The sequence below is a fragment of the Manihot esculenta genome, chromosome 5 (assembly GCF_001659605.2).
Source record: "Manihot esculenta cultivar AM560-2 chromosome 5, M.esculenta_v8, whole genome shotgun sequence".
NCBI classification, from domain to species: Eukaryota; Viridiplantae; Streptophyta; class Magnoliopsida; order Malpighiales; family Euphorbiaceae; genus Manihot; species Manihot esculenta.
Window position 1 is genome coordinate 3,440,002 of NC_035165.2, and position 140,959 is coordinate 3,580,960.

The 140,959-nt window shown below is 36.0% G+C and overlaps 14 protein-coding genes across 21 annotated transcripts; 7 read left to right on the forward strand and 7 right to left on the reverse strand.

Annotated features, from left to right (window-relative positions):
• Nucleotides 1–1,914: 1,914 nt before the first annotated feature.
• On the reverse strand, nucleotides 1,915–4,099 carry LOC110614547 (glyoxylate/hydroxypyruvate reductase HPR3). The gene is made up of 3 exons (XM_021756107.2): nucleotides 3,519–4,099; nucleotides 2,454–3,001; nucleotides 1,915–2,225 (listed from the first exon to the last, which is right to left on the reverse strand). Exons 1-2 carry the CDS (start codon nucleotides 3,999–4,001, stop codon nucleotides 2,477–2,479), a joined length of 1,008 nt encoding a protein of 335 aa, XP_021611799.1. The 5' UTR covers nucleotides 4,002–4,099; the 3' UTR covers nucleotides 1,915–2,225; nucleotides 2,454–2,476.
• Nucleotides 4,100–30,536: 26,437 nt separating this feature from the next.
• On the reverse strand, nucleotides 30,537–36,056 carry LOC110614752 (UTP:RNA uridylyltransferase 1). Its single transcript, XM_021756404.2, has 6 exons — nucleotides 34,575–36,056; nucleotides 33,956–34,324; nucleotides 32,420–32,643; nucleotides 32,228–32,291; nucleotides 31,365–31,561; nucleotides 30,537–30,881 (listed from the first exon to the last, which is right to left on the reverse strand). The coding sequence occupies exons 1-6, from the start codon at nucleotides 35,799–35,801 to the stop codon at nucleotides 30,674–30,676; spliced, it is 2,289 nt and encodes a 762-aa protein (XP_021612096.1). The 5' UTR covers nucleotides 35,802–36,056; the 3' UTR covers nucleotides 30,537–30,673.
• Nucleotides 36,057–36,500: 444 nt separating this feature from the next.
• On the reverse strand, nucleotides 36,501–38,379 carry LOC110616163 (probable carboxylesterase 9). Its single transcript, XM_021758506.2, has one exon. The coding sequence runs from the start codon at nucleotides 38,069–38,071 to the stop codon at nucleotides 37,064–37,066; it is 1,008 nt and encodes a 335-aa protein (XP_021614198.1). The 5' UTR covers nucleotides 38,072–38,379; the 3' UTR covers nucleotides 36,501–37,063.
• A 1,011-nt stretch (nucleotides 38,380–39,390) lies between these two features.
• Nucleotides 39,391–40,840, reverse strand: LOC110615079 (probable carboxylesterase 8). Its single transcript, XM_021756785.2, has one exon. It carries the CDS (start codon nucleotides 40,494–40,496, stop codon nucleotides 39,498–39,500), a length of 999 nt encoding a protein of 332 aa, XP_021612477.2. The 5' UTR covers nucleotides 40,497–40,840; the 3' UTR covers nucleotides 39,391–39,497.
• A 2,836-nt stretch (nucleotides 40,841–43,676) lies between these two features.
• On the reverse strand, nucleotides 43,677–46,176 carry LOC110615561 (receptor-like serine/threonine-protein kinase At2g45590). The gene has a single exon (XM_021757490.2). It carries the CDS (start codon nucleotides 45,996–45,998, stop codon nucleotides 43,980–43,982), a length of 2,019 nt encoding a protein of 672 aa, XP_021613182.1. The 5' UTR covers nucleotides 45,999–46,176; the 3' UTR covers nucleotides 43,677–43,979.
• A 1,890-nt stretch (nucleotides 46,177–48,066) lies between these two features.
• On the reverse strand, nucleotides 48,067–54,729 carry LOC110615671 (calcium-dependent lipid-binding protein). Its single transcript, XM_021757670.2, has 12 exons — nucleotides 54,404–54,729; nucleotides 54,173–54,308; nucleotides 53,042–53,143; nucleotides 52,484–52,534; nucleotides 51,980–52,100; nucleotides 51,278–51,399; nucleotides 51,073–51,171; nucleotides 50,065–50,145; nucleotides 49,888–49,973; nucleotides 49,324–49,549; nucleotides 48,932–49,096; nucleotides 48,067–48,716 (listed from the first exon to the last, which is right to left on the reverse strand). Exons 2-12 carry the CDS (start codon nucleotides 54,275–54,277, stop codon nucleotides 48,339–48,341), a joined length of 1,536 nt encoding a protein of 511 aa, XP_021613362.1. The 5' UTR covers nucleotides 54,278–54,308; nucleotides 54,404–54,729; the 3' UTR covers nucleotides 48,067–48,338.
• Nucleotides 54,730–62,193: 7,464 nt separating this feature from the next.
• On the forward strand, nucleotides 62,194–88,734 carry LOC110615829 (BEACH domain-containing protein C2). Of its 3 annotated transcripts, XM_021757981.2 has the most exons (32): nucleotides 62,195–62,450; nucleotides 63,065–65,127; nucleotides 66,216–67,003; nucleotides 67,194–67,892; nucleotides 68,752–68,886; nucleotides 69,870–69,974; nucleotides 70,129–70,242; nucleotides 71,398–71,474; nucleotides 72,564–72,645; nucleotides 74,100–74,423; nucleotides 74,572–75,173; nucleotides 76,198–76,282; nucleotides 76,526–76,720; nucleotides 78,185–78,730; nucleotides 78,815–78,958; nucleotides 79,066–79,524; nucleotides 80,542–80,681; nucleotides 81,448–81,517; nucleotides 81,609–81,692; nucleotides 81,804–81,860; nucleotides 81,959–82,027; nucleotides 82,103–82,189; nucleotides 82,271–82,387; nucleotides 83,008–83,157; nucleotides 83,296–83,380; nucleotides 83,477–83,597; nucleotides 83,716–83,812; nucleotides 84,442–84,555; nucleotides 84,962–85,331; nucleotides 86,560–87,341; nucleotides 87,789–87,911; nucleotides 88,225–88,734. In XM_021757981.2, exons 2-32 carry the CDS (start codon nucleotides 63,111–63,113, stop codon nucleotides 88,300–88,302), a joined length of 8,916 nt encoding a protein of 2,971 aa, XP_021613673.1. In that variant the 5' UTR covers nucleotides 62,195–62,450; nucleotides 63,065–63,110; the 3' UTR covers nucleotides 88,303–88,734. The 3 variants fall into 3 exon arrangements, with proteins under 3 accessions (XP_043812938.1, XP_043812939.1, XP_021613673.1); XM_043957003.1 differs by having other exon boundaries at nucleotides 62,194–62,450; nucleotides 81,959–82,189; XM_043957004.1 differs by having other exon boundaries at nucleotides 62,194–62,450; nucleotides 63,065–65,118; nucleotides 81,959–82,189.
• Nucleotides 88,735–89,690: 956 nt separating this feature from the next.
• Nucleotides 89,691–92,135, forward strand: LOC110615831. Its single transcript, XM_021757986.2, has 5 exons — nucleotides 89,691–89,970; nucleotides 90,059–90,123; nucleotides 90,311–90,543; nucleotides 91,557–91,686; nucleotides 91,763–92,135. The coding sequence occupies exons 1-5, from the start codon at nucleotides 89,817–89,819 to the stop codon at nucleotides 91,895–91,897; spliced, it is 717 nt and encodes a 238-aa protein (XP_021613678.1). The 5' UTR covers nucleotides 89,691–89,816; the 3' UTR covers nucleotides 91,898–92,135.
• Nucleotides 92,136–93,796: 1,661 nt separating this feature from the next.
• LOC110615830 (spastin) lies at nucleotides 93,797–106,963 on the forward strand. 2 transcript variants are annotated; one of them, XM_021757984.2, is made up of 13 exons: nucleotides 93,797–94,292; nucleotides 94,661–94,752; nucleotides 94,880–94,899; nucleotides 95,886–96,095; nucleotides 96,197–96,292; nucleotides 96,393–96,508; nucleotides 96,602–96,682; nucleotides 97,498–97,621; nucleotides 102,688–102,737; nucleotides 103,575–103,665; nucleotides 105,204–105,239; nucleotides 105,511–105,608; nucleotides 106,655–106,963. In XM_021757984.2, the coding sequence occupies exons 2-13, from the start codon at nucleotides 94,703–94,705 to the stop codon at nucleotides 106,769–106,771; spliced, it is 1,089 nt and encodes a 362-aa protein (XP_021613676.1). In that variant the 5' UTR covers nucleotides 93,797–94,292; nucleotides 94,661–94,702; the 3' UTR covers nucleotides 106,772–106,963. The 2 variants fall into 2 exon arrangements, with proteins under 2 accessions (XP_021613676.1, XP_021613675.1); XM_021757983.2 differs by having other exon boundaries at nucleotides 93,799–94,292; nucleotides 95,855–96,095.
• Nucleotides 106,964–108,420: 1,457 nt separating this feature from the next.
• On the forward strand, nucleotides 108,421–112,662 carry LOC110614614 (serine/threonine-protein kinase Aurora-3). Its single transcript, XM_021756186.2, has 7 exons — nucleotides 108,421–108,776; nucleotides 108,914–109,156; nucleotides 109,283–109,378; nucleotides 109,992–110,206; nucleotides 110,296–110,368; nucleotides 110,460–110,554; nucleotides 112,385–112,662. Exons 1-7 carry the CDS (start codon nucleotides 108,648–108,650, stop codon nucleotides 112,401–112,403), a joined length of 870 nt encoding a protein of 289 aa, XP_021611878.1. The 5' UTR covers nucleotides 108,421–108,647; the 3' UTR covers nucleotides 112,404–112,662.
• LOC110614612 (growth-regulating factor 9) lies at nucleotides 111,415–114,215 on the reverse strand. Of its 2 annotated transcripts, none has more exons than XM_043957101.1 (4): nucleotides 113,886–114,215; nucleotides 113,469–113,789; nucleotides 112,660–113,277; nucleotides 111,415–112,028 (listed from the first exon to the last, which is right to left on the reverse strand). In XM_043957101.1, the coding sequence occupies exons 1-4, from the start codon at nucleotides 113,944–113,946 to the stop codon at nucleotides 111,607–111,609; spliced, it is 1,422 nt and encodes a 473-aa protein (XP_043813036.1). In that variant the 5' UTR covers nucleotides 113,947–114,215; the 3' UTR covers nucleotides 111,415–111,606. The 2 variants fall into 2 exon arrangements, with proteins under 2 accessions (XP_043813036.1, XP_021611877.1); XM_021756185.2 differs by having other exon boundaries at nucleotides 112,660–113,283; nucleotides 113,886–114,213.
• A 2,178-nt stretch (nucleotides 114,216–116,393) lies between these two features.
• Nucleotides 116,394–118,017, forward strand: LOC110615891 (fasciclin-like arabinogalactan protein 10). Its single transcript, XM_021758086.2, has one exon. It carries the CDS (start codon nucleotides 116,487–116,489, stop codon nucleotides 117,759–117,761), a length of 1,275 nt encoding a protein of 424 aa, XP_021613778.1. The 5' UTR covers nucleotides 116,394–116,486; the 3' UTR covers nucleotides 117,762–118,017.
• A 6,321-nt stretch (nucleotides 118,018–124,338) lies between these two features.
• Nucleotides 124,339–126,877, forward strand: LOC110614995 (peptidyl-prolyl cis-trans isomerase CYP18-1). Its single transcript, XM_021756698.2, has 5 exons — nucleotides 124,339–124,492; nucleotides 124,591–124,665; nucleotides 125,288–125,449; nucleotides 126,117–126,275; nucleotides 126,552–126,877. Exons 1-5 carry the CDS (start codon nucleotides 124,490–124,492, stop codon nucleotides 126,633–126,635), a joined length of 483 nt encoding a protein of 160 aa, XP_021612390.1. The 5' UTR covers nucleotides 124,339–124,489; the 3' UTR covers nucleotides 126,636–126,877.
• Nucleotides 126,878–127,033: 156 nt separating this feature from the next.
• On the forward strand, nucleotides 127,034–137,689 carry LOC110614994 (myosin-9). 4 transcript variants are annotated; one of them, XR_002487880.2, is made up of 15 exons: nucleotides 127,034–127,811; nucleotides 129,015–129,199; nucleotides 129,288–129,391; nucleotides 130,240–130,320; nucleotides 131,326–131,429; nucleotides 131,545–131,631; nucleotides 132,240–132,442; nucleotides 132,909–133,110; nucleotides 133,205–133,255; nucleotides 133,342–133,440; nucleotides 133,576–133,635; nucleotides 134,471–134,595; nucleotides 135,663–137,080; nucleotides 137,204–137,333; nucleotides 137,416–137,689. XR_002487880.2 is itself a non-coding variant. In XM_021756696.2 (13 exons), exons 1-13 carry the CDS (start codon nucleotides 127,572–127,574, stop codon nucleotides 136,858–136,860), a joined length of 2,739 nt encoding a protein of 912 aa, XP_021612388.1. In that variant the 5' UTR covers nucleotides 127,034–127,571; the 3' UTR covers nucleotides 136,861–137,189. The 4 variants fall into 4 exon arrangements, 2 of the variants coding, with proteins under 2 accessions (XP_021612388.1, XP_021612389.1); XR_002487879.2 differs by having other exon boundaries at nucleotides 137,204–137,689; XM_021756696.2 differs by lacking the exons at nucleotides 137,204–137,333; nucleotides 137,416–137,689 and having other exon boundaries at nucleotides 135,663–137,189.
• The last annotated feature ends 3,270 nt before the right edge of the window (nucleotides 137,690–140,959 follow it).

Consider the following 140,959-nt stretch of genomic DNA (forward strand, 5'->3'; position numbering starts at 1 on the left):
TTTAATTTTTTTTTTAAATTGGGTGATTGCATATTAATTCTACGGTCTCATATGATGAAATTATTGAAAACATTGTTCGCGACTAACATTCTTAGCTCTGTTTAGGTTGAAGTTTTCAGATCTCACTGAGTCAAAACTGAAAAATACAGAAAAAAAAAGACGCGAGTGAGTCGCCAATGAGTCCTGCTCCCTCCTCCCTCAAAATGAGTCCTGCTTCCTACCCTGGCCGCTATTTTTTTCGATCTGCCTTTTTCTTTGGCCAAAGACTTCTGCCTTTGTAAAGACGTGTTTTGTGGATAAGGGTGCTTGAGTTGCTCCTCCAAACCTGGGAGTGTTGCAATATAAAGTTGCTTTTTTCCTATGTGTGTCAGTGGGCTAAATATCTTTCAATGGCAAAGTGGTGACCGATCACTTGCAGCGCACAATGTTATTGTTGCTGAATCTTTTATCTTCCGATCAAAGACCCAAGGTTTATTTGTTGTTGGACTTAGACCTATTTTCTTATAGTGGATTTATATTTATTTTTATTTAATGGACTTCTAATGATTTAAACCCTGAATTTTGTATTTCTAATCACCTAATAAAGTTTTTATCTATAAAAAAAGGATTTGAGACTTAGGTAAATTTTAGAATGTTCGGAAAATATGGCATTTACCCCACTTTTAATAATATTATATAAACAATTATAACGGACATTATATTATACCAACTTTATATATGAATATCATAATAAATTTTATTATATTATCAATAATAATTATAATATATATATATATATATATATTATAAAAATATTATTTATAAATTCTATAAATTATATTATATCATATTTGTAATAATTATAAAATATATTATATTATATTGCCGGTAACTAAAGGAGCTGGTGCAAGAATTACTATGGAAAACTTTGCCGTTGGTCCCACCAACAGAAAATTTCACAATTTTATCACGTTGGTAAAATTTACCCATGTTTGCTAATTATTTTTTCCCACCCCTAATTAACAAAATTTCTTTTCAGTCCTTTCATTTTTATAAAAAGCCTGAAAGGCTCCAAGATGCATATGATAAGTTATATACTTATATATCTTTAACTAGAGAATCGGGTTAGATTAAACGTGATTAAAGCTATTATGTAAATATAATTATATAACAAAAAGTTCAAAAAAATACAATCTTGGACAAAGGTCAGCACCATTTCTTCTTCTGCTACGATAATGATGATACTAATCTAAAAATAATAATACTCAATCCTTCGGTCTTCCTTCCCCATTTCGACATTCAAATGGCTTTGAAGCACTGCAGCATCTTTTTGTATTGAAACATTTAGAAAGAATTCAATTTGTTTATTAAACTCAAAATCTTGCAATTCCAGCGGAGATAGCACTTGTAATGTCCATTACCTTTTAAAAGCTATCAAAGATATCGGCTTGTCCTCCCAAAAACTTCCATCCTTTTCTGCATAAACTGTTGTTATTTTAATTATTGAAATACGAATTTATATGAAAAAAATAACCAAAAGTCTAAACGAATATAAATCTGAACTAATATCTACAAAATTAAATCTTAATCTAATCTAAAATCTAAATCTTTTCCTACATTGAATTTTTTTTTTTTGAAACGGTGAAATATACATAATTCAAGAGTCCTTATTGCATTTTTTACATGGATTATTACAATTTTATGACATGCTAATTAACATTTTCTTTTATTTACATTTTATTGACATCTCTTGCATTGGCATAGGCATTGACATTAGTATTAAAAATTAGTATTAACATTGATGTTCTATTTCTTTTTCCGTTTTTTTTTTATGGCATGAGTTTGTTGTAATGTAGTTTTTTTTTTCATATGGTAGCTTCAATTTTTTTCTTTTTTGCTCTAATATTAATAGTTGATTTTTTGAGAGGAGAGGAATAAGAGATATAATACCGTTGTTATTTTATTGAAACTTCTTACTTATATAGAAAAGAGCCTCAAATAGCTCACAACAGCTTGGTTCAGTCATGAAATATCTTTGTTATGATATGCATCTTCCAATCAACTACTAATATTGAATTGTTATTGGAATGTGAATTGATTATGATAAAAAGGGTACTTCTATAGAGCCTGCCCCTTTGGACCCATGTTTCTTTCACATGTAAACTAGCAATCAATGATGATAACGCCACAGTTCTTGATCTTTGTCTCCTCATTGACTTTGTGACCACATCTCTCCTTTTATCCGCCTGCATAAAAATTACATAGCAACTAAACAGAATGAATAATTAACATACACATCCAACTACCTAGCACAATGAAATCCAAAAATTCTAACATATGACCAGTAAACATAATGCCATCACCATAAATAATGATCCAGAACTCTATAATAATGAGATAGCCAGTCGAAACTTTCTCCAAAGTCTGTTACTTCACTAACAGGGTACCAAAGAGAAACTAATTAAGAAACTAACCTGTAAATAAAAACTTTCACCGATCATTCATCCACATACTCAGAAAGTAATGGTTTGTTTGAGAAGAAAGCTTCCAGATTTCCTACCACAAGTTCACTTAAAGCCTTCAGTGATTCGTGTGTAAAGACAGCACAATGTGGTGACAGTACAACATTATCTAATTCAAACAACTCTTTAGGAACATCAGGCTCATTCTCGAACACATCCAAGCCAGCACCTGCAATCTCTCCTTCCACCAAACACCGCACCATTTCCTTTTCATCAATTATAGGTCCCCGCCCGATATTAACAATGACTCCAGTCTTTCCCAGTGCTAATAAGACTTCCTTATTGATCATGTGATGGGTTTGGTCTGTCAACCCACAACAGATGATGAGGGCATCAGAATTGGCAGCAAGTTCACATACATTTTCATAGAAAGGGTATGAGACAAATGGCTTTTTCTTCCTGGAGTTATAAGAGATACAGCAAGCAAAGGCTTCAAGCCTTTTAGCAACTTCATATCCAATATTTCCCAGTCCAACAATGCCAACCCTCTTGCCTGCCAGCTGAAAGAACCAATCATCAAGAATGCAAAATCAGATACTTATGCTTTGTTTGGTTTGAGGGGAATGGAGAGAAGAGAATTTAAGAAATGACTTTCTCTTGTTTGGACATGAATTAAGGAGGAGAAACGAAGAGAAAGGAGAGGAAAAGAGATAAAAGTTTATTTCCCAATTTGCTACAAATGCCCAAACTATTTATCCAAAGCTTCCTTTTCTTTTCTCTTCATTTTCTTTCTTTAATTTCTCTCCATTGCATAGGGTTAATATCGCCAAATTTCAGGCTACTGAGATTATATAATTTACTACATTTGCCTTAAATTGCAAATTATTTTAGTAACTATTTTATGCGATGAAGAAATTTTCTTATTTTATGGAGGGGAAATAAATTCTTAGGCATGCATTTAGGAAGCAAAATCGACGACTGAGAACTAAAAAAATTCATTGAAGTTGGGACAAATTAATGGCATTTATTCGAAATTCCTTGGCCAGCGAGTAAGTTTAAGCAAGGAATTGATTTCACCTTAGAACCAAGAGGATAATCCCCTCTGATGGGCCAAAGCCCTTGCTTGACGTAACGATTTCCTGCCGAAATCTTCCTGAAAACATCGATCAACAAACCAACAGCAAGGTCTGCGACATCAGCAGAATAGATGCTGCCTGTGTTGGCGATGGTGATTCCACGGCGCCGACATTCAGGGAGATCAAGGTGGTTTAGGCCGGCGCTGGTGGTGACGACAACGCGCACGGCCGGCAGCAACTGCAGGATGTCGACGGTGAGGGGAGCTATTGCGGAAGAAAGGATGGCTTGTATGGAGAGCGCATGAGTGGCTAAGAACTGATCAAGAGGGAGCGGCGACTCGTATGCTTTTAAGTAGTGGAATTTGGTGGAGGTAAAGGGTTGCTCACCAATGATGAAGAAAGCCGGTGGTTTTTTGAGTAGCAGCACCTTAGGCAGTGGGGAGTCTTGAATTTGAACGGGCTCTTGAGGATCGGTTGATGCCATTTCTTTTTGAAGGCTATTGTGTTACTTCAATGTTGAAGGTGCAAGTCGATGCCAGGGATTTTCTGCTGCTGCGAGCTGCGTGCTATTGGTCCAGGCGTTTGGGCCTGGTCCAGGGAAAATTATAAAATATAATGGTTGCATAAGATCCTAGGACAAAATACAGTAGTTATATTTTTGTAAGGAAAAAAAAAATTTTTTCAATATGATAATGTTGAGTCTCAGTTATCCAGATCATAGTTGAGCCTATGTGAGAAGATTAGGCTGCAACTCTATGAAAGTTTAATATGTCGGTCCATCTATATAAGCGTGGTTTAGATTTCGTATAAGTAGGCGGAACAGAACAGGGTTTGAGTCCAACTGAGAGGAATACAACTCAGCTGACTTAATGGGTCAGTGGACAACAGAAATTAAGTCTACACAAGTGCCGAAAGAAATTAAATGGTTACTTGATGATGGAAAAGGATGCAGTACATTCATATGTATAACCCTGTATGGTAACGACGTATTATATTATAGCAGAACGACGGTTACCCGTCACTGGAGGACAAAAGAGAAAAGAATAAAGGAAGGAAGACATGAACCATTGAGACTAAATTCACACATACACACCTTAATCCTACCCTTTACTGAATCTCAGAACATTAATTGGCTCCATCTATGGGAACGAAGGAGATCTTTTCGTCAGCGAAATTCTCATCCTCATCATACCTACTGAGATCTACATAGCTAATCATGACGAAAACCACATGGAAAACACCCCAAATGATCTGAGCTCTACTCAGGAAGGACAACAGTTTTTATTTTTCAGTCCTACCATCCCGTTAAATTAACCACTTGTGTTGTTTAACCCCTCGCCAAGCTTGACAGGGACAATATCTCGAACCACCCTATCTGACCAAGAACTAGAAAACATGGCTCTCTAACTCCACAATATTTCTCATTGGTTAGGGCAGATGTTGCAACAGAGGGGACTCAGTATCCCATTGAGCATACCACCAGTAATCGAAAGGTTCAACGTTAATGAGCCCCAACCTACACTAAACCACCAAGCCCCTCAGCAAAGCAGTAGAAGGATGCATGATGGAGACAGAGAGGACAGCAGGAGGAACGAGCCTACGGCCAAGGCAAGAGGTCGGGTAGTAAGGGAGCTCATCGAGAATGATTGGGCTGAAAGCTATTCTTCTGAGCCGGCGGGAAGGTCAGAAAGTGAAGAATTAGAGAGAAACTACTGCTTGGAGAAAAGGCCAAGGAGAGAAGACGTAGATGTAGATCAGAAGCCAGAGAGGTTGAAGGAGCAACTCCTAGCAGAGTTGGGAGCCTGAGACAACAGCAGCCTCTTGCTACCAACCTCATCCCTGTTCGTGAGATGGGTGCAATAGAAAATTATTCCCAAAAAATTCATGATGCCAATAATGGCCACGTATGATAGCACGGGGAACCCCCAGGAGCATGTCTTGAACTACAAAACGTTCATGGAGCTTCAGACTCACTCAGATGTCCTCATGTGTAAAGTTTTTCCCACCACTGTTACTGGACCAGCCCGAGCATGGTTCAACAGTTTGGAAGCAGGAAACATCAAAAGCTTTATGGACATAGCCAGTGTGTCTATCAGCAGGTTCATCACTGGGGTCCTGACTGAAAGAAAAACAAGCTACTTGAAAATGGTCCAGCAAAAGAGAAATGAGTTCCTTAGGGAATACGTGGCCAGGTTCAACTCGAAGACTCTGTAAATTCTGAGCTCGATGAAGCTAGAGCAGTAGAAGCCATGCAAAAGGGGACCACCTCTCCAGAGTTCTTCAGATCATTATGCAGAAAGCCATCTACTACCCTGGAAAAGCTGATGAAGAGAGCAGAAAAATATATAAGGCAAGACGGTGCCTTAATCACTAGTAGATTTTCCAGGAAAGCAGGACACAGGGGAAAGGCTGTGGAGGATAAGCGGCTAGAAAAGCAAGAGAGGAGGCAAGACCGGGGGCCTGAAGTATTAAACACACACCGGTGGGAGAGGAAGGAGCAGAGACCCTACCAACCTCGGTATCTTGAGATGATTATTGTCCTGAACGTGTCCAGATCCGAGGTGCTCATAATTGTCCGAGACAAGGACTTCATATAGTAGCCTAAATCGATGAAGGCGAAAGCAAACAGGAGGGACCCGGATAAGTACTGCCAGTACTAGCGGACTCATGGCCACAACACCAATGATTGTTATCAGTTAATAAATGTGATAGAGAGGCTCATCAAGAGGGGGCACCACAAAACTTTCGTAAAAAAGCCAAAGGGTCAGAGACCATAGCAAAATGCAGTGGCAGAAAGGCCTTAGAGGCAGATAGGGGGACCAGTGAATTACAACTCCAGTGGGACAATCAACATGATTGTAGGGGGGATTGGAGGCTGTATGAACAAAAGAGGAAAGAAGAGAAGTAGGAATGGAGAGGGGAGCAGTGCCGAAGTTATACAGATTGTGGAACACTCCCCAATAACCATCTCTTTCTCTCCGGAGGATGCTCAGGGAGTACAGATGCCCCATGATGATGCCCTGGTCATAAAGACCGTCATCCACAACTTCAGAGTCCGAAATGTCTTAGTAGATTATAGCAGCAAGGTGAACCTACTACCCTACTGAATCTTCCAACAGATAAATATACCAGATGAACAGCTAGTCAGGGACTAAGCTCCAATCAAGGGGATAGTGGGAACTCCAGTGGCAGTGGAGGGGAAAGTAAAAATGACCCTCACCCTAGGGGAACCACCCCTATCCTAAACTCACAACGCAGTGTTCCTCGTGGTGAAGCTACCCCTAAGCTATAATGCCATCCTGGGAAGGTCAATGTTGTATGACTTTGAAGCAGTTACCAGCATTCGATATCTGACCATGAAGTTTTCAACGGAAGCAGTGGTGGGGGTAGTCTAGGGAAGGCAGGAATAGGCTAGAGTTGTATACCTAGCCACGATAGAGGAATCGAGCACCCAGTTGGAAGAAATAAACCCTGAAGTTTGGAGGACTGGGATGAGAAGAAAGAGGCTAGGACTGAACCGGTAGATAAGCCGAAGACCTTCCCACGGTCCGAGGAAGAAAGCGACAAGGTCTACAACATCAACTTAGGCCTGGAAAAGGACCAAAAGGAGGCGGCGATGGCTATGATCAGAAAACATGGCTCAAGCTTTGCCTGGAAGCCCTCAGACATACCGAGGATTGATCTTGAGGTAATGACCCACAAACTGAACATTCTCCTCGGGTCCAAGCCGATGAAGTGGAAAAAGAGTGTTTGGGAAAGAAAAGCAACAAGCCACGAGGGAAGAGGTGCAAAAGTTAGAGGAGGCCGGATTTATTAGGGAAGTCATTTACCCTTAGTGGTTAGCCAACCCTGTACTAGTAAAAAAGGCTAATTAAAAATACAGAATGTGTATAGACTTCACTGATTTAAATCAGGCTTGCCCAAAAGATTATTATCCCATCCCGAATATTAATAAAATGGTCGATTCTACGGCCGATTTTGATTACTTATCGTCCCTAGATGCTATATCAGGGTATCACCAGATCTCTATAGACAGGTCGGACGAAGAAAATACCTCCTTCATAATTGAAGATGGACATATTGTTACAGGGCTATGCTTTTCGAATTGAAAAACACTGGGGCAACATATCAGGGGTTAATGAATAAGATCTTTAAGGATCAGATAGGGAAGAATGTGGAAGTTTATGCCGACGACATATTGCTTAAAAGTCAGACCATCTAGCAATATCTGGCCAACCTGAAAGAGGTCTTCAGGTTATTGCAACGATACAAGATGAGGTTGAACCCGATAAAGTGTGCTTTCTTTTATCAGAGGGGGGAAAATTTTTTGGCTATATGGTTAGTGGAAGGGGCATAGAGCCGAACCCAGAGAAGGTACAAGCTATATTGACAATGCTTGAGCCAACCTTTGTAAGGGATGTGCAGAGGCTTATAGGAAGGGTGGTAGCACTCAACAGATTCATGTCCAAATCAGCAGAGAGATGCCTGCCTTTCTTTAAAAAGCTGAGGAAGATCTCGAACTTTGAATTGACAGAGGATTGTCAGGAGGATTTCAGAAACCTCAAAGAATACCTCAGCTCCCCACATGTGCTTAGTAGCCCCTTAGCAAGAGAGGAACTCTTAATTTACTTGGCTGCATTTGAACAGGCAGTAAGTGCCATGCTGGTGAGAGAGTAAGCATAGGTCTAGAAGCCTATCTTCTACTTCAATAAGGTGCTCAGAGATATTGAGATCAGGTACATGAATATTGAGAAGCTAGCATTCGCTTTATTATTGGCGGTGAGGAAGTTTAGAATGTATTTGGAGGGCCACCAGGGGTGGTAATGACTGACCAATCCGTGAAAAAAGATCTTATACAGGCCTGAGACTTCAGGACGCATGCTAGCCTAGTTCGTGGAAATCAGTCCGTATTGCCTTATTTACCGACCTCGGACAACCATCAAAGCCCAAACCTTAGCTGACTTTATAGCTGAATGCTCCTTCAACTCAAATAAAGAAGAATAGAGTAAAGCATCACCGAGCTCGGTAAAAGAGAAGGAGGGGGATCAATAATCACAGGAGTTCAAATAGAACCTATTTGTAGATGGAGCATCAAGTTCCACAGGCAGTGAGGCACGAGCTCTATTGAAAGGGACAGATGAATTGAAAGTGTGTTATGCTCTATGCTTCGGGTTCCCAGCATCTAACAATATGACAGAGTATGAAACTCTTATAAATGGGATGCAAATAGCCTTCAGAGTGGGAAAAACTGACCTTAGGATAAACAGTGACTCCCAGCTCGTTGTAAATCAAATAATAAGAGTTTACTAGGCAAAGGATCTCATTAATGCAGAAATATCTCACCAGGGTATGGACTCTAGAAGCTAAGCTCAGCGAGCAGGGGATCATTGTGCAATATCAGAGGATACCCCAGGAAGAGAATGAAGAAGCAAACCTAGTCAGTAAGTTATCCGCAGAGATGAAGTATACGTGCAGCAAATAAATACTCTTACCTTCGTAAAGCTAGTCTCCATCATGTAAATTGATGAAGAACGGAGCTGGATGACCCCATACTTGGAATACCTGGAAGCCGGAAAGTTACCCCAAGATAAATTAGAAGCTCAAAAAGTCGCAGCTAAAGCTGCTAACTACCAAGCGGTGAGGGGAACCTTATACGAGAGGAGGAAATCTAGCCCGTGGCTGAGGTGTATAGGCCTAGAAGAGGCAGCTAGGATAATCTGAAAGATACATCAAGGAGTTTGCAGAGTTCACGAAGAGGTAATTATGTTGGCAAATAAGATATTTTGGCAGGGATAATACTGGCCCACAGTCAAAAAAGAAGCAAAGGAGTTTGTTAGAAGATATGACATCTGCTAAATGTAATACCCGGCTAGACTCCGGTATCGGAATTCCTACCGTCCGGTGGAATTTCGGATGTCGGGAACTTCTAGAAGGGTAAAGACATGTTTTATAAAATGTTTTCATGAATTTTAATGTTTTAAAGTATGAAACTAAATGAGTTTTTGCATGAAAATAGCATTGGAGGAAAACCCAGGTTCGGCCGCCGAAAGTCAAGTTCGGCCGCCGAACATGCATGCGTTTTGGAGGCACGTTAGGCCCCCGAAAGCATGAGTTAGGGAAGTCCAGGTTCGGCCGCCGAAAGTCAAGTTCGGCCGCCGAACATTTCCATGGATGCGGAGGCACATTCGGCCCCCGAACGTGGCCTGGCCAGCCACTATAAAAGGGACCCTTAGCCGAAATGGGCGAGGTTTTCTTCCATTTCCGGCCACAGCAAGCTTCCGACCTTCCTTTTTCAAATCTTGTGTTCTTCCTCCAAATCTCTTCCATTTTTCTTGAGTTTTAAACTCACATTGCAAGTTTTGAGCATTTAAACCAAGTTTTGGAGCTTTGGGAACTCGGGAGCTCATTTTCGTGGATCTCCAAGTTTAGGTCGTCTCCCTCTCGATCTTCAAGAGGTAAGAGCCGATCTTAAGCTCCTTATATGTTTTAAGTAAGTTTTAAGTTGTTTTATGGGTAGAGATGCATGTTTAGGCTTGTTGATGAGTTTATGGTTTTGATGTTTTGATGAACAATGTATGTTGTAGTTGGGGTATTTGATAGTTTGAGACCCCTAGGTGTGATGTATGGCGTTTATGCATGTTTTAGAACGAGTTATGCATGATTGGTGAGTTTGAAGGCAAAAATGCTTAAGGGAGCCAAGTTTCTGCCCTTTGGCAGAAACCAGGTTCGGCAGCCGAAGGGAGTTTCGGCCGCCGAACATGGCTTGAGAGGCAGCTTTAGGCTGCCGAAGCTTGCCCCCGAAAGTTGGAGTTTCGGCTCTGTCCGAGACTTTCGGCCGCCGAAGGTGCCGCCGAACATGCATGAGTTTCGCCTCTGTCTGGGAGTTTCGGCCGCCGAAGGTGCCGCCGAACCTGCCTGACTTTCGGCTCTGGAGGGACTTCCGGCCGCCGAAGGTGCCGCCGAAAGTGCCCTGTCCAGCCTTTTCTTGCATGCTTCCTAGGAGTGTTTTGAGGTGTTTTTAGGAGGTTTTTGGGGGTATGTTTAGAGTTATGTTCTTATTGTTTGGTGCCTCATTTGAGTCCACCTGTGTAGGTTCGGACCCGAGGAACCGAGACCCCCGGTTGTGAGATAGTCGTTCAGAGTTCGTTGTTAAAGCTTCAGTTACCAGGTGAGTGGAACAACCCCTTAAGTTTTAAAGTAAAGTAAATGAATAAATGAATGAATCATAAAGCATTGCCCATGCATCATTATGCCATGCAATATTTCAGGATGTTTGCATTAGAATTCACGAATATGCTGCATTGCATAAATTGATGTTGATGTGGATGGTTGTTGGGTGATCCATAGTCCTCTGATGTTATGTTATGATGATATGTTATGGAAGACCAGCGAGGCCCATTCTACGCCCCTGGCATTTTAGAATGTTATGTTATGTAAGAGAAAGACCAGTGAGGCCCATTCTACGCCCCTGGCATTTGGAGATGTTGAGGACTAATGGTGACAATACCATCCTTTTATGTGATTAGCTGTGATGTGTTGCATTTCATGAAAGCATGAATAAGAAAAAGAAAGAAAAGTTAATTAATAATAATAATAATAATAATAAAATGAATAATAATATACCTAAAAATGGAGGAATTAAAGCAAATGTTTTTAGTTTCTGCTCATTGGGCTTTATAGCTCACCCCCTCTCCCCTAACCCCAGTCTTGCAGGTGCAGAGTAGATAGAGAAGTCAGCAGAGTAAGAGAAGTTTATGTAATAGCTTAGCTGTGGACATGGTTTGTTGGTAATGTAAAAGTATGAGATGTTATGTAATGTAAGTTGATAATGTGCTTGACTAGAGTCTGTTGAATTCCCTGTACACATGGTCTTGTATGAGATATAATGTTTTTATGATGCCTATGTAATCCAAGCCTATGTTATGTTATGTTACCCCATTGGAGTATTTGATGAGGACTCCAATGAGGGGTTTATGTTATGTTTGTGCATGCACAGGCTAGGCTTGGCAAAGAGATGTTTGAATGAAAGAAAAGTTTTTAATTCTTTTGTATGTTGTTGACCATGTATGGGATTAAACAGGTTCACAGGATGTATGTTTGGCTTGCTACGGGTTCTGGCGGCCTTAAGCCGACCTGAATCCTAGCGCCGGTAGCGGTCCGGTTTCCGGGTCGTTACAGAGGCTCTGATACCACTCTGTAACGACCCGAAAACCGGACCGCTACCGGCGCTAGGATTCAGGTCGGCTTAAGGCCGCCAGAACCCGTAGCAAGCCAAACATACATCCTGTGAACTCATTCGCAAACTCCTCCCATGACAGACTGTCCACCCTTGGTTTCACATAGTTCTTGAACCACTCTCGTGCCTTCTTACATTTCAGAGTGAAACCAGCCATCTGAATGGCTCTACTGTCATCAGCCCCTATCTCATCTGTAATTGTTTTGACCTTCTCCAGATACACAAACGGATCATCACCGGTATCAAACTGGGGAGCACCCAACTTCATATAGTCGGTCATCTTGGCCTTGCTCCCTCCAGATGAGGTAGGTTGAGGTCTTTGGGTTTCTGTAACTGCGGTTTCTGCTGGTGGTGGAGGTGCGGCATCCCCTGGGATAGGGTTTGTTGTGCCGGGATGGAAGGATGGAGGTGGGTACATAGGGTACTGTGGATATTGTGGGTAGAAAGGTGGGTATGGCATGTGAGAAGGGTAAGGATTAAAACTGGGGTAATCCGATGTACCTCCCATCGAATACCCGGGGTATGGTGAAAAAGGTGGGTACTGGGGTGGTGGAACAAACCCCGAGGCCTGAGTGCCTCCCTGAGACTCACCCATGCCCTCTTCTGGCATGCTCACACCAAGACTACCATCCCTCCTCTGGTCCACATCCATCTCTTCTCCCACATCCACTGACCTGCCTCCTTGAACCGTTCCTCTTACTGATCTGTTTCTACCCAGATCCAGAGATCTTCTAGGGTCTCCCACTGTTCTGTCCCTGTTGGACCTACTTGACATTGCCCTTGGCAATGCTGGAGGACGGGCGCTCGTGCCCTCATCCTCCGGTGGTACTCTAGTCAATCTAGCTGATCGACGAGTTCCTCGCATTCTGTTTACTGGAAAACAGCACAGATAACAAAACATTAGCATCCAATGGTTCATGTGGAAACACATGAACCCACATCATATACATAGCATATCTCATGGCATATCATACTTTCATTCTAGACAGGACTCTACATCCTATCCTAGTGGACATGATTCCCTATTGTGCTTGACTTTCTATCACATCTATGAGCCCGACACTCTAGGTCCGACCATATGAACCTAGGGCTCTGATACCACTCTGTAACGACCCGGAAACCGGACCGCTACCGGCGCTAGGATTCAGGTCGGCTTAAGGCCGCCAGAACCCGTAGCAAGCCAAACATACATCCTGTGAACCTGTTTAATCCCATACATGGTCAACAACATACAAAAGAATTAAAAACTTTTCTTTCATTCAAACATCTCTTTGCCAAGCCTAGCTTGTGCATGCACAAACATAACATAAACCCCTCATTGGAGTCCTCATCAAATACTCCAATGGGGTAACATAACATAACATAGGCTTGGATTACATAGGCATCATAAAAACATTATATCTCATATAAGACCATGTGTACAGGGAATTCAACAGACTCTAGTCAAGCACATTATCAACTTACATTACATAACATCTCATACTTTTACATTACCAACAAACCATGTCCACAGCTAAGCTATTACATAAACTTCTCTTACTCTGCTGACTTCTCTATCTACTCTGCACCTGCAAGACTGGGGTTAGGGGAGAGGGGGTGAGCTATAAAGCCCAATGAGCAGAAACTAAAAACATTTGCTTTAATTCCTCCATTTTTAGGTATATTATTATTCATTTTATTATTATTATTATTATTATTAATTAACTTTTCTTTCTTTTTCTTATTCATGCTTTCATGAAATGCAACACATCACAGCTAATCACATAAAAGGATGGTATTGTCACCATTAGTCCTCAACATCTCCAAATGCCAGGGGCGTAGAATGGGCCTCACTGGTCTTTCTCTTACATAACATAACATTCTAAAATGCCAGGGGCGTAGAATGGGCCTCGCTGGTCTTTCTCTTACATAGTGCCAGGGGCGTAGAATGGGCCTCGCTGGTCTTCCATAACATATCATCATAACATAACATCAGAGGACTATGGATCACCCAACAACCATCCACATCAACATCAATTTATGCAATGCAGCATATTCGTGAATTCTAATGCAAACATCCTGAAATATTGCATGGCATAATGATGCATGGGCAATGCTTTATGATTCATTCATTTATTCATTTACTTTACTTTAAAACTTAAGGGGTTGTTCCACTCACCTGGTAACTGAAGCTTTAACAACGAACTCTGAACGACTATCTCACAACCGGGGGTCTCGATTCCTCGGGTCCGAACCTACACAGGTGGACTCAAATGAGGCACCAAACAATAAGAACATAACTCTAAACATACCCCCAAAAACCTCCTAAAAACACCTCAAAACACTCCTAGGAAGCATGCAAGAAAAGGCTGGACAGGGCACTTTCGGCGGCACCTTCGGCGGCCGGAAGTCCCTCCAGAGCCGAAAGTCAGGCAGGTTCGGCGGCACCTTCGGCGGCCGAAACTCCCAGTCAGAGGCGAAACTCATGCATGTTCGGCGGCACCTTCGGCGGCCGAAAGTCTCGGACAGAGCCGAAACTCCAACTTTCGGGGGCAAGCTTCGGCAGCCTAAAGCTGCCTCTCAAGCCATGTTCGGCGGCCGAAACTCCCTTCGGCTGCCGAACCTGGTTTCTGCCAAAGGGCAGAAACTTGGCTCCCTTAAGCATTTTTGCCTTCAAACTCACCAATCATGCATAACTCGTTCTAAAACATGCATAAACGCCATACATCACACCTAGGGGTCTCAAACTATCAAATACCCCAACTACAACATACATTGTTCATCAAAACATCAAAACCATAAACTCATCAACAAGCCTAAACATGCATCTCTACCCATAAAACAACTTAAAACTTACTTAAAACATATAAGGAGCTTAAGATCGGCTCTTACCTCTTGAAGATCGAGAGGGAGACGACCTAAACTTGGAGATCCACGAAAATGAGCTCCCGAGTTCCCAAAGCTCCAAAACTTGGTTTAAATGCTCAAAACTTGCAATGTGAGTTTAAAACTCAAGAAAAATGGAAGAGATTTGGAGGAAGAACACAAGATTTGAAAAAGGAAGGTCGGAAGCTTGCTGTGGCCGGAAATGGAAGAAAACCTCGCCCATTTCGGCTAAGGGTCCCTTTTATAGTGGCTGGCCAGGCCACGTTCGGGGGCCGAATGTGCCTCCGCATCCATGGAAATGTTCGGCGGCCGAACTTGACTTTCGGCGGCCGAACCTGGACTTCCCTAACTCATGCTTTCGGGGGCCTAACGTGCCTCCAAAACGCATGCATGTTCGGCGGCCGAACTTGACTTTCGGCGGCCGAACCTGGGTTTTCCTCCAATGCTATTTTCATGCAAAAACTCATTTAGTTTCATACTTTAAAACATTAAAATTCATGAAAACATTTTATAAAACATGTCTTTACCCTTCTAGAAGTTCCCGACATCCGAAATTCCACCGGACGGTAGGAATTCCGATACCGGAGTCGAGCCGGGTATTACACTAAAGGTTTTCCAGCGCTATCAACAGCCCGGCCATGCCGCAATTGAGCATATCTAGCCCCTGACCATTCTCACAATGGGGGATAGACACCCTGGACCTGTTCCCTAAGACTGTAGGGTAGAAGAGATTCGTGATAGTGGCAGTGGAGCACTTCTCCAAGTGGCTTGAGGTAGAAGTTGTGCCCACTATCACAGCTCAGAATGTGATAGACTTCGTCTAAGGTAACATTATATGTCGATTCGGGATACTCAGAATGCTCATATTGGACAATGGAAAGCATTTCGACTACAACCCACAGACAATGGCCAAACTGATGTGACAAATTGGGCTATCCTCAAGGGCTAAAGAAGCAATTGGACGGTGCTAAGAAAAACTAGGCTGCCGAGCTACACAACATCTTATGGGCATTTTGAACTACACCTCGGACACCAATAGGGGAGACACCATTCGCATTACTGTTTGGAATAGAAGTTGTTGTCCCCATAGAGCTACAGATTTCTCCTCACCGAGTCCAATTCAGTGATGAAAACACCAATGGGGAGAAGCTGAGTGTAATACCCGGCTAGACCCCGGTATCGGAATTCCTACGTTCCGGCGGATTTTCCGTTGGAAGTCGGGATTCGAGGATGTCGGAGCTGCCCTAAGGGTATAAGAAAGGTTTTTAAGATGTTTTTTTTTTAGTGTTTTTATCATGTTTGCATGTTTTGAGTTAAGAAAATTGAGTTTTGAAATGAAAAGGCCAAGGGGACAAAAGCCAGGTTCGGCCGCCGAAGGTGAAGTTCGGCCGCCGAAAGTTGCATGGTTTCGCATGCACGTTAGGCCGCCGAAGGAAGAGTCGGTTGGCCACTACAAAAGCCCCTTTGCCCGAGACTTGAGTGTTAAACACTCTGTTTTTGGGTCAAAGGTAGGTTCAAGCTCTCCTTGGTGTGATTTCTCATGTTTTCCTCAAATCTTGCATGTTTTAACTTGTTTTGAGCTTTGTTTTAGAGATTTGAGCAAAAGGAAGCAAAGTTGAGCACTTGGAGAGTTTGATTGAGTTTTCTCCTATCTCCAAGCTTGGATCATCAATCCTCTAGTTCTTCAAGAGGTAAGCATGGATCCTCACCTCCCCTTATGTTTAAAGTATGTTTTAAGAGTTTTTAGAGAGTTTTATGGCATGTTTTGGGGTATAAGCATGAGTTTGAGCATATGTTGATCATATGCGTTTTGTTGTTGTTTTTGGGGCTTGAACTAGTTTTTAGGCCTCTATATGCATGAGATATGTTATATGTTAGTTCAGAAGTGTTGGTATGCATGTTATGGGTGTTTGATAGGATTTGGAGGCTGAGAGCATGAGTTGTGCTCGGATTCTGCCTTTCTGGAGAATCCAGGTTCGGCCGCCGAAGCAAGGTTCGGCCGCCGAACCCCTTGTGGAGGCAGTTTCGGCTGCCAAACCTTGCCCCCGAAAGCTAGGCTTTTGGGTGAGAAAGGGGCTTTCGGCCGCCGAAAGAGGGAGTTCGGCCGCCGAAAGTGCATGAGTTTCGTCTCTGGACGAGACTTTCGGCCGCCGAAGGTGCCGCCGAACATGCATGAGTTTCGTCTCTGGAGGGAGGTTTCGGCCGCCGAACCAGCCGCCGAAAGTGCCCAGTCCAGCCTTCTTTTGCCCATTTTTCCAGGCATGCCTATGATGTTTTAGAGGGGTTTTGGGGAGATAGTAGGAGTTATGTTTAAGTAAGTTTGGTCCTCATTTGAGTCCACCTGTGTAGGTACGGACCCGAGAGACCAAGGAGGCCCACAGAGTTAGAGTTACAGAGACTGCTCAGCAGTTGACAGAGGTGAGTGGAACAGAACTTTATTTTAAAAGTTAAGAACTGTTTTAGCATGATTCATGCATCATTCATGCCATGTTTATGTAGGATGCTTTGCATTAGTATTCACCAAGTTGATGCATTGCATTATTACTTGTATATGTGGATTGGACCGAGGCGATCTCAATAGCCCATAAGTCTGTCATTATTGTATGTCCTGTGTGAGCTCCTTTGGGGCCGGGCATTTACCTTGGATGAGTCCTGTGAGAGCCCTTATAGGGTCGGGCACCATGAGTAGTTAGTGAAAGACCTGTGTGAGCTCCTTTGGGGGCCGGGCACTGACAGAGGGAGTTTTGGGATCATGTCCACTCCGAGATGTGAAATGTTTGTGCAGTGATGCATCATATGATAGCATGTTTTAAATGTGATTTTTGTTTATAGATTCCGCTCACTGGGCTTTAGCAGCTCATCCCTCTCCCTAACCCCATTTTTCAGGGCCTCAGAGAAGAGAAAGAGAAAGAGAAAGCAAGGGTAAAGGCATATGTAATAGTATAGAATAGTGGACATGAGAATGATGTACAGTACAGTGTTTATGTAATGTATAGAAATGATGTAATAACCAGTTATGTATTGAGTTATAGAATTGTGCTTGGCCCTAGTGTATGTTTATCCCTTTGCACATGATCGTTTTATGATTGAGATAATGTTGTTATGATGCGCTAGGCTTGGTGCATGGTAGTCTTTCTATCTCTGTAGTTACTGTATGGTACCATAGCAGGTATCACTCTTCGAGTGCATACAGACAGAGCAGGCATAGTCCAGGCTTAGTTGATGAGAAAAGTTTCAAGAAAAGAAAAGATAGTCAAGCAAAGAAAAAAAAAAAAGAAGAGTAAGTAACAGTTTTAAGCTTAAGTACGATCATGTATGGGATTTATCAGGTACACAGAGTTGACAGTAGGCTTACTACGGGTCCCGGCGGCCTTAAGCCGATCTGGATCCTAGTGCCAGTGATGGTCCGGTAAGCGGGCTGTTACACTGAGAAGCAATTTGGATGCTCTAGAAGAGATTAGAGACAAGGCCCAAATAAGAATAGATGCTTATCAACAGAAGGCAGCCCGATATTATAACCAGAAAGTCCATGAGAGGAAATTGAAGGTGGAGGACCTAGCCTTTAGGAGATTGGAAGCAACAGAAAAGAAAGCAATCGTAGGGAAGCTAGCGCCAATCTGGGAATGCCCATTCAAAATCATCAAGGTAATCAAACATGGGTATACTGAATTGAAGATCTGCAAGAAAATCTAAAGCCTCACGCCTGGAATATCTAATACTTAAAGAGGTATTTCCCGTAAAGGCACGCAATGTAACTACTATTTTTTGAGAAACATGAATAAAATTGTTATCTTTCTCCCCCTGTTAGATTCCTGTTCACCGAGTCCAATTCAATGATTAAAACACTAATAGGGAGAAGCTGAGAAGCAATCTAGATGCTCTAGAAGATATTAGAGATGATGCCCAAATAAGAACAGCTGCTTATCAACAGAACGCGGCCTGATATTACAACTAGAAAGTCAATGAGAGGAACTTAAAGGTGGGGCCTTGAGGAGATTGGAGGCAATTGGAAAAAGAGCAGTTGTAGGGAAGCCAACGCCAACCTAGAAAGGCCCATTCAGAATCACCAAGATAATCAGACTTGGAGTATACCGAATTGAAGACCTGCAAGAAAATCTAGAGCCTCACACATGGAATATCCAACACCTGAAGAGGTGTTTCCTGTAAAGGCATGCAACGTAACTACTATTTTTGGAGAAACATGAATAAAATTGTTATCTTTCTCCCCCGGTTAGTATCTCTAAGCAAGTACTGAAGCCCTTAGTGAGGTAAGTGACTGGTCTCGGAATATGACTACTGGCACTACAAAACTGGCTGAGGAGAGAAAGACTTCAATGAAGTAGGTGATCAGTCTCGGAACATGACCACAAGCACCACAAAACTGGCTAGAGAGATAAAGCCCTCAGTGAGATATGTGACTAATCTCAGAACATGACTATTGGCACTACAAAACTAGCTAAAGAGAGGAAGATCCCAGTGAGATAGGTGATCGATCTCAGAACATGATTGTCGGCACCACACAAAACCGATTGGGGAGACGAAGCCCTTAACTAGGTAAGTCATCGGTCTCGAAACATGACCACGGGCATCACAAAACCAGTTGAGGAGAGGAAGACCCCAGTGAGGTAAGTGATCGTAAGGGTGAGCATTCGGTCGGTTCAATTCAAAATTGAACTGAACCGAATAAACCAAGAACTAAAATTTTAATATTTATGAAAATTGAACTGAATCAATTTTGGTCAGAAACCGAATCGAACTGAACTGGTCTAATTCAATTTGATTCGATTCGATTTGATCGGTTTTGATTTTTAATAAATTTTTTATTTTTAACACTTTATTTTTAGTATTTTAAAATTTAATTAAAATATTTTAATCTTAATATGATTTAATTTGTCTATATTATTGAAAAAAACATATTATTATCACTAATCGATTCAGTTCGGTTTTTTCAATTTTTTTCGGATCAAAACTGAATCGAACTAAAATAACCAAAATTTATGAAATTAAAAACTGAACCGAACCGAAAGGAATAAAAGATGAAATCGAATTTTCAAATTAATTCAGTTCGGTCGATTTTTTCGGTTTGAACTGAATACTGCTCACCCCTAGGTGACCGGTCTCGGAATATGACTACAAGTACCACAAAACCAGCTGAAAAAATAAAAATCCCAATGAGGTGGGTGACCGGTCTCGGAACATGTCCAGTAGTACTATGAAATCGGTTGAAGAATAAAGGCCAATAATGAAGGCCTAACGTCAACAAAGGCTATAACCCTAAGGAAGAAAATTTGAGAAATACGGAGCTGATTTAACAGAGGACCTCGGTGCATATAAGACTTAGCAAACAAACAAAAACATGGCTCTGACCTCACAAAAAGAGGTCAGATAGTATAGGAATAACAGATAAGAACTTGGCTCCGACCTCACACGAAGGTTTAGATCACAAGGATACAAGTGAAAAACTCGAATCCAACCTCACCAGAGGGTGCAGATTGCAGGAATATCAGCAGAAAGCCTAGTTTCGAGCTAGTTAAAGGGCTCGGACTATAGGAAAACAAGATTTCAATCTCACGAAAGGGCCCAGTGTGTAAAGAAATTAGCCTAAGGCATCCTAATTCCCACTTTATAAAACAATATTGCCTACTAAAAAGCTAATTCAAGGCTCACAAAGCCAAAGCGCTACGCTGACCTAAAAAAATGAGCTCGGTGCCCTTGAGGCCCATAGGCAAACGAAACCATAGCAAAATTAAGATAAAAATAAGTCTTATTATTAAGCTCCATAAAAAAGCATACGAATGATAGAAAAACATGCGAGAAAAACATACGAAAACCTGAAGGCAAGACTATATGAGAATTAAAAGATTTAGTTAGCTAAAGGACAGTATGAGCTAAAATAAAAAGATGTAAGAAAACCAACCTTAGCCCAGATAAAGGCTTCAAGAAAATAGAAAACGAATAACGCTAAGGCCTTTAGTAAAAGGGAAAAATAACACAACAGGAAAGATGCAGTACAGATAAAGTAAGACTAACGAGCTGACAGCCCAGCAAAGCTCATAGGATATATATATATATATAAACAGTTTAAGTATATAAATACAAACAAATTAAACTGACGAGCTGCTAGCCTAGTAAAGTCTACAAGCTATTCACATAAAAATAGCCTAAGTATAGAAATATGAATAAATTAAATTAACGAGATGCCAGCTCGATGACATTCACGGGTTGTACAAAAACAGTTTAAGTATACACATACAAGTAAATTCAATAAATATGAAAAACAAAAATAGACAGAGGAAAAATAATAAAAGATAAATATTTATTGATTATTAGAGTGAGTTATAGAGGCAGCAGGGGAGAGAGAACCAGAGCTAACTAAATCATTCAAAGGCTTATTTACAGTATCCTCTCCCTGAGGTGCAGAAGGCAAGCGAGGAGCACTCTTGGGCAAAAGGTTATCGTCCTCTCCATAGCACACCTCCTCGCCGTCAGAGTCTACTTCAGGAGCTCGTAAGTCTGCCAACGGAGTGAAAGGGGCATCCCTTGTAATACCCGGCTCGAGTCCGGCATCGGAATTCCTGTAGTCCGGTGGAATCTTGGGTGTCGGAACCCTCGAGAAGGGTAATGCATATGTTTTCCAAAGTCTTTTCACTTGTTTTCATGTTTTGAAGTGTTAAAAGACTTGAGTTTTGAAAGAAAAGTAACAAGGGAGAAATGCAAAGGTTCGGCCGCCGAAGGTAACTTTCGGCCGCCGAACATTGCAGGGTTGCGGCTTCACGTTCGGCTGCCGAAGGTGGTCTGGCCAGCCACCTATAAAAGGGCCAAGGGTCGGTGGAAGGAGGTTATTTCTCCTCCACTTGCAGCCAGAGGTGAGTTTCAGCCTCTCCTACGTTGACTTTTATGTTTTCCATGATTTTCATCAAATCTTTCAAGAGTTTTAAGAGTTTTGGTGATTTATGAAGGTTTTGAGCAAAAGAACCAAGTGTTGAAGCTTGGAGCTTTGGAAGAGCTTTTCTTCATATCTCCACGTTGGGATCCTTCATCCTCAAGTTTTTTAAGAGGTAAGTGAAGATCCTGAGCTTCTTTGATGATTTTGACAGGTTTTATGAAGTTTGTATGGGTAGTATGCATGTTTAGGTTTAGGTGAGGTTTTTGGTGATTTGTGGTGTTCCAGCATGATTAAGTGTTGTATGTTATGTTTGTTTGGGGTTTTAGGATAGTTTTAGACCCCTTTGTGCATATATATGTGTATATGCTAGTTGGGAGTAGTTGATGTGCATGTTGGTAGGTTTTTGGGCAAAGTTTGCATGAAACAGAGCAGGGTTCTGCCCTTCGGGCAAAACCAGGTTCGGCCGCCGAAGGAAGGTTCGGCCGCCGAACCCTTTGTGGAGGCAGTTCGGCTGCCAAAGGTTGCCCCCGAAAGCTAGGCTTTCGGTTTAGAAAGGGACTTTCGGCCGCCGAAAGAGGGAGTTCGGCCGCCGAAAGTGTGTGAGTTTCGTCTCTGGACGAGACCTTCGGCCGCCGAAGGTGCCGCCAAACATGCATGAGTTTCGTCTCTGGAGTGGGGTTTCGGCCGCCGAACCTGCCGCCGAAAGTGCCCTGTCCAGCTTCCTTTTGCATGTTTTATGTGATGGTTTGAGGATTGTTTAGAGGGGTTTTGGGGAGTTTCGTAGAGATGTTCTTGAGTGAGTTTAGTCCCTCATTTGAGTCCACCTGTGTAGGTACGGACCAGAGGAATCAGGGACATCAGCAGTGAGTCCAGAGTCAGAACCTGCAGAGTCAGTTCAGAGAGAACTACAGGTGAGTGGAATTTAACTTAATGTTTTAATATGAGAACTGATATTTTATCATGCTTCATGCATCATAAATATGCTATAGGGTGAGTGCATTAGTGTACATAAAGATGATGCATTGCATTTATCCTTGTACTTGGCATTGCTCCTTGTACATTGCTTATGTGAGACGGCACGGACTTCGTGAGGATTCATTAGCCCTCAGAGGAAAGACCTGGAACAGCCCTACGGGGACCAGGCACACACAGAAAGACCTGGAACAGCCCTACGGGGACCAGGCACATGGTACTTAGGTACCCCAGATGAGATAGAGGGAGTTTTGATCCGTCCGGCCGAGGTGATGTGATTCTGTGTTGCATTCCATGAGAGCATGTTTTATCACCTGTATTTGCCTATTCTACTCACTGGGCTAGTGTAGCTCATCCCTCTCCCCTAACTTCAGTTGTGCAGGTTCAGAGGTCAGAGAGAACTCAGCAGGGTACAGAAAGAGTACAGAGTTTTGTAATAGCTAGTGTGGACATGTATTTGTACAGAGATAATGTATATGTACAGTGTATAGAATGGTGCTTGATTTATAAGACTTGTAATCCCTTTGTGGAGTCACATGATCAGTTTATATATGTTTCTTTATTATTGTATGTTTATGAGCAAAACCAGGCTTAACATTATGAGATTGATCCGCCTAGAGCCATGAGGAGCTCTAGTAGGGATTGGTAGAGCACAGAGAGAGTGCATGCACAGGTTAAGCCTTGGAGAGAAGAGAAAATTTTATGTTTTGACAGCAAATGTATGATCATGTATGGGAGTTCACAGGTCTACAGACAGGATAGCAGGCTTACTACGGGTCCCGGCGACCTTAAGTCGATCTGGATCCTAGTGCCGGTGGCAGTTCGGTTTCCGGGCTGTTACAGATTGGTATCAGAGCCCTAGGTTCATATGGTCGGACCTATAGAGAGAGAGTTGGGCTCATAGAGAAGTTTAGTAGGTCAAGCACCATAGGAACAACATGTCCACTAGGATAGGATGTCAGTCCTGTCGCTATATGCTGATGTGCAATGCCCTGAGTTATGCATGTGCATGTGTTTGATGTGTTGCTTATGTGTTATGTGATGTTGTTTTCCAGAGAGTGAAGATGCGAGGAGCTCGTCGATCCGCGAGATTGACTGGAGTCCCACCTGTAAGTGAGGGTACAGCTGCTCGTCCACCTGCCTTGCCAAGGGCAAGATCGCACAGGTCAAGCAGGGAAGGAACGTCACGAGACCCTAGAAGGTCTTCTGACGAGAGCAGGAGAGGAGTAAGCAGAGGGGGAAGGTCAGTAGAAGAAAGAGGTGTGAGGGAAGAGGATCAGAGTAGAGATGCAAGCCTGGGTGTAGGAAGGTCAGAAGAAGGTATGGGGGAGTCCCAGGGAGGTATGCAGGCCTCGGGGTTTGGCTATCCACCCTTTCCACAGGGCCCAGAGTATCCGATGGGAGGCACGTCGGATTACTCCAGTGTTGCCCCATATCCACCCTACATGCCCTATATGCCCTATCCTTCCTTTTATCCACCATATCACATGTATCCACCCTTTGTGCATATATATGTGTATATGCTAGTTGGGAGTAGTTGATGTGCATGTTGGTAGGTTTTTGGGCAAAGTTTGCATGAAACAGAGCAGGGTTCTGCCCTTCGGGCAAAACCAGGTTCAGCCGCCGAACCCTTTGTGGAGGCAGTTCGGCTGCCAAAGGTTGCCCCCGAAAGCTAGGCTTTCGGTTTAGAAAGGGACTTTCGGCCGCCGAAAGAGGGAGTTCGGCCGCCGAAAGTGTGTGAGTTTCGTCTCTGGACGAGACCTTCGGCCGCCGAAGGTGCCGCCGAACATGCATGAGTTTCGTCTCTGGAGTGGGGTTTCGGCCGCCGAACCTGCCGCCGAAAGTGCCCTGTCCAGCTTCCTTTTGCATGTTTTATGTGATGGTTTGAGGATTGTTTAGAGGGGTTTTGGGGAGTTTCGTAGAGATGTTCTTGAGTGAGTTTAGTCCCTCATTTGAGTCCACCTGTGTAGGTACGGACCAGAGGAATCAGGGACATCAGCAGTGAGTCCAGAGTCAGAACCTGCAGAGTCAGTTCAGAGAGAACTACAGGTGAGTGGAATTTAACTTAATGTTTTAATATGAGAACTGATATTTTATCATGCTTCATGCATCATAAATATGCTATAGGGTGAGTGCATTAGTGTACATAAAGATGATGCATTGCATTTATCCTTGTACTTGGCATTGCTCCTTGTACATTGCTTATGTGAGACGGCACGGACTTCGTGAGGATTCATTAGCCCTCAGAGGAAAGACCTGGAACAGCCCTACGGGGACCAGGCACACACAGAAAGACCTGGAACAGCCCTACGGGGACCAGGCACATGGTACTTAGGTACCCCAGATGAGATAGAGGGAGTTTTGATCCGTCCGGCCGAGGTGATGTGATTCTGTGTTGCATTCCATGAGAGCATGTTTTATCACCTGTATTTGCCTATTCTACTCACTGGGCTAGTGTAGCTCATCCCTCTCCCCTAACTTCAGTTGTGCAGGTTCAGAGGTCAGAGAGAACTCAGCAGGGTACAGAAAGAGTACAGAGTTTTGTAATAGCTAGTGTGGACATGTATTTGTACAGAGATAATGTATATGTACAGTGTATAGAATGGTGCTTGATTTATAAGACTTGTAATCCCTTTGTGGAGTCACATGATCAGTTTATATATGTTTCTTTATTATTGTATGTTTATGAGCAAAACCAGGCTTAACATTATGAGATTGATCCGCCTAGAGCCATGAGGAGCTCTAGTAGGGATTGGTAGAGCACAGAGAGAGTGCATGCACAGGTTAAGCCTTGGAGAGAAGAGAAAATTTTATGTTTTGACAGCAAATGTATGATCATGTATGGGAGTTCACAGGTCTACAGACAGGATAGCAGGCTTACTACGGGTCCCGGCGACCTTAAGTCGATCTGGATCCTAGTGCCGGTGGCAGTTCGGTTTCCGGGCTGTTACATCCCTGGCCGCCTTAAGACCTTGATTGTAGCCCAAACGAACATGCAGAAGGCCTCCCTGTATACTCTTTCTTTCATCTCCTCAGGGGCCTTATACTCCTCAAGTTGCTCTTCGTAGGCCTGCTAGATCTTGGCTTTCAGCTCAGTAGAGTCCTTATACTCCCACAAGCCTGTTAGACCCTATCCTCTGCAGCATGGGCATCCCTCAATAATGCGAACACCTCTCCTCTAGAGCAGTGACCTCTTGACGGAGTTGTTGCTGGAGATGAGACTCCTCCGCCGCCGAAGCCATGCCTTTCAGATCCTCGATGTGCTTGCTAAGCTCCTGCTGAAGGGCAGTAGTGCAAGCTAAGACCTCATCATACTGGGTCCTGGCCTCATCACATTGATGGCAAGACTCCTCTAAAGAGGATAATTGTGCTAAGGCCTCGTCTCACTGAGACTCAGCTACAGAAACTCATTGGGAGGCCTGGACCTCCTCCCTCATCTCCCCTAGCTGCTTGGTGAGGTCCTCAATAACCCCTTTGAACTTAATGATTTGTCCATGGGCCTTAACAATGGCAATGATGTTTTCATCCTGGTGCTTCTCAGGGATGCGCTGCTCCATCGAGCTCTGAAAAGACTGGTCTCGGGCATCAATCTTAAGGAATACCCCAAAGGTCTGCCACAAGAAAAGAAAAACAAAGTTAAAAAAGCCAAAGGAGCTAGAAATACCCTTGAGAAAAATAGATGGCTTGCCATGAGGAACATCTCCCTCAAACTGTCCCTGAGGTTATCTAAAGAACGAGTGTTGAACGGTACCTGTTGCTTGGTGGAGTAGGCAAAGGGACTGATGAGAGCCAGGAAACGAGGATTCGAAGCATCCGGAGTCCCCCAAACATTTTATCATAGAGCATCTTGGCTGCTGAAGCCGGCGTAGACTCAAGAGTCACTTTGACAACATTCAAGAGCTTGTTGTCAGGAGCTGAAACTGCTCCACTGCCTTCTTCCCTTTGTTAACGGAGGGGGGAGGGGCTATCTTCGTAAGCTCCATAGTACGAGCTCACTTGGCAGTCCTACCTTCAGTAGTAGGCTATAAGGTCCGGGCTCGCTTGCTAGCTTCCCCTCTAATCGTAATGGCCCCCATAGCTTGGAGAGGTAGGACATTCAAAGGGGCAACCCCAGTGCCCTTCTTTGAACCGCTCTCGGCAAACTCACTAAGGGCAATAGGCTCCTTGGAGGCTGGGTTAGGAGCTGCCAGAGTTTTGGCTTGAGCCGGCGATTTAGCAGGGACGGAAGCCCTCGAAGCTGTAGATCCAAAACCCTTTGAGACAGGTACCAATGCCAAAGTTGGGGCAGGGGCATTAGTCCGATTTGCAGTCGCGGGGACCATGGGTTGAAAGACCTCTACGGTCACGTCCACCACTGTCTTGCAAGTCTTAAAGGCGTCCAGTGTGGCTTTCATGCTTTCCTGGAATAGGAAGAAGTTCTTCAAAAGCCTAATATTATCCATAAGAACAGCAGAAGCTAAAAAAGAGATATCAATCCGGTTAGACTTCAAAACAACAAAAGAAAATACAACAAGGAAGAAAGGCAGAAAAATAATAGTACTAGATTTCCGGTAGTCCAGAGGTTGGACATGAACATGCACTTCTCGATATCATACTTCTTCCGTACAGAGGTCAGTCGAAGAAGGCAGACTTGGTCTAACACGATCAACCTGGGGAAGTCATTGCAACCCTAAAAGACTTCGCCCCAAGAGAGATCAACATCCCAGTTGATCCTTGAACTCTCTTTCAGCTTGACTACCACAAAGGCCTTAGCTCAACCCTTTATCGAGTCTTTATACTCAGCAAAAATGGATAATCCATCCTAAGGACCAAAATAATAAAACTCATGGTTGGATCTAATAAGGCGAATGAAGATGAAGAACAACACAACAAAGGCGAAACCCAACACAAACAGACAGACTCAAAACAACACATAAAGAGGATAGAATTGAGGGACAACATATAAGGGGTTACTCCGAAGTGACAGAAAGACCTCGATGAAGAAATGGGTGAAAGGGAATGTCAGCCCAAAGTCCATTACTTAACAAAGAAGACTAAGCTACATCCTCGCTGGGCGTCTATTAAGCCCGCTGGAGGTGGATTGAGAAGGACAATCCTTTCATTAGGAAATGGAGCCCTAATCCTATAGATAGTGGTATCAGCATACTCACGAGAGAAGAAATTGAAAAGGAAAGAAGGGGTAATGGAGGACATCAAATCCACGACATTGGGGATTCTAATGGAAGCCATGAGAAAAGTGAGACATACCTCAAATCGGGAAAGGATAGATTACAGAGAAGAAGGAGAGCAAGCTAGCAGAAACAGCGCAAGAAGGAGAACTGAGAATAAAATCAAAAGTATGAATTTGAAATGAGTAAAGGCGGAGAAAAGACGTTTTGACAAAAGTACTCCTAGAGTCGCGTAGTAATAATTGAGGTTTCGAAATTTACCCCCTTATTAATCATGGAATAATTAATGAGCGAGTAAAGGGGCACTTGATAACTAGGACCTCAAATATCTAGACCACAGTTGAGCCCATGCAGGAAGACCAGGTTACAGCCTTGTGAAAGCCCAATACGCTAGTTCATCCATGTAAACACGGTCCAAACCCCGTGCAAGCAGGCAGGACAGAACAGACTTGGACCCAACTGAAAGATATCCAGCTCAACTGACTTGATGGGTTAGTGGAACAACAAACCCCTATATATCCGGGATCAGGTTCGCATAAACATCAGAGAAAATTAAATGACGTCTGATAATAAAAAATGACGCAATACGTACGTCTGTAGTAAGACGATAATTACACATTATTAAATGATAAAAAAAAAAAGGAAAGGCATCAACTATCCAAACTAAATTCACACCGTACACACCCTAATCGTACCATTTTCGGGATATCAGAACATCCCAATATATATACATATTTATCAAATTTACATTATTATACCGCATAGAATTATCTTTTAAGTGTTACAATTGATATAATTACTTTTGGTTCAGACGTCAGCAGATTCTGGTTATTGATAATAAATTACCTGATATGTACATCAAGATATCGAATCCATATGCTTGGAATTCAAAATAAAATCTCTAAAAAATAAGAGTTTTGTGACTCCTATTTAAATTCTATTACTCCTATTTCTTGGACTAAAATGTACTCTAATTAAGAAAAATTTTAATTTAAATGAAATCCCACGTCCAGTCTGTAACTCTATCTATTTATAATCTAAATAGATAATCGATAATACATATAAAAGTAAGAGCAAAAGAGAAATTTTAGAATTGCCAATAATACATTTAATAATTTAGTATTATTGTAATAAAAATATAATTTTAGAAAAGAATAACTTTGAAATTTATGAATTATTTTATAAAAATTATTATTTTATTTAAAAAAAACTAAATCGATTTTTTACATTAAAAAAAATAAAAAAGAGAAACCATATGTCAAATAAGTTTTGATAATTTTTATGAGAAGTTTAACTAAAAATAAAAATAAACATATTTTAAAATTTATGTATTATAGATATTAATAAATAAAAATATAGTTCCATTTCTTATTTATAAAATTAATAAACTAACTATATTAATTAATTTAATATTATTATTCCATTAATTGATTTGTAATATTATATTATAATTTATATAACCATCTAACACTTATATATATATATATATATATATATATATATGAGAAGAAATAATTGGATGCCTTAAATAATAAATATTATAAAGAGATTAAAAGCCAAGTTGTGTTTCGTTTAGTTTTTAAATATTAAATAATAAATTTTTTATCAATGTATAACACATTTATTTAGAACACCTTAAAATCATTTATAATATAAATTTAAGTTAAGATATTTAAAAAATATATATTTTATTTAATTAAAATATCTTAAAACCATAAGATGTTTTTACAATTAAATAGTTTTTAAGAAAAACTTTAAAAGTATATTAAAAAATGATTAATAAATGTTAAATAAAATATACTTTTATTCATATATTATAAAATTTTAATAATTTTAATTATATATAACATATTAAGAAAAAATTATTCATATAAAATAAATTAAATAAATATTTTTAAATAAAGAAAAAAAAAAAGATGCCGGGACAATCCAATCTCATATTCGAAGAAAGGTTCTCCTTCTCTATAAAAGGGAATCCTCTCTTTCTCCTTATCATTATTACATATTTTATAACAAATTCCGGAATTCACAGTATTTATAGATTTTAAAATATTTAATTATAGTAAAAATTATATTAGTTAAATCCAATTTTAAGTGATTTTTTATTTTGAATTCATAATTCGGATTTGAAATTGGATTTTTAAATTTTTTTTAATAAACAAATCTAAATTTTAGAAAATTCAATTCAGCTGAGTAAAATTTCTCAGATTTGCTCAAGATCTTTAATTAGCAAATCTTTAATGGTTCTTTACATTGAGGCCACTATTATGTTAAGCATTCATATTTCGTGGAAATGGGATAACAAAAAGAATAAAGGAATAACTATTAGCACTTCTGCAATATGAATAGCAATGGGTAGAATGGCAATGGCTCCCATCCACAGAGAATTGGAGACCACAAGAGATAAATTTTCACATATAAAATATAATGTTACTTATTCAAAATTTTATTAGTAATTTTAATAATAAATTGTATACACAAACATATAAAGAAAAGCAATTACATTTTTTAAAAATATATAGTTATAATAATAAATTATTATTGGACTGACGGGCATTTATAGTCTTCCATCTCCAATATATGGCACAGAGGCGGAATAGGCGATCGAGATAACTGTCATGCTACTGACCAACGACAAGCTCGATATGACAAACTCCGCTAAACCTCAATCAACCGTTCAAATGAAACTCATCTGATTAACCACATCAGAAAAAGACAATCAGATGCACCGAATGCATTGAATGGAGAAGGGAGCACTATCATCTAATTCTATAGCGTTAATACTCCAGAAATTTCTTATTCATGATTCCTGGTTTCTTCGGACACAGTTTTAGCCGAATTTTAATCAGCTTTCAATGCCTTGAATCTAAAATTGTAATAAGAGAATTCACAAGACCAGAAATTCCTTTTAATACTAAAGCCCAAAAGCATATAAACAAAAATGAAAGGAGATAACACAAGGACTTTTACAAGCTGAGTATGATTTAAAGCCATAATTACATCTAATACGCTTATTCAAGCAGAATCAACTAGGGAACATATGGTTCAAAAAGCGTTACACAAGGATTTGGATCATACTGCAAGATATCTGCAGCACGTTCAAACTCCTCCCTTAAAACTTTTATGGTATGCTTGTCCACCACTCTACCCAGATCATGAGATGTCTCAAAGGGATCCTCTATGCATATCAAATGACGATCATTCCCAACTCTTCTTGTCCAGTCCTTTTCCTGTTTACTGCCAAATTAAGAATTGAGGAACAGTAGGCCAATCAGCAAAGGCTTAGATGATTTCATCTTCAAATGTCTCAATTATGAGAAAAATAGCTATATCATTCCAAACTATGAAACAAATAATCAGGAGGTTCACATCTCCTCCCAACATTGCGAATTTTCGTGTGTTGAGGGATTTGCAATTTTCAACTTCATCAAGCCAGAAGGCATGTCCATATTATGCTATAAATAAACATAGACCTCATTCAAAATCGAGGAACTGAACTTCTTTACCAAGTTCACCTAAGTTCATAAAAGACAAATACTTGGGCAGGCCCTTAGGAAAGTGTTCTCCAATCCTAGCCCAATGCGCCAAACCAAAAATTTTTGCAGGATGGAGCCAGCAGGTCCCTGAGCCTATGGCTAGATATAGGATTAACCATGGCATAAAATATCTTGTGATCTAGCAAACAGAACTCCTAATAAAGACACCAGACTTTTTTATCACCTGATTATGCTTCCTGTGCGAACCGATACAACAGCATTCACATAATCATGACGATACGCCCAATAATTGAAAAAAGCCCAGACCAGTTGAGCAATTGGTTCCCTGTTACGAGATCCAAAACCTTGAAGTTTTTCCACTCGATCAAAATAAGCACATTTGATGTCATCTACAGTGACCGAGTATGTTGGCTCCATTTCCTGAAAGTCAGCAAGGCATGAATACTTCGTGTGGAAGCAAAACACATTACACTGAATGGCATTAAGAAAGAGTGAGAGAGGTGAAAGAAAAACAAAAAACATTTACACCACAAGAGACTTGAGCAGTAGAAGAATCAAGACTAAGATTGTAACTTGTAAGCACTGCAAAATTGCGACAAGAGCATCCCTGAAACCTTCTCGGCCATATAAGTTCACTTAATTGAAATAAATTACAAACATAAATTGAAATTCTTAATGATTAAGCAAAAGCTGAACAATTGGCTGAACTCCGCTGCTATGACCTAATAACTTGCAAAAAGAGCCAATGCTTGTGAACAAGATGTTTTCTTTTCAAAATCTTTGCTTAATGGGGGACTTTATTCATTAAATGGAAGGATAATGCCACAACATATCAATCCCATTAGTTAGTAAAATTAGTATTTTATTTTAATTGCTCCTCAATTTTAATGACATTAAAGCAATATTAGTGCGTTCTTCACACCCTCAACCCCTTGGAAACAAGTATCTGGCTAGACAGTAGAGACATGGTAATAAGAATTAGAGGGGTTAAGAATAGATGTCGACTTTTTTGAGGTGTTCAAGACTATGACGATAAAGCATGCCTATAAAACATCTAATTAAGAATAGAAAAATTGGAATGCAGACCTGTAAGCATGGAAGAATAGCAGGTCTCCGCTGCTGTAAAAAATGAATGCACATTAAAACATACCTGAAAAGAAAGAAATATTAGCTAACCAGTTTATTATGAAAAGAATCAGATACTTACAATCCATCATAACAGGTAACCTTATATTTCAACTTTGGGAACACAAGTATAGTTCTCAAAAAATGACTTACGCATAGCTAGATAGAGTTCCCTGATAAGTTTCATTAACTCCTCTTGATTTCGCCCAATGTTTCACTATAAAAGCCAACTGCCTTAACCTCACATCAATTTGTGCATAATCCCATAGAAGCTTGGTATTTACAACAGCCAAAACATTGTTAATGCATATGTCACAGGAGATTCCAGTCACTGGATCCATAAGTTTTACTATGGGAACCCTAGCCCGTGGTAATGCCTGTAGAAGAAATCTTGGATTAAGGACTCAAAAAGAAGGGCATGCAAAACTCAACCAAAAGAAAGAATTCCAAGGTAAGTAAACCTGGATTAATGTTTCTTCTAAAAAACAAAAGACTGGAATTTCTGATGAAATTGCAAATCGCATTTCTGCAATGAACTATATATGGAGCAAACATTTTCTTACATATTCAAACCTTTCTTTTTTTTTTTTTTTTGGTTGTTTCTCTCTTCCAAGTAATGCTATGAGTGACCAATTAGCCAAGGCTGATCTCCATTTCAGAGAAATGCCTTGTAATTAGTTCTAGAGTACAAGAGTTTTAATAAGGACGAATTTTGGAAGTCAGTCCTAAAAATGATTATTGCTGCTTCACCTCAAAGTGATCAAAGGTCTCACATTCCAAATCAACAGATCTGGAGATGCAACTATACAGATACAAAGCTCCAAAACCTCATAAGTAAATGTAATCTCATAAAGACAATTCATCTCATAACAAATAAAATTTATAAATGCATAGATTAAAAAAAATGGGGGAATAAAAAGGTTTTACCCTCTCAAGCCACCCTAGGGTTGACATAATACAGAGCTAGTAGTTTGTAGATCACCTAAAGTGATAGCCAGTTGTGGAATATTTCCTTTTCCAATATAGTGCTAGCTTTCAATCATTAGGTTGCAGAATGAAACTCTTCATCTAGTATCTCATATACACTATAAATGAAAAACAAGAATAACACACATATTTAACACCTGCACAATAAATTTGCACACTCCTCAATTTACACGTTTACTTGACACTGAACTATAGGAGATTTGGTTGTCATTACTTTCAGTCAAATAATAAACCATTCTCCCCATTTTTCTTCACACATTTTTGGGCAACTCCAAAAAAATACATAGTAACTAAAATTCTCATAAGTTAGTCCAGTCAACTTATATATGGTTGACAGAGCAATAATTATAGAAGTGAACCCCAATGATGGAATAGACTTAACTGAGGAACTAAAATAGTAAACAACAATATAACTGGAAACAAAAGCCAAATAATCGACATTTTCAACCATGCTTCCTTCTAAATTTTAAAGAGTTAGCTGCGTAATACAAATGTGTCAGCCTTCTGATAAATCTCAACATCTAAATTTTAAACCAAGGCAATGTTTGATCTGCGTTTTCTGACTGCTATATAAACTAAAATGTGATGATTTAATGAAGTGGTGTGAAGTGTGGATATTTGCAACTTGTTTCTGTAAATAAATATTTTATTGTATCAATTCCAAATTTACTATCATATAAAAGGTAAAATAATCCAACTCACCTGCACATTCTGTAGGTTATCAGACTGCAATATATCTGCCAACTTTAACAACACTTCTGACTTGTTAATATTTGCATCCTCAATGGCAAGGCAAACATCAATATCACTCTTCAAAACCCCAAATGAATTGGCACATGAACCATAAAGATACAATTTAGCTTGAGGCCATTCCCTGTTCACTAGTTTCTCCAATACTGCTAACAATTGCTTCTGTTTTGCCTTCTCTTCCTGTGGCAATACTAATGACTCATAAATTTCAATAAAAGAAGCATTTAGTCTATCAATGTCTCTGCGACATTCCATCTGCCTTTTAAGAATTCTCATCCTTTGGCTAAGCATCCGTTGTCCCCTGTTATCTAACCTAGACTCCTGGTCATAAAAAACAAAGAGAATCCAAAAATTTTCAAAATATATTCCTTTACAATAAAATAAAAGGGCAATAATTAATTTCCATTTCATTAAGAATCGCCTGATCACATAGATCATTTTTTAACTGGTTAAAAACTAAACAAATTTCACAAGGAAACTCCTAGGAGGTTCACTTGAATATAGTTCATAGACACAAAAGTTTGGAACTTCAAAAGTGTGAAACAAGCAAATAGAAGGGAACAGAATTGACCTTCTCACGAGAATGCCGATTTTGCTTCCTGTCATTCTTACCATCAGATTCACCCTCAAGTAATAAAGAATCGACGAGTTCTTCACCAACATCATCCAATTCGTGACCTTCATCCTTCCCATCTTCAATCATTCCAGCCTCCATGTTTAACAAAGGCTCTTCAACGTCGGATGCTGAAACAGAATGGAGATTGCTCCCTGCAGGTGGCCCTGGGTGATCAAGCTGTCCAGTGAGTCCCAAATCTCGTGAACTATTACCATCCTTTAGACTCTTACCTTCACTACTCATAAACGCATTCGTATTACTCAATTCACCGTGATTCCCCTTGTTCAAAGTGTGGTCTCTCTCTCTCCTATGCCCATAATTCCAATTCCCTCCCCCTCCTCCTCCACCCCTTGGTTTACTTGAAAACCCTGGAGGTGGCTTTCGAGTTTCCTGCGACCTGTAACCCCCTCCATGGAGCTGCTTTCCCCAAACGCCGCCTGCTCTCTGGTCCTGTTCACGCAAATCAATTTTTTTTGGATTCGAGCTAAATTGTGGATCGAATTTTGGATTCCTTTCCAATCCGTTCAAGTTTCTGATCTCCAATCCTACTTCCAGCTCCTTTGCTGCACTGAGCTTTGAATTTACATCTAATAAACCCTCAGCGGGTTGGATATCACTGCGAAACGAGCCAAACTGTAGCTTTTGCTCCAGTTGCTGCTTGTGATGTACAAGATTATGAATTGTATTATTAACTCTGACGTCGGCAGTTAAAAACCCTAATCTCTGAACATCATCACCCAGGACTCCTTGTTGATTTGCTTGCAATTGGATTCCCTGAGAAGGCCAAGGGTTTTGGGGGAACCCGAGGAAACCAGGCAGTACAGGAGGAGGAGCAGAAAGATTGTGCGGCCAAGGAGGAGTAAGAATATCACGGCCGTTTGATTGCCAGAGAGGCGGCGCGAAAGGGATACTAGGGCCCACTGCTGCAACAGCAGGATCGAGAGCGAGAGGTTGAGGTTGTTGTTGCTGCTGCTGCTGCTGCTGCTGCTGCTGCAGCTGTAAATATTGTTGTGCAGGTGGCGGCGGAGTAATTGAGATGGGAATGGGGCGTTGAGGCTGTGATGGTGGTGTTGGTGATGGCGTTTGGAGCTGTTGATTAGGCCTTTGAAGCAATGAGAGCAGAAATTCTCCGCCATTCGCCACCGGCTGCATCGATGGGGCGTCACCTCCACCACCGGTCATAATAGTGGGTTTGGGTGAGGTTTTAGATTGAATCGAAGGGAAACAGAGAAGACGCGGTGAGAGTTTAACAGCGAATTGAGTTTATTATTTGTCCACTCTCCAAAGACTATTGGTTTGGATTTGGAGTATCGAATTCAGACCAAAATTTCTCTCATTTCTAGTCATCATGTAGGATTTGAAAATCCGAATGGTACGATGTTATTTTGACGGCATCAGAGGGGTGCGTAGTGTGATGGAGTATTGTACATGACTACAGGGTAATGACTTGCAGGAGTCCTAGGTAATTTCCTGTAATGTAACTTAAAGCCTAAGTAGAGCGCTAAGAATTCCCAAGTTTTTGTTTGGGCTGCAATATAATATTCCATTTCATGGCAGCTAGTGGACAGCAAATTTATTGTAATAAGTCCACTTATTCGTATAACTTATAAAAATATCAATTAGAAGGTAGTAAATTTTAGAGTTTAAGTTTAGCGAATACATTTATAAAACCATTAATTTATCTGAAAACATAATAAAAACTATTACACTAAAAAAAATCATGATAATTTGTTTTTTTTTTTTTTTTGAAATGGAATGTTAAATTGTTATATTCATTTGTTAGAGTTATTTACATCTATTTGTTATAACATATATGTCAATTAAATTAATTTAACTCCAAATAATTAAAATTAAATTATAGTGCAAACAACCGTCATTGACCTTCCGCTACTACTCCGGGCAAGAGGGAGCGAGGCCATTCAACCCCTGAACCCAACCGTAGGTTCAGGCTTGTGCACAGAGCTCCTCCACTGCGATCCAAATCTGACATCGTGTGGGAACTTAATCTCAGCCTTCAAGTCCTTTCATTGGAACCATTAAAGAAACATAGTCGAATTATTGAACTCAAAAGGCAAAATTTCATTTTATGGTCTGAGTTTTCGATACTTGAACCCAAATTGAAACTTCACAAGGGTATAGGCTGAATCTATTATAAGAGAAAAAGGACTGCAAATGATCGGGTAAAAAGAAAAATTAACATGATAAGTTTGCTTCAATTTACTTTCAGAAATACGTTATTTCTAAACATCAATTACACATTGGATGTTTAGTCTGAAATGGCTTTTTTTTTTTTTTCTCAAAAACAATAACTGGGAGTGATCTATACTGTTTATGGTAAAATTATCCAAAGAGAACCATAGCTGCATGTTCTGCAATTATATACTTTCCGTAACAAAATGTAGCATGGATTGGCTAGTTGGCTAAAACTAGATAATTAAAATTGATTAGCTATTAATAAAGTCTTTAACCAAATTGTCAAGGGCAACAGCCCGTCGAGGATCCACAAGCTCTATCCTATGGAAACCAATCTCGTCGAACTGAGCTTCAACCTGTATGCCATGTCTCAGCAACATCTTTACAAATTCCTGTTGCCTGTCTATCAATGGATTCAAACCAAAACCGATCACTAAGCAACGCTGCAGCGCTCCAAGCTTCATCTGATGTGGCCCTTCCAACAACGGATTACAAAACCGATGGTCTCGATCCATCCCTTTGGGCAACGCTAGTTCCCACATTAAATCCATTGCCGGCAACGGCAATATATGATCTGTTGCGTGCTGTATCTCCGATCCCGTCCTCTGTTTTCCTCCAAATATCGGCTGGTTTAATATAAGCCCATCAATTTTTAAAGGGTTCAAATCTACATCCATCGCACGCAACGCTACGTTAAACACAATATTCCCTCCACAGCCACAACCGTAAAGGAAACACCGTGAAAAGTCCCCATAATCTTTAACCCAGCGCTCACCGTCAGGATCCAAAGCCTGTTTCTTCAACCAGAGAAGTGCATCCATCGCGTCGTCGTACTGTGCAGGGAGCCTGTTCTCCGGGGCGAGACGATAATCCACAAGGAGCATAATAGCTGGGATGGAGCATGCCATATAGCTATTGCTCAGGTGAAGAGAAAAGTAGTTGGCGCGACACTGGATCCAAGAAGAGCCATGGAAGTAGAAGACTATAGGAAGACGGGTGGTGGTGTCAGATTTTTTGGGGTTCTTTAAGGTTAGTTTGGAGGAAAGGAAAATACGGAGGGAAGTTTTCTTTTCAGGGTCGAGAATGGCATCTTTGGAGGCGACGGCTTTGCCAGAGTTGGGATCGGGATCGGGGTTGGCAAGTGGGAGTTTAAGGAGACGAGTAACAGTGCCATCGGGGTTCAGCCGGATGTTGAGATGCTCGTAGGGATCGAACTTGGAGTATTCATAGCATCGTTGGAATGGATTTTGGGTGTTCATAGAATTTCTTTTTTAAATTAGGAATTGCTCAAACTTGAAGGTTTAATTTGTTTCTGTTTTGTTTCCTCTATTTCTGGGTTATATCAATGTTGAAAATCCATGCAGAATTGTGGATTTTTATCATCCACGCATTATCAAATGTTTAAGTTTAGTAAGGAAGATGTTGTTGACAATTTCAAAACCTTTTTCAGCTAACAAGAAAAAATGTCAACATTATCTGTGTCCGTTAACAAAATTATTGTTGATTTTTTTTTTTATAAGGGGCAAGAGTGAAATTTCAACATAAAATCTTTTAAGATTCAATTTAATATACTGACAGATGAGCTTAATGCATTCATCTATTTAAAGCAATCAACTAAATTTGACAATTAAAGTATTATAAATATTAAAATTATACTAATTAAAATCTCCAACTCACTATAATAGATTTTAATAAAATAACCACTTTATTTAATATAAGAACATATATTAAAAACCAAAAGTCTTTCATATTAAAAAATAAACAAATTAATTTGCAATTTTTGTGATACATGAATATGTAATTTATTAACTAGTCTACATTTTTTTAATCACTTCGTATACTAATTATTAGAATATAGGAGAAATATAAATTTTAAAGATATGAAAAATCACTATCAGCAATTTATGAAATATATATATATAAAAATAATTTTTAAACAGATTTGATTTATCATGAATCTAAAATATATGAACGTAAATATTGTATGATTTTATTTATCTATATTTATATATTATAGTTCGATATGAATAGATATAAATAAATTTTAAAATTTCTCATCATCTAAATAAATTTTAATTTCTCTTGATTTTCTACCATTTTGTATAATTTTGAAATAAATATAAGTAGTTGAGGAATGTAATTAATTCTTCGTCTTTCCCCTCCTTCCACTCCTTTACTTCATATTTCAACTAAAAGAGATAGAGATATAAATTTCCTTTTCTTTTCTCTCAATTCCTCTAAATCCAAACAAGAAGGTAAATGTAAAAGAAATGATATGAAATTTCATAAACCTTTCATAGACTGATACTCCGAAAAATCCAATCCATTAAAATGATTTTAATTATTAATAAAATATTATATATATTGTTGTGAAATTAGAATCACAAATTCTCATTATATAAATTCTACATTAATAAAAAATTTTCTTCTAAATTTATATTCGTTTAAAATATATACGATTAAAGCGTATCACATTTTATAAATAATAAAAATATCAGCTAACACTTTGTTTAAGTTTATAATCAAAATTAAAATTTTAAATTATAATTATTATATTTTAACCTTTTGAAACGATAAATTGTATGTAAATATGATCAAATTAATGGTTAAAAATTTATTTGCTATATAATTTCTTAAACATGAATAATTTAAGAAAGACATGAAGAGAGTCTTATCTCTCTTGCTCTAGCAAGCACATACACTATCAATAAAAACCTTAACATCATCAGAAAAAGATTTGGCTTTTGCAGGATCAAATAGCTCCACCGCATGAAAACCATCGTCGAGAAACGCCGCCTTCACTTTCACCCCCTTCGATTCAAGCTTCTTTGCGAACTCTTTCTGCTTATCGCTCAGTGGGTCCCCTCCGTACCCTCTAATATAACAGATGGGAAGCCGTCCGATCTTCTCATCGTTTGACCCTTCAACCATCGGATTGCAGTACTCATGATCGCGATCTACATCTTTAGGCAATGCAAGTGACCACATCAGATCATTGGCTGCCAATGGCAAGATCTTATCATCCATCAATCTCATCTCAGATTCTGTCCTCAAGACCCCACTAAAATAAGGAACGTTCATTATTAGCCCTCTGATTTTCATGGGCGAAAGATCCATATCTAATGCACATAACCCTGCATGGTAAACTATGTTGCCGCCTGCACTACTGCCCATCAAGAAACACTTTGAGAAATCTCCATGTTCTTTCAACCAAGGATCACAGCCTTGAGTCCCCAGCGCTTGATCCCGAACCCACTTGATAGCATCCATAGCGTCATCGTAGGCGGCCGGAAGGCGGTGTTCAGGACAGAGGCGATAATGGACGGACAAGATCAAAACTCGGAAATTGGATGCCATGTGATTGCAAGATTCATGGAAGATGACAGAGGAAGGAGTGTAGAGAATGAAGCCACCTCCATGGAAGTATATGATGATAGGGAGCTTGGTCTCCGGTGGGGCGTTGAGAGGGCGAAACATACGAATGTAGGTGTGATTGGTGGGGTTGAGTGGGATATCCTTGGAGAGAGCGAGTTGGGGTGAGCTGGAATCGGTGAGTTGTTTGTCCACAGGAGGTACTTCAGGGAAATATTCAGGGCTTCTGAAGAGAGAACCATCTGGGTTTCTAGAAATTTTGAGAAATGAGTAAGGATCCATAATAGAAGTAGGCGTTTGTTGATGCAGCATAGAAATGGAAAGCTTCTTTAATATAGAGCAGGCAGTTTATGTGTATGAGAAAAAATGGGATCTCTGTGGCTGGAAATGAATAAACGAAATGGTTGGGCAATTAATTCTTGGGTAGGTTTGATTCTGATATTCCTTAATTACAAAATGATTTTTCCCCTTTGTCAGACAAAAATAATCACAACAAAAAAACAGCGACGTAGGCAATTCGCGTGTGTGGCCTAGAATATTTAAGAGTATCCAGACAGACATGTTATTACCTCAAACTTTCTTACATTTTGTATTATCAAAATTCATCTGAATAAAAAATATAAGATAGAGGAATAATACAATCTAAAATTAAAAAAAAAAATAAATCAAATCAATCAAACAAACGATAACTACCAAATCAAATCACAAATGTAACTATCAAATCAAATCACAAATGTAATTAGTCCTAAACTAAAAACTTTAGAAATAGAGATGCCGACCGCTATAACAATTTTTTTACCAGATCATCACTGAAAACAGTCGAAGAAGCAGCACCGAGTTCAGTCAAATAACATACAACACAGAAATAATATTTAAGATACTGTTAAAAGGAAACAATAAGAGCTCATCATGAGAAGAAATGAATTATCAGCGTAAAAAATTCAATTTCAAAAACACACTCTTCAATAAAATGCAAGAATATCTTAAAAATGAACTATCATTAATTCTTTCACATACACAAATACTATAATAGAATTGATAAAATTCAAATTTCATCTATCAAAAGCTCCTCATTTGACAGATTTGTATCAGAAAAATTAAAAAAAAACACATCAAAGCAAAATATAAAATTATAAACAGTGACATTGTCAAAGCAAAAAAAAATTATCAACTGTAGAAATAAAACAAAACAAACGAAAGCAAAAAAATAAGAACAAATCCAAAATTTTTACCTTACAAATCGCAACCGCAGGCTAACATCCTCTTCCGCCGAAAACATCTCTCGGAAGCATCCGCTAAAAAAAATAATTTTTAAATAACAAAAGTGTAATAATACTTTTCTATTAATTTATCATATGAGAAAGAGTACAACATAGAGAAAAAGACCGCAATGAAGCGCGAGTGGGGATTATAATTATTCTTTTATATATGTGGAAATTCTATTTCTTAAAAATTTGATTTCTCTTTTCCGTTAAGCTTTTTTGTTTTTTTCCTCTGGTTTAATTTTAACTAAGAAAAGACCTGAAGGATGCAGCTTTTACATAAATGTGATTTTAAATTGATAACAATACAAGTTTTTCTTTAAATTGGAATTCTGCTATATTCTCGAGTTGATTATTATTTGTTTTTTTTTTCAATTATATTATTCCACAATTTTATATATTTTCAGTAATAATTAATATAAAAAATTTATTAACAATTGATAATTTAAATTTTATATATATCACTATAAAAAATATGTTTTATTTTCTCTCATAAATATATAACTAGTATACCAATATTTTTTAAATTATTTATTATTTAAATTCAAGTTAAACGATTGCTAAACATAACCTATATCTGCTCTTGAAACTGGGAACTGAAGAATTATGGCGTGAACCTTGGGAGTTTTTCTGAAACTCATCAATCTTTACAGATATTCAAAAGACGCTTCTGAATTTTGATGATAAAATACAGGAGTAATTAACAGCCAAGGGAAAAACTGAACTGTGTCTCGTCAGCGTCCTTGCATGCGATGTAGGATATAGGATATACAACCTCGTCCATTAGCAAGAAAAAATTAAAAAAGGGCAAACCAAATTGATAGGATCAGGGATGTTACGGAATCAAACTTTTTGGTTAGCACGTAAGTAGTAGTTCTCAATTCTCATTCAAGGGAAAGAGTTATAAGCATCACAAGCCAAACTTTTTTAATGAAACAGTTGAAGCATATTGTCGACTGGTGATTGTGACAGATTTCAAGTAACGTCATAAAAATTCTGAGCTGCTATCATGTAATTAAGCTAGCGAATAGTACAATCTAAAATAGTGATAATAATTCTCAATCACTTCACTCGGAAAAAGATGCCTCAAAGCAACATGAGTAGAAAGTATATGTCTTGCTATTGCTATTAATTGAGTGCAGAATCATGTTTACATAAACGAAAGATGCATCAGATTCGTAATATTAAATTCCAGGGCATGATAGTACACAATTTATATATTGCAATATACTTCAAAAGTGGCAGTAAATCTAAATTAAATAGTGATTCAATTTCCGTCATATGGTGGAATTCTCTACACTTATTTTGTGTCTGAAATGGGAGAAGAAATGTTCCTTTTGGCATTTTCCTCCCTGCAACTGTGCAACGCAAAATGTGAATTCTTTTTCCCCACCGCCCCCCCCCCCAAAAAAAAAAAAAATTTCACAAATATTTGGAAACCATATAACATATAATTCAACTACATACGCGCTGAGCTTCTTTTCTTTTTTTTGTCTAAGCTGTGCTGAGCTTGAAAACAATGAAATATCACATCTCTCAGAAGATAATAAATTCCAAGAAATCTTCTGAATTTTTTTTGGAGATCCCATGGTTGACTCAATAAATAGCTTTTAAAATAACTAGCCATGAAGTTCAACAAAGCAATTGAAATGGCGATATTAAGGCCACAGTGGTGTAGAATACAATCTAAAGGCCAAAAGTAAAGATCCAAGACTTCCCAGGGTAATGTCCAAGGCATTGCTCTTAACAACTCCAGCAAACATTTAGTAATATCTTGTCAAGTTGATATCTAGTTTCATGACTGTATTGAATTTTGAATCCTATATGCAACTGAATACTTAAGTTGACAACCAACTGGAGTGCAAATCCAACACTTTTCCCTTCTGTTTGTCCACCCTGTTTTTCAAATTGTGCATAGGCTTTTCAATGTGCGAGTGCGCACATGCAAGTATATCTACAAGCAAAAAGATAGACTGGGCCATGATCTGTTTTCCTGACTGAATTTCATGTTACTAGGCTTAAAAATAATCTAACTTTTGAAAAGGCAGAAGACAACAAAAAAGGATATATCTACTATATTTTGGGTCCCCATAGGTCCAAAAGTCACAAAGCAAACCGCTCACTTTAGCACCAAGGCATTTCAGCACTAGGGCAACCTGTTTGATTCAGAGCTTTATGGTGGGATCATCGTTTGGAAAGTAAAAGCTATCTTAATATGTACATCTTTACATTTACCATTAATCCTGGGATTCCTAAAATTCAACAACTTTGAGGTTCAAAAGTCAAGTGTCACTCAGCCTCTAATCACAACACCCAACAAGTCAAACACTGGAAACGGCACTTGTAGGCCCAAAGGAAACAACTAATGCCCAAGCAACAAGAGGAAGGCCTCAAATGCACAAGAAATATGTATGCTAATTTCCACTTTGGCAACAATTTCTACGAACATGATAAACTAGAAATGGCCTAAAACAACTAAAGCAGTACCCACTCTCCAGTTAATCTACCAAATGATGTCATAATTCCAATATACTCACCGGGCCTTCTTCCGGGACTTAAATGGAAAATTGGACGGCGGCGATGGTGAAAATTCAAATGGCAAGTGAGGTGGTTCTGTCTCACCAGAAAGCATCCCCACAATTTCTTTCATGGTAGGCCGCTTGGTTGGTGATCTCTGCAAACAGAGCAGTGCAATTGTGATGCACAACAATGCCTGATCTTTATCCATTGAATGTATTAAAGGATCAACAAGATCCAAAAGTTTCCCATTGTATGCGAGTTGCCTAGCCCAAGAAATCAGATTTGCCCTCTCAAATTCTGAGATTGGTGAGGCAGTTACTTGCAGGGGTCTCCGACCAGAAACCACAACCAGAAGCAGAACCCCGAAGCTATACACATCACACTTCTCTGATAACAGGCCACCACCGCCATACTCTGGAGCAATATAACATACAGTTCCTCTCATGCTAGGCGTGCTACTAACACCACCACTCTTCGGTATCTCTCCACTTGCCCAATCTTGGCTGCTTCTTCGCCCATTTCTAAATTCACCGCTGTACCCATCCAACCACCAATCAATGCTGCCTCTGCTTCTCTTGCTCTTCCTTTTCTTTCTCCCTTCTACCTCATCGTCATCCTTCTGCCACCATGAATCTCCCCCATTACTCGAATTAAGTCCTCTTTTCTTCTTCTTCTTCTTTGTGAGCTCCTCGCAGAACTCTTCTTTCCACCACTCTCTGGGCTTTCTACTCTTCTCCTTCTTTTGCATTCTTTCCTCATCCAAAGATGCCCACCATTCCAATCTTTTCTTGTGCTTCTTCTTTGGCTCCATCGTCAAGCTTTTAGTTCTCAAAGGATTGTTTTCAACCGAGCTGGGAGATGCAATCCATTCACTGCTGGGTCTCGCCTTCTTAATCTCACTCCCAATCCACTCCATCACATAATCCTTTACTCTCCCTGACTCTGATCCGCCTCCATTATCCTGTTTCCACCACCAATCCCTTCTAGACCCACCCTTCTTCCCCCCATTAACCAAATCCTTCCCACTATCAACACTAAGCTTATCAAACCCAGCCTCCGAAACACTGCCTTTATCCACACCCATCTCCGGCGACACAGGAGCAACCATCTCCGGTGAAGCATCTGAATCTAAAACCCTAACGGCAAAACTCTCAGGCGATCGATCAACACCGACAGCAGTAGCACTATCCTCGAAGCCAGTCACCACACTCTCTATCTCCTCCAAAATCGACCCATTATCCTCGGCAACTACAAAAGCATCCTTCTTCTCCACAACGTTCTCCTCTGCCTTCAATCTTGCGAGTCCAAAATCACCAATCTTTGCATTAAAATCCAAGTCAAGCATTATATTACTGGGTTTAATATCACCGTGAATCACAGGAGGATTGCAGAAATGATGTAGATATTCAAGTCCTTTAGCAACATCTGTTACTAAATCAAATCTTTTTCTCCAATCCATAAGTTCTTCACACTTCCGATCTAGCAAAGCTTCCTGGAGGCTCCGGTTCTCCATAAGCTCGTACACCAAAATGAGCTTCCGTCTACGACGATCCGAGGAAAATCCCAGGAGAGAGACAATGTAAGGGGAGTGCAGAGAGGAGGCGAGAGAGAGCTCGTTGTGGAACTCACGCTCCCCTTGGAGTGAGCCATTGGGGTCCATGAGCTTGACTGCCAACGGCTGGTTTGTCGGAGGAAGAATGGCTTTATAAACTGAGCCAAATCCGCCATGGCCAAGCTGGTTGGAGGGAGAAAACGAAGCCGTGGCGCTCCGGAGGAGCGAATATGAAAAGCGGCGACATTGCTGCTGCTGCTGATGATGATTAGGAGATTTAAGGTCTGATGGAGCTGTACGGTTACGAGATAGTTTGCGGTAAAAAAAGAAAATGATGATAATGAAACAGAGCACAGTAAAAGTAAGAGCTCCAGCGAGAAGTGGAAAAAGGAGCTTCACATGGTGTTGGCTGTGGTGGCGGCGGTGGTTATTACTCAGCGGAGGTGAAGCGAGGAGGGATCTGCGCTGGCGAGATGGCATGGTAGTGAAATGGAAGGGAGCTATGAGGAAGTCATTAACTAAAATAGAAATAGCGTTAGAAGATAGAAGAGAGAAGAAAGTGAGGTTGGTTGGTTAATGATTACTAACGTCTATCTCCTCTATTCTCGACCGTGGTTATTGTGGGCGTTTCTTCAGCTGTGTACAAGAGGCCTGTTTGTTTCCTTTTCCTATTCTCGGAGGATAAGGAAAACGCTGGGTTGACAACGACGTCGTTAGATATCGATGCTTGTGGAACCAGTTACTTTGACTTTTTCCTCTACGTGTCGCCTCTTGGTTCGGTGGTCATTATCTTAATCTAATTGTCATGTGAGTAGGATTTAGTCGTGATCTATTGGCAACTGCACTACACTGAAGGAGAGAGGTTTCAACACGCGCGATCTAGTGCGCGTTAGATACATTAGAGATCACGTTGATCTACGATCTGGAGGCCTCACGTCGCTTACTATTCAGCCACGTTGGTAGGTCCATCCAAGGGTCTAAGAACCGTTTGGATGAGCAAATCGTTGGTACTCGGTAGAGGAATTCGATTTGGATTCTATGACTACGAGCGTAAATTCAAATAATTAAATAAAATTACTTTATTAATAATTTTTTAAGAAAGTAAGGAAAAGAGTAAAAATAAATGAATAAATAAATAAGTTGCTATAAAAATGAGTTGCATGGTAGACGGTAAATAAATATAATAAAAGTGAGTTTGGATTGTTGCGTTTGTTTGCTTCGGCGGTAGAGCGAGAAAAGGGCGAGTAAAACAAATTGTGGGCTTGTGACCTCCTGCTGCCTTGAACGGACCTTTGACCTGTTGCGAACTTTGCTGTTTCTTTTTTATAAGCCTCTTCAAACTGCAATTACCAAAATATCTCTCACAGCCGAAAAAAGAGTATTTTAAATTTCAACCACGTTATAAAAAAAATGTTTTAAATATGTTTGATGTTTGCACAAAATATTTACAAAATATATCAGTTTTGCACTTTAATATTTTAAATATATTACTCAATTCAATACAATTTCACATTGCATTATTGTTGTCAAAATAAGTCAACCTATAAATAAAAAATTTATTTTCAATAAAATTTGAATGCAAACAGTATTCGGAAATACAGGAGATAGAATGGGGGAGAGATGGGAAGGACAATTGAGTAATTTGGCGGGTAGTTTTTGACTTTAGTAAAACTTTGTAAAAGGAATCTGATCATCTGAGTACTGACTACACGTATAGACAGAGAAAGTATAAACAAATAGCTTTTTACCGCTTACAATAGAAGCAAGCAAACCAGCAGAGAATAAAACAGAAGAGAGACTGAGATCATGTGAGTCCCACCATCCTTCCCCTCTCTTATTACAAGTCTTCTAACCCACGCTTGTCGGGGGAGCTGACCCGGAGCCATTGATAGTTCCCAGACTGGTCCTATCATGACCTAAAAGAATATGGTATTTTATTTATGCATTTTTTTCAAAAAACAGACTTCTGGACTGACCTTAGGCACCAATATTTTTAAAAGAAAATAATAATAAATTGACAATACATAGTATCGAAATATTCTATGCAAGATTTGCCTATGATACGAAGCATCACCAGTATGTCTCTTTTTACTTAAAGACAAAATGCCTTGGAAGGCCAGGCTTATTTTTACCAATCTCATACATAACATTGATCCTTGAGAGGCTTGGTTGCTTATTCACATTTGTTAAAAGTTCAATTTCACGGGTCCAATTTCTATTTGATTTGGATGAGCTCATCAGAGTTCTAAACTATGGATCCTATACGTGAACTCCGAATGCGCTCAATAGCCATACGGCATGTCGTGATTTGAGCCATTTGCAAAGAGGATCCGTGATTCGAGCCTAAAGACCTTTGGATAACTACAGCCGATCAGTCTCAAATCAGCCTCATTTGGATCCCCCGGGCGAGTGAGCCCAAGAAATCAATATATAAGCTCCATTAGTGTCAATAATTCCATCCCAAGCCCAAGGTCATCCTGCTTTTTTTGTTCATAGTTCTTCAGGGAAATTGGGAAAAACCGCACAAAAGATTCAGCAATCATCTATGGGACGGATATGAATGTCAGTTTCACCAGAAAACACAGAATGTTATTTGTACACAATTGCTTAATAGTCTACTATGAATTCACGTATGGTAGAACATGAATTTGAAGAGGAAGATACAGTTGAAAATATGGAGAATAAACAATCAACTCAGATGAATTAACAGAAAGAACAATTGAAAAAACACTATTGAACAGAGTGCAAAATAAGTACTCATCCTAAAGAGTCGTGGGAATGCAAGCCAAGGCCTAATACACACATTATTCTGCAGTTGCACTACAGAGGCTTTGCCCCCCCATTTTCTTGCACGTTATTGACTGGAGTTGAGGAGCCACTTCTCTTGCTAGATTGCCCTGTGAATGTCCTACCCATGAACTTTCCCGCTTTACTCAGGCCAGTGCCAACAGCTCCGATGCTGCTGCCCACAATACCAACTCCGGCACCAACGCCAGTTCCCACAAGCCCAACTCCAGCACCAATGCCAGTACCCACCATCCCAACACCTGAACCCACCAGTGATGCAGCTCCATCAAGTGCATCCATTGTGCTCCCTATAACTCCTGCTTCTTTTAGCTTCTTTCTCTCTTCCAGAATCCTCTTCTCTTCTTCTAGAGCAGCCAATTGCTCCTCTTTGTTAAATTCATGGTACAAGACCTGCAAGTACAAACGAACTATATAACCAACACATGCGAGAAAGAGAGAGAGAGAGCGCCCCTGTACTAACACTCTAAGGATGATGATGTGACAGAAAATAATGGACAAATTCACATGAAAGTTCTAAGTATAAGATTTTCTCATTGATAATGACATCAGTTGAAGTACAGTATCTTAAGCACAAAGACACAAAATATGATTATTTATACATCTACCTTTATTGTAAGAGTTCCTCTATCCTTCTTATCCTTGATCTTCAACATGTCAAGGGATGGTAGCAGTCTTAACTCCATCTCTTTCCAAGTTTCTGCTTCCAGCTCAATTAAAGGCACTTTTGTTATTCCCAGTCTCTTGTCTTGCCCAATATCCTGATCAAACACCTGTTGGAAGAGTTTTATCACATCATTTGCATAAAAGGTAATAACTCTACCATGCTCTTTATTAAAAACCTTTTCCATGAATCAAATGGATCCTTAGCTGGAACATTGTCATCATATCTATAAAATAAAAATATAAAGCTCCACTAGGATGTAAACAAGCTGTCATAATTAGCCAAAATAGTGTAGCATGATCAGAAAGAGATGAAAGATAGAAGCAATTTAAAAACCTCAAGAATAAGTGTCTGAGTCTCCTTGTCTTCAGCAATCAACTCGAATGTTTGATCCCAAACTGGATTGAGGTTGTTCTCAACAACAGCTGATTTAACCTTGAATACAGGACGAATATATAAAACCACATAGGGATCAGATTTCCCAATCATTTCCATGTTCTTCAACTCATTTGCTTTCACTACTGTCACTGTAAGCTTTCCTTGTGGTTTAAGCTCTAGTTCACTGCATAACATCCCCCACCCCCCATCCACCCAAAAAAAGGGGAAAAAGTTAACATTTATGCCATGGCATGAGAAGATTCAAGAAGTAGCCTAAACCTGATAATATTTTAGATCATATATATGTAGCATATCCAGTATATCAGGTGGCAGCAATTTTCTGCTAACTAACGTCAAGTTAGAACTACAAGATCCTTTAAGTACGAACATGCGCTATTATGAGTGACCACAACATATGACATAAAAGTAGACAGCTCAGTGAACAATTTGGGCAGTAATATTATGTGACAGAATGCAAGAAGTTCTGAGCCCGAGCACAAAAATCATAAGGCTAATTATTACCTTGTATCAACAGGTATACCACCAATTGGAACAACAATCCTGTGAGGCCACTGAAGCATATCTGTGACAATTGAATGTACAGTGTCCTACAAAATTTGTGGCGAACAGCAAAATAATAAGACACCCAAGTTAATAAATAAATATAAAGGGAATCGGTCAGATTCCAAAAGAACTTACATCAATCATATCTGATAGTCCAGGAATGGCTGTTAAGCTTCCACCAACAGCTTTCAGAACATAATCAATTTTAGGCTTCGGCTGATCCATGTATCAAGAATCAATTATTTCAGAAACAATAGCCACTGTTAACAGTGTCCACAATCATTTAATATATGTCTCTCCAACTCATAATGTACTCAACTTTTTCTCCAACTCAAAGTCGTATAAGTATAATCAAATGCTATAAAAAGTAATACAAGAAATTATAAAAGCTGAAATAGAAAGAGCAGTAGTCTATTTTGTTTCCATTTATGCAACTCAACCATGACCCCTTAGGTTGAAGAAAAATTTTAAAGGTAAACAATAACCACATGTATGAGAAGTATCAACAACAGCAACTCCTTACGAATTTGGATGTGCATCTATTTTCTACGGCTTTGCAGATTTGTGCTGTATGCTGTGAGAACCCCAAAGGTCCACTAAGAAAAACACCTAGCCTAATGCTTCTATATAAAAAAAAAGGAAGTTGAAATATTTCATGCCATAGGAATAGAATAAGGAACCTAAGCATCACAAAAGGATCAACACAAACAGAATGAGACTTTAATTTCTCCCATCTGTCTCCCCTTCTCTGAAATCCTCATAATTCTATGTAACACCAATATGACATACTTCAGCAATCTCACTAGAAACTATTGCATAAACACATTTCTACTCGCTAGATATCATTGAAAGGGACACCCTAACCATTTAAACTTTGATACCTAAATAGGAAGTCCTAGATTCAAACCCCACTGGGATGGCAATAGAACAGGTGTATAAGATGGGAAGATTCCCTTATTGTACAGCTCAAGGCCCAGTAGGCTATAGATTGAGCATTGAGAGAGAGAGAGAGAGAGAGAGGTTACCGATGGTGTATTGAATAAAATTGAATGAAAGCATCAAGTCCAACCCCTAAAGCATTATCTTAAGCATATTAGATATAAAACAGAGTTTTAAAAAAGCCTGAAACTTTTTGAGATGTACCTCAGAAAGTAGAGCAACAACAACGGCGGAAATACACGGTATCTCCTCGGCAAGTTGGAAGATAACCCGAATAACAGTATAAACTTCAAGGTCTTTCAACTGCATCACATTGCATTATGAGATAAAATATTCACATGAAAGATTCATGCGAATCAACCAGAATAGACATAGCATTGGTTATTTTCAAAGTCATTCATGTACAAACCTGAATGGGTATAGAGGCAACAAGTGCAGCCTCAACGCCTAAAATGATACTTGGATCACCACCCCATCTGAAATCAATATCCATAATGATTTGTCCCTTCTTAAGACTCTGAACACGGATACCTGCATTAACAAAGTAATTAACCATGCGCGCACACACACACACACACAGAAATGAGAAATACAAATCAATGCCAATGTCACAAGTGGGCCTAATAAATAACAATATCCTTTTGAACATGCATTCACTTTCCTTGTGTTTGAACATGTGCATAAATGTGTACGAGGATGATTTTCATGGCAATAACAACTTATTTTCAATGGCATTAAGGGTCTGTTTTGCATTAATATTGAAGTTGTTGTGAAAAGCACTTTCTTAAATATATTAGTTAGAAATATTAAAATCAAAATTATATTTGACATAATTTAGTTATAAAAATATTAAAGTAACAAAACAACTTCCAAATTACTTTTTCCAACATCATCTAAAATTATACTTTTCTGAAAAGTGCTTGTCTGGCCATATCAACCATAACGTCAAATGGGCTCTAAAATACAATTGATGCTATCAAACTAAAGATAAGTATTGATGAACTAATTACCTGATATCTGTAGGCATACAACAACAACAACAACAACAACAACAATAAAAACAAGGAGCAATATACACAAATATTGGAAAGGACTATCTATTTATTCGCACCTTCAATCTTGGGTGGCACAGTTCCAAGAGAAAATTTGCTAAACTTTAATGATGTAATCCCTGGTGGTCGATAGTCTTCCAATAATGGTTCAACAGATTCTTTGACAACCATTGTAGCTGCCTATATACAAACATATCCAACAATTTTAACTTAATAGTTAATATTTAGGAAACAAAACTTGATTTATATTTTATATATCCATTAAAGTTTTTTTGAAATCTTCAACCCACAGCCATCTCCCACAAACAATAAATAAATAAATAACCTACCACCCCTACCCTCCCCTATCATCATATTCCTTTGCCAATGAGCTTTATTTCAAAGAAACGAGAGAAAAAAAATATGTAATTCAGTAATGGCCAAATTTGCACTTGAATGTGAATGGTATCTATCTTTATGTTGGACAAAACAATCATACCAGCAACAACATTTTCTCAAAATATTTTGACTAGTCACATCTAATTGTATACTAAACTAAGTGAAAAGAAAAGCATAAGGCTTACATCTGCAATGAACGGCCATAATTTGCTCAATTGCTTGTTCAGCCATTTCACCTGGCAAAAGTCAACAAAGTATGACATGATTAATTAGACCGTGAACATGAAAGAAAGCGTCAAACCAGATCCAATCATGTAAACAGTTGTGTTTCTTAAATATAGTATAACAACTTTAGAATTCACAAAGTAATTATCAGTTTTCAAAAATAATACATGATATGTAAACTTGTATCCAATCGCAGAAGACAATTTGGTAAAGCAAATTGATGTTGATGGACATTAGTTAAAAAAAAAAAAATTGGTACGTAATATTTGACTTTCTCAACATAGGGAAGATGTATATTAAGAAACTTAGAAGTTGCAACAAACCATGCCATAACATTTATGTGAAAATAAGAGAAGAAAAAAAATCATATTTCATATTTTAGGATATCACGCCTCATTGTTTATTATTAGAAAAAAAAAAGAGAGAGAGAAAAAACTCATGTTTAAGTAACCCAAACATTTAAAATAGTCTGGAAAATGAATGACCCGCATGAAAGCATATGAAGGAAAATGGCAGACCTGCTCAAAGGCAGGAAATGATATCCATTCTGGAAAATTATCACCACATATTTTCTTCAAATCATCCCTGTTTAAAGACCCAAGAAGTTTTATATCAACTGCCTGCAGAGGAAAATTTACACAGTTAATATAGGCATTCCAAAAATTGAAACAGATTTCAATAGTTCATATATATGTAAGAAATGACGATTTCAGAGAATAAGGCTGAAAAAACCACATATATTAGTGCCGGCAACTGATACCCTAATCAACATTTCTATGAACATGCATCTGAAACTAAGCATAACCCAGCTGTAAAATATGATGAACAAGAGTCAGCATTAATTATCTTCCTGAGTTAAAGATCACAGAGATCACTAACTTGCATGCTAATTTAATAATTAAATGTGCACCTGAGGCTTGCAAGTTATGAAAATAAATGTATTCTTCATTACCCTTGAGTTCACATAAAGATAACAATCCTACTAAGAGCCCTCCCCATCAACTCGTTCACAATCCCTTCTAAAGAAGAATCATTTCAGTTTGAAATTTTCATCATCAAAAAAGTAACTCAAGTGACCATAAAATGAAATAGTTGTGTGGAAGTAAGAAACCAGATAAGGCAAGTTCAAACTACAGCCTCAAGATATTGAATACTTGAGTTGGTGATGTTGCGACTTGAAAATATGAGAAAACGGTCACCAGTAATCGAGTAAAAAAACAAAGAGAATAGAGCAATGAAATTTTTAAATCCCCTAACACTGAATTAAGAAGAAGTTGAGTTAGCCAATTAGCTGACCCACACTTATAACAAATTATTAGAAGACATAACTGAGCAACTTGCGGACACTTTGAACCACTCTCCCGGATATACTGAACAATTGAACATAAAAAATACGATTCACCAAAAATTCTAGAATCGTTCCAAATACTCTATTCAAATTCGTATATCACAAATGTTAAAATTATAATGCTCAATAAAGACATTGCTAGTAAAATTCAAGGCAGTTCGCAAGCAACGCGATAAGAGCACTCTACAAACACTACCTATAAGTTCCAAAGCTCTGACTCAGTTCATAAATTCAGCCTAGATAGAGTCAAAATCAGCTTAAAAAGGGATTGGGAACAATAAGAATAACAAAAATAGCGGACCTTGGCAACTCGCTTGGTGCTTCGGTACCTCATCATGTGCTTCCATCCCGCCATCACCGCGATCCCAAATATCATCCCCAGAAAGATCCCAGAAACTAGTCCCATTTTCCCAAGAAATACACAGGACTAAATTCCCCTGAGAAAAGAGAAAATCAATCCGTCAGATAAAGAAAAAACAAAATTCCAAACGATTAGCAGAGAAACGCCAACACATAAGGAGTCAATTCTTACAGTGAAATAGAAGAATGTAGGAGAGTCAGATGAGGAAATCAAAAATTAGGGATCAGTCTTAAGACAAAAGATCAGTAAAAGCTTTACGCTGAGTGCAAAAGATTGGGAATAAAAAAATCTAGAGCTTATCTCTCTACAAGGATAGCTTCGATTTTCTCGCTCTAAAAGTCTCTATCGAAGTTTTGTGGTGGTGTGAGCATTTGCTTCGCAAGATTGGAGAGGAACATGAAAAAGCATAGAAACGAAGGGGTCGGGTAGGCCAGAGGAGATAAGGAGTTGGACTTCTCTCTGTATTCAATTCAATTTCTTGTTTTAATTGCACCTGTCTGTCAGTTTTCGTGGCTTTGTTTGGAAACGTTTTTATGTTTTCATAGTTTGTTCCGTTGTTTTCCACATTTTGTCCTGTTTGGGCTAGCTGGAGTTCCTGCTCCTGTTCAGATTCTAGCTGTTTCCATTCTCGATTTGGATATTGTAGTGTACTCGATTTCTGTTAAAAGAAACTTTCAATATCTTTAATTAGAAATAAATTCAATTAAATTTCCATATTTTTAGTCAAATAAATTCAATATAAATTTTAACTAATTAAATTCACGTATTTTTATTAAATAATAAATAAATTATAATATAATATAATACTATTACTTTTTAATAATAAAATATTTTAAATTTGAAATATTAAAAATTTATTATTTTACTTAACATAAAAATTAAAAAAATACACATAAACAGTAAATTATTTTTAAAATTATAAATTTATTATATAAAAAATAATTTTTATTATTAAACATTAATATCATGTTAAGTAAAAATTTATTTAATTTTTGAGAAAAAAATTATTTAATAAAAAAAATAAATTACACAAAGTATATGAATTTAATTGAAATTTTATTTATTATTAATTGCTTGAAATATATTAAAAAGTTTTTAAAAAAAACAATAGAAAATTAGATATTAAATTAACTAAAATCCAGGAGCAACAATCTACTGGTTTTTAAAAATCAAATTTAGTATATGTCAAATTTTGGTATAATTTAAAAAATTAAGCAATATTTTATTTAAGATATACATTTTAAGTATTTAAAATATTTTTAAATTTCTTTCATTTAATTGTTGATATTTTGTTGATTTAACATAATAAAGTAAATTAAATTAATGTTGAAATTAAAATAAAAGATTGTTATTAATTTTTAACAACTTGGGGAATATATGTATTAGTTTAATAAATTATAAATGGATCAATAATTTACCCTAAGTGATCATTAGATATTTTTTTAAAAAAGAAAACTGCTTTTATTTTTATTTTTATTTTTAATTAAACTTGAGGGGACCATGCACGTAGTGAAAATGATATAAAGCTGTTTCATTAAATTTCTCATCACACTTTCTTACTTGCACATCGGTTTATGTCTTCGACTGCAATACTTCTCAAACTGTTTACCGACAAACAAACCGTAACTTCTGTGGTCACCCATGCTCTCTCTCTCTCTTTGTATTTTTCTAGAGATAAATTATCTCATTTGCTATTTTCTTTGTTGAGGCTAAGTCTCTTCTAAAAAGAGAAGACTATTTGCCTCTGTCAATAGTGTAGATTTAACGGTTGTAAAATATTTTAGATAAATTATATTTTAATTTTTAAATTTTAATATAAATAATGAATCGATTTTTATACTTTTAAAATCGAATACTTCAATTTTTATATAATCAATCCGTTTAAATTATAAATATTTTCTTTGTTTTTTCTGTTAGAAATATACAAATATACTTATTACTCTTTTTAAATTGATAAAATATATTTGAGTTCTTTACATAATTAATACATCGGTCTTTATATTTTTAAAACAACACACTTAAATTTTTTTATGATCAGTTCGTTCTCATCTATTATAATTTAAATATTTTTATCCTTCATTTTTTAATTGAAATAACACTTAAGTTCTCATTAACTTTTATTTATAATATCTCATTATCGAACGTAATTTCAACACGTTTTTTATATTATTCTTAACATTGAATTAAATATTTTTCTAACTAGTTTTATATTTTTTGATGATATTTCGTATAAAAGTAAAAGAGAATTAGATTTCATAAAAAAAATGTTAAAAAGTGTTGAAATTGACTTGACCATCAATTTGAAAAAATCCACCAGATGATCATACTTCACATAAATTAGAAATTGTCCAGACCCGTAAACTGAGTTAATTATATTTAGATGATGGATTTAACTAACAATTTTCTCAAAATAAAAAGATCAAATCTTCTCATTAAAAGTTGTGGGACTCACTCGATTTTTCCTCATTCAGTGCGGCATCATATCCTCCTCAAATCAATAAATTCTCTCATAAGAATAAATATATTAAAGTAATGAATAATTAATATTTCTAAAAGGACTTTAATAGAGTTAAAGCACCTATATAAGCCCATATTTGTGAAAAGTCGCATCCATCATTTATCATTCATCTTCAATTATCTTTTCTCTTTTATATTTTATTTTAAAGTTATAAATGGTTAAACTTTTATTTCTAGTTAGAGTTAAGGTGAAACTTAAGTTTATACATGAATTATGAATTGTGAGATCTAAACTTAATTATTTATCTTTTATTTTTATAATATTTATGCAATTTCAGCTTTTAATGTTATTATTGCTTTGTTATATGATAAACAGGGCCTATTATTCATAATTTTTAAGTGATATATTGTTAATTTGAAGGTTTGAAATCCGTAATTATTTAAGTTATTCAATTACAAGTAATAATTAGTGTAACCTACTAAAAAATTGTATGATTTAGTTTAAACTCACCACGCGGTTTGATTTATTGATTAGAATTGAATCTCTCTAATTTTTAAAGTAGTTGATAAATAAAATTTCAAAAGTATTATTTAGGCGATTTGTTGATTAGGGTTAATTAGTGAATATTTATTAATTAATTTAAATATAATTAGAGATTGATTTGTAGAGCGTTTTCTATGATTATAATTAATTTATTAGAACAAATAAAAGTATTTTTATTTTTATAATTAATTTTCAAACTAAAATTGATTTACACTTCAATTAAAGCTTGTTTACATTTATTTTATTATCTTTTAATTATCATTTTCTTTAATTATTTTAATATTTATTTTAACTCATTATCCAAACTCTCATTTTATTTTTATTATTTATTTTTCTATCGTTATTTGAAAATTCTTAACGTTAATTCTCAATAAATTTGATTATATTCTCTTATATGTAATTCATATTTGTTGATTTTTAATAGATTATATTTGATAGCTTTCATACCCATCATCTCATTTAACTAAATTTTAATATTTTTATTCTTCGATTTTATTTATTAATATACTTCAATATTTATAATTTCAAAAATTTTAAAAAATACATATAACTTCACTTATTTTTTTTAAGTAACTTCAATTAATTTTAAATGGTACTTTTAGAAAAAAAATTGATCATCCATTAGTTTTAAATTAATGTATATAATAGATAAAAAAAACTGTAATTTTAGACGGATTAAATATAAAGAGATTTAAAAATTTAATTTTAAGAATATAAAAATTAATCCTTCAATTACATTAGAATTTATGACTAAAATGTAGTTTATATAATATAAAATTATAACTTATATTAAAAAAAATTTAAGTGATAATAAGAATATTTTAGGTATTTAAAATATTTATTATTCCTTTGACCACTTTGACCAATTAATTAATAGAATTATAAATAGAATGACCTCTAATTTAGATAAAATAATTATATAAAAATTTAAATATTTAATTTTAAAAATACAAAAAATTATTCACCCAACCATTCATTAATTATTTTAAAATTAAAAGATTAAAACGTAATTTATCTAAACATTTTTATTAATTGTGTACTTTGTTATTGTAGGTGTTCATTGAAAAGTGGGCTTCAGGTCCTACCTTTTTTTTAACTATAAAAGGAAGTAGAGTTTTTAAGGAAAGTCCACTTTAATGGTAGTTTACCGGATTTCAAAGCATTAACGGTGACCATCAAGAATTTTCTATTGTTTTCTTTCAAATTTGGTATCTCGCAATCTATACGGTTCATGTTTTCGATAAACGAGCTTTATATCACTGTCCATCACATTCTTTGTAAGTGGGTTGCAGTGTAGCTGTTCGAGATTTAAATGATGAATTTATGATTTTGAAACCACGGTAATATTTTATATATGATATTATACTGTTCGGTAAAAACATTCTTACAATGTTTTTCAAATAGATTCGGTAAACACAGAATATCGCAGTAAATATATTAGCTTTAAGAGTTCTCAAAGTGGATTTATTTGCTTATAGTTCAGCTTATTAAGTGTTTTTGTCAATAATTCAACAAATTGTACATTCAAAATTAATATGCAAGCACCTATTTAGGCGGCAAATTGCAGAAGAGACAGGGAAAAAATGAAATGCACATCCAAATGTCAACCGCACATTCAATACTAGCATGCAAGTAACGATTAAGATGACAAATTACAAAAGAATAAATCTAAATTCAGATGAAAAAATAATAGAATCAAACAATGAAAAGGTAAGACAAATTAAGATGTAAAACTTGACTCCCTACCACCAACCAACTATTCAAGAATAACAAGAAGGTTGAATCTCCAATAAGACGACCATTACTCGAAAGAAGTGATACGATGAAACTGGCTAGGAGTGTGATCCTAATTGTCGATATAAGCAAAATGAACTCTCTCTTCGAGCAGTCACTGAAAGCTTTATATGTCAAAACTCAAAATCAAATGAACAAATGACTAATAAACGAAACCATAAATAAAAATAAATATTTAATTTCACAGAAAAAACACCCGTTAAAAATATAATGGCATAAACAGTTTGAGAGAAAATCAAAAAACAAAAATTTCCCCTCTAGGTGTAAAACTACCACGGATCGCCCTTTCGCATTTTCACTCTTCCGTCTAAGTTTTCGCTTAAGCTCACAAATGCAATATTTCACATATTAAGGTTTATTAAATTTAATTATTAATTATTAATTTTACATTGACAATATTAAAAAAATATAATATTATATTTAAAAGGATAAAAGCTATAGCTTTTTATCTTATTGATGTAAAATCAACAATAAATGACTGTAATATTACAACTGTTAGAAAACTCCTTATTGTTATGCCTAGCCTATTGTAATTGTCATAAAATTCGTACAGACATAAATTTTATAATACTCTCTTTGATTTTTTATTTGTTAGAACTTTCTTTTAAATAACATTTTATAATTTAACGTAGTTTTTCTAAAACGTTAATTAGATTCATTATATTTGCATATACATTTTAATTAATCGAACGAAATATATTATCTTTATTTTTATTAAATCTAAATTTTAATATATTTATTAATATTCTTAACTTGCATAAAAAACCTTTAAACCATAAATAAAAAAAATTATAACAAAATATTAATTAGATAATACAAGAGACGTACACTTATCAGTATCCATTTAATGCATCCCACTAATTTAAGAAAAATGTAATTTTAATATCAAGTGCATATTTGTATAGTGTGTCCGTTACTAAATTTAATATTTTTCTTGTGTATGAAACATTACACTTTGTAAGATTTATTAAATATAGTTATATATTATTAATTTCGTAAATATAAAATCACATAAGAATTAATAGTATAATATCATACAAAAATATAATTTATTATATTATTTATGTAAATTTAATAATACATATTTCTCTTATTTAGAATGATCATTTTGTAAACAAATAATTCAAACTAATTTTTATAAAATTATGCATGATTTTATTTTATTTTTAAATAAAATATTACATAAATTAAAAAAACTGATTTTTTCCATTTTAAATAAAAAATAGAAAATAATTAAATTCTTGTGAAAAAATAGAAAATAATTAAATTCTTGTGATTTTTTTTTCTGTAAAGAAATGGGATTAAATTTAATGAACTATAAGAATTATAATACTGGATTAATTAAAATTATAGCTTTTTTGTACTTATAGAGTGCATTGGATAACATTTTAACAAATACATACTTGCGCTTATTAGAAAAAAAAAAGAGCTTGTTTAATTAAATTGATTTTTCTAGGTACTAATCATATAAGATTAGAATTTTAAACAAGAAGAGTCTGACAGCCAGCTAATGTCGTGATCTGATCCATTGTCAAGGACCAATCGGAGGACAATTAATGAAAGTAGTACCAATAGAAGACGTAGGAACATATGAAACCTTTTTTTTTCTTCACCTGCCAGTACAGCTAAGATATAAAATAGTTTAATATAATTTTTATTAATTCAATCTCTTAGCCTTTGGTTTAAGTACTCAACCACTAAATGAAAGGCGAAGAAAGAAGCAGAAGGGGAGCGTGACTGGTTTGGGGTTGAGTCTTTTTTTATTTTTATTTTTTTTAATCTCAATTTTTTTGTTTGGTATTCATTCTTAATAGTAACGTGTCCAAAGATAGAAAAAAAGAATTATATAATTTTAGTTGACATTTCGCGATAATTTTTCTTCTAATTTAAGATATCGGTGATTTTGAATTTGTGTTGAAATTTATTTTGACTCTGTTTTAAGTGATTGAATATGTAAAAGTAAAGGGTTGTTGATTCGGTATAGTAATATGAAGTTGTTTGTTAGTTGTAGAAACCGACTTCTGCTTGCTACAAGGATTTTGCATGATGTCGAAGGTGGAATTCCAAAAAGTTATAGGCCAGTATTTATTGCAGACTCTTCTATACTATTTGATGATGTTTGATTTATTTGTTATTTGGCGTGATGATATAGAATTTGCATTTGCATCACTTCATTCTAAGTATTTCTATTGGATTTTAGGGGTTTATTGAGATTAGTAATATCATAATGGATAGAGTGCAATCCTTTAATAATAGTTATTTTTATCATTAAATGTGACTTAATTTAATTTATCTTTACTGATTTAGTTTGTATTAATTTGAGCTGAACTTTATTTGATTGAGTTTTGTAATGGTTCTCATTTGGCTGTACTCTTTTACTCAATAAGCCATGCAAACGTAATCTCTTTTGTATAGTAAAAAAAAATAAATTATAAACATAACACAGAACAAACCAAAGAACAAAGATGGGCCTTTTTTTTCTCTCATGGCTGATTGAAAGTTGCTGGGCGCTTCGCTTTCAAAGCGTTTTCGGTGTGTAGGATTTAGCCCATGTTTGTAAACCGGGCTTCAATTTTCGTCGCGTTTCGTTTCATAGTCGTAGCCCCTCTCTCCAAAGCATTTAACCGGAATTTTATTTATTTATTTATTATTATTGTTATTATTATTATAATTATTACTATTGCAATTTAAATTAAAAGGAGGAGAATAATGCTAGGATACTACGTACATCACAAAGTGATAAAATAAACATTAATTGTTTATATATAAACTAAATTATTTTATCTAAAAAAACTCATAACTTTTATTGACGTTAATTTTTTTTTTTAATTTTTATGTCGGGAAGTTTATACTTAATTTATTCAAGATAAAATATAATGACTTATTTCTTAAAAAATTTAAATTTTATGGAGTTATTGTATTTCATAAATTATATACTAAATACGTATATTTAATTTTTCATGTCTATTTTTTTTATAAATAATTATTTTAAAAAAGTATTATGATTTATAGAATAAAAATTATTTCAATTAATAATAACAAACATCATTTATTATTATTATTATTATTATTACATTATATATAACGAAAATATATTAATTTTTCATCGCGTACAAGGTAAGACTGGACAAAGGTTTTTCATTATGTGGGAAAAAAAGCTTAAAAACAAAAACACATTGGAAGCAATTAACCACCCATTCTCTGTTGCATAGTTTTTTGACTGGGCAACCACAGGCAGGGCCTATTACTGGCCAAATCCATCTTCTCCCTCGCGCCCAAATCGCCTCCTCTCTCGTCTTCTCCGATTCTCTCTTTCTCTCTCAAAATTTCTCTCTTCGTCGAATTTTCTTTTCCTCTCAATTCAATTATCTATTCAATTAGCCAAAAATTCAAAGTCGAATCAGACAGATCCATTTTTCTAAGGTACGTTCATTACGTTTCTCATTTTTTTTCTCCACCCAAAAATGGTGATTCGGACTCTGATCTTTGTCCGATCATTTCTTTCCAAATTAGCTCGAATCAATTTTTTCTTTTAATGTTCATGTTATGTGTAATATAGATATTCACGTTATAGCCTGCATATTAGCGTTCCAGGAAGTTGATTGATCAGCTACATTGGTCTATTCAGAGATCTGGTTCGATGATATGGATGAAATGCATTTTTCTGTATACATTGTTAGGAATATAGGTGTGGAAATGAATGTATGTAACTCATGAGCTAGATCCGCTAAGCCTTAATTGAGTGTTTTACTTGTGTAATTCAGATCATCAATTGCCTAATCCCTTTGATTGGGAGTTTTCAGCATTCAACTATATGATCTTCTGCTTGACGCTGAGAGTTCTAAACATGAAAACAAATATTTTAATTGACAGACAATTATCGTCATATGGAAAAAAATCATATCACCTAGTTTTGATCAAAATATCTCCATTGCAGTGATTATGTATTTGTTATGACAATTGAGAATTAATGTTGTCTTAGCATATTGAAATGCATTCAATTTTCACTGATTTATTCTTTTATATTTCTCTTATAGGTGCTGAGGTGTAAATAGTTTGTATGATCGTTTTTAGCTCCTTGTAATGGAAGACGAGGAAGAAAAGAAAGAGACCAGAGAAATTTCAGGAAAGGATCCTAGAATTCCTGAAACAGTTAGTGTTGTAGAAGATAGTGTAGGAACAGCTCACCAAGAAAATGTAAATTTCAGGGGTGGCAGTGACATGGAAATAGGAAGTAACAATTTAGTTCCCCAAGGGCTTAATTCTGTAGCTACAGTTATGGATGAAGACCAGTTTGAACAGGTTTCTTTGAAAGAAGCTGGTCACATGGATTCTAACCGGTCTTCAAATTCAGAGCATGAGAGACAATTCTCTGACGAATTTTATGAAGCCGCTCAAAATTTATCTTTCACTTTTGGGGCTGATCTTGGCTCTCCAATGACTGACATTCGACATGATCGCTCAATATCAAGCCCTGGACCTGAAAGACAATTTGGTTCTACAATTAAGCCATCTTTTTCATCAACCAGTCTTGATTCTGCTTACTTCGGAGATGTTGGATTCTCTCCCCTTGGTTCACCTCCAAGGCCTAAGCCAAAAGCTGTTATGCCAAATGTGTCTCCAGAACTGTTGCATTTAGTGGATTCTGCCATCATGGGAAAGCCTGAAAGCTTGGACAAGCTGAAGAACATTGTTAGTGGAGTTGAGAGTTTTGGAAATGGGGAGGAAGCGGAGACCATTGCTTACTTGGTTGTTGATTCACTTCTGGCCACAATGGGTGGAGTTGAAAGTTTTGAGGATGAGGATAACAATCCTCCTAGTGTAATGTTGAACTCTCGGGCTGCTATTGTGGCTGCTGAACTCATCCCCCGGCTTCCTTGTGTGGGTGATAGTGAGATTTACATGTCCCCTAGGACGCGGATGGTGAGGGGGTTACGTGCTATATTGAGGGCTTGCACAAGAAATAGAGCAATGTGCTCTATGGCTGGTCTCTTAGGAGTTCTTTTGGGGTCAGCAGAGAAGATCTTTGTTCAAGATGTGGATTCGACAATGCAGATGAGATGGGATGGAACTCCTTTATGGCAATGCATTCAACACTTGGCAGGGCATTCACTTACTGTTATTGATTTGCATAGATGGTTTGAAGTCATTACAAGAATGAATACTACTGCATCGGCATCTTGTTTAATGCGTGCCCTGGAGAAGGCAATGGGTGGAAAGGAGTCAAAGGGACCAGTCTGTACCTTTGAGTTTGATGGTGAAAGCTCTGGTTTGCTTGGTCCAGGGGAGAGCCGTTGGCCATTTACTAGTGGATATGCATTTGCAACATGGATCTATATTGAATCATTTGCAGACACATTGAACACGGCTACTGCAGCTGCTGCAATTGCTTCTGCAGCAGCGGCCAAGTCAGGAAAATCATCTGCCATGTCAGCTGCAGCTGCTGCCAGTGCGCTTGCTGGTGAAGGCACAGCCCACATGCCACGACTTTTTAGTTTCTTATCAGCAGACAGTCAGGGGGTAGAGGCATACTTTCATGCACAATTTTTGGTTGTTGAAAGTGGTAGTGGGAAGGGGAAAAAAGCTTCATTGCATTTTACTCATGCATTCAAGCCACAATGCTGGTATTTTATTGGTTTGGAGCATATTTGCAAGCAGGGGCTGATAGGGAAAGCAGAGAGTGAACTGAGATTATATATTGACGGATCATTATATGAAACTCGCTCTTTTGAGTTCCCTCGAATCTCCAGGCCTCTTGCATTTTGTTGCATTGGGACAAATCCCCCTCCTACAATGGCTGGTTTACAACGTAGACGTCGCCAATGTCCTCTGTTTGCTGAGATGGGGCCTATTTATATATTTAAGGAGCCAATTGGTCCAGAAAGGATGGCACGTTTAGCTTCTAGAGGAGGGGATGTGCTTCCTACTTTTGGTAATGGTGCAGGACTTCCTTGGCTTGCAACAAATGACCTTGTTCGAACTATGGCAGAGGAAAGTTCTCTTCTGGATGCAGAGATTGGAGGATGCATTCACCTTCTCTATCACCCCAGTTTGCTCAATGGGCGTTTCTGTCCAGATGCTTCACCTTCAGGTTCTGCTGGTGTGTACATAATTTGTTTCTCCTTCTTTTGACGATGGAATGCTCTTGTACTATGCTGACTTCATATAGTAACTTCATAGATGCTTCTAGTTTGTTTTGATGAACTATTAGGCCTATCTTTTATATTCATATCTAATTGTTAATACATGTGCAATTTGATTTAATTTTGGTACGTGTTTTGACTGCATCCTTATATGAATAGACTTGAATTTTGAAGACTCCTATGCTTGTGAAGTTATGGCTATACCCATATCTTTTCTTGTAATTTTTTCCTTGCATGTTTGACTGCATCCCTATATGAATAGATTTCAATTTTGAATACTCCCATGCTTGTGAAGTTATGGCTATACCCATATCTTTTCTTGTAATTTTTTTCCTTATCCAATCTTGGCCTTATTCTCACCATCCGTAAATTATTGAATGACTGTAGCAAGATAATATTTACTTCTATCTCTTCTCCCACTTTTTACTGCCTCCCTTCTCTTTCCTAATTATCTTGCCTGGCTTCAGTTTTAGAGATAAAATCACCAAATTGTTGTAGCATTAGTGAATAAAAATTCTAAATTCACAGACATTATTATTTTTAAATGGGAAATGTGGTAAGAATCAGTGGCGGATCCATATATACAAATGAGAGGTCAATGACCCCTCTGTGTTAAAAGATTCTTTGTATGCATATAAAATTTATCTAAATTGACCCTTATAGATTTAACTTTTGAACCCTCTTTTTAATAAAATAAAAATTAAGTTGTTTGTTTGTGTGACTTGCTTGAATTTAGCTAGTTTGTTCTCCTCTTTCTCACATGCAACATGAATGACTACTAATTAGATTGTTTGAATTTTATTCTATTAAAGCTTTTTGCTTCTAGCACTCAAAACTCATAAAAATTATATTTTGAATGACCCCAGATTTTTTTTTTCTGGATCTGCCAATGGTATGAATTTTAGTAGAGCCATTTTTCTTCTAATTGGTATCCTTTTTCATATGGTTTAGGACTGAGGAGTATGAATGTTTCTTTTCAAGAAAGGCCTGAACAATTCTGTCATATGTATGTCTTTAGTGAAACTCCCTATTTTTTATGATTTAGGCATGCTGCGACGACCAGCTGAGGTACTTGGACAGGTCCATGTTGCAACACGAATGCGACCTGTGGATGCTTTGTGGGCCTTGGCCTATGGAGGTCCTATGTCTTTGCTTCCTCTGGCAATAGGCAATGTGCATAAAGATAGTCTGGAACCAGAACAGGGAAATCTTCTTTTGTCTTTAGCCACAGCTACTCTGGCAGCCCCAGTATTTCGAATTATTTCTATTGCTATTCAACATCCAAGAAACAATGAAGAGTTTTGTCGAACCCGTGGGCCTGAGATTCTTTCAAAAATCTTGAATTATCTTCTTCGAACCTTGTCTTCATCGGATAACGAAAAATGTGATGGCGTGGGAGATGAGGAACTTGTTGCTGCTGTTGTCTCCTTATGCCAATCCCAGAAGCATAATCATGCACTCAGAGTGCAACTTTTTAGTACATTGTTGTTGGATCTCAAAATTTGGAGCTTATGCAACTATGGATTGCAAAAGAAGCTTCTATCATCACTAGCAGACATGGTTTTCTCAGAGTCATCAGTAATGCGAGATGCCAATGCGATTCAGATGCTTCTTGATGGCTGCAGAAGATGCTATTGGATAACTCGTGAAAAGGACTCTGTGAATACTTTTTCACTGAATGAGGCAGTTCGTCCTATGGGTGAGTTGAATGCTCTGGTTGATGAACTCTTAGTGATCATTGAACTTCTAATAGGAGCAGCACCTCCTTCAATGGCTGCGGATGATCTCCGCTGTCTACTTGGTTTTATTGTTGACTGCCCTCAACCCAATCAGGTAAGTTACTTTGCAGAAGATTGTTTAATCTGATAAAATTATGCCATTGAGTACTGTTTCAAATGTATGATTGTATTTGTGTTTGTTTTTCTTTTATTATTAGTTTCCAGTTTACAATATATGTAGTTGAATTTTTGAGTCGTTCATTTATTAATATCTAAAAATGACTTCTATGGATATCTTCTTCCAGGTTGCCAGGGTATTGCATTTGATATACAGGCTTATAGTACAGCCAAATACAGCTAGGGCTCAGACATTTGCAGAGGCATTTATAAAATGTGGTGGGATAGAAACACTTCTTGTTCTGCTGCAACGGGAAGCTAAAGCTGGTGATCATAATATTCCAGAATCAGTGACAAAGAATGATGATAGCTTATCTGTTGGGAAAGGTGAACCAGGTGGAGGCAGTGAGGTTCCACAAAAGCATCAGAATAATGAAGTAAAGAATTTTACTGCAAGCGAGAAAGATTATGAAGCTGAACCATCTGAGGGCGCTGGCAGCCCTGCTGCTTCTTTCACTAGTATGAGAATTGAAAGGGTGCCATCTGTTTCAGAAATTCCTTCTATTAAGAATTTGGGTGGTATCAATCTTTCAATTAGTGCTGATAATGCAAGAAATAATGTTTACAATGTTGACAAAAGTGATGGTGTGGTTGTTGCAATCATTGGGCTACTGGGTGCTTTAGTAACATCTGGGCATGTGAAATTTGGCACATGTGCACCCTCAGATATGACAAGCTCCTTTTTGGGTGGTGGACTACAAGAAGGAGGCGGTTCAATGTTTGATGATAAAGTTTCTCTTCTACTTTTCGCATTGCAGAAGGTTTTCCAGGTAGCACCGAACAGGCTTATGACTACCAATGTATACACAGCTTTATTGGCAGCCTCGGTATTCCTCCATCACCCCTTCCTTTCTTAAGTCTCATCTACTCCAGTAAATTTGTTAATCATTGATCAATGAAAAATATTGTCCAAACAAATATAAATCTTTATTTTTTCATTGTGATTTTATTATTGGAGAATTCTTTTTAGGAAAATGCAAAAGACATGATGATTCAATCATTGTTATCATTTTACTTTTTTCTCCCAATTATTGCATTTTCAGGGTGCCATGTCCTATATTTCTACATTGTGCACTTAGGGGTGAAAAAGACAACATTTTTTCGTGCGCATATAAATTACATATGTAAAAAGTCCGTTGTCTTGTAACATCAAGATTTATGAGTGAAACTTGAGACTTCTTATCATAGTGTAATCACTTTGTGACATCAAATAACTCTAATCATTCACCTGCTTGTTGTGCGCTTGAAATTGCTTGCCTCGTTGACCGAGTACCAGTTGTTTGCTTTAGCTACACAATTTTAAATATGTGTTAATTTGCATTTTTTTCTTTAATTCCTACTGTCAATAAATTCCATGCTCTTTGTTTGGTTAAGTCTGTGGTATGTGATTTAGTTCTTGCATTCGAAGGCTAGCTATCAAATTTACTTTTACTTTCTTTTGCTGGCATCTTTGAATATGTAAGGAAAAATCATGTTAAAATGGTTTATCTAATGCCTAGTATCCATTCATGCAACCTTAAGACTTGTTATAAAAGCCACTGATTATCTATTGTAGTTATGGTGTCTTGAAAACTCTCACTTAAAGGGGATGTTTATTATTCATGAGAGATGCTAGCTTCATTTTGACATCATGTACTTGTCAACTTTAACTAATATTAAAAGCTTAATTTGCCCTGATTTTGTCAGATTAATGCTTCTTCAACAGAGGATGGGCTGAACTTCTATGATTCTGGTCATCGCTTTGAACATTCACAACTTCTGTTGGTTCTTTTGCATTCGCTGCCGAATGCATCTAGGGCTTTGCAAAGTAGGGCATTGCAGGTATTGCATTTATGTTAATAATGAATTGCCTCTGTGTATGTGTACTTGCTTTGATGTTTTGACGAGAAATTGTTATATTTGTTGTTCATGGTTTTTGTTCCTGTGAATGGAACAGAATTAAAAATCTTAATTCCTTCACTATCATCACATGTGGAATTGCTGTTGTGCATCAATGCTTTGATGCTGTTGTTTGGCTTAATTTTTTGTCATCCATGAAGGCTATCTTAATTCTAAAAGGACTGCATACTGCATATGTGCCTCACATGTTTTTCATCTGAGGAAAGATGGGAAGAGTACGACTTATTCCATTATACCAGTCTTGTTCCTCCCAACTATTGATTAGAGGATGGGAGATGCAACAATTTATTTATGGAGTCATGGTAAAGAAGTTCTCCACAATTTTAATGTGATATGATAGCTAATTTAACTTTGCTCATGAAAGATTTTAATCTCAGTTGGATCAATCATAGCTGACTAGGTTGGCTTTCAGGAGAGATGTATCTTAGTAAAGTGGATTGAAGCCATCAATAAACTTACTTCTAGAAAGATATAGTAGTTAGAAGAGTTATAATCATAGAAAATATTCTATTTCTTGGTTTTCCACTTGAAGAAAATAAACTGGATTCTTTTCGTTGTCAACTGATAGAATTATAGCATGGTCGCACCATGCCACTTAACCAATCAATTGATAGAATTCTTTGTTGTTGTGATTGATGTAAAATAGGTAACTGGTTACTTTCAATTCGATCAATTTGTTTATACATTTACTGTAATTTCTTTTGATAATTGCTTAAAGCTGAGTAGTATTGGAAAATGCACATTGTCTACTGATTACTAAAAGTAGACATCATGAATAGGTATTTTCATGCAATAAGTTAATTGAGAGTTGAAATGTCTTTATAATTTCACATCTCTAATCTCCTGAGTAGGGTTCTTGATATTCTGTTTTAGTTTCTGAGCTGCTGCTTTCCATATGATTTCAGGATCTTCTGTTTTTGGCTTGCAGTCATCCGGAAAACAGAAGCAGTCTTACAAAAATGGAGGAATGGCCTGAGTGGATTCTGGAGGTTCTGATCTCTAATTATGAGGTAATGTTATCTAACCTTGTTCTGGATCTTAATTTTTTGATTTTCCCATTTTTAAAATCAAACAGTTCAGAGAAATGGACATTTAGTAATGGTACAGGTTTTGAGGCTGTATTTGAATTTTAGTCTTTACTCATTTCAAATGCTTGTTTTGCAGATGAGTGCAACAAAAAATTCTAACTTGGCAAGCTTAGGGGACATTGAGGATCTCGTTCACAACTTCTTGATTATAATGTTAGAGTATTCAATGCGCCAGAAGGATGGTTGGAAGGTGGATTGTTATTTATATTTCACATAATTTTATTACAATTTTCTCAGTTGGGAGGCATGCTTTGAACTTTCTTGTTTATTGTTTTTCTTCGTGATGATATTGTTTCCAGTCTTTAAATGTTCTTGCTTCTTAGTTTCTTGCATATATCTGTCAGGATCTGGGTGTAAGCATCAATATGGAATTGGCAAATTCATCATAAAATTTGAAATGACATCCTATAGTTGTTTCATGATTGTCAGCTTTTAATAAGGGCATTTTCTGAACTTCAGAATATTTCAGATCCCGCAAATTAGCTCACACCTAATGAGCTTCACTTTAGGATTCTTATGTTTCCTAATCCTTATGGCACATAGGGATAGGGAGTTAACAAATGCATTGTTAAATAAGGACCATTTGTCATGTTGGTCAGATACTGCATAGAGGACCAATGTGATCTTGTTCAGCCCTGCAATGCAGTTGATATGGTCCGGGTCCCACCATGTTTGCAGGATGAAAAGCTGGTAGAATGCTTCGTGGATGTCCTGTAGATGCATGAGTCTTTTTTCACCTTTCTCTCCATTCTTTCCTGTTTCCAGTGTGCGTAATCCTGTGTGTCTAACTAGTATTCAGTTCATGCTTCATTATCATTTCTTGCTTCCCAGTTTGAAGTTATGGACATCTTCTTTTTATATGCACTATATCTTCAGAATTATCTGAAGAATGGAAGCATTACCAAGAGTTAAGTCTCCATTTTCTTGGAATATCGACGGGAGCACTAGGGCCAAAAGATCTATATTTTTTGAATATTGATGCATAACTGGTCAAGAGCTGAATGGCGAATAAACATCTATATAGCTAACCCAACTAATTTGGGATCTTAGTTGTTGTTGTTATTGTGTTAGGCTCAGAATCCAATTATACATCACGACTACTGGATAGCGGCTGTGCATTTATATTTAAGCAAACAAAACTGCACTCACCATTTGTGACTTGTTGGTTTGACTCGTCAACTAGAAGTTCTCTTTTCCCTTTTGTTTTAATTATAAATAGATGCTTTTTGTTCATTTATATAATGTTATTGATTTAATGCTACATATTTTCTATGTATCATACCTTTTCTTCTGCTATCATATGCAACGTCTACGTGTAACATGTTTCCTCCTTTCTCATCTACAGGATATTGAAGCAACAATTCATTGTGCAGAATGGCTTTCTATTGTGGGGGGATCTAGCACGGGAGACCAACGAGTTAGGTATTAATGTATTTAATTGACAACCTTGGAGTTTCTTTTCTTTATAATTTTTTAATTTATTTTTTTATTGTCCTAAAGCTATAAATTGGACTGGGCATTGTCTAGTTTTAGTGACTTGTATCATAACTTTCACTGCTGTTGCTTGATTCAGATGTGGCAATATCTTTTTCTATTTCCTTGTGTGTTTGGACAGATTGCCTATTGGGCTAAATCTTTCTGATTTTTGCTTTACTAGGTATATATTTTGCTGCATATGCAACTCTTGCTAACTATTTTTAACATCAGTATTATTCTCACAATATTGCTGTAGATATTGATGCTGTTGTCACTTTAAATTTGTTATAATCAACTTCCTCTTTGATGTCAATATATAGTTCTTTAACAGTATTGGGAATTTCATAGTTACACATTAAAATAGGAATGAGTGAATGTACACTGGTGCAAAGAGGACCTATATTGATTGGGAGATAGTGTTTTATCTAATTACACTTAGATTTTTTCCTAGCAAAAATGGTCCTGTTCGTTTGCCTTGAAACTTTTCAGTTCTGGTCATTATGTCTTGATTTATCAAGTAATGGTTTATGCAATAGGCATTTGCTAGCCTTCTAAAGTTCAGGTGAATGGTTGATAGGTGTCCATTCTTCATTCTTGGCATGAACTATGAAGTGGCCGTACAGCTGTGAATAAAGGTCTTCTTATTAGAGAATAGATACGGAAAAAAAATGGCTAGAATAATTGTAAGCGTATAAGATTTTTCATTTTCATCTGTAAACTTTTGTCTGGATGATGTTTAGGAATAGGAAGTCGCATGACCTGTTCACTTCCCATACTCAATGAAGTGCAAGCTTTATCATTTATTTTGTTCCTGAAATTTGTCTTGATATCAGAGGTTGTGGATCCTGTGGGACATGTATGCTCGAGTGTAGACTTGACATTTGAATTCCATGGAAGCTTTATGTGATATTTCATTCCTCTTTCTGTATCTAAATGTTTTGAGCAATAGTTACCATGCCTTTTATCTTGATGTTGTACCTACCTACTAATTGATAATTGATTTCTCCATTTGATTAATTTCTTTGTGATTTGAAGACGAGAAGAATCGCTCCCTATATTTAAAAGAAGGCTTTTGGGGGGCTTATTGGATTTTGCTGCAAGAGAACTGCAGGTTCAGGTAATTTTCATTTTTTATAGTTGTGTTTGTGATAAATAGTAGTGCAGGCTGTTTTAATATATTTGGGATTTCATTTCGGGATTAAGGATTAGTTATGTTTTTGTTACATAAATCATAGTATGAAGCCATTTGAAAGATGTGAATTTTTAGTGAGAGTAGTGCAGAAGAATGGCCCAACTATAGATTAATTTTCTTCCCCTTGTTTTTGCTAGATGATTTTAGAACTTCTATGTCGGAAGCAATAGAGTCAGTTACTGTTAGCCTAATTCACACCCAGCCTTCAAGAAGAAAGAACTTGGAGAGTTGGAGTTGAGAAATGGTGCTGTTATCTCTATACTACATTCATGTCATTACATAGGAGAGAGTCTGTAATTGTGATTGAAGCAAATTCTATACTATTTTAATGCTTCTCAACAGTAGCTTTAACTAGAAAGGGATGATAGCTTCCAATCAGCATTGCTTTATTGCTTTCTCATCTAACCACCTTTCCAGTGAATAGACTTTTGTAATATGTTTTGGCATCTATCAAGAAATCCTAAATGGTGAAGAATCTATGGAATACAAGAGGCATACTTTATTGCATTATGCATTCCTTTATTGTTCTTTATGGATCTACGATTCAGTTAAACATTAATTTATTAATTCTATATTTAAGCCACTTCTAAAGCTTCAAACCATTTGAGAAGTCCATATGCTAAAAGGCCATAATACCTTTAACCAATATGGGTTTTCTTAATACCTCCTCTCATATACAGGCTCAATTTAAATATGGGCTTAGCCAAGCAAGTAAGCTACCATGGGGAGTGACAACAAGAGGAAAAGTACTTCAGCATACCTTGTTAACTTGTTGGAATGTCCAATAAAAAATATGTGGGCAGGTGGAGGGGGGTGATAAATTTTAGAGAAAATTACTACTTACTCCCTAGGGTATGGAAAAACTTACTAATTAGTCCCTCAATTTTGGAAAATGCATTAAAACGTAACATTTTAAAAAATCTACTAGTTAGTTGTTCCGTTAATTTTCCATTAAATATTTTAATATTTAGTTACTATAATTTTGAAAAATTTATTAGTTGGTCTCTTAGATTTTTAAAAAATTTACTAATTAGTCCCAGGGATATTTTAGAATTTTTTGCAATACTTGATTGATAAAACTAATGGAGGGACTAACTAGTAGACTTTTTAAAATGTCAGAGACGTTTTAATGCATTTTTCAAAACCAAGGGACCAACTAGTGAGTTTCTCTATACTATAGAGACTAAATAGTAATTTTTCCTAAATTTTATAAATTTACAGTAAACTTAATACTTGAGCATTTCAAAGTTACTCCTCACTTTTCAGCACATTCAAACACCAGAATAGTTACAACTATTTTTTATCATTTTCACTTTCATCATTTCAAGCTGGTACTAGAGGGAAAAAAATGAATACATAAAGCTTTTCTTTTGCTGTAGACTCAAGTTATTGCTGCAGCAGCTGCTGGTGTTGCAGCTGAGGGTTTATCACCAAGAGAAGCCAAGGCAGAAGCAGAAAATGCTGCTCAACTTTCTGTGGCATTGGTTGAAAATGCTATTGTCATATTAATGCTTGTTGAAGATCATTTAAGGTTACAAAGCAAGCTCTCTTGTGCATCACGCGTTGTTGATAGTTCCCCTTCTCCCATATCCCTTGTATCACCCCTCAATAATCGTGCAATTCCGTTGACATCAACTGGTCGGGATTCATTTGAATCTTTAGGCGATCGCAGATCCAATGACTCTGGGGGACTACCTCTTGATGTATGTTTTCAAAATTTTAACTCTTAGCAACAGAAGCGTTATGAATTTCAGTGGTGGTTATTTTTCTGAACGTTTTGTTTTGTATATCTTATATTTCTAGTATAACTTAAATTTTGTTGGTTATGCACTAACATAAGGTTTCCTTAAGGTCCTTGCTTCAATGGCTGATGCAAATGGGCAAATTTCGACTGCTGTGATGGAACGTCTCACAGCAGCAGCAGCAGCAGAACCTTATGAGTCTGTTTCTTGTGCTTTTGTATCATATGGGAGTATTGCTTTGGATTTGTCTGAGGGTTGGAAATATAGGAGCAGGTTGTGGTATGGTGTTGGCTTTCCTTCCAAAACAGCTGATTTTGGTGGCGGCGGCAGTGGTTATGAATCTTGGAGGTCTGCTTTAGAAAAAGATGCAAATGGAAACTGGATTGAACTTCCTTTGGTGAAGAAGTCAGTTTCCATGCTCCAAGCTTTACTGTTGGACGAGTCTGGACTTGGTGGCGGTCTTGGTATAGGTGGAGGATCAGGAACTGGAATGGGAGGAATGGCATTGCTATACCAGTTGTTGGACAGTGATCAACCATTCTTATGCATGCTCCGAATGGTTCTTCTGTCAATGAGGGAGGAAGATGATGGTGAAACCAGTATGCTCATGAGGAATGTAAGTGTAGAGGATGGGGCATCAGAAGGCAATGTGTCTGTAGAGAATAATGCTCGACTGTCAATGAGAAAACCACGGTCAGCCTTGCTGTGGAGGTAATGACTGTTCCTTTTTTTTCTGCCTAATACATGAACATCTTCTTTATTTCTCAAGATTTATTTAGAAGTTAATTAGTTGCTTCTTCTTGTGGAAATGGCCTCAAACATAGCCGAATGGTGAAAAAGGATCCGGATAGCTGACCCAAATTAGTTTGGGATTAAGGATTAGTTGCTATTGTTATTTTTATTTAGTTGCTTCTTAAGATTTAATTTAGAACTTACTTAGTTCCTGTTGTGGCCTTAACCAAGTCTTAGAGATTTGGAAACAATGGAATTAACTTGTATATTTGATCCAGCTAATTTGTGACCGCCTTCCCCTGCTCTGTTCAGGTGGCAAGGCATCCATTTTGAACCTGTTAGGTGCCAGGTTCGACTCCCCCTCCCCCATCTCCCTGCCTAACGACAAGAGAAAAAACAGGCTAGTCTGTGACTAAGGTGTTAAGCTTATGGATAAAACTATGATGTGAAACTGGATTCGACTAAAAGTGAACTTGAAGTGTTAGAATATTAGGTGGTATTATGACGCCATAACTGAACTTGGCCAAGCTATGCGATTGTTCAGGCTTAGTTGGATAACAAATTAAGAATTCTTCTTATAGGTAATAGGATAAACTACTATGTGTTTAACTTCCACTAAAATCCAGTTAAGTAGTTGTGCCATTTTGGGAGAACCATGTAGCTTCAATTCTTGGTTATTTTTGCCTAAAAATAACCGAAATATTGTTGCCTATTTCACCTCCTAACTAAATCTCAATATACTCGTCTTGCAGTATGTCGTTAAAATCGTGCTGAAACAGAATTTTTGCCTGTTTCAGACTTTCAGTATGCTTGCACACTTATTCGAAGGCATAAACACTTAGAATTGTGTGGTAATCATGATCATATGGTTCATAGATACCCTTTTATGATCTCATTCATATGGGGTTTTAGTTCACTAGTCTTCATTAGAATTTCTTTTTTCAGTTTGTACTGTATGTATATTAATATTGGATTGTTACTAATTTACATTTTTCCCTTGCAGTGTACTTTCACCTGTTCTAAATATGCCCATTTCTGATTCAAAACGACAGAGAGTTTTGGTTGCATCTTGTGTTCTTTTTTCTGAGGTTAGTTCTGCATGAAACTGATTTTGGTCTGACAAATCACTATCACTGGATTATTTTATATATTGCTTAGCTCTTATCCATTCTGATCTTCATGACACTGAGATCTTGATGAGATTTGTGTGGTAGCTTCCCTCTACCTGCATGCTGATGGTTGTGGGTTTCTTTACTCTTGCTTTTTTTAAAAAAAAATTATTATTATTATTTTATTTTTATATTCATCTTAGTTTGGCTTGCATGTTGCAGGTATGGCATGCTGTTAGCAGAGACAGAAAACCTATTCGTAAACAGTACCTTGAGGCTATTTTACCACCATTTGTTGCTGTGTTGCGGAGGTGGCGGCCAATTCTTGCTGGAATTCATGAGCTTGCTACTGCTGATGGTTTAAATCCTCTTGCTGTTGATGATCGTGCACTAGCTGCCGATGCACTCCCTTTAGAGGTTGGTGAATTCTCTGTTCTTGTGCCAATTCTTTTGCTCCTTCATGTCTTGCAACCCTTCACGCATTATTATTGTTACAGGAATTCATGACATGCACAATAGTTACATTTGCTCTTCTCCATTTTCTTACGACTATTGTGAAATGTGATTATTTTGGAATGTTGCCTTCCATATGTTCGGGGACAAAGGTTGGGACCAATTTTTTGATATCAGAGTTAATTTTTTTTTATTAATATGGAATTTCATATTTTAAGCTGCTTATAGGTGTGATAGGAAATTAGAGAATTGGAAGAGATATCTATCATTAGATTTTCTTTAAACATGTTCAGTTGGTGGATGAATGCATTTATTGTTAAGCTTCAGAGCTCGTAGATCATCTGCAGTGATTTCATTCATAGTTGTCAAATCGAGAATTAAAATCCTCATTTTGAATTGAGAATCAAATCAATTTGTAGTATTCGGTACAACTTTTGAAAAATTGATTGAAAATAATATATATACATACATTTCAAATGCATTATATTGTCACCAACTAGAGAACAATGTTCTCAAGTGTTATCTTTGCTCTTGGTTTTAGATTCTTTGTTAGGATTGGAAGATATTGTCAATAATGCAAATTAACCAAACTATAAGTGAAAAAAAATATATGATCAGATTTCAAATAGTAAACTGAAGATTAATTTTTAAAGCATTATTTTTTTTTATTATATTTTCAAACTATTTTAAAATAAAAAATACAGATCTTTAATCAAATATACAAAGTAATTTAATAATATAAGTTGAAATATTGTATGAGATTTTGATAAAATACTATTAAAAAATGTTGATTATGATATAATGCAAAGTAGCTAGACACTGGAGAAATTATATGATTAATAGGTAGGTCAACTTGTCAAGACTCAGAAGTCAATATTTGCACAGGCTCTTCTATTACTTCTTTTTTTGCATTAATTTGTTGTCCTTCTCTTGAGCTTTCTGTCATTTCCTCCTTTTCTTTTTTGAGTTTTGCCATGTGCTGCCATTCTTTTTGTGAATCGATGAATCTATTGATTCCTAAAAATTCTCTTGATTCACCTTCGATTCATGTGATTCTGATCCATTCTTGGCTATTCACCCATCAGATTCATATCATTAAGCTAGTAACTCAATGTGAATTATACAATTCTTATAGCACTGATTTAATTTCTTTCTTAACATTGCAGCAGTGAAGTTTACATTTTATTCATTGTTGTTATTACCCTAGTTTGGGCGTAATTTTATCATGGGCCTAAGCACTAAAGATATATTTACACTCCCACCCCACTCTTCCTTGTTTCTTTTCCTTTCACTTTTGTGGTCATGTTCCATAGGGTGCTTTTCATTGCTAACTTTAGAAGCTCGTTGATTTCTCGCTATTTAACAATTAGTTATGATGGTTATAGTGTTCCTGTATTTTTTTCAACATTTATGTTTTCTTTCTTTTAGGCTGCTCTCTCTATGATCTCTCCAGCTTGGGCAGCTGCATTTGCTTCACCACCAGCTGCTATGGCATTGGCAATGATTGCTGCTGGTGCTGCAGGAGGGGAAATCTCACCTCCAACACCTACCGCACAACTTAAGCGTGATTCTTCCTTGCTTGAGAGGAAATCAACTAGACTACAAACCTTTTCAAGCTTCCAAAAACCTTTAGAAATGACTAACAAAACACCAGCTCTTCCAAGGGATAAGGCTGCAGCAAAGGCTGCAGCATTGGCAGCAGCACGCGATCTTGAGCGTAATGCGAAGATCGGTTCTGGAAGGGGCCTTAGTGCGGTTGCAATGGCTACGTCTGCTCAGCGAAGAAATGCCAGTGACATGGAGCGTGTGAAGAGATGGAATACTACTGAAGCCATGGGAGTTGCCTGGATGGAATGTATGCAACCGTTTGACACAAGATCAGTCTATGGGAAAGATTTCAACGCTTTATCTTATAAATTTATTGCAGTTCTTGTTGCAAGTTTTGCTTTAGCTAGAAACATGCAGCGATCAGAGGTTTGAATAGTGGTTTGTCTTATTCTCTTATTACTTACCATGTCCACATAACACAATCAATTATTTGTTTATATTTCATTCTAGGTTGATAGGCGTGCTCAAGTTAATGTAATAGCTCGACATCGTTTATCTAGTGGTATTCGTGCATGGCGGAAACTTGTTCACTGCTTGATAGAGATGAAGAGCCTTTTTGGGCCACATAAGGACTATTTGTGCACTCCTGAACATGTATACACAGAAAGCTTATCCTATTTTATCATATCCAAATTTATTCTCTTGTTGAATTCTTGTGCATTACACTGAGGAGGTTTTCTTAAAAATGCAACCGCATGTAGGTTTTTTGGAAACTAGACTTTATGGAAAGTTCTTCACGGATGAGAAGATGTTTGAAGAGGAATTACAGGGGGTCTGATCATTTTGGTGCTGCTGCTAATTATGAGAAGCAAATTGAGAGGAAACATGATCAAGGGAATGTTCCTGTTCTTGCAGCAGAAGCTATCTCAATTGAAGGAATAAATGAGGATGATGAACATGCAGAAACTGATATTTTAGATGGTAATGCCTATGACACAGAACAGAGTGGAGAGAGTCAGCCAGGACCATTAGGAACAGCTGATGAAAACCTGCAGCCATCCGCAGAATCGAATGATGCTCAGCATGCTGGTGACCAAGACTTAGAAAGTACATCAGCGGTTGCACCAGGATATGTTCCTAGTGATCTTGATGAAAGGATTGTTCTTGAGCTTCCATCGTCTATGGTCCGGCCTCTAATGGTTATACGAGGAACATTTCAAGTAAGATTCTCCAGCCTAACTAAAATCTCTCCTTTTATGCACACACTTTTTGTTTGCCATCCTGTATTATTCACTGCATGAATTTATGTAAGCCTTACAATTTATGTGATGAAATCTATAGTGGTTTCCTCATTGAATAAAAAAATTGGATTCCACATGCCAAGTAACCTCTGAACCAAATAAGGGAAAACTTGTAAAGTTATTCAATGAAGATCTTGCTTGGTTATCAAAATTTTGCGAATTTATGGACTTGGAACTTTCTGTTTTTCAAAACTTGGAATGCATGTTTGGTTCATTTTGCGAGTGTTTTGGTCATGACTAAGAGTAAAGCCAACATTTATTGTGGTGTATCATGGTGGTGGGTTGGCTAATGGGTGGATTTGGGTGGTTGTTATGTAAATGAGTCACCTATTATAAACTTATGTGGGTATCCATACCCATTCATTTTACTCTATTAATGTCTAAGTTGGTGAGAATAAAATACCCCACATTGTTACTCCTGCACTGCCATTGCCTTCCCCCTCCACCGCCACCCACCATCAACATCATCTCGCTGCTGCTGCCGCCACCAGCAGCACCACCGTTTTGACTCTCCTAATGCCCTCCATTACCATTAACTTCACTTCTGACATGCTACCCTGAAACTTCTACTACCAGCACCATTGTCAACACTTCGCAACCACAAACACCACTGCTGATGATGTTGAGGCAGTGGTAGCAGTGTTGGTAGTAGTGGGGTGGGGGAGGGGCAACAGCAGCGTTGATGGTGAATTATCGGAGTAATGGTGGTGAAATTGAGGTGGCATTGGTAGTGGAAATATTGGTGGAATGGTGGTGGTGGGTGTGTCATGGCAGGGATGGTGGTAGTAGCCACTGTTGCATTTGAACTTAAAAATTAAAATGGTCAGTGCTTTTTTTTTTTCTTTGAGAGCTTGATTGGCACTGGAATCTGGAAATGGTTTGGCATTTTAATTTGACCAATTATTACTGAGCATGGGAACCAATCATTTCTTTCAGGTAACAACTAGGAGGATAAATTTTATAGTTGATACCAGTGAAGGCAATGCCGTGGCTGGAATGGAATCTTCTGAATCAAGAGAACAAGAAAAAGATCGTAGCTGGTTAATGTCTTCACTCCATCAGATTTATAGCCGAAGGTGAATTTATTACATCTTTTATTAGTTTAACTGATTTCTGTTTCTTCTGTAGTTTTCTCATTTAAACAATTTAAGTCTAATATTTTGATAAAATGTACAGTGCCTCAGTTTGTTTGAAGTAGGAATGAGATAGTAAACAACGCAGATTGACCATGATTCTTAATGGGAAATTTGAACTTCAATAAATAAAGGAGAATGATTTTTGGTTTTACTTAACTGCATAAATTCTACTTTCTTTTTTACTACCAGCAGAAATGGATCAACTGAGTGCAGTAGGCTATTTGTTGGTTGGTTTGATTTTAACACATTCCTGGATATATGATATTTGGTCTGATTCTGGATTCACAGCAGCAATCCAACCTGAGATGCAAGTGCTAGTTAAAGAGAGCTACTTATTTAATGCAAAGCGGGTGTCACGATAGACTTAACTGGAGCATTTCATATAGAGTTTACCATTCAATTTGTCACCCATCTATAATAAGATATGTGCCATATATGTAGCATTTTTTTTGGAAGGAGGTGGAATGATTTTGAGCAATGCCTTGAATAAATAATAAACAGCAATGATGGTGCCTCTTGACGTAAAATTCTTTTTTGTTTGAACTTTCATTTTCTTCTTATTATAATTTATTGCCCTTCATCTGGATATATTGTTACTTTGTGTCATTAACTTCATGGTAATTTCTATTTTGTATTTCATAGTCTCAGATTTTGTTTTGTCATTTATTTTTCACTTCCTTTTCATACTAGCTTGTCTTTGTGGCAGATATCTTCTTAGAAGAAGTGCCCTGGAACTTTTTATGGTTGACCGGTCAAACTTCTTCTTTGATTTTGGGGTACATTATGAAATACACCTAACTATTTCTCAGCTTTTTTCTCATATAAATATAAGTCTGACCAAGCTTTGGATTAAATATTGGTTCCCAGTGTACTGAGGGGCGAAGAAATGCTTATCGAGCAATTGTACAATTACGTCCTCCTCATTTGAACAATATTTATCTAGCAACTCAGGTTTGAAGTTTGTGCACATTTGTGTGTTAGTTTCTGTTTGCGACTTAAGCTGGCTGTCCATGAGTTTTTTGCTGTAATTTTAAAACCATATACTTAATTTTTCCGCTGTAGAGACCTGAACAGCTTCTGAAGAGAACTCAACTTATGGAGCGCTGGGCTAGGTGGGAGGTATAAAACTAAAATTATATCTCCAATCTTACTTAAAATTGTGACAAATGCTAATTTGCCCTAAATTGTGCATATAAACAAGTACAACCATTTTGCAGATCAGCAATTTTGAATACCTAATGCAGCTGAACACTCTGGCTGGGCGCAGTTATAATGATATAACTCAGGTGGGTTTTTTGGGTACTATTTGTGTGTGGACATTTTCTGCATTTGCTGCTATTTTTTTTTTTGTTTCCTTGCAGTATCCTGTATTCCCTTGGATTCTTTCTGATTACTGTTCAAAGAAATTGGATCTTTCTGATCCTTCTTCTTATCGAGATCTTTCAAAGGTAGAATAATTGGTTTTCACTTCCACTTACCAACATTCTCCCCTCTGCTATTTTCAATATGGTGCCCTTACATGTTTGCAGCCTATTGGTGCATTGAATCCTGATCGGCTAAAAAAATTTCAAGAGAGATATTCAAGCTTTGATGATCCTGTCATCCCAAAGTTCCATTATGGTTCTCATTACTCAAGTGCTGGGACAGTAAGTTACTCTTGCATTTGATCATCTAAAGTTGGTGATTGTGTAGCAGTTGTACATTTACGCAATTGGCCCTACAAAGATATGAATATTGTTAATTTAAATTTTTAAGATTCCTTTCTAGTAATTTTTCGAAAGAAGTGGAGGAAACATTTTTTGGCAGCCTAAATATTGACAAACAATCAGGGTCTGGTGGAGCATTTATGGCAGGGGCAGAGGGTGGGGGGACAGGCTTCTATCTTTTAATTTTTACCCTCATCTTTTGCACCCACCCCCACAAAAGGAAGAAAAAATTTGCACACGGCACACACACAATTGTTTGAAGTCTGTATCCACCTCTGTTAATGGACTATTGAATCAAATGAAGGTTTGTTCCTCTAGCAATTTTGTCCAGCTCAGCATCCTATCCAAACCGTTGGGAGCCAACGGCCCAGTTTCACCAAACAGAATCATTTGGTCCCATTTTTACTTTTATTACTGTACTAATCTGATTAGCATTGCATTTGATGTGTGTGTTTGCAAATAATTTATTGATAATTGGGCATGTTCTTTCAAGTTATTGTCCAGTGTAAAATGCAGGAATTGTAGTGTTATTTTATGCTGATTACTGACTTCTGTTACAGGTATTATATTATCTTGTTAGAGTAGAACCATATACAACTCTTTCAATTCAGCTGCAAGGTGGAAATTTTGATCACGCAGACAGGATGTTTTCAGACATTGCTGCTACTTGGAATGGAGTGCTTGAGGACATGAGTGATGTGAAGGAACTGGTATGTCTGATAGTTATCATGAAGGCACTACTTTATTTTATTATCTCTTAACTGTTTGTTTTATGTCTTTCTCATTTGCATATTGACTGTTGATAAAACTTTATTTGGTATTGGGTCGCGCATGTGTTCTTGTCTTAGGTCCCTGAGTTGTTTTATCTCCCTGAAATCTTAACCAATGAAAATTCAGTTGACTTTGGCATGACGCAGTTAGGAGAAAGGCTTGGTATGTTTTTTTAAACTATTTTTAATTTCATAAATGGAACATGGTTCTAGTAACAGATGTTTAAAGTTGCCAATTTTATAACTTCTAATTTTTCAGATTCTGTCAAACTTCCTCCTTGGGCTGAAAATCCAGTTGATTTTATCCATAAGCATCGGATGGCTCTTGAGAGTGAGCATGTATCTGCACATTTGCATGAATGGATCGATCTCATATTTGGGTGGGTTTCTAGCATAATGCTTCTATACTTTCATTCTTGTCATTTTTTTTTGTTATTTTCAGTCTAAGCTAGTCTCTATCCTTTTAATTTCAAATGTTTGATGATTTGGATTTTGCAGATATAAGCAACGTGGTAAGGAAGCTATACTGGCAAATAATGTTTTCTTTTACATTACCTATGAAGGGACAGTGGATATAGATAAGATCTCGGATTCTGTAAGTTTGCTCTGTTATGCTGTAATGTCTTCTAATTTAGGATTCATTTGGGTAGATAACAATTTGAACGAAGGGGAATTTGAAATTTGATTTTATGCTGGCATAATCATAATTTTTTTAATGGAAAAATTACTGCTTAGTCCATGTGGTATGGAGAAACTCACTAGTTAATCCCTCAGTTTTGAAAAATGCATTAAAATGTCTCTGACGTTTTAAAAAGTCTAACTATAGTTAGTCCCTTTGTTAATTTTTCTGTTATGTATTTTACTATTTAGTCTCTATAGTTTTAAAAAATTTATTAGCTGGTCCCTTAAATTTTTAAAAAATTTACTAATTAGTCTCTCTGTATCAAGGGCATTTAAAATTTTTTTGCAATACTTAACCATTAAAACTAATGGAGAGACTAACTAATTGACTTTTTTAAACATCAGGGATATTTTAATGCATTTTTCAAAATCGAAGGACCAACTAGTGAATTTCTCCATACATAGGGACTAAATAGTAATTTTTTTCTTTTCTAATTGAAACTCAAATCCAAAGCTACCTTCATTTGAAATACTCACCAATCCAAATGGATCCTTGTGGTGCTGTTCCTTATTTTATTGTTCTTTGTATTTATCAACAAAAAGGTACAACAGAGAGCTACACAAGACCAGATCGCGTACTTTGGACAGACCCCATCCCAACTTCTGACTGTTCCTCACTTAAAGAAGAAGCCATTAGCAGATGTTCTTCATTTGCAGGTCTGATCTTAGCTAAACCTTTTTGCTTTCCTGTCAGTAAAGTTTTGGATGCATTCATTTCTATCTGTGTAGTTGGATTTGCACATGCTCAACTCCTTGGTTTGTTGCATAAATATACTGTGGTGAAGTTTGTTATAATAGGTAGTATTGCTTGCGATCTTAAGGACAGAATTCCCCTGAACTATTAATGAGAGGCAAAGAATTTGGAAAGCGTTTGCAGCTGATCCATCCCTTAGTCGTACTGTGGATTTTGTAATATGTATTATGAAATGTATGGTGCTTATTTAAGCTCCCTGCTTAGAGACTCCTTATGTGGCAAGATGTTGCAACTTGCCATTAATGTGTTGTGTTTTGTGGAAGAGGAGTAATTTATGGTACAGTAGCCTGACCTAAATTTTCATGTCAGACTATCTTTCGAAACCCAAAAGAAATCAGACCATATGCCGTTCCAGCTCCTGAGCGCTGCAATCTACCTGCTGCTGCCATTCATGCATCTTTGGATACTGTTATAATCGCTGATATAAATGCACCAGCAGCACATGTTGCGCAGCATAAGTGGCAACCCAACACACCAGATGGGCAGGGTACACCTTTCCTTTTCCAACATGGAAAAGCCGCAGCTAGTTCTGCCAGTGGAACTTTCATGCGCATGTTCAAAGGGCCAGCTGGATCAGGTACTGATGAGTGGCAATTCCCCCAGGCATTAGCATTTGCTGCATCTGGAATCAGAAGTACGGCTGTTGTTTCCATCACATGTGATAAAGAAATCATCACTGGTAAGCATTCGTTTTAATCATAACACACAAATCAACAAAGAGTGGACAAGACAAATATTTGTCCAACATAACCATCAACCTACTTATGTTGCAATGTGCTTTCTCGCCCTTCTAAAGGCTCTAAGAAATATCAAGAATCTAATTTTGGATTTTAAGGAGTAGCCATTTATTGCATTATACTGTCATCAAATACCTAATTTTATGTCAGACTGTTTGAGTGCTGGAGAAATTAATTCTGAAAAAATAAAGTAGAAAAATTTAAAATTATTGACCCTTGCAACTCTTGGGTTATTTAGTGATTTCAGTTTTATCTTCATAATCCTCATTGTCTTCATCTTATTCTCCTCTCTTTTAAAATTTTCTGGTGGGGAAACCTGATAGCTTAATACTTTGATGTTTCCACAATGGAGCAAACAGTTAATGACAAGCTGGCTTATTTGCATTAGTTCTTTTCTGTTTTACAACACTTGTATCTTCTCCATACAGATCAAATTGCAAGGAGACATGGCTGAACGAAAATCCATATTGATTTAAATTTTGAACATTGCAAATTTGAGCTTTTTAACAGTGAAGAGTTAATGATGGAAATACTTAATGGAAACTAGAATGTATATGATTGTTACAACATTTAAAGCATTAGTTTTAGGGTTTGTAAAACTCACTCTCTCTCTCTCTCTCTCTCTCCTGACATTCATGTGTTGATTGAAACTCTGTATCCTTTGATTGTGGGCAATCATGTATTATGGACGACAGATGGGAGATACTACTAGTGGAACTATTTTGAAACTATTTTCTTTCTCACTTAATTTTTTTTTTTTGGTTTACCTTAGAAGAAGATTATGTCTCTCTCTCTCTCTAACAGAAAGGATAAAAATCTGTGTTTATCGTTTGTTTCTGTAAAATGTTTTTTAGATCAACTTGAAGTAAACAGTTATTGATGGTTTGCTTTCTGAGAAGGTAAAAGAAAGTACTGAAGGGAATCTCGATATTTAGTCAAAATTCAAGCACATGTTCATATGGGTTACAGTTTCCAACAGTTTAATCATCTTTTTTCCCTACATACCTCCCCCCCCCACCAACTTTTGTCAAGTATACTTGTGTCTAATTTCAGTTTAACTGTCTTAAAAATTTTGCTGGTCATCTTACTCCACAGCCAACTTTAGAATTTGCTCTTCTTTTTTTAATCAATAAACAAATATCTAATTTTCATATTTTTGAGACTATCTAGGTGGGCATGTGGATAATAGTATCAAGCTAGTGTCATCAGATGGAGCAAAAACCTTAGAAACAGCCACCGGGCATTGTGCTCCAGTCACTTGCCTTTCTCTTTCCCCAGATAGCAGCTATCTTGTCACAGGATCGCGGGACACTACTCTATTACTCTGGAAGATACATAGGGCATTTACATCACGCTCCAGCAGCATATCAGAGCCTTCCACAGGTCCAGGCACTCCATCTTCAGCCAGTAGTGCTCCAGCAAATGTCTTGGCAGACAAAAGCAGGAGGCGTCGTATTGAGGGTCCAATACATGTCCTCCGGGGTCATCACAGAGAAATTCTATGTTGTTGTGTCAGTTCAGATCTTGGAATTGTTGTTTCTTGCTCTCTTTTGTCTGATGTTCTATTGCATTCTGTGAGAAGGGGTCGTTTGATCAGAAGACTGGTTGGTGTGGAGGCCCATGCTGTTAGCCTTTCTTCCGAGGGGGTTGTATTGACATGGAGCAAATCTCAACATACTCTAAGTACCTTTACTCTTAATGGTGTACCAATTGCTAGAGCACAACTTCCTTTCTCTGGCAGCATCAGTTGCATGGAAATTTCTGTTGATGGGAAGGGTGCTTTGATAGGAATGAACTCATGTTCGGTAAATGATGGGAACTCTAACCACAATTTCAGTATGAAGAAATCAGGAGCTGAACATTTTGAACTTGAATCAGAGAGAACTGGGGAAGAGAACAGATTGGATCTACCCAGCCCTTCAGTTTGTTTCTTGGATCTTCATACGCTGAAGGTATTTTTTTTTCTTAGAGAGAGAGAGAGAGAGAAGAAGAAGAAGAAGAAGAAAGAATTTTTAGTGGACATGCATTTTAGTTTTGCTAAATTTTACAGTTAGTGGTGATTACTCATTCCTATCATATAGTTGAACTCCGGTGCATTTAGCTACAGCTGTGATTTTGGAAATTTGTTATATTATTCCACCTGATTTAAGTAAATGCCTGCATGCTAGGGTCTTTAAACAAATTAGGGATGCTTTCTCCCCTTTCATTGAACACCTCTGCTGTCTTTTGTGGAACAACTATGCATATGCAATTATCCATCCCATTCTGAATTTTGATATCGACTGTGTATTTGCACTCGTTGTAAGGTGTCCCATGATTATCTTTTCACCATGCAACTGCTAGGTCTCATTATTAACTGGTGTGCTTTACTAACAAGCAAGAAATGTATGATACGCCAGGTATTTCATGTATTGAAGCTTGAAGAGGGCCAGGATATTACTGCTCTGGCTTTAAACATTGATAATACAAATCTGTTGGTGTCAACTGCAGATAAACAGTTGATAATCTTTACTGATCCAGCTGTAAGTTGAATTTCTTTTTCTTCCCCTTCATATTTGGGATTTTAATCAGTTGATAGTTCTCTTCCATCTGCAATATTTTCAGTCTGGTTTAGGAAAATTAAATAGCTCTTGTTTATTAATCTCTTCCAGCTAGATAACAAGGAGAATTGATTTCATATATAGATCGTGTTCTTAACTAGCTCAAACAAGGTTTTGTTTTATATAGAAAGTTGTGATGATATTTTGTGATTGTTAAGGAACCGTTATTGTGATTGAAATATATGCCTATAACGAAGTAAACTTTGTCATGAGTTGATTCAATTTCTTCTGGCAGTTGAGCTTGAAAGTGGTAGATCAGATGCTGAAGCTTGGTTGGGAAGGAGAAGGGCTCAGCCCCCTTATTAAGTCATAGATTTAGGCCACTGAGTTTTGATTAGTTGAAGAAGGATTACAGAAGATACGCAATACTACTAGGATACCACTAGAATGTATACAATGGAATGGGTTGCTCCTGTGCACATGCCAAGTACAATTGCTGAACTCGCAGTCTCAGCTTTCCTCGTGTGGGTGTAACATATGTATTTGAATTGCCTTGTTTCCACTGGGCAGTTCTACAGTTTTTTTTTTTTTTTCATTCAATTGAGTTGTAGTTTGCGGCCATTGAGATTTCAGATGCAAATCTCTGCAGCTCGAGCTGTCCATTTTTGGCCTTCATTTGTTTTTTGTTTTATCTTTTTGATATAGCGAATGAAAAAAAAAATACACGAGTTATTCAGTCTTGTATCCTTTGTACATGTAGTTGTTCCATGGTTTAAATCCGTATAAAATTAATTTTCTTGCTTCAGAACTGAATGTAGTTTGTTAGAAAACAGTACTTGCAAGTGCGCAGTGCTGTTAAGATTCGGAATTTTATACAACAATGGTTATTTAAATCTCTCGTTAATACCAATTTAATGCCTCATGCTAGTAATAAATATGAGAGCTTATCTAAATACTAGTGGAAAGATAGGAGAGTAACATTCTCTACTAATTAATCTCCATGAATTGTGTTTGGACCAGAGTTGAAACGATTAATACTGCTTTAAAAGCTACCACCAAATAATCCCGAGTCTAAAAATAATGATAATTATCTTTCTTTCATTCTTTTAATGGAGAATCTACTAATTCTGAGTTTTTGAAAGTTAGAATCTAAATAAATGTTTAGGCAGCAATCCATTATATGATGTCCTTGTCTTAATAACGTCAGTTGGTTGGTTGGATTACCATACAAGATTTAAAACGGATTTTAAGCTATGGGGTAAAATTCTGGGTGGAGCTAGACATTTGAATTGTTGACATGCACAGAAGAAAAAAAGCTTTTTTTTTTTTTTTTGAAGCGCTTCTAATAACTTTACTGTTCATTGTATGACTTAGTTCCACAAGCATACCTTAAAAAAGTAAACTGAAAAATTTTAAATATATTTAAAATGTTTCAAAAATCTTTATAATTATAATATATTAAATTAAAATTGAAAAATGAAAAATTTTCAATAAATATTTTTATTTGCAACCATTTATATAATAATACCTAAGTTAAAGCATTCAAATTAGTGGCTAGAATAATTAATCTAATTAATAAGAAGGCAAACATTTTTATCAAAAAGATTTTAATGCTATTGGTGTACATTCAAAAATGAATAATTTTTAAGTAAGTACTTAAATTAATTTTTTAAAGGTACGTTTTAGCATATAAATCTAATATTTTTATAATAAATAATTCTTTAGAAATTATTTTTATTAACTTTAACTATGTTGGATTTTAACTTCGCCCTCACCGTCGGATTCGTTGAAAGGAGGAAGCTGCGCGCCAATGCCCTGTTACCCTGTACCGGCGAAGAAATAAAGTAGGGTTGGGAGTCGCGACTTCAGAGACACAAGGAAACAGAAATGGGAGGGAAAGGAAGGAAAAGGAGAGAGAAGAACTACAAAGCGGCGCATGGAGGCCATACCCGTCTCCCGCCGCCGCCCGACCGTTCCCAAGTCGATGCTCTTCCCTCCAAACTTCGCCATATCATGTCCTTCACTTCTCATCTTCTTGATGGTTATCTCCCCACCCACTTTCTCCCTCTTTCTCTCTCCCTCTTGTATATGCACAGAAACACTTACACAGATTTGTTTTGTGTTTTTAGGTTCTGCTAAACCTTCCAAGTCTACTGAAGAGAAGACGAAGCGGGGAGGCGGTGATGCTGAAAAGGTAAGCTCTAATTCCTTCTATTTAGCTTCGTCAATTAGGGGTTTGTTATGCTTGTAAGACTATTTAAAGTTTTCTCTAGGCTGCTGTTATGGTTTCATTGATGAAAGTCGCTTGATTGCTTAGCATTGAATTGCTTTAAGATTGTTACGAAATTTTTAATGATGAGTAACAATTATTATATCTCTAGAAACTCCCTCCAGAGGATGCAATTACCTCAGAAGCTATTGTAGATGAAGGTGAAGATGAGAATCTCTTGACAACCCAACATTCAGATGATAGTGATGAGACTGTGCGGAACAGCAACGATGAAAAGAGAAAGAAAAAGAGAAAGAGAAAGAGAATGCAAGTCATTGATCTTCGGTTTGACACATCAATGGAGAAGACAAAATCCAGTGAGAAAAGGCGGGAGCGCAAGAAAAAGTAGGCATTTAACATCAATTGTAAATTTCTTATGCAAGAGACCTTTATCAGTTGCCTAGCATCTATTTTAGTGAGTAAAGTCCTGCTATTGAAAATTGATTTCTTTTCATTCTTGAACAAAAAAAAGGGTTATTTTTATTGAACAATTGCTAACTTTTTTTTTTCTTACTTTAGTCTTTGTTTCGGTTCAGTTATTTGTCATTTTCTTTTCATCCATTTGTCTGTCAATATCTACTGCTCTTGCACTATCTAAAATGTCTCCTTTGGAATTGTATAGTTGCGTGAAGAAGTTAGCAGCGAGGTTTCCCTGAATATGATAGTTGTGTTGCCAGCATCTTCATCTAAAGCATTAAATTGATCTGTGGCGTTTAGTGGCACGAGAAGTCTCCCTTATAGATGGATCAATTAAGAATCCTATGATTTTCATGTGGTTTTGTCATACAGGGGTCGAGCTCTCTTTTATCTCAATGTTCTTAACCTGTCTTTTTGTTTAGAATGCCCATAGGATCAAGTGACATTACAAACCAACGGCCAAATGCCAGAGATTTGAAATGTCTACTGCGAGCATAAACTTACTAGATTTACATATGCTTACTAGATTTAAACTTCCACTGCTAGTTTATCCCAATTCCCAAGTATTTTTCCAATTTCTTCTTTTTGTGAATGCTATACCTGGAGCTGAGTTTGTGTCTTGCTTCTCTAATAGTTCCCAAGATGTTTGGAGTCTAAAATTGCTGTCCATTGAAACCATAAACTAATGGTCATGAGTTTCATTAGAATTTAACAAGGAATTATAGCACCTTTGAGGGGTTCATTGGAGCATGTGTATGTGGTGTGACTGGGTTTATGTGGGGGATTTGAATTGGAACTAACGTAGCTGTATGTCTAATCACTTGCTTGTGAATTACCTAGAACTATAGAAAACTTCTTTTAGTTCTTACTTTTCACAGACTCATCTCAGACATACCTGTGTGCCTGAATTGTCTAGATGATCTTATTTTAAATTAATGTAGGTATTTGGAAGCAAAGAAGAAAAAACGCCAAAAATCCAAAACAGAAGAAGATTTGGATTTTCCTGGACATGAACAGATAAAATTTGGAGATGTAGTCCAAGCTCCACCAAAATTGGTTGCTGTTCCTAAGGTAGCTTTGGTATAACTTGATATTTCCATTTCATATTATTAACTAGTACAGAATAAGATATTCCTGTTTTCTGCAGGTACTGAAGAATGTTCCAGAAGCATCGCGAGAAAGGATTCGGTTACAGGCTATTGAGGAATACAGGAAACGTAAGGGATGGACCTCCAGGCCAGGGCTTAAGCTTCCTATTGTGACTGAAACGCATCCCATGTAATTGGTCAGAGCTTAATGCTTCATTTTGAGTCGATGTCTTTTTATGTTTGTGGGACCAACACATCTTATTATAGGGTGTAATACATGAGGACTGTAATCGGTGCCTTAATGTGCTTCAATTTTGTTGATGAATGGAGGGTGTCATCATAGAGTCTAAATTCCATCATCATCATTATTAAATTAGAACAGGAAAACCCTTTCAATCAATTTTTTAAGTTCGATTGCATTGTTTCCTTTAAGCTGTTGCTGTCCATGTCATTTAGGCTCTTATTGCGAGAAGGCTGCGAGTTTTGATGGATTAAAAGTAGAGTGTCCATATCTAAGTGCTAAGCCCGGTATCGTAAACACAAATTATTCTCAGTGGGAAAAATCATCCTGATGGAGTTGCACCATAATTTGGATCTCATGTAATTTCATACTAGACATTTCACTTATTCAACTTTAGCAAGCTGTTTTTCAACTTACATGACAATGTTTGGTGTACAAGCTATATGCGGAATCAACTAATTCTGTATCCATAGGGAACACAACATGGAGGCCTCCATCAGTGTGAAGGTTAATCAGTGTCCTAAAATTAACAGTTTTCTTTTCATCGCTTAGTTTGAAAAAGAACCACCCTAATAGGACAAGCTGAGAAGATCTTCATTGGCCCGCAAGCAAATTCCCTTCCGAGGCAAATTTGTTACCCTGCCTGCAAGCAGCAAAACCTTCAGTAACGAAACCTTCAAATGCAGTCTAAGCAGCTAATGGCAAGATGTCAGCATCCTCAAATTGAAGGTTTTTGGCTTCTTTTCCACTAATCTCTCCACAACTATGAACTCTGCCTGTGTCAAAGCTGCCCTAGTCGTCCCTCCGAATCAATCTCTTGGACAGTTTCCATAAACCTCATCACCAATACAAAATCTTGTAATACCACGCCTGGACTACCTGCACATCAGTTATTACATATAATCACATGATTCATTAGGAAACTATCCTGCTAAGAGTGGGAAACAATAAAATTTTAGAATTTTATATTGAGCATGTCCTAATCATTTTCTTATTACACATACTAAGAAATTCTCCAAATTTCTCACAATGTCACCAAATTATCTTTCAATGTGCATCGTTCATAAAGAAAGTGGATTAAGAGGAAAAGGATTTAATTATACTTCTGCAGTTCACCTTTTCCCTCAATCCTAACTTGAATCAATTTTGCCCCCTAGCTACTGGCTTTGATCTGTGTGTAAAATGTGTTAATTGTTTATTTTATTAATTTATGCTTCACTAATTTAAATTTTATTGAAAATAACAGATTTAATTGGTATAAAATATTTATAAATTAAAAAAAATTATTATTTAGTTTTATGAAAAACTCATTAATTGATTTATTGATTTTTTAAAAGTCTACTAGTACTACGATTAAAATCATAAGTTAAAATAATAAGAAAGACATAATAAGAAAGACAAATATTATTGATACAAAGAGATTAATTAGTAGATGAATAATCAACTAATAAAATTTTTTTAAACCACAAGAATTAAATAAAAAATACTTAACGGATAAAATTAACAGATAAATAAATTAATAGACTTTAAACGTTTTAATGTTTTTTTCTAAATGGATAAATTAACTAATAATTCTCTGAGTAATTTTTTTTTTACATTAAAACATTTCAAAATTACTCGTAACGTAGATGTTAATGATTAGAGTATTTATACATTGGGTCAACAGAAATGGTTGGGTAGAACAGAATAAGCGTAAAACTGACGCCCAAAATTTATGGGCCTTGTCCACACTAAAACGATGGTTCATTAAATAAGAAAATGGGCCGACAATGATGGAGCATTCAACCCAAGAAGGGAATCTTCTTCAGCCCAATGCGAAAAACCAGAAGAAAGTGGTAAACAGCATTTCTTCTGCTTATATTCATTCTAGCTATTGATCTCTTGTTGAAATCTTTCTCCCGGTTCACAAATCGATCGTGTCCTTAAGAAAATTTTATTGAGTTTTAATTGCGTTTACACACTGATTATTCCATGGTTGGCAAATCTGCGTGTCTAATTTACTGTTCTCTCTAAGTTTAGCAATGATTTCTTCGGCTAGACATGAGTTTCTTGAAAGGGATAATAGACTCTCTAGGCTCCGCCTTCTCTTCATATAGCTCTGCATCTCCAGTTCAGGAAGAAAATCCCAGCGCTGGAACAATGGAAGGCGTACCTGGGACTTCGATCACAAATGAACGCGCGGCATATAAGCTCAAGGGGTACTTTGATTTAGCCAAAGAAGAGATCGCCAAGGCTGTGAGGGCCGAAGAATGGGGTTTGGTTGACGATGCAGTTTTCCATTACAAGAACGCCCAACGAATACTCGTCGAAGCTACTTCAACACCTGTTCCTTCTTATATCAGCTTTAGGTATTGCAGAAATTAATCTCTATCATTGATTCCCTGTAACATACTCAAGTTCCAAGTTCGAAGTTTTGCTTGGTTTGTTTGCGGTATAATATGTGCCTAATCTTGTGATACTCCTACAAATTATAGCTCCGTGGAGTGGCTGACTTTGTGTTCAAAAGAGTATGAACTCACTAATTTCTAAGATACTTATTTTTTGAAATTTCTTCCTTTCCTTTAACAGAAAATTAACACCGTTGGAGAGAGAGAGAAAGGGAGAACTAATTATGGGCTGGGTTGCATTGCCTAAATTTGAATTCCATTATTTATTGTGAATTCATGTGTAGCATAACCACGTTTGTGAATTTTTTATGTCATTTACTCTGTAACAGTGAACAAGAGAAAGTTAAATCTTATCGGCAAAAAATATCAAAATGGCAGGGTCAAGTTTCAGACAGATTGCAAGCATTAAATCGCCGAGCAGGTTCACAGTTTACTCTGAATACTTGATTCATAATTTTTTTTAACTTAATTTTTTCATGGAAGAGTGCTAATGCTTTATTTTGGTTTTTCTTCCAATCTCCATTCGTCTCTACCGGTGTTCTTTTCAGCCGGCACATCCTCAAACAAGGTATGACTCGGTTTGTGTCAATTGCAAATATAAGATACTTCTTTTACTGGAAGCATAATTACATTTCTATTGTGCAATTAGATATAATTGTATCAGTTTCAATCTTTTTGCAGACTAACAACTAATCATACAGAAAGGAGTTTTTTTCTTTTTTCTTTTTTTTTGGTAATAAGAAAGGAGTTGTTTTCATTACATTTAACATATGTTATTCTTTTGGTAGATTAATGGGTCTTAGAATTTTGAATTCCTTTCCATTGACATTGTAAGCACTGGCACTAATTTGTATATTTGATAGAATGGCTTTAATTAGTTTTTCTTTCTACACGAAAAATCTCTCTCTAACTGTTATGTGTAACTATTATATACCTTCATATGGATGCCAAAGTTCCCATGTACAATTTTTATAATTTTCGTTTACTGACTTATTATGATTTACGAATGAAAATTTCTTTAGATCTTTATCATCTCATGAAATATGTTGCATCCTATAGTCATTGATACCATGAATATAGTCAAAAGCATGGCAAAATGCAACTTCCTTTTGTTATAAATTGAATAGTTAGTTATCATTACTTGTATTAAAATGGTTGATTGGCTGAAATACTAAGCCATGAACATAATTGTCAATTGCCTAATGTCTGTTACCTAATGCAGTTTGTTTGTGCGTGTGGTAGTTATGTGCCTGTATTTAGAAATTGGTTTTAATCCAAAGAATGACAATGAGCATGAGTAGCATACCCGAAATTTGCCATTTCTTCCAGTTTGCATTTTATTTGTATTAATTCAATGAACTTTACCATTCAATTCTTTCTTGTTAACTTTCACAACTCACAGTTAAGCTTATCCTTTTGTCCTGAAGAAAATTGTGCAAACTTTGGAACTATGAAGTATGAATTAGTGACTGATTTTGATTATTTAATTGTTTATATGTTGTTTATTCCTTGAAATATTGCAGACTATCTTAACTCATACACATGGTGCTGCAGTTTCATCATCAACATCAAATTTTAAGCAAGATCTGTCACAGAAGTCTCCTCGTTCCACTAGAAACAATGTAGTAATCAGGAATCAGACGGATAAACCTGCAAGCTCAAAACCTATTCTAGATTCTGGTAGCAGTTATGATGCAAAATTGGTTGAAATGATTAATACTGCAATAGTGGATAGAAGTCCTTCTGTAAAATGGGATGATGTCGGTGAGCAACTATTTTCTTTCTTTATTTCTTTCATTTTCTGTTTCTTTTGCTTGTCTTCAGTTTTGAATTTAGAAATTTACTCATCTAAAAGTTGTTTCCAGCTGGGCTTGAGAAAGCGAAACAAAGTCTAATGGAAATGGTTATTTTGCCAACTAAGAGAAGAGATTTGTTCACTGGGATTCGGAGGCCAGCTAGAGGTAACACGGAAGACTTCTCTATCAGAAAAAATGATACTACAGAACATAGTGAAGAAATTGTATTCATGTCAAGTTGAAACTCCTAATGCCTGTTATTTAGGTCTGCTTCTCTTTGGTCCACCTGGTAATGGGAAAACCATGCTGGCCAAAGCTGTTGCTTCAGAGTCACAGGCAACATTCTTCAATGTTTCAGCATCTTCCTTAACATCAAAATGGGTGTGTTTCTTGTTAAAATTTATGGTTCTCTTGCCGCTTTTTTTTTCTTTTGCTGATTAAGAATGTGTAATAAGTTCTGTTTTACTGGATTAGGTCGGAGAGGCTGAAAAGCTTGTTCGGACTCTGTTTATGGTTGCGATATCCAGACAGCCATCAGTAATTTTTATGGATGAAGTATGCTGCTCTTTCTGCAAACTTTTTTAGTTTAATTTTATTAGAAGTAATGCTTCTCTTGTTTTATTCTGCTACAGAATACTCTGTTGATCTCTTATATGCTCATCGAGAATAATGGATGCTTAAATAAAATACTTGGTGGTTTAGTGGTTGATGTTGAGCAATTGCAGCTGCTAATTTGTTAGGGATAATGGATAGCCTAAATCCATAATAAATAGATTTTATTTATCTAGTAGTTTCTTTTCAGATTTCTCATTATCTTATCTTATCATATTTCCTGTTATCTTATCCTAGATCTACTGGTTGCTTGTATTAGACTTCTACTTTGATTAGAAGTTCTAGAACCTTCACTATAGAGGAGTTTATTTATTCAATAAAAATAAGCAGATTTATTCTAAAAATTAAGATTGAGACTCTCCTTTTGAGTCTTGAGGTGTTAAAAGTTCCCTCTAATGAGCTCGTTATATATCAATCATCCCATGACACGATTCACAACCTAAGACCATAACATAATCCTTGTAGTTTGGTGATATCAAGGCTATTTTCTTTGTCTCTCCCTTGAAATGTTAATGAAGGGCAAGAATACATGATATCATCTGTTTAGACAAATTTTGTTACATTTTCCACTTCACTAGTGTTCCAACACATTGTTGCTTTCTCTTATCTTTAGCTACTGTAGATTAATGAAATCCTGTCTACATTTAATTGCCATATGTTTCTTTGATAGCATAGTACCTGCTACCTTCAGCTTCATATTTGGTTTTAACCTCCATTCTGAAATATGTAATGATTTCCTTTTTCTTGTTTGTTAACAGATTGATAGTATCATGTCAACAAGGTTGGCCAATGAGAATGATGCAAGTAGAAGGTTGAAATCTGAGTTTCTAATTCAATTTGATGGAGTAACCTCTAATACTAATGATTTAGTAATTGTTATTGGTAAGCTTAATGTTAGCCAATTAAGGTTTATTTCTAGTACACCTGGTGTGTCTATGGAATTTGCTTATTTAGCTAATTAGATTGATAAAGTAAAATTCATTGAATACATGTGTGAAGAATTTTGGGAAAATTTAGAGAATTCTTGTATTTCACTCTTAATCTTTACAATTGGTTTATATGACTATTTATATACAAAGAATTATATCTAAACAGGAAGTAAATAATCAAATAATAATTACAGAGATAATTAAGGATCCTAATCAAATCAAATCATATCCCTAGAATCAGTGAGGATCAGCAAATAAGTCAACACTCCCCTTCAAGTTGGTGCAAAGATGTCGCACATGCCCAACTTGCAAATCAAATTATGGTAGACCTTGTTGTTGAGCCCTTTAGTAAACACATCCGCAAGTTACCCAGTAGAAGTCATATGAACTAGGCTCAAGATACCGTCTATTAATTTTTTTTTAATGAAGTGCCAATCAATTTCAATGTGTTTCGTCCGGTCATGTTGAACTGGATTTTGTGCTATACTTATAGCAGCTTTATTGTCACAATATAAAGTTATCTTGTCTCTCTCGAGCAACCTCAACTCCTCCAATAACTTCTGTAACCATAAGAGTTCACACACACCTTAGGCCATTGCTCTGTATTCTGCTTCAGCACTTGACCGAGCAACAATACTTTGTTTTTTGCTCCTCCAGCTGACAAGTTTCCCTCCCACAACTGTGCAGTAGCCAGAGGTGGATTTCTTATAATCGAGAGATCCTGCCCAATCTGTATCTGTAAAAGCTTCAACTTGGAGGTGACCCTGTTTGGAGTAAAGAAGCCCTTTATCTGGCGCAGACTTTAGGTATCTTAAGATGCGAAGTAAAGCTTGCATATGAGTCTCGCGAGGGTCATGCATGAATTGGCTGACTAAGCTAACAGTATAGGCTATATCCGGTCGAGTGTGTAAGAGATAAATCACCTTCCTACCAATCTCTAGTATCTTCCAATATCTACGGACTCGCCAGTTCCTGCTTTCAACTTGTGATTACTTTCAATGGGAGATTCTGCTGGTTTACACCCCATCATACCAGTTTCTTCCAACAGAACCAGAATGTACTTTCTTTGGGAGATGAAAATTCCTTTTTCTAATATAGCCACCTCGATACCTAGGAAATATTGCAGTTTTCCTAGATCTTTGATTTCAAATTCCTGAGCTAACAACCTTTTTAGTTGAGTCATTTCCTCTTTGTCATTGCCTATCACCACTATATCATCAACATAAACAATAAGAAGGGTGATATTACCCTTGTGATGTTTGATAAACAGAGTGTGATCAGCATTGCTTTGTTGGTAACCAAAGGACATCATGGCTCTGCTAAACCTGTCAAACCAAGCTCTAGGAGATTGTTTTAGCCCATATAAAGCCTTTTTTAACCTGCACACCTTTCCTTGTGTTTTCTTATCAGCGAACCCAGGAGGAATTTCCATGAGCACTTCTTCCTCTAAATCTCCATGAAGGAAAGCATTCTTCACATCAAACTGTTGCAAGTCCCAGTCCAAGTTGGCTGCACAGGATAACAAAACTCTGATTGAGTTCATTTTTGCAACTGAGGCAAATGTCTCTTGGTAATCTACTCCATAGGTTTGGGTGAATCTTTTAGCAACCAATTTGGCCTTAAACCGTTCAATTGTGCCATAAGCTTTGTTTTCACTGTGAACACCCATTTACAGCAAATGAGTTTCTTCCCAGGTGGGAGAGTGACAAGCTCCCAAGTCTCATTTTTAGCCAATGCTTTCATCTCTTCAATCATTGCTTTCTTCCATTTAGGATCTGCAAGAGCTTTCTTCCAATCCTGTGGAATAGACACAGAGGAAATAGACAAGGCAAAGGTTCTATAGGAAGGAGATAAGGATTCATAAGAAACAAAGTTAGAAATAGGGTGTTTAGTACAAGATCGGACCCCTTTTCTTTGTGCAATAGGTTTATCTAAGTCATTGAAACGTTCAAGAGTTGTGGGTAACTCACCAGAAGGAAGAGTTGTGGGTAACTCACTAGAAGAAGATTCATGACTGGGTAACTCACCAGGAGAAGATTCTTGACTCTGAGTAGACTGCATAATGGTTTCTTCTGCCTTGTCTCTCCTCGAATACCTTCTCAAATATGGCTTGTCCAAACAACCAGTTCTCTCTCCCTGATTGGACATCTCCCCTTGTCTACTAGAACTCAAACTTTCTAGTTGAACCATATCATTCAGAATCACAGAATTCGGGATCACCTCTTCTTGCTCATTATTCTCCCCCTGAAGAGGTGAGTGGGTGGTAATGAAGTAGGGTTCAGTTTCTCGGAAGGTAACATCCATACTAACTAAGTATTTCCTAGAGCGAGGATGATAACACTTGTATCCCTTCTGTGTTGGAGAATACCCAATAAACACACATTTAAGGGCCTTGAGATCCAATTTTACTGCTGTCCTAGTATGGACAAAGCAAACACACCCAAATACTTTTGGTGGAACAACGTATGAATTCTTCCCTTGTAGAACCGCCAATGGACTCATAAAGTCAAGGGTCTTGAGAGGCATTCTATTGATAAGATAAGCAGATGCAAGAATTGCATCTCCCCAATATGCTTTGGGTAGATTCATGGTGAACATAAGAGATCGAGCTACCTTCAATAGATGCCTATTTTTCCTCTCAGCAACGTCATTTTGAGCACTAGTATAAGGACAACTAGTCTGGTGTACTATCCCATTACTCTCCAAATAAGCTGAAAAGCTACTATCCATGTATTCTCTTCCATTGTCAGTTCTCAAAATTTTCACCTTAGTATCAAATTGAGTACAAACCATCTTATGAAATGATTGAAAACAAGAAAAGACATCACTTTTAGCTTTAATCAAATAGACCCAATTCTTCCCTTGTAGAACCGCCAATGGACTCATAAAGTCAAGGGTCTTGAGAGGCATTCTATTGATAAGATAAGCAGATGCAAGAATTGCATCTCCCCAATATGCTTTGGGTAGATTCATGGTGAACATAAGAGATCGAGCTACCTTCAATAGATGCCTATTTTTCCTCTCAGCAACGTCATTTTGAGCACTAGTATAAGGACAACTAGTCTGGTGTACTATCCCATTACTCTCCAAATAAGCTGAAAAGCTACTATCCATGTATTCTCTTCCATTGTCAGTTCTCAAAATTTTCACCTTAGTATCAAATTGAGTACAAACCATCTTATGAAATGATTGAAAACAAGAAAAGACATCACTTTTAGCTTTAATCAAATAGACCCAAGTCATTCGAGTGCAACAATCAATAAAGGTGACAAACCATCGATTACCAGACAAGGAGACAGTTTGAGTAGGCCTCCAAACATTAGAATGAATAGTCGCAAAAGGAATTTGACTTTTATTATGACTCAAAGGATAGGATGTTCTAGTGTGTTTAGCATACTCACAAGCATCACAAAATAGAGAATCAAACTGAGTTCTAGCAAACAAATTAGGATAAAGTTTTTCTAAGGCAAAAAATGATGGATGCCCTAACCGTTTGTACCACTGTATTATTTCCTGATTGACATCCTTATTTTCTCCAAAACAGGTTTGAGATATCAAAGAACCTAGATAACCCTCCAACATATATAAGCCATCATGCAACCTATCATTGCCAATCCTCTTTCCTATGCGAAGATCCTGAATAACACAATGATCAGGAAAGAATTCAATTTTACAATTAAGGGCATTGGTAATAGCACTGACAGATAAAAGGTTGACAGGAAAGTGAGGAACATGAAGAACAAATGATAATTTAATGTTGGATGTGCAAATAACAGAACCTGTTCTGGATATGGGAGTCAAAGAGCCATCAGCAATTCTGACACTATCTTTGGTTAGAGAAGGAAAATAATTGAGAAAGCCTTTAGAAGAGCCTGTCATGTGTCTATTCGTACCGGAATCGATAATCCATGGAACATTATTAAGAGAGAAAGTATTACCTGATTTTACAAAGTTAGATGTAGCACCGGAGGACGAGGAATCAGAGTTAGGAATCGAGACCCTTTTACCTTCTGCCATGGTAAAGATTTGTGAACCGTGAAAGAATAGGAGGTATCCAAGGTTGTACACACAAGAAAGCCCAACCGATTCACCAAAAGACCGGATAGTGGCACGGGAAGGCCGAAAAGATGGTCGGAATCGTCGCTGAAATGATCGGAGCCGCGAAGCAGCGTCAGGTGATTGGTCATGCGCCAGGAAAGGGAGCCGCGTGAGCCTCACGTGCGGGCTTTTTCAATGTCGGAGCTGAGCGATCGGCCAGCGACAGTACTGGTTCCGACGGTGAGAGGAGGAAAGGCTCCTAGATGGGTTAGTACCAAAAAAGGTAGATCTAGGGTTTTGAAACCCTAAAGAGGAAAAAATTAAATTTGAACCCTAAAATTAGGAAAAGGCTCTGATACCATAAAGAATTTTGGGAAAATTTAGAGAATTCTTGTATTTCACTCTTAATCTTTACAATTGGTTTATATGACTATTTATATACAGATAATTATATCTAAACAGGAAGTAAATAATCAAATAATAATTACAGAGATAATTAAGGATCCTAATCAAATCAAATCAAATCATATCCCTAGAATCAGTTAGGATCAGCAAATAAGTTAGTGTAGTAGTTAGTTAACCAATCAGTCACATGTAATCAAGAAAGCATGTTATCAGACTTCTATTCATTTGGCTTAACATAGCCATAGCTTGTTTCATATTCTATATGTAGATGCGGCTAATAGATCTTCACAAGGTGGTGTTTCATTTAACCCTCATTCTTGTTGCTCTTTGCCATATATTGTTTGACATTTCATAGTTTAACAAGTAAATTTGGGGAAAAAAATGCTGTTGAAGTTTATGGCATCATTTTATATAGGGTAGACTTCAAATTGACAGATAGTTAGAATATTCTGAAATTTTATACATCATAGTACCTTTACCCGACCCAAAATAATTGGACTAGGTATGCTGGTTGTGATAATATGTTTGGATTTTTTTTTATCTCACCTTAAATTTGCTTGTTTTTGTGTGATACAGGTGCTACCAATAAGCCACAAGAATTGGATGATGCTGTTCTAAGGAGACTGGTTAGTGTTATAGCATGAATTTGCTGCAGCTTTTTTCTATTAAACTGAACTGTAAAATGATCATGGAATTTGCTTGCAAGTATACAAAGCAAATTACTAGAGTGTTTTGCCTAGGTTTTGAGTTAACTTGTTATGTTATTTCAATGAATTAGCATTTTTGCTATTCTAGAGTTGATTTCAGTGAGATGTGAAAAACTAATCTTTTAGAGTATTATTATCCTTGACTCCTAGTACCTCTCTTTTTTATCCACTCTACCACAATCCAGCAGGGTTTTGCCTGGACGACACTATCTTATCATGCTAGCCTAGGACTACATGCCAGAACCAGAGCAGAAATAACGTAAACTTGCTAGAGTGCTTCTTAATGTTGTTGATCTGAGTCTTTGAGAAAGGTTATGATGTCCATTTGACACATTGATGCCTGTGTCAAGCACAAATCTAAATCATTAATTGATTTATTTTCCTTCTCGCTTTACGGAAGGGTGGAATTACAGAAAATTTTCTAGTTGGTCCATATCATTTAGTAAGTGCCCCCTTGATTGTCCTTTGCATACTTGCTGTTACTTGTGAAAATTCCTCGAGCCTTGGCAACAGTGTAATGCAGTTTATGCATGTGCTAACTGCTAAGTGGTCATGTACCTGTCTTTAAAAATCGGTTTGAAGTGCAAAGAATAAAAATCAGCCTGAGTAGCAAACTCAAGATTATGCTGTTTCTTCATTTTTTTTGTTTATTTGCTTTCTTTGTGTGTATGTGCATTCAAAATTCAGTCAACTTTCAATTCCAGATTCTTTTTTGTTAACTTTTGCAACTGAGTGCTATATGATATCCTGAATCAGGTTAAGAGAATATATGTACCTCTACCCGAGAAAAATGTGAGGAGGCTTCTTTTGAAACACAAACTCAAGGGCCAAGCTTTTTCCTTACCTGGTATGGTTACGTGATCACCTTTAACTTATGTTGTGCATATGTGCCTTTCCTGTTCTAAGGACTGCTTATTTTTTAAAAAAATAATAATAACTTGTTATGGTCCTGGATCATGGATCACATCATGGGATAATGTATAGGGAATGAGCTCCTTGGAGGGCGCTCTTAATACCTCAAGACTCAAGAAAGGAGAGTCTCAATCTCACAATTTTGTGAATAAAATCCGCTTGTTTTATTTAATAAAGTAGAAGTCTAATATAAGCAATCATTAGATAAGCAATTACTAGTATAAGGTAATGGAAAATCAGATAAGAAACTACTGGATAAATAAAATATGTTTGTTATGGATTTGGTTTTTCCATTATTCATAACTGTTGCCAACTAGTGTGCAAAAGTGGGTTACATTATGTAGATTCTGCTAAATTGAGACTTCCTTTCATTCACATAAACTAACCTGCAGACCAAAATATGGAGTTTTCAGCCATCTGTCACTCATAATGGCAAGATTACCATGCGTTCCTTATATGCTCTCCTTAATCTAGGATCTTAGGAAATTATATAAATACCATTACCCAAACATGAGCTCACTAAAATGGTTCTGTAAGTCCTATCCTTCAAATATTGTTGTCAAAGCTCAACCTGCATCCTTGCAATTGCAACATGAAATGTTTACTAGTTGTTCCAAGTAACAGCCCCTAGATTAAAGAAACAAATAAATATGAACTTGAACACGTTTGAGATGTCTCTCAGAAAATCAGTTTATGTAAATTCAAATCAAAGGTCTAGGGGTCTAGGCTGGCTGCCAAATTCACTATAATCATTGTTACTGAGTAGGGAGTAGGCACATACATGAAAATTTGTTATAAACCATAGAAAGAAATATGAAATTTATCAGATAATGCATAAAAGTTACTTTTTAGGTTAGTTCATTTGTTTCCCTTGTGTAATATCCCTCTTTCATCGTGAATAACTTTTTGGGAGATTTACTATTTAATGTCTGAGTATCGTCATTATTAACAAATTAGTTTTTCGGTATCTTTCTCTCCATCAATGAAATAGTCTTTCTATTCAATTTTGTCTATTTCTGGTATTAAAAATATAGTAAAAAATCAAATTACCCTTTCTTCTTCGCATGAGGAGGAGGCATGAGGAGGAGGAGAAGGACTGGAGGAAAAGGAGGAGGAGGTTTTAGTAGGTTTCTGAATGCAGGGACTAGCTTGTTAATCATGACAATACCTAGAGACTAAATAAAGGCAAGAGGAAGGAATGACTATTTCGTTGATGGAGAGAAATAATGACGTTTTAATAGGTTTTGAAAATGTAGAGACTGATTTATTAATGATGGCAATATCCAGGGACTAAATAGTAAATCTATTCAACTTTTTTGGCATCTGAAATCTGTCTTTTTTTGCTTGTATGTCTTGTTCTGATTGCCAGCATGCATTCTCTATCTATAATATATGACGGATAAGGTACAATGGGAAACTTATGTTCTGTTGTATGGGCTTGTGAAATAATTGACCTCTCATTATGTGTGACAGATGGAGACCTTGAGAGACTTGTTGGAGATACAGAAGGTAAGATAATTATTATTATGATTGCCTTCGACATAATGTTTATTGAAGGACAGTGGAATTGGAATTTTTCAATCCATAGGAAATGATTTTAGCCCAAGGCTCAAGTCAAGTTGATATACTTGTGCATGCATTTATCCCTACTCGTAACCAATGGATGTATTCCACTAATCAGTCAAGGGAAAGATTGCACTCAAATCATCAATGTTAAATGACAGGAATAAATCTTTTCAAACTAAATATTTTTGTCAGTCATTTTACTTATAATTTGTAGGATACTCTGGGAGCGATCTACAAGCTTTGTGTGAAGAAGCTGCAATGATGCCAATTAGAGAGCTTGGCTCAAACATTCTGACTGTCAAGGCCAATCAGGTGATTCAGCTATACTTGTCTCTATTGACGACTTGGTAAATAAGTTTAATAATTATAGTTTTGGAAAAATGATATTTGATGCTGGCGGATGAAAAAGTAGGTTTTCCACATCATTGGTACTGCTGTAACTATTCAGTAAATTGGGATTATGGGATTTTTACCCATTCATGTTGAAAGCAAGGTCATGGCTTTTCATTTAAGCATGTGGTTACATGTTCAATACTTCAATTAGGTCATAGCTGTAACACAGGGTCCTAAACCTCTGTGTGCGTTTGTCAGAGAGAGATAGAGTTATCTAAGGAGGTGCTGGAGTAGGCAGCATACTGTCTCCAATTTTTCAGTCAATAGCTTATAGAAATTAAGAGAAGAAGGGAGGAAAGGACCACGTTAGCTTTGTCTCCTTTTTTCATCCTTGCCTGAGCGGATAATACAACTCTTTCTAGAATTTATAGGATGGTTATCAGAAGCTTTTAGAAAGCAAAATATCCTGTGTATAAAATTGAATGTATCATGTCTTTTTCACTTGAAACAAATATTTTGGCAGTGAAGTAGGAGACCTGTTCACTGTTATTTTAACTCTGGTGACTAACACCCGTCTTTCTTCATGAATGAAGAGAGGGAAGGAGGGTGGGGAGAGGTCACAAAATATTTTTAAAAGAAAAGTGGAAATGTTCATTAAAGAAATTTCACTAAATAGTTTTACATCCAATTTCTTAACCTAAAACTGTCCTTTCCCCTGTCTAAAGGCCATATTTTACTTATAGTCCCACGAGCAGCCTGGTCAGTGTGTATGAAATGGTTTTTCTCGGTCTTTGAAGTGTGCACTGTGCATGCAAATGCAAGATATTGCAGCACTTTCCTTGTGGCATGATCACATATAGCAGTAGAATTATTTTTGCATTTTAAGTTTGATCATTATGGTTCTTCATTTCTGTGAACTATGATGTACGCTAGGTTTCCACTTGGAGGGGTAACTGATGCGTGGGTTTTACCCAGAACCTACATTAAAAGAACATTATTTTATAGTAATTGACATGTTTTATCAGGTGAGACGACTAAATTATGAAGACTTTCGGAAGGCAATGACTGTCATTAGGCCCAGTTTAAATAAGAGCAAATGGGAAGAGCTTGAACGGTGGAACGAGGAGTTTGGGTCCAACTAATTGATTTCTCATTGCAAAATGCTCCATCTTAATTATTTTGTTTTAATACAATCTGTAATTAGCAAATAACCTACATGCACTACAAAGAAATCCGCGTGCTCAGTTCACCATCTGAACTCTTTTTATGTGGGTTGCTTTTGTAATAAATATTGTAATTGAAAGAAGAAAATCACCAGCATTTTCCTGGACAAAGCATTTGCCTCTGTACAAATTTGTGTTTTATGTGGAGGGAGTAACGTGAGTGATTGCGAGCATGCAGATATGAGCTGAGGGAAATATTGATGTTTGACGCAGTCGTGGGATTCAAATGCTTTCCAATTCAGCCTAGCTGTGCATGATTTTATTTTTTGGGCAATAACTAGGAAAAATCAACTGATGTTAAACATGCTGCTACCTTTCAAGGGTACGCTTAGGTGTAAGTTCTGCTACTCTTTTGCTGATCTGTGGAAACGTGATAATAGATGCGGCTGCTGGAAGAACCAGTGAACGACTGCCTTCTATGAACATACGTGTGGAGTTTGATGTTCTGTCCACTTTCTCTCTTGCTCGCTCGTGTTTCCATCACTTCCCATCCTTTTTTTTCTCAGTTTCCAAACAAATTTTGAATTGAATCAAGATTAGAACTGTGTTATCTCATGTTTCCGTTCTTTGATCCGAAATATTTCTGAAAAATTAATGTGTTATTTAATTAAAAAATTAGCACATTGAAATTCTGTTTGGTAAACTGTCTAATACAACGAAATTATCAAATTATATTGTTCTCTAAATTTTGACTTGTTGCAGTGGCATTTCAGCTGATTTAGAGCTTCAAAGGCTTCACCAATTAGTATTATAACTTACTATAGTCTGATTCAAAATTGAATTGGTCTAATTTAGATTAAAATTAAATAAAAATTATTTAAATCTTATTCGAATTAATTGATTGTCCTATTTTAAATCAAAATTCAAAAAATTTTTTTCAGAAAAATAAAATTTTCAAATTTAGATTTGATTAAGAAATCAAATCAAAATTAGTAGACTTTAAATTCAATTTGGAGTACCGCGAAAATTAAACTATCCAAATCTGAATTCGATTTATATTAGTACTATTTGAATTCATCTCGAATTTAATTAAAAAATTAATTTAAACTATTTGAATCCGTCTCAAATCCATTATTATTATCCCAATAAAATCTAAATTAATTTAGTATTATATATTTTAATTAATAATTTATATAAAAAATATTTTTCATTAATATTTTTTATTTAAAAGATTTAATATTTCTAAAAAATATTTAAATTTTAATTTTTAAATAAAAAATATAAAAAAATTTATAAATATTATTATAAAATATAATTTTTATATTAAATTAATTATTTATATAAACAGATTCAAATAATATGTATTTATACCTAAAATCTGAAGCAAATTTAAACCTATAATAGATATTATTTTTTAAATTTAAATTCATTTCAAATTTAATTACAGTTATTTAAATTTATCCTATTAAAATTACGAATAATAAAAAATATTCCATGCCGGCCTATTCCTATATCTATGAATTTGAAAAAAGAACCCGGGCACGGTTGGGCATGCTTATTGGTTGGTGTTGGCTGCTGGGCTTTATAGCCTCAACGCAAAAATAAAAAGCCCAAGAAACAAACTCTGTAGCCAGCAACCCCTTAGATCGTTTTGGTTTGTGCACGGGTGCTGGTGGAAAAGCATTTGATTCTATACTGTGCAATTTGAGAACGGTGCGTTTTAACATTTAACATAGGCGGGTCAGCTATTTTCAAATCCAAATACAAGAAACTTTTCAAATTTCTCCTTCACGAAGCCAAATCTCCTATTCAGATTATTCTCTCCTCCCATTTCAGATTCCACCATTATAAACACATGAATTCTGGATCTCAAGAGCAGGAAGCAGATAACAACAAGAGGCAATGGTCCTTGCAAGACTTCGAGATTGGAAAACCTCTCGGGAAAGGAAAATTTGGGAGAGTCTACCTCGCCAGAGAAGTAAAGGTATTTCGTTTCTGTTTGATTACCTAGAAAATGACTACAAACTGCCAATACACACATCATTGTTTCTCTCTGACCTCCAATTTGGTGTTTTTCCCCATTCGGTTTCTTTTTCCCCCTTCTCTATTTGCTATCGTCAGAGCAAATACATAGTGGCACTGAAGGTAATATTTAAGGAACAGATAGAGAAATACAGGATTCATCACCAATTAAAGAGAGAGATGGAGATTCAGACCAGTCTTCGTCACCCAAATATTCTGCGTCTCTATGGTTGGTTTCACGACGATGAGCGCATTTTCTTAATACTCGAGTATGCATTCGGCGGTGAGCTTTATAAAGAGCTTAAGAAAAAAGGTCATCTCAGTGAAAAGCAGGCTGCAACGGTGAAAATCCCCAACTCCAGTATAGACAGCATAGACAGCTTTATGTTGTTTTGATTTTATTGCCATTATTCTTCATATAAGCAAGGACTTACTGTCTGGCGATTTGTTTGTTTCTCATCAATTCAGTACATTGCAAGCCTCACAAACGCCTTGGCATACTGTCATAAGAAGGATGTGATTCACAGGGATATTAAGCCAGAAAATTTGTTGCTTGATCATGAGGTATGCTGTGGTGATGTTGTGATCTGAAGGGTATTGGTCAATATTTATTTACCTAGCTTTTTAGGAATTGCAATTCTTGCCTTTTGTCCACAAATGAAGAAACTAAAGCTAATGAGTTGTTTGCCAAATTCATCATACTTGCCTTCTATTTTTTGGGATCACCCCTCATAATTTTCTGATTAATAGTAAGCTACTGAATTAGAGAGAGCAATAGCGCATGGATGTTATCCTATCTTATATTACGACGATAACACTATAAAAGGTACAATGTTTACATCTCTAACAAATTTGGTTCCTGTCGTTGGCATTTGTTCTTTTCTTAGCATGTGCTCTTTTTACTTCCAAGTTTTTGGAAAATATCTGATTGAATGCTGAATATGAACGAGGAATATAAATGGTGGCCGCAGTTAAAATTTTGCTGGAACTAGGGCTGGAATATGAATCCTATAGTGTAGTCCTTAAATTCATTTCATTTGTAAAATTTCACTACTGTAACAAATTTTGCAATGTACTTTTCTTTTTATGCTCCTCAGCAACTGAATAAATTTGATGACGCCGCATTGCTTGATGCCTTTTTTCAATAAATTTCAGGAGTGTTTTAAAATATTTGCAGGGTCGATTGAAAATTGCAGATTTTGGGTGGTCTGTGCAATCCAGGAGCAAGAGGCACACTATGTGTGGGACACTGGATTATCTAGCACCAGAAATGGTGGAAAGTAAAGCTCATGATTATGCAGTTGATAACTGGACTTTAGGCATACTTTGTTATGAGTTCCTTTATGGCGCCCCTCCTTTTGAAGCTGAGAGTCAAAAGGATACATTCAAAAGGCAAGGTTTGCTGAGCATTACGAATTTACGATAGAATAATTTATACTTTGAACCAGCATGTAAGCATAAATATGATTGTGTGATTGCAGGATCGTGAAAGTTGATCTGACTTTCCCTTCAAAACCGCCGGTTTCAGCAGATGCCAAAGACCTCATTAGCCGAGTAAGTTTATCCAAGCCATACTTTTGTTGGGTCACAAACAACTCTGGCATTTTTAATCACCTTCCTGAACATGGAAGCTTAATCTTTGCAGCTTCTGGTGAAGGACTCTTCTAAGAGGCTCTCTCTTCAGAAGATCACGGAGCACCCTTGGATAATCAAGAATGCAGATCCTATGGGAATCTCCAAGTAACATTCTCCAACTTATTCGTTTTTGTTTCTAACGTTATTTAGAGAAATAGAAATGGCTTCCTAACAAGGTAGCTGATTCTCCCCTTGGAAGCCTAATCCTGAGGCTCATGTATAGCGCATTGTTGTTCATCTTTCGTGTGTAACTCTGGATTTGGATGCATATATTCAGATCTCTCTCTTCAGTATTTTTGTAAATAATCACATTTTGGTTCCGTGATTATTGGTAGAGGTAAAACTTCGTTATTTGCATTATTCGTAAACTGAAGAGAACGACCTTAAATCACTTGCAGTGTTTAACCCCTTAAATTGTCTAAACACTGTAAGGCAATATTGAAATCCAGAAATCTGATATAACTTGATAGAGGCTGGATATATTTAGAAACAAGAAGGTTGATGCTGAGCTGTTAAGAAGGCATTCCTGCATGAATTATCTGGATGAGAAGCATGGCTGTGAAGGAAAAATGACTACGCAATATGACAAAAAGCAAAGCATGAGCCACCCCGAAAGGAGAATGGAAAGCATTTAATCATTAGGCTGTTGCTCTTCCCACTCCTCTAATTGTAGTTTGTCACACAAACGACTGATCATTTGTCTAAAGTAGACAAAAAATAACCGTTAGCACTATATGCTGGTCCATTCAGATTTGAAGAAATCCAGGTTCTGTTTTTCCTTGGGGTACCTGGATTCCACACCCTGCCATGACTGGCAGGCTTAAATGCCTTCTACAGGTTGAGCATTCATGTTTATCGACTACTTCCACAAAAAATATATACTCTTAATTGGTCCACATCTATTTTCATGATTTCCACATTCGCCTCTATGTTCCTCTTCGATCAACCAGAAATTGCAGAGAATGTTTCAACACAATTTCCCTCACCATTCTATTTAGCCTTTTCCATAGTTAGAGCAGTCAGATCCCCCACTGGGATGTTATCTGTTCACATATTTCCTCACTTGATAAAGGAACATGACATGGTCATCGGTTACATGTTTCTATATTAGATTAGAAACACAAAACTGGACAGATACCAAGATCATACAGACCGAACTAAGAAGAGAAGTCTCCATCTTTGCAGGAAGCGATTATGGGGTTGCTGATGGTGGTGTCACTGTTATTGCTGATAGTGGTGTCACTCGAATTACCGATAACCACAGGTTGAGGATTTGCAGCTATTGAGATAGAGAGATTAGTGTTTAAGTTTATATCGTGCCCTCTCTTGGGAAAGATTGCAGTAGGGTGCATACAGCTGCTAGTGGTTGAGATAACCTCAGGATTGGCATTGAGTAGAGCAGGTGACTGGGAAGCTTCCACACGCTTCTTTGCACCTCTATGCATATGCATCTCGCAGTACTTCTCACTAGGCACAACATCTCTGCGGCATCTCCACTTCTTTCCATCTGTTCTTTTACATCTCCCTGGTTCAACATCTATGTAATTTCTGCACAAGCATGTGGTGCCACAGTTTTGAACTGAAAACAATGAGAACAAAGTCATAAACAAATAAAGTTCAATTTTGCACTTATCTATAAGCTGCTGCAGGTTTACAAAATTTAATTGTTCGTGACAGGACAGATTAATTAGACAACAAAAATACCAGCGGATGTCTGTGTCTATAAAGTAGTCACAGCTAAGGAACAACTACTACATTGTAAGCCACCCACATCCAAGAATGCTTCTATCCCAGTTGTAAAGCACTCTGTTCTGCTAACAGAGCTAGCCAGAAATTGAAGGCATATAGGAGTAATGTAATGAAAATAGTAATGTAATAGATGGATATTCAATTCATTTTTCTATTGATTTTTATTAATTCCATTACATCCATCAGATCTACCAAACAATCATGAGGGCATTTTCATTTGGGAACTTGGAGGCACCTACAATTGGATAGAAACAAACAATGGCAGCAAGGAAATGGCCTCTCTTGAAGTGATAAGGAATCCAATGTGGTGGTCTTAATTAACTCCTAACATCAGACAATCAAGGCATAGTTATTTGAAAATTTTCAAGCAGATTAGCAATTGTTTCATTATTCATATAGGCTGTAAGTCACTGTGAAAATAACATTGAAGAGCTGTGTCCATTTTTATTATATCACACTACCTTGAAGAACACTCTTTGGTGAGAAGTTTAGTCCTTGAAAGGCAAGGCCTTTGGTATTTGTAATGTTTCTGCTGTTGTTACCTCCAATCAGATTCTTCAAACTAACATTTTCACTACAATTGACATTCATATCAACAATAGTTTCAGTCTTGTGATTTTTGTTACTTCTCCCCTCGTTAGTTCCCACAATTGCTGTGGTGATGGTGGAGTCCGTGGGAACAGTGCTAGGGATCATGACGCAGCCAGCAATGACCCTAGGGTTCAAGCTGGCGCTAATGCTTTTTGGGCAACTAACCATAAAAGCGGCCTTCGTTGAACCAGTCATTTTGGCATCAACTTCACTGCAGGCGGTGTTACAGTGAATTGAACTGGAACCGCTGACTTTAGAATTCTGTGGAGTTTTGCTTGAGTTGTTTAATGGTATTGCATTAGGAGCATCGACTTCCAGAGTCTTTCTTAAACGCTGACGGCCTCTATGCATGTGCCGCTCACAATATTTCTGACCAGAAACCACATTCCTTTTACACCTCCATTTCTTCCCATCAGTTCTTCTACACCTCCCTGGTTCTGGATCCATCATGTTTCTATAATCAACTGCCAGAGGACTGAAACCCACAACTGATACTAAGAAAGACAGTGGATCTCCTGTTACTTTTACTATTATAGACCAAATTTTAGAAAAAAAAAATACACGAAAAAACACTCTCGAGCACAAGTAATCAACAAAACAGCTGATATCTCCATCTTTATAAAAATAATGATTAAAGAGAAACCATAAAACAGGCAAGTAGAGCGTTAAGAAGACTTACAGCTTGGATTTAGTCTATGGTTTCCACCATTATCGAATCCAAAAGATGAAGCCACATTCTTTGAAATGGGAAGTACAAGTGAAGAAGGCACTGGGAGGCCAGCTGCTATGTACTTGTATATAATCACCTGTCGCTGAAGCTCACCCAGCTGAGCCGCTGTTAATAGCGCCTTCCCGTATTTGATTACAGAGCCACGATGATCACCAATCCCGTTGCGTAGTTTTATCGACGGTGATTCTGCTCCTTCCCTTACCTGATAACTCTTCTTTACTTCGATCAGCTTCCGTAATTCATCTTCATCACTCCCATGGGGCCCACCGCCTTCCAAAAAGAAAAATAAAAATCAACAAGCTAATTCATGCTATAAACAAACAAACCTGCTGGATATGAGAGTAACCACAATTGACATCAGCATACCTGAAAAGCTCAAAAGATAATCACTGAAGGCTGAGCTTCTTCGTAGAGTTTTAGCCTCCATGGTCACGTCAATCGAAGATCATTAACATATAAGATCAAGAGGCCGAGACCCTTGAGCTAATTAACTTAGTAGATATGGATAGGATCTGTGATATTTGTGCTTCCAAAAGTGAACTGAAAAGCCAAAGCAGAAGCCAACGCCTACTACTTAAACACGAAGTCATGAAAGCGGTGGCAGGTTTCTGACACCGTCAGCCTTTTCTCGCTTGCTCGCCGCAGGCCAACTTCAGAGAAGATGCGTGCATTTTGACATGCATGGAAGCCGAACACCCCCACTCGAAATAACAGAGCGTCAACTCCACGGTTTGTTAGAGTGCGCCAGTTGTTCAGGCTCTACTCGATATTGCAACACGCGCCTTGTCACAGGGATGGATTGGGACGGGGCATAAACTCTGCGGAGAGGATGACACGTCAAATGCTCTTTCTGTTAGGTGGGGCCCTGATTATCTGACTTCAATTCATTCGTTCGTGAGGACCATTTGCATGGACAGGTGGATCTTGGCGGTGGCTGGGGAGTGTCCTCTCCTGACCGTTGACTAAGAAAAAGGCCCAACTTAAAGCCCCATGGATCAATTTGCCCCTAATGTATATGAGAACCCAGTTCATGATTTCAGTTGAGCCTTTGCTTGGCCTACAAGCTGGGAAAATTGATTGAATTTATTTAGAAAAAAATTAACTAATTTTTTAATTTTAAAAAATATATTAAATATTTTAAAAAATTTACTAATTAATTTTTTTTATTAATTTTAATCATTAAATACTTTACTATTTAATTTTTATAATTTAAAAAAAATTATTAATTAATCTTTTAAATATTAAATATATTTTTTAAAATAATAATTATAAATTTTATTTCATATTTTACCGTGTAATCTACTATTATTATCTAATCACATAAATTTTATACATTTTTCATAAAAAATGAATTAATAGCTTTTCTTCCAACTCTCAAGGATCAACATTTCCTCATGTTATTCAGAAATTGGAAAAGTTTAAATTATTGAGAGTGTGATATACTCTCAATAATTTAATTAAGAAAAACTATATTTTCAAAAATAGCATGTATTTATAGTATTATAAAATGAAGAAAAAGTTCTCTTCTGTTCAAAGTCACAAAGGAGAAAATCTACCATTAATCAAATTTCAAATTATTATATTTTTTTATATAATTTTGCTATGTTATTGTCTACCTAATAAGACATAATAAATTTTAAACATAAGCTGTTAATGAGATAAAAGAGGGTTTTTTTCAATGATTAACATTTAAAATTCAAATAAGAAACCCTTTATGACCAAACTCATTAAGTGGAAAAGGGATATTATGAGATATAAAATCACCAGCACTTTATGCTTTGTTTCCAAACGACTCCATCAGAGGAAAAATCCAAAATCTGATTAGCTCTCATTGAAGGACCCCATCCCTATTTAAAATTTAACCTAAATGGGGCGCATGTGCACGTGGCATCCACTGTATACACTTTCCTTCTTCAGCTTATGTGGTGCTCCATCGTTGCCGACAATCTGCATAGAGCTCTTTCACTCAATTGACATCCTAAATTTCATATCGGTTAAAAAATATATATATTTATTTTTCATAGTAATAATAATATTATTAACGTTGAGTTAATTATAAATAAAAAATTATAATAATAATAATTATAAAAATATGTTAAGCATCTTTACATGATAAATCTATTTTATACGAGATTTATATTATTTTCAACTGAATATGCTCAATTATTTTGTCCAACTTTACTAATTTATTTATTTATTAGTAAGTTCCAACAGGACACCTTTACTATAATGTTGTCCAAGCATAGCACAGAGCATGGGATGACTGGATGATGGTGAGCGGAATCATGCCCACCCGCACAGACAAAATGGTCCTAATAAAAAAAGAAATAAAAAAACTAATATCTATCCTAAGAAATTAACTTTTGATAAAAATATGTGTCTATAAATTTTGAATATCATTTCAAGGTATAACGGCAGGATATTTCAGACGAATAGTGCCATGGTCTGGTCCCCTTCCCCTCCGATGCTTTAGGCTATACCTGGAAGCTCCCAGTGGAATGTAGTCTCTGCAACGGAAACAGTCAAACGGGCAGAATAGACCGTTTCTGGACACACTATTCACTCTGGGGCTGCTCGCTTAGTAACCGTTATTCATCAACCAATAACCATCCTGCATAATTCGAAATAATCATGCCTACTTGATTATCATTTTGACGTGGCATTATTAAAAAAATGCTGCGAGACCATTCTGGTCATTTCAATCAAAAGATGAAAGAAGGAATAGAATATGCTCACACATATTTCCAGCTGTGACCAAATTCCAAAGTATGCCCAGCCAGCCTAATGCCTTGCTCCTCACAGTCACATGGCCCCACTCACTAACCCCACTTAAACCCTCACTCCTTAACTCTAGTTACACCCTAACCCCTCCTCCTCCCATCCTTTCCCTTTTTATCTCTTCCTCCTCGTTGCCTCTCGCATTCTCTGTTCTCTGTCTCTTCTTCTGTTTGAATTCCGAAATCTGCCATGGCCTCCTCTTCATCTCTCGCATTACGTTACCTGTTCCTCTTCCTTGCCCTCTCTGCATTCTCCGCCACCAAAGCCCACAACATTACCGACATTCTTGCTGGCCAGGATGACTACTCTGAGTTCAACAAATATCTCACCCAAACAAAGCTCGCTGATGAAATCAACAGCCGGGAGACTATCACCGTACTGGCCCTAAACAATGCGGCCATGACCGCCCTAGCTGGCAAACATCCCCTATCCGTTATTAAAAAGGCTCTTAGCCTTCTTGTTGTGCTCGACTACTATGATCCCAAAAAACTCCACCAGATCTCCAATGGTACCACCCTCTCCACCACCCTTTACCAAACTACAGGAAATGCCCCTGGAAATTTAGGCTTTGTCAACATCACCGACCTCCAGGGAGGTAAAGTGGGCTTTGGTTCCGCTGCCCCTGGTTCCAAGCTCGACTCCGCTTTCACCAAGTCTATCAAACAAATCCCTTATAACATCTCTGTCCTCGAGATCAGCGCTCCGATTATTGCTCCCGGAATCCTAACTGCTCCGGCTCCGTCTGCTTCCGATGTGAACATTACAGCTTTGCTTGAGAAGGCTGGATGCAAAACATTCTCTGGTTTGCTTCAGTCGAGCGGTGTGATTAAGACGTTTCAGGCAGCAGCTGACAAAGGTTTGACCATTTTTGCACCAAACGACGAAGCTTTTAAGGCTGATGGAGTTCCCGATCTGAGCAAGCTCACAAATGCTGAGGTTGTCTCACTCTTACAGTATCATGCCTCCGCCTCATACAGTCCCTTTGGGTCCTTGAAGACTAACAGGGATCCAATCTCAACATTGGCCAGTAACGGTGCTGGAAAGTTCGATCTGACAGTGACTTCAGCTGGTGACTCTGTCACTCTCCACACAGGGGTTGACTCGTCCAGAGTCGCCGACGCTGTGCTTGACTCCCCCCCGATGGTGATTTTCACTGTTGATAATGTACTTCTACCTGAGGAGTTGTTTGGAAAGTCTCCTTCTCCTGCACCAGCCCCCGAACCGGTGAGCGCACCTTCTCCTTCTCCGGCTACGACACCAAGTCCAGCCCCAGCTAGTGTTGAAGCCCCATCACCGTTGGCCGCTTCTCCACCTGCACCACCGATGGAAACCCCGGAAGGAGCTCCTTCAGATGCGCCAGTGGGATCGGAGAATAGCACAGCGGACAATGCAGGTATTCACGTGACTGCCTCTGCATTGTTCACTGTTTCTGCCACTGTAGTTTGTTCGATTCTCATGTCCTGAATCGTAATTATGTAGATCTGTCAATTTGATTACTTCTTTTTTATTAATTTATTTTCTTTTTGAATATCGAGTTGTTATTGGTTAGAGTAGAGGTGTAGTTTATTTTAATTTATTCTGATTTTTAAATCTGTGGACAATATGGGTGGATGTGAGGTAGCTGCGCATTTTAGCAGCGATACTGTTGTTTTTCAGAGATGATTGTTATCGGGTGTTACGCTTTCCATTATTTTAATGCTAGATCTGTCCGTTTTTGTTATGATTTTGAAATGCAAGCGCATAAAATGCATTCTAGTAGACCAGTGCCAGCTGTTAGCCCACGTGGAGAGATAATCTGTGGGGTCTGCAACCTGGATTTTTTTATTTATTTAAACGCATCGATCTTTCTAGAATATAAATTTGTGATTTTTTCGCACAGCGACTGGTCTGGAACGCGCCAGACGGTGTTCCTAGGCCAACGCTCTTTTATTTTGGCTCTTGCTTTTTTTCTTCTTTCCCTGTATGATCTAAAAAAAAAAAAAACCTTTGAATTGAGGAGTTTGCACGCTTATACGAGACTCTTGCCATTTTTCATTTTAATTCACTTGAAGTGATTCAAGCGGCAAATGTTAGAACGATGAGCGTTAATAAAATTAAATTAATATTCAATATTTATTGCAAAATCTCTAATTTTTGAAAAACGTGTTTATTACGAAGGAATTTTATATTTACGAAGGAAAAATTAACGTTTTCTTTTAATACTTTTCTTGTTTGATTATTTAATTTAAAATAATTACTTTAAATTATTAAAACAATTAAAGATGTGTGTGGTTTTTTGAGCTCGTAAATTCAATCGAAGGACCCTATTAAACTATTAAGAGTTTAATTCAGTTTAATACGAATTTAATTTATTTTACTGTTTTAACTCAGTTTTAATGAAAATCAAAACTAATTTCAAAATCGTATTGTTTTGGAAGTTGGATTGGTAATCGACTTACACACCGATTTCTATAATTTTTAGGTTTATTATATACTTTTAATTTATATATGGGATAACCGCTGAATTCTTTTGTCCTGAGTCCTAGCCTGATCTATCAGGACGGCCTAAGATTTGAAAGCCTTCAAGTCTATCGACTGAGTTTGGTCCACCCGCTCGGCCTCGAGACCAGACTCCTACTAAACCTCACAGTCAAATCGGCCCAGCCCATTTGGTCCTAATATCAGACATCCACTGGGTTCGGACTTTCTCTCTCCCATCCTGTCATGAGAAGAGAAGACAACAAGCACCGTCACTTCGCAGCCCTGTTCATTCGAACGCCGAAAGGAATTAAATGGCCGCCTCATACAGCGAGGGTCACTGCATTATCCGTACGTACGAATCCATACGGCATAAAAAATGATCCTGTAGCAGAAAGGTCATGACACACTACGAAAAAAGGAGGATAAAAGGAGAAACATCCTCCTCACCAGAGGGTCTTTTTTTTCAGCGGACAGAATCATTTATAAACCATATTTTCTGAATCTCAAATTATCATATATAATTATAAATAATTTTTATATTATTATTATCTTCAATCTATCCTATAATTTTTTTTACACTTTATTTTTTCATACAAGAAATATAATTTGTTATTAATTTTTTTAATTATATTCATATTAAATATATTAAATTTTATTAAATATTAAAAAAATTTTAATTTTTTAAAAATAATATAAAATTCAATTATAATAATCAATTTATATATTATTTATTATAATTTTAAAATAATATATAATAATTTTAAAATAATTAAATAAATAAAAATTATAAAACAGATCAAGTATTATATACACTCACTTTTCTTTAATGGCTTTAATTATAAAATACTAAATTATTTTCTCTTTTTTTTTTAAATGTATCACTGTATTTATAACATATTTCATCATCTATTATATATGTGTTATATAATTAATAATTACGTTATAAAGAATTAATTAAAATATATATTATACTCATAGTACTATTTTCCTCCTAATCTTGTTTTTTTTATAAATACTTTATAATTAAAATTTATATAAATTGAAAATAGCTTAAATGTGTATTATGAGACATAATTTATATTAATAACTAATATTACTTTAAGAACCGATTACTGAATAGAAATAATTAAGAAATGTATTAAAAATAGTGGCAAAATGTGTTGAGTTTAAAGAAATATAAGAAGAAGAGCGATTTTTTTGAATTACACGGCTCACGAGTTTCAACAACTCTTTGTAATGGCATTAAATCTCATTGGCTGACCTAATATAGAAAGTAAACAAAGAGCTGACGTCGGGACATGATATTTGTCAAGAGGTTATAATATTTAAAAAACAAAAAAAATCAGTCATATATTCATTAATTATGATATATTTTAAAATTTTAAAAATTATAAAATATATTTTATAATTTTAAAATTTATTAAACACTCATAAATTTAATTTAATAATAAATATATTTAAATAAATTTAATAAATTTTAAATTTTATTATGTTTTCACGGCCCACCAAAACTGATACTCATTCTAATCAACACGCAGCCCAGTATCCAGTTGTGCCCATGAGTAAAATCAGTCCCCAACTCTAAACCATTCAAATCTTGAAAACTTCCACTAAACATTCAAACAACAAAAAACTTAATTGTTCAATTGGCTAAATTTGACTAAACGCTCAGCATTATACAACAGGTTTAAATCAGTAATTTCAAGCGAAAAAATAAATAAAATAAGTAAAAAAAAAACCCAAATAACTATTTGATTGCTTTTAACACACATAATCAAAATACATTGATTGAAGCAATCAAATAGTTGAAGATTAAAAAAGAAAAGGATTTTACACTTTTCACATTTATATCTTAATTTTAAAATTTTAAATAATAAAATTAATTTTTTTATATTTACTTTAATTTAAACTATTTATCAATAATATTAAGTAAAATACTATAACTTTTTTATATTTTACATTTTTATTAAACTACATATAAAAACAAGAATAAAAAGTAAATAATGAAATTAATAAAAAAAGACATTATTGAAATAAAAATATATATTTTAAAAACTATTTTATTAGACAAATAAAACTTTAAGGATTATATTGTAATTTTTCAATAACTTTTATATTCAATTTTTTTTTGTTATAATTCATTTTGTTTGATTTTTTTTTTATATAATAAGTCTTTTAAAGAATAATTTTAATTATACTAAAAATTTTTTGATTAAAATTGATTAAGTTAAATAATTAAATTAAAGTAAATATGAAAAAATTAATTTTATTATTTAAAAATTAAAAATTAAGAAATAAATGTAAACGATTTAAATTTTTTTAAAGCAAAAGAAGCAAAAGACATCCCTGGTCATCATCCTGGAAGTAAGGTTGTTGTCGGTAAGAGGAGAAAAAAATCCATGCCCATTCATGACTGACATCGTCAATTAATGACCGTCCACAACCTCCGATATCGTAAATTGATATCCAAATGGGAGAAACAGCTGAAGAAGTAAGCAGTCCATCATTCATGCGGATTGTTTAGTGTTCACAAAATGTTGGTTTCCACAAAATGTTGGGTTCTCACATGAATAGGAAGCAATCGGAAATTTTCTTGACTAATACATTGGTGTCCGACTGGAAAGGATGCTCTAAGACTAGCTAAAGATGTGGGGTAACCTTTGAACTTTTTGCTAATTTAGAATTATATTCAATAAAATTTATCAATTTGAGGTTGAAAAATAAATTTATTAATTTAGAATTTTATGGCCACTTAACCCTTAAAATCTATTTTTCGTGCATTTTACAAGCACGCCAAGATCAAGCACTTAAAAAAAATCTCAAATTTTTTTTTTTAAAATAATGATACAATGAACAATGAATGACGACAGATTATTATTTATATTTATATTATATTAATTTAATAATATTGTATTTTTTATGATAATAAATATTTTTATAATTTTTAATATATTAATATTTAATATATTTTATTATTGATATTTAAATAAAAATTTATTAGTAGTATATAATTTTAATGTTATAAAATTAATATTATATTATGATTAGATGTATAGAAATAATCTAGTGATATCATACATATTTATTCATTAATAAAATTATTTAATTATTTTTTATAATATATTTAATTATTTTTAATATATTAATATAATAATTAAATAATATCAATAATTTAGTGCACATTTAATAATATTATAATGTTATTTTATAGCTCTAAAATAATTATTAATTTAATTAATATTAGTTATACAAGCATTATTTTTAATATATTATTATAGTAACAGTATAATTAAATAATAACAGTTATAAAATTATTATATTTTATATATTTAATTATTTTTAATATATAAAAATACAATAAAAATTACTTTAAAAAAATACTATAAAAATTAACATTATCCTTCTATTAAATATCATAAAAGATTATCAAATTATTTATAATTTATCAAAAAAATAAATTAATTAATTTAATCACATAATAAATTAATTACTTAATTTATTTTTTTATAAATTATAAATAATTTAGTAATTCCGTCCAAAATCTAATCTCAATATAATTTTATTTTATAATTTTAAATATTAATATATTTTATATACTAATATTTAATATATATTATCATTAATATTTAAATTAAAAATATTATTAATACTATATAGCTTCAATAATTTAAAATTAATATTATTCTGTGATTATATATAACTATACCAGTTTAATAAAATATAAATTTAGTTTTTATAATTTTAAATATTTATATTAGTTAATTAATTAATTTTTTAATAAATTATAAATTTTATAATTTTAAATGTCAATATATTTAATATATTAATATATTTTATTATTTATATTAAAATTAAAAACATTACTAATACTATAAAATTTTAATATCATAAAATTAATACTATCTTGTGATTAGACAGGTACACAAAAGTAATTATAAAATTAATACTACTTTGCAATTGGATATGTACGGTTTTTATAAAAGCAATTCAAATAAAATGTAAATTTAATTTTTATAATTTTAAATATTTATATTAATTAATTAACTTATTTATTTATTAATTATTTAATTTAGTGATTTTTTATACATTTAACAAGAAGATAATATTATAATTATAAATATTTGTTTGTGTATTTTTTTTATCAATTTTTACATATTAAAAATAATAAAATATATAAAATATAATAATTATATATCAATAAATTTATAATGAATAAATAAATTTATAATTGATATTATTTAATTATAATAATATTATAATAATATATTAAAATTAATAAAAATATCTTATAAAAAATTTATTATTATAAAAAATATAATATAAATAAAATTATTAAATTAATATAATATAAATATATTATTATAATATATTAATAATTAAAAAAATAAATAAAAAATTAAACTTGAATGGCGCCATATTATAATTAAAATACGCCAGCCGATATTAAAAAAAAAATTTTGCCATTTTTTAAGCGTGCTAGAAATAGGAACTGAACGCTACGTAGTGACAAATTTATAAATATTTCTTTTTTAATTTTAAATTTATAAATTTTTTTCTCCTCAACTTCATATTAACGAGGATCGAACAGTATTTAATTTAAATTAAAAAAATTAATTTAATTAATTTAATTTATAAATTTAATTTATTTATTTTAATTTAATTTAATTTTTAATTTTAAAATTTTTAATTATTTTGATTCAGTTTGATTTTAATCATAAAAAAATTAAATCAAATTGATTTAGTGATAATAATATATTACTTTTAATAATATAAATAGATTAGATTATATTAAAATTAAAATATTTAAATTAAATTTAAAATATTAAAAATAAAGTGTAAAAAATAAAAAATTTATTAAAAATTAAAATCGATCAAATCGAATCAGACTGATTTGATTTAATTCGATTTCTGATTAAAATCAATTCAGTTCAATTTTTATAAATATTAAAATTTTAATTTTCGATTTATTCGATTTGATTTAGTTTTAAATCGAACTGACGGAATGTTTTAGTTCGATCAAAAATTTTTTTTTTGAACCATTGGAAGATGCGTTCCTCTTATTGCTAAAGTTATTGCTGGTGGTATAGTTGACGCAATGCTGGATTGTTATGTTGTTTATTTTCTTAGGCATTAGATGCACCTTCATGGTTTCTTACTTTTAATTGCAATGTTGATTGTTTGTGAGAGAACAAGAAATAAAGTGAAGTTGAGTTGCAATTAATAGCAGCAGGATAAAGATATTCTGCAAATAAAAGATGGGTAATTTTAATTGCTAAAAGTAATCAAAATCTTAGAAATTCTGTTTGGGAAGTGTAAAAATGGTAATAATGATCATAGAAAAAGAAATTGAAAAATGAATGGTGGTGTTTCCTGATTGAGATTGGGGAAAACCAAAGGCAAGAAACAGAGAGCATTAGTTGAAAGTTTGAAATTGATACCCTTTGAACCCACGTGAGCGTGATCACTTGTATTCAATAATTATTTGATTTAATTTTATTTTTTTTGAATTTTAAAGGGTTAAACTGACGAAAAGAATTCTCAGGATTTAAGTGAACACTTAACTAATTTACAGGGACTTAAGAAGATTGTTCCCTTTTTTTTTTTTTATCATCTAGAAAATAAATATTTATCTTATTTTCTTTCTGTAGAAGGTTGTGAAGGTCCTGCACGGAGAGCACGCAGTCGAAAATTCGAGCTTTCCTCTCCTGACCTGGGCAAAAATACGCGACCAAATGGTTAGTTTCCTTTGTGCGATTTCATCAAACACCTTTACTACGTTACTCTATTAAGAACAGAGTTTACCTATTCTTTCGTTTATCTGCTTTGTAAATAGTCAGTTACTCTGCACACTAATCTCGGTGATATTAAGTGCGAGATCGCTTGCGATGAGGTCTCCAAAACGGCTGAGGTTAGTACCCTTCCTTGAAATTTCTCGTTTTTGTTATAGAATTTCCTGGGGAAGTAAGGTGGTAGTTCAGTTGATTAACGGCATTCTCATGAAATCGAGCTTTAATTGGAGATTTAAGTTGGGATTTAATTGGAAGTACTATTTTCTGTACTATTACTTTCCGTTTTCAATTGAAACCCTAGCATGCGTAATTTTTTAGTGGAATTTTTATTTAAAGTAGCTCTTGTTAACTCATCCGAACTGTTATTGGGAAAAAGAATAATTCTAAGTATTTATTGAATTGGCGTGTCTTCCGTTAAGGGCTACACTCCTCAAGTGAAATTGTCTATTATCCTTTCTTTCAACGGAAAGTTCCCCTCTTTTTTTGATTGATTGAACACGGTCAAGTATTTTCAGTCAATGGAGGATTGTGAAACAAAACACTCTTCAACTTATCTCCTTAATTTGCAAATTGCTATACTATTCATAGGTTCTAGTTGTGATGCTCTGTTTTGGGATGTGTTTGTAGTTCAATTGCACCGATTTTTTTATCTGTTGGGCTCCAGTACTGTTTCCCCTTTTTGAAGCTTACACAACTGAATCCACCACTAACCCCATTCCTCTCGTGCTTGGTTGCATACAGAATTTTTTGGCACTATGTGCTAGTGGTTATTATGATGGAACCATATTTCACCGAAATATTAAAGGTTTTATGATTCAAGGTGGAGACCCAACAGGTACGGGCAAAGGGGGGACCAGCATATGGGGCAAGAAGTTCAATGATGAGATCAGAGAGTCTCTTAAGGTATCTCACTGAATGTCTTAAGCATTGTAATCTCTTTAAGATTTTGCCATGCATTTAATTTCAACTTATTTCTGCATTTTTGGTGTCATCCTTCTACTAATTTCGTTAGAACTATTGTTTGTGCTGCATGTCCCTGTTTTTGCACTCCCTTTGTCCCCTTCTGGGTTGATGGGCCACTCACGCCTGTTCCCTTCACTTTTGTTCTGTTTTAGAAATCCTGCTAGCAAAATCTGAACTTGTAGGAGCGCCATTGAAATTAAGGAGTAAGCTGAATAACTAGTATTTAATGTAGAGGTCTATGCCTGACTGACCATTCTTCTCAACTTCATTCTTGGATGAGGCTTAGCTTAGCTTGCCTTAATTACGTTAAACTAATTGGTACTTAAGACAGCTCAACATTTTGAATTTATGCGAGGACCTGAAATTGCAAGAAGCTGGATGCTGAATGTTGATTGCTTTCTTCGCAGGAATTCTTTCTTCTTTATACTAGATTGTTCCTGATGACACTCATTATTATGGACTATGATTGTTACTAATGTCTCACTCATTATTATGGAATATGACATCCTCAATGCCATTAGTGCAACACTTGTAGTCCTAATGCTATAGTTTTCTTCTTTCCAGCATAAGACTGGTAATGTTAATGTCATATTTATCTTCTTGCCAGCATAATGCGAGGGGTACACTATCAATGGCCAACAGTGGACCTAACACTAATGGAAGCCAGTTTTTTCTAACTTATGCTAAGCAACCCCATCTCAATGGATTATACACTGTATTTGGCAAAGTAATACATGGCTTTGAAGTCCTTGATCTCATGGAGAAGGTAGGTTCTTCTAGTTTTTGCCAATTGCCTTTACTATTCTGTTTGGAGATACAATCACTGATGAGGTTTAGACATGTGCATTTCTGTGTGGTCTCATTGTCTGATTACTTGTGGTAGGACTTGTTTCTTTATGATGCTCTTTCTCTCTCGCTATGCATGTCTAGACATTCCCCTGTTTACCTGTTCAATCACCTTGTCGCACTATTTTCTTTTAACCTGATTCAGCCCCGGAATTTCTTAGCAAATAATTTTTCCATTTGCACTGGTTTTATGCAGACTCAAACAGGACCAGGTGATCGACCTCTTGCAGAGATAAGGATCAATAGAGTAACGATACATGCGAATCCTCTTGCTGGCTAGTTGCATCTTTGAATGTCTGATTGGGTAGCATTATGACTACATGTTGGCATGTTTTTAACATTAATTTTGGGATGGGATTGGATTGATTATATAGAGAAAGTGAGACTGCTGGTGCTACCCGTAGTTTAATGTAAAGCAGCATTTTGGTAAACTAGAAATTAATATTGTAACCTTTAAAGTTAGTGTTCTGTTATGACATATTTAAAGCTTTCAAACTTTTATGGTATAAGAACTTAATCGTACACGTCTCTATAGCGTTTTTCTACTTAGAGATGATTGGGAACACCGTTACGTGGCTCTGGCGTTTTTCTGCTGTGAGTTTAACGGTTATAGTTTAATTCGCCTTTTAAGAATGCATTAAAGAACTATGATTGCGTTGTATCAGCTGGTGAGGGATCCTTTTAACCATAGCTTAGTTGGTCTTCCCATTTCTTTGGGGATTAGTGTTCCCTCACTAAGCATTGTTTTAAATTATGGTGTAATTTTTTTCAAAATCGAGTTTAGTAGTATAAACATGAATTATAGTATAAATATGAGATTTTAAAAAATTTTATTATAATTTTACAATATATAAATTCAGTCTAAAAATATTTTTCTTATGGTGGTATGCAGTGCAAGGGGAGCAGATGAGCTTCCTTTGTAGTCTGTCTGGTTCATCTCGTAGTACGCCTATGTTTGATTTTGGCCCAGAACATTAAAAGATAATACGGCCTGAGCTGCATTTGTGGCCCACTGACTCTTTTGCTATTATACGCATTGGTAAATTAACTGACCGGAGAGAAAGCAGCACAAATCTTCTCCTGGAAGCCTCCCTAGTTCCTCCGTCATTTCAGCACGCGTCGCTATTACACTTTCCCATCACACGCAATATGAGTGGCTCTAGCCACTAGGGTTTCAAAATCCCCGCCATTTTTGCTCTCTCTCTTCTCTCTTCCAATGGCTATAGAAGACGAGGACCAAGTAACAAAGCCGAGTGCAACTCCAGTCTCGCAGTCAAGTACCTCGCATCCTACACATCGTCCAAATCCCGATGGTATGTCGCCAAAGCCGTTGAGCCCAAAGGAGTTCATCCTTTCTGTGGCCTCTAACATATCTTCTCAGCCTCTCACTAACCCTGACCCTAATGTCTGGGGTGTCCTCACTGCTATTTCCAACAATGCCCGCAAGCGCCACCAGGTACCTTTCTCTTTAATCCACATGATCCTCCTTTTTTTATGCTTTTGCAAGTGCTTATATATTCTTTGATTGCAAATTCGTAAATTTTTTGGCGGCCGTTTGGTTGTTTATAATTCCTTCAGCTAAAGTTCCCTGTTAAATTTACCTAAAACCCTTCGAAAATCCTAGTTTCGTAAAATTCCCGTTTGTTCATACGGGATGATTGCAACTGCGATTACGAGAAACTTGGTTGAATTATGCTTTTGCCAAGTGATACTGGGGATTTTGTCTCTTCTGTTTGCTTTGTTAAGTGCCAACAATTTTCTATGATTTTTTTTCTTGGTTTTGTTTCATTCAGAAGTCATTGCTTCGCATTTTCAATTTGTTCCTTCCTGTCGTTTTCGTTTCTAATTTTATTATGTTAAACTACATACTGAGTAAAAAAATTTTTCACGTGGTCTTGAAACTTCTAGGCCTTGGTTGGTTCTAACTCACTATTTCCTTGGAGTTAACATGCTCCATAGGGTAAGTTACTTCCTGAAGTTGGGACAAAATGCAAACTGAAGTTTCTGAGTTAATTTAACCCCAACCAAATAAGGCTTAAGATGCTGCCTTTGAGGAGATCAACTTGGGATCCAGTTCTTGAAAAAGATATGAGATAGACCTTGAAATTTGTGACTAATCTTTTGCTTAAATAGGGAGGATAACAACAAAGATTGCTATTGCAATTGTACGATTATTTGCATAAAATAATTGATTTATTTAATTGATGACCGGGTTTGTTAGGACTAGTTTATTATATTAAGTTCTATGTGAATGATGTTGTTTCTACTACCATTTTGGTAAATGCACAAAAGCGATTTAGCATAATAGTACATATATGCAGTCCATCTTATATCCTATTATATTAACCTACTTAACTTGTCCTATAATAAAAAATGTTTATAAGCAATAAGAATGTAACTTATAAGCAATAAGAATTTGATGTAACTTTCCACGCAAATACAATTGCATGCCAACCATCTAACATAGGGACAGGCTTAATTCTTATATTTTTTTTAGGAAGGAAAAAAATTGGAAAAAAGGTAGAAAATTTTGGTTTTAAGAATTTTTATTTCAGAAATTTTATAGTTAGCCGAACAAGTTTTTTCTAAACTTGAGGGACTTGAAGCACATGATGTATATGTGGTTTCTGAGTAAAAACTTATGAAATGATCATGACAGGGTATCAATATGCTTTTGACTGGGGATGAGCATTGCATTGGCAGATTGGTGGAGGACATGCGTTTTCAAATTGAATCAACTGCAGTAAGTGGAAAACACTGCAAAATCTATAGGAAAAATCTCACTGTTGAAGGTTTGGAGCATCCATCCAACCGCCATGCATCTGTCTTCTTGAAAGATACAAGGTTTTTTTCTTTAAAAAAAATTGTTTTTGTCCCTTCTTTTTTCTCATATTTTCTGTTTCAGTATTCTGAAATATTTGAGCTTTTGCAGCACAAATGGGACATACCTTAATTGGAAGAAATTGAACAAGAGTAGTCCTGAATTGAAACTCAAGCATGGAGATATTGTATCTTTTGCTGCTGCTCCTCATCATGGTAACATTTTCTTGCTTCTCCTGTAACCTTTTAGGAGTTAGACAAAAGAAAAGTTTCTCATAAAATGTTTCTTCCTTCTTCAGCTTACGTCTCAACCATTAGTTGATATTGGTTGTCTTTTATATTTGAATGTTTATTTCTGTCTTTTTGCCATTTACCATGTAATTTCCCTTTTCTTTCTTGTTTCCCTTTGGCTTATTGTCTGGTAATAAGTTATTCTGCCATCACCACTAAAGGTGGCCTATTTGGCACCTTATCAAGAAACATTAATAACTCAGATGTGCAGGAAGTGTGGGAGTCCATTTTCTTTATATGATACTCCTGCATTTCCTGCCAGCCATTTGAAAAAGAACCTTACAGTTTCCTTTGCAATTTATTATTATTATTTTTTTCATGTGATGCTGCTGGTCTATTGTTAACTGATCCTTAATCCACATAGATGATTCATACAAGCCCCCAAAACCATTATGATTGGTAATTTTTGTGTGAACTCTCTTTGAGCAATTTATTGTCCATCTTTAAGCCCTTTCATGCCTTAGCTTCATGTGGTTGTCATTAGGTTTACAGTGAATTAACAGCAAGGGATGCAAAACAGCAAATTGAGAGAATAATCATGTTTCTTTCTTGCTTGCTTTCATTAAATTTGATTTGAATCTGGAAAGCTTTATCTCTTCCATTGTTTGGGTGTTAAACTGTCTATTTTGGAGAAGCAAAGAAGTTTTTAGTGCTCCACTGACCCATTTTGGCAGAGTCTTACGGTCATGGCTTTTTATAAAATTCCTGGAAACCTAGATAGTTAACTTTATCTATTACATGTTATTTAAGTTTATTCTTTTATGTGGTTACAGAACTTGCATTTGCTTTTGTATATCGGGAGGTTCTTAGATCTACTCACTTGATGGAAGGATCGGTGGCAAAGAGAAAATCAGGTTATTTTTCATCTATATTCTTCATAATATAATTGGTATCCTTTTGTACAAATTTATTTCTTGCTTTGGATCTATCAATTTGGATATAAACCTCTGTTCTGAACACTTGTTGTGGCGAGCTAAAACATTTTGAGGACACCAGAAGTAATAATTAGTAGATGAATTCTCATTCTCTTGGTTTGGGAATCATGATCTGCTCCAAAATTGGATTGTTGCAGAGCATCAGCATGCAGTCTCACTAATGCATTTTCATGTTGTACTAAAAAACTAGGGAATTACCTTGCAAATTGCATGTGTCTATTATTAATTTTTTTAATATATAAATTAATTTAATTTATATATTTATTTTTTAGTTTTATTATATAAAAATAAATAACATTTTAAATTTCTTATTAGCCACTTCATATTTTATTTCATTATATTTTATATAAACCAAATTTATTATTGGCACTTCTTAATGAAGATTTCATAATATTATAAGAAATAGTTGTTAGAATAATAAAAAGATACAATGATAAAATAAAAATAGAGAATAAAAATGTAATAATTTGGAATTTCTTTAATTATACTATCATTTTCGTCACCTTAAAATATCATAAAATTTTTAATATTTTTAATATATCAAAATCTTTTTTTCACTAATTTCAATTTCTTTTATATTTTCTTTCACTAATTTTAATGTCTTTTCACATTGCTAAAAATAATCATAAAAAATTAATTACTTAATAAATTTCTCTCTCACAATTAAACCTCTAAAAGTAAATATTGGTATTAATGATTTAAATTATGCCTTAAGTATAATTAATTAAATAATAATGATTAATTAGCACGTTAGTTGCTTTATTAATTGGCATATTATTAGTTTGATAGAAAATGCCATGTGCAATTTAGGGAAGAACATTTTCATAGAGAGGGCCATGTGGCAATAGTAGGGAAAACATGCTTACTGTACATTTACATATATAGATAGATTGTGGGTTTTATTTCATTTTATTTTATGTGCAGAGGAGATTGTTTCAGAAAACAAAAGATTGAAAGGTATAGGGATTGGTGCTCCTGAGGGTCCTATATCTCTTGATGATTTTCGAAGCCTTCAACGTTCAAACACGGTAAAATTGTTTTGAAAATTCATATTTATACTGATTGATAAGCTATGTTTTTTTGGATGATTTAACTCCTAATATTTGTGATGGAAATTGTCTAAAAAATATTTACTATATTCAGGAATTGAGGAAGCAATTGGAAAGTCAAGTCCTTGTGATTGATACATTGCGCAATGAACATCGAGCAACTATTGAACATCATGATAGTGTATGCATTTCTGAAAGCTCAGCCTTTTTGGATATGTTTGAGTTTACTTGAAAGATGATGGTGATTTATCCGGGAGAGCGTGTAAGGATTTTTCTTGTTGAAAAGAAAAGTTGATTTTACGCTTTATTTGATCTGTTGTGTTAGCTGGTTTTGAATGGGAAAAGAGTGGTTTAAGATGAAGATTCAAGTCATGTCTTGCTCCTTACTAGTAGTTTTACCGCTGAGTGAAGCTTACATCTTCAAAATTTTTGTAAAGTTTGGTGTAGATGGTAAATATCATGAGCGTGCAACCAAGAGGTTGTATGTTCAAGCTCCCTGTGTCTGTATTTCAGAGTAGCCAGTTCATGCTAAATGCTAACAGGGTGCCTCAGTCCCTTCTGTTTACCCTGAATCAGATAAGTGGTTATTGTTTTCCATCCATGGAAATACTTTGGATTCACATTATTTCATTTGGATATCTAAGTTTAATGTTTAACATTTATTTATTTGTTTACAAGACACCGAGGTCTTCTCCGATGTTTGGTGATGTATATTTTATGTTTGCATGTTTACCAATGATCAACAATTACCCAGTTTTATCTCAGCTTAATTGTTGTTTGGTTCTGCAGGAGTTGAAAGAGATGAAAGAGTCTATCACAAAATCATACCTTGATCAACTCAAGGAGTTGCAACATATGTTAGATGTTAAACAGAAAGAGGTGGTGGAAGTTAACAGAGTATCAGCTGAACAAAAGCATGCCTTAGAAGACCTTAGTGAAAGACTTTCTGCTTCCAGGCAGTCATGTATTGAAGCAAATGAAATAATTAAGAGGTGAGAAATTTTTGTACCTTAGGTTCTCATGTCCAAGCGACTCTAATTCAATAAAAGACCATATATGTATTTAGAGGCTGCCTCCTTACATACAAATAAAATAGGAAGCTTCTGAATACTCCTCCTATACCTAGAATTGCTTATCTAAATTTCCTACTTTTAAATGCATAGAAAGCAGTCAAAGATACTGCGTCAAACATACTCTTATTGGTTCATGATATCATCCTATATATGTGAAAGCTAACTTTTCAACCCGGTTTTGGTTGGTGGGATCAAGCAATATTTAAATTTAGATCTTACCTAGAATTAAGAAAGACAGAAAGAAACTGATACTGAATACTTGGTTATTCTTTTCTTATGTTTAGGGTAGATCACCTTTCTAGAGCAGAATAATACTTCAGTGGTGCAGATATTTACAATTTTTCTTAAAGATAAATATCGTCATGGCTTGACTTTATATTTTTAGTCACAAGGCATCTATATCGGAACTTGAGACACAGTTAGAAGAAGAGCGAGATCAGAGAAGAGAAGAACGACAAAAGGCTGTTGCTGATCTAAAGGTAGCATTACAGAAAGTTCAGTCTGAGGCTCAAGAGGAAATCAAACGACAGTCTCATGCTGCCGCCCAACGTGAGAGAGAACTGCAAGAAGAAATTAATAAACTTCAGGTTGGAAAAAGTTTTTTGATTCTAAATGTTTTGATTCAATGCATGTGTCTTATCAAAAGCTTCTAGATGTGAAATTTTCTGCATTTGCATTCAGGAAAGGGAGAAGAAATGGTGTTCACAAGTGGAAAGCTTGAGGCCCAAACTGGTAAGATCATTTTTACCTTCCAATTGCTTCCATTAAATATCAATATCGCTTAATATTTCTGAAATGCTTTATTTTGTCTTGGACAGGAGGAAGCCAGGCAAAAGTTGGTTATCTCTGATAATAAAGTTCGCCAGCTAGAAGCTCAAGTTGGCGAAGAGCAACTGGCCTCTACAAATGGAAGAAAAGTAACAATACTTTTAATTCTTATTTTGATGTTGTCCTGTCTCATTGGGTTCTTTGTGCTGTTTTGCTCTATATCATTTCTTGAATAGATGCTGGTACTAGGCCTGATATTTGTTTTGCTCGTGTTCTTTGAACAGAGAGTTGAAGAACTTGAGCAAGAACTGAAACAATTGAGAAAAGAGCTGGAGACGGAAAAGGTATATATGAGAATTCTTTTCAACTGCATAAAATGTTAAGGATGATTCACTATGGATGTGTGAAGTGATGTTCATCGTCTCTGACCCTCAACCTCTTCATCAATGCAAGTATATTTCCTATTTCAGTCCTAGAAGTCTGTCTGATGTTTTACATCATTCGGCGTTGTAAGTTTACATTTTACTAATATGATGGTTCAATGTGTAGTTTTCCCATCCTATGTTGGTGTACATAGGCTATTTTTTACTATTAGGATATTGTAATTATTAAGAGCATGTTTAGATATAGGGAAAATTGGAGGGAAGGAAAATAAAGGGAGGAAAATAAATTTGAAATGGCATTTTCTTTTGTTTGGAAAGTGAAGGAAAATAAGTAAGGGAGGGAAATAAAACCTATTTTAATTTGGTTATTTCTCTGCAAATTGGAGAGAAAATGATGGGATAACATCATTTCAATTTAAAATTACATTCATGCCCTTTAATCTTTTAACCATATACAAAAATAAAGGATAAATTAGTAATTTCAAGAAAACAATATTATTTTCTTTCAACTCCATTTTCTTTCCAAACAAGGGAAAATAAGTTATTTTCCTTTCCCCCTCTTCTTATTTTCCATCAATCCAAACATGAAGAACGAACATAAAGACTTGAAAAATAAAAACTATTTTCCTCCTCCCCTTTAAACTATGCAAACAGAGTGTAAGAGAGAGGGAATGGGGGAGGGGAGGGAATGAGTGTTGTTGTGGTGATCTATTACACATCTCACAAATAAGTATTTGTTGGCATCTTATTAAAGCTAAATTCATTTTTGAGCTGAGGTTTTCTTTGCTGTTGTTAGCAGGCGGCGCGAGAAGAGGCATGGGCTAAAGTTTCTGCCCTTGAACTTGAGATAAATGCCACAGTACGAGATCTTGACTTTGAGCGACGGAGGCTAAAAGGTGCTAGGGAAAGAATAATGCTTAGGTAAGTGTTCAGTTGTGGTTGTGTGTATATATTCTAATATAATTATTTATTCTTCTTTTGTATATTTGATATTAGGAACTAATTTGTTATGCTGATCATGAACCATTTCTGTATTCAATGCAATGCATATGCTGATAATAGTAATGAATGATATTGTTTGCTAGGAGTAGGAGGTCCCTTGAGCAGTTGCTTTCTTACTTCTGCCTCTACTCAATATTTCTTTTATTGCAAAACGTAGTTGATTTAATACATGGTTCCATCTGGCCTATGTGTTGGAGTTTGCATGTATTAGTTAATATGGTGGGTGGTTTTTCCATGTCTCTTAATCACACTCAAGTGTTCTGAACATGAAGTTTGAATTCCAAATTTTCTAGAATTCACTATTATGGAGGCAATTGTTAGAAAATTAATAGACTTGTGTGCATTATGTGGTGGGAGATGGTACTTCAAATTCATTTCATGAAAGCAGTTGGTGTGGAGCCTCTTTTTGGAGGGAGACGGTATTTCAATTCCGTGCTCTACTGTGCCTGTTATTTTGAAATCTTATCATATTGTCAAACGGTTGATCAACTATGTGAACTGAGGAGCAGACACATTATAAATATGCTATCCAAAGTCCAAACTTGTTTGGAATATAATTTTCATATGGTTTTGAAATTCCTACTTTTAATAAGCATAATTCTTTGTTAATTATGCAATCCAGCATTTTTGTCGAAACTCAAGATGTTCTTGTTAGCAGTGACTGGTAGTAGTCAAGAACTCGAGATGGGACATACATCTTTATATTTAATTCAGTAGCTGTAGACTGAATCTGGACTAGTTTTACATTCTTTATTGCTCAATTATATATCCCTTATAATCTGTTTTGTCCACGGTTGTAAATTCTAATACTAGCAATGTGCTGTATTGTGTAATTTTTATGTCTTTTCTGCATCAGAAATATGATAAATAGTTGGTGAGCTATTACATGTTTGATAGAATATGAGAATTAAATTGTGCATGCTGAGTATATTGTTGTGTGATGTGAGTAATGGAAGTTTATGTAGCAACATTTGGCTGCAATGCAGGGAGACACAGCTACGGGCATTTTATTCCACAACTGAAGAAATTTCGGTACTGTTTGCCAAGCAGCAAGAACAACTGAAGGCAATGCAGAAGACTTTGGAAGATGAGGAAAATTATGAGAACACATCTGTGGATATTGACCTGAATCTACCTACTGAGAACATGAATGGCTCCTTAGTCAGAGAAAAAGAAATGAAGGGGTATCGAAGCAACAGTGGTGGAAAGGCTGGCTCTGCTACTTCAGCTCAGAGATTTGATGAAAATCAGGTCGTTTCTTCAGGTGAAGCAAGTGTCACAGAGAAGCATGAATGTGATATCAGAAGTCAAGGAGAAGGTGAATATACTCAAGAGGAATTCACAAGTGCCAATCGTCATGCTAATGGTGGCTTTGGTTCCGACATTGATGGTATTTTCACAGCACCTATCCTGGAAGGAGATGCAATTGGCACAGAGCAAGTTCTGGAAACAGAAAGCCCTGGAATTGATGGTGATCGGAATGTTGATATGAACAAGTGTGGCTCATTAGCTGGGGAAACTATGCAACTTGATGATGAAGCCCATTTACACGAAAGTGATGAGCGTGTTCAGACAACTTCTCAGGCTGCTTTACATACCTCACAATCAGATAAATATCTTGAGAATCAGAAAGCCATGGAAGATACAGAACCAGGGGGCACAATCAGAACAGCTGACCTTTTAGCTTCTGAAGTTGCTGGGAGCTGGGCTTGCAGCACTGCCCCTTCTATCCATGGTGAGAATGAATCTCCTACAAGTAGAGACAATGACAAGAGAGGTGGTGCAGGGCTTCATGATTCTAATGGTCCAGTGGCCGAGAGTCAAAGTACACCGACTTCTGTGGCTGCGGCTGGCAGATGCAGTCATCAACGTTTGGCACTGAATGAGATGAGTGGAATTGTTGCACTAAGTGAGATGATTGGAATTGTTGCTCCTGATATGAAGGAGCAGTTTCGTGCTGTGGATAATGATTGTGATGGAAGGAGAGAAAAAGAGGGTTCTACCTCAAACTCTGATACTGAAGGTTGTGCCGACAGTGATGATAATGTTCCAGAATGTGCCAAAGGGGAGTCAATTTCAGATTATGAGACCGAGGGTAGCGATCAACCTGACGAGGATAAAAAACACGATGCCATGGATAATATGGATGAAGATGATGATACACAAGAAGATTCTCTTCAATAACAGGTCTGAAATACATGGCCGGAAACATAGACCTAAACAACAGTTAGGTATCCACATTTTGCATCTTGCCCACCACCTGAAAAGAATGGAAAAACTGTAATTAGTGTATATACAAGTGCCTTTCTTTTTTACAACATTTGCAGCAAAATTTGGAAGTCAGCAAAGCCAGCTAACTTATGTTAGGGAAGGGATAGATCAGTCATCAGGGAATGTACATCCTGTATGTAAGATTATTTAGGGATTTATGATAGTTTTCTTAGTAAGTAGATAACCTTTTGAACTGAAACGGTTCTGTGACTGAATCTAGTTTTTCATTTGATTTTGCCTCATTTGGAGCGTTCAGTTTTCAGTTCAAAGGCCAACCAATTAAGTTGCACCACTGTTGTGCTGAGCGAGGAGCTGGGAGAAATAAATTGGCAGAGCATTTGTTTCCCTGACCAATTAGGGAATTGCTACTGTAGATACGATGGCGGGTAAGCACTCAATGGACCTAGTACATTGGTCAGCCCCACGCTCCTAAAAGTTTCTTACGCATTATTATTGTACGTCTTGCAGCTGGGAATTTGGGATCGTGAAATCGTGATGTAACTAATTTGCTGGGTAGATGGATGGTGGAACTTTGGAAGTGGTTGAACTGGCATCTTGTGGTTAGCTCCACTGCTTCCAACAGTAACCATCCACTCATTCAAGGGTCCCTGCTCTGTTATTGTTCCACCGTTTTGTCTACCACTTTTTTCATATTTATTGTTTGCCTACTGTAGCCTATGGAATACTCCCCCATTTTGTTTCCCCGAAAAAGTAAAGAAGAGTGCTCCGAATGTCTAATGCTCCCATTTTACTAGCATGAGGGAAAAAAAGGACGCTGTTCTTCCAGGATGGTATTAGTGTCTTAAGACCGTTGTTGTTGGGCATCTGAATTTCAAATATTGAGTTAGCCTCCAAGCTGAGAAGTTCATTCTCTTTTATTAAACGAAATGCTAAGGCGTGACCCATTCTCTATTAATCTAATCCAGAATTCCTTTATTTTGAATGTTTATAAGCAAATTCTCCTCGTAACTTCCACTTTGCCTGGTTAGGCTATCAATATATCCTTATTGGGTTTTAACAAAAAGAAAAGAAAGAAAGAAAATTGAAAGGACTTTGATTTGCTTGCCTAGAGGGGACGTGGGTTGAAGGCTAGAGGTCTAATTCCCCATCAAATGGCTCCAACATTTCCCTTTTGTATTGAAGGATAACATCGCGGATATTAAACCTACACATTTACAATGTACTCATGTAATAGAGTATCCGTTGTTCGCATTCGAATGAATGTTCTAAGAGTTGGACAAATCTACAAGTAAATTAACATACAATAAATCTTAATATGTAATTCATTATATGAGACGCAAATTTATTTATTTTTTAAAATTGTAAGACTTTTTTTAATTTGCTATCTAAATTAAGGGTTTATTAATAATAATAATATGCAAGAGGTGAAAGAAATCCCAACCTCTGTGAAAAAAATTAATTAAAAATTTTCATTTCATCAAATTCCACTTGAGCTCTTAACACTCCCATGCAAGGGTGGTAACCTAATCTCAACTGCAGACTCTTTTTTTTTTTTTTTTTCTAAGAGTCCAGACTGCAATCTCTCTTTCATGTTATTATTATTTTTAAATTTAATATAAAAATAAAAATTTAATAGGCAGTAGCGAAGTGATTTAAGCGAATTAGAATATTAAAAATATTAGTTATATATTAATCTACATTATAATAATAATAATAACAATTATATTATAGATTAATATATAACTAATATTTTTAGTATTATAATCCGCTTAAACCACTTCATTCGCTACTGTCTATTAAATTTTTATTTTTATATTAAATTTAAAAATAATAATAATAATAATAAATAATAGATAATATATTGATATCACTATTATTGTTATGACTCAACCTTTAAATATTTTATTGATCTAAATGAATTATTTTTAAAAAATAAATTTTTAAGAGAGGGAAGATGGCGGTAGTGAGGAAGGTGAGGCTTCCACTTCCCAAATAAATAAAAGGAGCAATGCATTGAATTACACCTACGTGAACCTAAGCTAACCATATCCTCACTCCTCTCCTCTTTTCTCCTTGCCCTTCTCTTCTCTTCCCTTCCCTTCCTAGATAACGCCCTGCCCGCATTATAATTCACTTTTGGTTGTTTACCATAAAAATCTTGTGCTCAATATTAAGGCGGATTCAAAAAAAAAAATTTAAAGCGGAATTAGAAAATTTTTATTATACTTAACTATGATAAATTAATAAAATTGATATGTCCTTCCATATTCATTTACTTATAATTAAGTAATTTTGATACTATTCTAATTTAAATAATAAGTATAAATTATTTGGGTAAAAAAAATTGAAAGGTTAAATTAACAAAAATTAGAATTTACTATATGTATATAAAATTTTTTCAAAATATTCGGAAGAGCCAAAAAAGAAAATTAGAGGAATTAACTAAAAATCAAATTTCATTATAACATTGTAAATTTGATATCTCTTCACTTTTTCTTTTTTTTGATTGAAGATAATATTCATTGAAAAATGAAAGGCAGAGGTCTACAAGCATATAGGTTCAAGACTTGCACACATAAAATTAAGTCCATACAAAAAGGTCCAAACAGAAGAGAGTTTAGAGCTCAAAACAAAATAACCAAGAAAAGACCTGGAACCCTAGGACCGTCATCTTGACCCAGCAGAGCAGGACCGTCATCTTGATCCAGCAGAGCACCTTCAATCCGGCTAAACTCCATGCAAAACTGCCGCCTTGCTTTCAGCAGATCCAGCGATAAAACCAAGTTTAAGCCTGCTAAAGAACTCCTATTGACGGCCAAAGCCTGATGAAAATTTGTAATCAATTATTAATTTAGTAAAATTAATTAATAATTTAAATAATAAATTATAAGCTATGTCCCCTTTTTAAGCGGCTTTCTTGTCAAATATGCTGAGCTTGCTCATTTTGCTACAAAAATAATTCTTACCCCATAGGGGATACGTGTTGTTCATGAATTTTTTTCCTTTATTTGTATACGAAAAATAACTAAAAACATCATTAAAAATACTTTATATTGTTTAATTTTTATTTAAAAGTTAAAATATATTAATAAATATGTAAAAATATTCTCAAAATATTTTATTAATTAATTTTCTTTTTTTAAATGGTATTAATTAATTTTCTTAAATGTTCAAACATCAGATGTGATTTGTAATAATAAAAATACAATTATAAATTAAATAAATTTATTAATATGCATTATTAATATCACATGTGAGAGACAGTTAAAGTCCCCACCCTGCTGCCAAATACTTACTACTTAGTCCTGTAGACTTTCACAAACAGTAATAAAAAAGGCCGAAGAAAAAGCAAGAGAGAAGCCCTTTTCTTCCTCCATCTTCGTCTTTGCTGGTTATTGTAATGATGAGTCCTTTTGCCATCATTACCATGCAAAGCTTCTCTCCCTCTCTCTTCTATTCATATGCAGAGATAAAAACACATTACTCTATCTAAAATATAAATCGCATTCTTTTTTCTCGTGGGTTCTATGCAAATTCCTAGAACAAAAGAAAAATATGAAAATCAAGAACTCGAAACTTTACATGAAGAACAAAAGCATAATTGAAGAGAACGAGAAGCTAAGAAAGAAGCCTTTTCTTCTCCACCAAGAGAACCATGCTTTATATTTCAGCTCAAAAAGAGGTTATCTACCGATGATCTGAGATTCAGAAAATATGGTTTTACGATGGATTCTGTAAAACTGGAAAAGTTTAGACCTAGAGGAGAGTATTTCTCCTTTTATATGTTTCCTTTTTGTCTACTAGTGACGTGTTAATAGAACGTGTATCATTGGACCACCTGTCCCTGCTACGTTGGTACGGACGTACGAGGAGGGAATCAGATCTCTGTCCCATGCGTAACGGCCCATTATTCTCCCCGGGCGCGCATGCGGATGGTCCCACAAGGCGAAGGGGCTGAACTCCTTCCTGGTTCTGAGCTGGGCCGGAGGATGAGGTTACAATTAGGCCCAGAAGAAATCTATCCATTGGGCTAGAAGTGTAGGCTGGCCTG

Excerpts from the sequence above, each read along its gene's own strand:
- LOC110614547 (XM_021756107.2), bottom strand. The coding sequence starts at position 4,001 with ATGGCATCAACCGATCCTCAAGAGCCCGTTCAAATTCAAGACTCCCCA. Across the intron at positions 3,002-3,518 it reads ATTATCCTCTTGGTTCTAAG|CTGGCAGGCAAGAGGGTTGG; the intron begins GTGAAATCAATT and ends TGGTTCTTTCAG.
- LOC110614752 (XM_021756404.2), bottom strand. The coding sequence starts at position 35,801 with ATGACCGGTGGTGGAGGTGACGCCCCATCGATGCAGCCGGTGGCGAAT. Across the intron at positions 32,292-32,419 it reads GGAACTCTATCTAGCTATGC|GTATGTTTTAATGTGCATTC; the intron begins GTAAGTCATTTT and ends CTTTCTTTTCAG. Across the intron at positions 30,882-31,364 it reads CGCACAGGAAGCATAATCAG|TAAACAGGAAAAGGACTGGA; the intron begins GTGATAAAAAAG and ends TTAATTTGGCAG.
- LOC110616163 (XM_021758506.2), bottom strand. The coding sequence starts at position 38,071 with ATGAACACCCAAAATCCATTCCAACGATGCTATGAATACTCCAAGTTC.
- LOC110615079 (XM_021756785.2), bottom strand. The coding sequence starts at position 40,496 with ATGCTGCATCAACAAACGCCTACTTCTATTATGGATCCTTACTCATTT.
- LOC110615561 (XM_021757490.2), bottom strand. The coding sequence starts at position 45,998 with ATGCCATCTCGCCAGCGCAGATCCCTCCTCGCTTCACCTCCGCTGAGT.
- LOC110615671 (XM_021757670.2), bottom strand. The coding sequence starts at position 54,277 with ATGGGACTAGTTTCTGGGATCTTTCTGGGGATGATATTTGGGATCGCG. Across the intron at positions 52,535-53,041 it reads CATTTCCTGCCTTTGAGCAG|GTGAAATGGCTGAACAAGCA; the intron begins GTCTGCCATTTT and ends GACTTTTGCCAG. Across the intron at positions 49,550-49,887 it reads GGTATACCTGTTGATACAAG|TGAACTAGAGCTTAAACCAC; the intron begins GTAATAATTAGC and ends GATGTTATGCAG.
- LOC110615829 (XM_043957003.1), top strand. The coding sequence starts at position 63,111 with ATGGAAGACGAGGAAGAAAAGAAAGAGACCAGAGAAATTTCAGGAAAG. Across the intron at positions 68,887-69,869 it reads TGCAAAGTAGGGCATTGCAG|GATCTTCTGTTTTTGGCTTG; the intron begins GTATTGCATTTA and ends ATATGATTTCAG. Across the intron at positions 78,959-79,065 it reads ATTTGTGCACTCCTGAACAT|GTTTTTTGGAAACTAGACTT; the intron begins GTATACACAGAA and ends AACCGCATGTAG.
- LOC110615831 (XM_021757986.2), top strand. The coding sequence starts at position 89,817 with ATGGGAGGGAAAGGAAGGAAAAGGAGAGAGAAGAACTACAAAGCGGCG. Across the intron at positions 90,124-90,310 it reads GAGGCGGTGATGCTGAAAAG|AAACTCCCTCCAGAGGATGC; the intron begins GTAAGCTCTAAT and ends TTATATCTCTAG. Across the intron at positions 91,687-91,762 it reads AATTGGTTGCTGTTCCTAAG|GTACTGAAGAATGTTCCAGA; the intron begins GTAGCTTTGGTA and ends TGTTTTCTGCAG.
- LOC110615830 (XM_021757983.2), top strand. The coding sequence starts at position 93,985 with ATGAGTTTCTTGAAAGGGATAATAGACTCTCTAGGCTCCGCCTTCTCT. Across the intron at positions 102,738-103,574 it reads ATGCTGTTCTAAGGAGACTG|GTTAAGAGAATATATGTACC; the intron begins GTTAGTGTTATA and ends ATCCTGAATCAG. Across the intron at positions 103,666-105,203 it reads CCAAGCTTTTTCCTTACCTG|ATGGAGACCTTGAGAGACTT; the intron begins GTATGGTTACGT and ends TATGTGTGACAG.
- LOC110614614 (XM_021756186.2), top strand. The coding sequence starts at position 108,648 with ATGAATTCTGGATCTCAAGAGCAGGAAGCAGATAACAACAAGAGGCAA. Across the intron at positions 108,777-108,913 it reads ACCTCGCCAGAGAAGTAAAG|AGCAAATACATAGTGGCACT; the intron begins GTATTTCGTTTC and ends TGCTATCGTCAG. Across the intron at positions 110,369-110,459 it reads CCAAAGACCTCATTAGCCGA|CTTCTGGTGAAGGACTCTTC; the intron begins GTAAGTTTATCC and ends TAATCTTTGCAG.
- LOC110614612 (XM_021756185.2), bottom strand. The coding sequence starts at position 113,946 with ATGGAGGCTAAAACTCTACGAAGAAGCTCAGCCTTCAGTGATTATCTT. Across the intron at positions 113,284-113,468 it reads CCATAGACTAAATCCAAGCT|TATCAGTTGTGGGTTTCAGT; the intron begins GTAAGTCTTCTT and ends TGTCTTTCTTAG. Across the intron at positions 112,029-112,659 it reads ACCAAAGAGTGTTCTTCAAG|TTCAAAACTGTGGCACCACA; the intron begins GTAGTGTGATAT and ends CATTGTTTTCAG.
- LOC110615891 (XM_021758086.2), top strand. The coding sequence starts at position 116,487 with ATGGCCTCCTCTTCATCTCTCGCATTACGTTACCTGTTCCTCTTCCTT.
- LOC110614995 (XM_021756698.2), top strand. Across the intron at positions 124,666-125,287 it reads AGGTCTCCAAAACGGCTGAG|AATTTTTTGGCACTATGTGC; the intron begins GTTAGTACCCTT and ends GGTTGCATACAG. Across the intron at positions 126,276-126,551 it reads TCCTTGATCTCATGGAGAAG|ACTCAAACAGGACCAGGTGA; the intron begins GTAGGTTCTTCT and ends GGTTTTATGCAG.
- LOC110614994 (XM_021756696.2), top strand. The coding sequence starts at position 127,572 with ATGGCTATAGAAGACGAGGACCAAGTAACAAAGCCGAGTGCAACTCCA. Across the intron at positions 129,392-130,239 it reads TGCTGCTGCTCCTCATCATG|AACTTGCATTTGCTTTTGTA; the intron begins GTAACATTTTCT and ends ATGTGGTTACAG. Across the intron at positions 133,111-133,204 it reads AAGAAATTAATAAACTTCAG|GAAAGGGAGAAGAAATGGTG; the intron begins GTTGGAAAAAGT and ends ATTTGCATTCAG.